Source organism: Ochotona princeps, chromosome 9 (assembly GCF_030435755.1).
Source record: "Ochotona princeps isolate mOchPri1 chromosome 9, mOchPri1.hap1, whole genome shotgun sequence".
Lineage (NCBI taxonomy): Eukaryota > Metazoa > Chordata > Mammalia > Lagomorpha > Ochotonidae > Ochotona > Ochotona princeps.
Window position 1 is genome coordinate 41,935,222 of NC_080840.1, and position 122,804 is coordinate 42,058,025.

The window sequence follows — 122,804 nt, forward strand, 5'->3', positions numbered from 1 at the left end:
AAGATAAACAAAAAGTGTGCATTATAAGCTTACACTAATGAGCCATCAATTTTTGCTCTGGTTTCTCCTCTGTGTCTCTCTTGACTATTGTCTACAGACTGGCAGGACTCCACCCTCATCTCTCAATGCCACCCCACCCTCAACCTCTGAGAATCTTTCCTGCTCTAGGATTGAGTCTGGCCAGGGCAGCCCTGGTTGTTGCTCTTCTAGTTTCTGTACTTCCATCTGATCATAGCTTCTAACTCTGTTAAGGCTCTATCTGTCCCATCGCCTGATTCTAGAATTTCTTAGAGATGTTCTCAGTAAACTAGGCTCAAAACCTATCTGAAAGCTTCATATCTCCCAGTGTTGTTGGCTCCTTCTAAGCAGTATAAACAGCAGTTTCAAAAGCATTCACTATGGTCTCCAGCACATGGTAGCATCCGAAATCCCATATCTTTGCCCTGCTCCAGTTACTTGTACAGTGAACCTAGAGTACCTACAGCACCTCCTCTTCCTGGGAGGAAGAGCGAGAGAGAGACTCTTCCATCCACTGATCTCCAAAGTGACTGGTCGGTAGCAGCCTCAAGACTCAAAGCCTTGGCCTCTGGAGCACACTGCAGTAAGAGTTTCTTCTGGGATGTCTATTACTGGGAGACTATTAGTGAAAGGAGACCATGACCCAGCCTTCTGTTCCCCAGAATGTGGCATCAGATTCTTGGTTTTAATTTGAAAGACAGAGAAGAGAGATGGACAAACTCACAGAGATTTCCCCTTTGTTCACTCACTCCCCTAATGCCAGCATCAGCTGGCACTGGACTGGGTCAAGCTAAAAAGCCAGGGATTCAGTCCAGGTCTCCTGCACAATGGCAGGCACACAGTACTTGAGCCAGGAGTGTGTGCACTAGTAGAAATCTGAAATCAGGAACACAGTGAGGACCCAAATCCAGGAGTTCCTATATGAATGTGAGCTTCCCAAGTAGCATTTTCACTACCTTGCCAAATATCTGCCCTATGCTTCAGGAGAGAATTCATTGCGCCAAAGGCTGGGAATGGGGGTATGCAGCCACTTTCAGGAGAAGTGTGACAATTATCAACATTGCTACAAAATAGCTGGCTTTCTGAGAACATAGCCTTGTTTTGGAAGGGTGGAGAACTTGCTAGCATGTGTTTTGTGTAGTGACCGTCCCTGGTACTGACAACTTAAGTCTAAAAGCAAAAATCTACCAAGGGTCCCATTTCCTTCCAGTCCTCCCATGGAAGTCCTCTCTAGGAGGTGGTCCCCTTAGACATACCACAATGGGAAATCCCGCTTTATCTGATCAAGATGTGGTGTTTTCAGGAGCTCATACAACTCCAGGCTGCTCCAGGCATCCACTCCAGGCTGCTGCTTTTTAGCCTGAGTAATTCCATTATATTCAGGTACTCCTCTTCTCTACCTTCTCTGGTCAGTAGTGCATGTTACAAAACCTTCAAATGATTCCAAACATTTATCTGAATGATATATTTTTCCGGTGAACTTTCCTGCCTTTGAGCCTGCGATATTGTATCAGACCATGTAGGTGAGACTTTGCAGTGAGTTTCCTTTCCCTGGGGAATGCTATCTTAAATCTTACCAGAACCCCTATATGTGAGATACTGACCTCATCTCCACTATGATGGTCAAGGCCACTTGAAACCCTATATGTGAGATACTGGCCTCATCTCCACTATGATGGTCAAGGCCACTTTTCTAAGAAAGCTCAGGTAGAAGAATCCAACTCAAATTTTAACTGGAATTCCCTTTTCACAGAACCTAGCTTCCCTCCTGATTGAACAAGCGGACTTGAAAAATTGTGGAACTTCTGTGGTTAATGCATTTGTCTACAGCTTTGTTCTTACTCTCTCCTTCTTTGAGCATCGTGACCATAGGAGAGGCTCTACTTGTACAGCAATCATGTGATTTATTAAATCCAACTTATTTAAAACGTTAATAATAGTGAGACATTAGTTGTCTGTCCTATGATAAAATTCCTGTGACAAACCATGAAAGGAAGAGCAGTTTGTTTGCAATCGAGCTCTGAAGATTGGAGTTCAATATCAGGCCACATGTTGGCAGATGGCAAGACCACATGCAGAGGAACGAGCATCTGAGAGCTCAGGAATCACGGAGTGTCTGGACCCAACTCAAGCTTTTATAATCACCTTTCCCATGAGAATTATCCTCTGAGGGCTCGCTCACAATGGTCTCAAGACCTCCCACTACTATCTCCACTGTCAAACACTACAGCTGGCTTAAATCCCTACCGTGAGTACCATGAGTTTATGATTTCTGTGGAGCCAACTCAAATACCACACTTGTGCAATGATTTCTTAATTTAAAAAATTCACAATGAGAATCACAGCCCACATGACTTGTTTATCATCACATAACATACATTTCCCTCACCTTTTATGTCAACATATGACCTAAAATATTTAGTATTTATTTTAATAAATAACAACAATAAAATATTTTTGGTTTTGAACGAATTATTAAAAAGAAAGTAAAAATTGTTTTGCTTTGTTCAGTGGTTTTTTGGGGTGTTTTGTTTTGTTTTACCTTTTATTTGAAAGGCAGAGCATGAGCAATACAGACTGGGAGCCATCTTCCCCCTAGTGTTTTACTTCCCAAATACCCACAGCAGCCATGGCTGGGCCAGGCCAAATCCAAGAGCCTGGGTCCCAACTGTCCGTGTGAGTGGCAGGAACCCACGAGCATAGCCACCATCTGTTGCCTCACAGGGTGTGCATGAGCAGGAAGGTGGAGCAGAGGCAGAATCGCTAGGACAGCACTCCCATTGGAGATCCTGAAAAACAACTCAACTACCACACCAAACACTCATCTACAAACAGACTACTACGGATAAGCATGTTCTGTGTTAATCTAGAGGTATAATTTTTCCCAAGCACTGAAAATGGCATGAAATTGATATGGTTTTCAAAAAATTCTTGTAAATTTATATTATGAAAACCCCGTACATGAATTTGAAATTATTCTGCACCAAATTCCTTTCCACAATTGAAGTACCCAGAAATTGGCTTAAAAAATGATAAATATTAGTTACTCCTCACTAGGGTACTGAAGATTTCTAACACTGTTCTGCACCTCAGCTGTTGACAAAGGCCTGGTTAGAGTTACAAGCCAGTGTAGACTGTCCTAAAATCTGCCAAGTTCAGCAAAATTATGCTTCAACACTATAAACTGCTAAATACTAAAATGAAAATAGACACGAAATGACTGAATAGTAGCCTATAACCATTTAAAGGTGTATAGAAGCTGGTTGTATATAAACTAAAATTGAAATGTCAATGAAGAAGTCACAGGATGTGGTTAAGAACTTGTATTTTTTTAATATGTTGATTACTCAATACCATGTCAATTAATTCCATAATGTTGTAAATTGTTGTGGATGTTGTGTGGGGGCTTCCAATTGATAGGGATAATATTCTGCCAGCTCTACCTTCAGACCAGAGATGGTCTCCCCAAGAAACCGTTGAATTCATCTGGACAATAAGATGTTGGACTCTATGCTTGGTATATGCTTGCAATGAAAGAATCTTGACTGAATTTGAACTGTAATACTGCAACAAGGTGGAGGAATCCACCATGGGGGGAGGGCACGGGGAGGGGTTGGGGAAATCCCAGAGCCTATGAAACGGTGTCAAATAATGCAATGTAATTAATGATAAAAAAAAGATAAAGATTTTAATTACAGCTGTTTGTAATAAAACAGCCTAGTATAACTTCAGTACAGGTAGGATATGCATGTGTCTGCCACGATACATGAAATAATCATCATATTAACTATATGCAATGGTTACAGTCTGTTTTCAATCCTTAACACATATTGATTTTAATTCTCACAACTGCAGATGCTAAAAATTGTTAGGTAGATAGCTCCTATCACGTTTTGATTATGAATCCAGACTCTGGCCTTCTGTAGTCAGAAATTTAATCAGAACACTTTCCAATAATACAGACTCCAGACATCAACACTGATTTAAAATATCATCCCTTCTTTACTGTGATACAGCAAGTAATGCAGCAGCCTGCAGTGCAGGCATCACATATGGTTAACCCCAGCTACTCCACTACCAACCTAGCTCCCTGCTACTGTGCCTAGGAAAACAGCTGAGGATAACACATGTACTTGGGCCCTGTATCCACACAGGAGAGCCAGAAAAAGCTCTGGAACCCTGGCTACAGACTGGTCCAACTATGCTTGCTACAGTAATTTGGGTAGTGAACCAATGGATGGAAGATGTCTCTCTTCTCTTCCTCCTACTCTTCCTCTTCCATTTCTTCCTCATTCTCCTCCTTCTCCTCCTCCTTCTTCTCCTCCTCTTTCTGTCTCTCTAACTCTTTCAAATAGGTAAAATAAATTAAATAATTAAAAAGTATCACCTCTGGAACTCACGATTTACACAAAACAAACTAACTACACACGTATATTTTTGCTTCTTCCACAAACTCATTTGAAAGACTTGAAGGAACAACAAGACTTTTTTTTTAATAAAGGAATACATGGGGTCTCAATGCCAAGATCCCTGATAGGAGCACTAAATTGAATCCCAGTTCTACCACTTTTGATTCCACTCCCTGCCAATGCACCTGGAAAAGCAATGGAAGATATTCCAACTGTTTGGGCTCCTCTCACCCACAAGCAAAATCCAGGAGTTTCTGAATCTTGGTTTCAGTCTGTCCCCACCCCAGCCATTATGGTCACTTGGGGAATGAACCTGTGGACGTCTTTCCTGCTTCTGTCACTATGCCTTTCAAATACATGAATCTCTTTTTTTAAACAGCGTATGTGGCCAGCTGCTGCAAAGTGGCTAGCACCATCTTGGCTTGGGCTGGGTGCCTGATTGAGACACCACACCCACACTTGCCAAATTTAAACCATTGGCTGCTGCAGAGTGGCCGGCACTATCTTGGCTCACATGGCCAGGATGCCAACGGCACTGCGCGAAGCCTGCTGTCTATCCAGCAACAAGCTCTGGGGACTTGGGGGTGATGAATTACTGCCTAGGGACATCCATGGATGAGGCATCCAAACATGTAGGTGAGAAATGATTCCTGAGGAACTCTGAATAACAGAGCACTGTACTTTCAGGTAAGCAAGGGGACTGAGACATGGTGGTGTGGAGGAGAGACTGGAAGACCCGTATGGGACAGACCGATGTACCAGTTCATGTGGGAGTCCTGAGTTTGGCTTATTAGCATGGAATATTGCTATCACACGCCAGTCCACATGAACGCTAGGCTGGAGGCCTGTCTGGCAGGACTAGATCCCAGGACCTGACTGAGTGTTGGAACAGTGGACAGGTCACTTTAGGCAAGATCATGACACTAACCTGCACATGACAGAAGCAGGTCCAGGGGTAGATTCTATGGGGGATTTGTGGGCACAACCATGTGGAAATACAAATCCCACTGGCTAGCTTCAGAATTAGGGTGGTCCTATGAAACTGAAATTTCCACTGCTATGCCCAAGAATTGTGGATAGAAACAGGCCTGAATGGGGAGCTAAGGGAATGCCTCAGCTGGGTTGGGATTCCCACCAGTGAGCAGGAGAGCTGGATTGAGGGCAGCAGGCTGGGCTGGACATGGCTACAGCCTCCCTCAGCACAGGTGTGGACTGGGCCTGGGGAGTGACAGACTGGGATACAATCCAGCACCCGCTGACATTTGTGAGTGCCAGGGCGGGTTAAGATTAGGCTGGGTTAGGTCTTGACTCCCACTGAACCACATGAAAACTGTGTCTGGGCACGAACTAAGTATTTCCGGGCTGCAACACCCAACAGTAAGAACCAGAATGGGTGTGGGCTTGTTGAGCAAGGCCACCATTCCTGCCAGAACAAGAGGTGGACAAAGCCAACCTGGGCCAAGGACCCACTGTTGTGTGCAAGATCCGCCACTGGGAGGAGCCCCAACAGAGGCGCTTAGGTAACTGCTATGTAGGAATGCAGTCCATGCAGGTGACCGCAAAAACCAAGTCAAGGAGCAACCGAGACCATGCCAGGTTATAATACCCACTGGCATACATGTGAGTCAGGTCTGGGGACAGACCTGGCTGGGCCAGTTCATAACATCCACTGGCAGATCTGAGAACCAGGACAGGGTACAGGAGGGACCAGATCAGCCTGCAACACCAACCAGTTCACACCAGGGCAATGTGATGACAGATGCTAAGGTGAGGTGAGCCATACCAGCCTGGGTTCAGTGGATACTGGGTCTGTGAGCCCCAGGGCAGAGGATCTGGTGGGGCTCAGGTCACCTGGCCCGGGTCCTAGGGCTCACCTATTAGGTGGGTGCTAGTTGGTGAGCCCTGGGAGCAGGGGATCCGGCTAGGTTCACATTACCTGGCCCTGGTCCTTGGTCCTGCCCATGAGTGGAAAAGGCATAGCAGTAGACACAGACCCTGGTGAACACGGAGCATATGGCAACCCATTTGATTCCATCACAGAAGAAGGCGAACAGAGCAAATTGGACAACTACCCCAGCAAACAACAACAGCAAAAATCTGGGTGAATGGAGACTTGGGGTCAACTATAGCAGCCAATAGACATTGGGAGAATTGCTTTACCTTGGATCAGTGAAATCAACAGCACTTCAGAACTATCCAAACCACTTGATCAGAACCCTCAGAACATGCACTGTAGTGGGAGCCTGGGTTGATATTGAGTGGCAGTTCCTCATCCCTGGGTACTGGGACATTTGGAGGGCTGGATATGGCTTCCCCCTTTATCTCTTCCCTTCCCTCCAGAGACAAGAAGAAATGGAGAATTAGAAAAGAATTATTTCACCCACTTTTTCCTGATCCTCAGCGATCCTTCCCACCCTGGTCAACCCTGTCATCACCATCAAATAAATAACATCGATTTAATTTAAAAACCAGAATATGCAAAAATACAAAAGTTGTGATGCATATGGGCACAGAGAACAACAACAAAAGATGAACAATACTAACAGAAACGTTTTGGAAGCTGGGGATTCAATGGACAAATAATTCCTGCTGTTTCTGAGAGTCTACCAACGTGGCACCCAGAAGGGTCTTCTCTTCAAATCCTGAGAACTGGAAGCAATAGAACAAACTTGAGATGGATGTAGGTGGGATTCCAGATCTCTGTTCCTCAAGTTTTCGGTGGTGGTAGTTATTTTCTTGCTATTTTCTGTTCCTTTTTCCCTGCCCTCTACCTCATTTTGTTTATTGTTCTAGTGGTTGCTCTACACAATTAGTAGACATCCTTAGTTCCTCACAGCCTATTTGATTGGTTACAACATTTCCTGTCTAAAACAATAAACTCACAAGAGAACAAGTCCACTCAACTCCCTTGCAACCTTTGTAGTTGTTTTAAATACCTCATTTTGACAAGTTACAAGCATTGTTATCTGATGCTCTTTGCGTATTGGTTCCTTCAACCAAGTTCCTTCATATTTTTCCTTATTATTAATTCTCTCTTCCAAAAACTTATTTATTTTTGAAAGGCAGTTAGAGAGAAAAAGATAGAGAAGAGCAGAGATCTTCCATCTGCTGGTTCACTCCCCAAATGGCCACAATGGCGGAGCTGACCTGGTGGAAGCCAGGAACTTGAAATTCTATCTGGGTCTTTTATGTGGTTGGCAAAGACCCAAGGAATCAGGTCATGTTCTGCTACTCTCCCTGGTGCATTAGCAAGGTTTGGGATTGCAAGCTGGGGCTGAAACTAGTACTCCAAATGGGATGCCAGCATCACAGGTGGTGGCTTAATCTGGTGCACCACATCAGCCCCAAGTTTTCTTTCTTTGAAAAGGAAAAATGACAAGGTATATAGTTACTGCAAGGTAAAACATCTTAGACAAGTAGTTCTCCAGTCATACATGTGTTTTTTCCACCTTCATTCTATTTCTGTGAGACATAATTATACTCTTTTTTAACAGCTAAAAAAAAATGTGAGCTTGGTGACAGATTTGTACACCATGCAGAAAGAGCTTGAACTTGTTTAGAGTCCTTCTTCTCCAACAGACTTTCCTGTTGGAAGCTAAAGGTGCCATGTCTCTTAACTAGAACAGAACATCTTGTATAAGGAAACAATTCTCAAGCTAAAAAGAGATTTCATCTCAAAGTTCAGATTTGGAAAGTAACTTTGCTACCTACTAACTCTGACTGATATCAAAATTTAGTCTAATATATCCTGTATTATCAAAGACAAAGAATAGAACAAAAACCCTTTTAAACAATGCTCAAATAAATCAGATCATCAAAACTTAGCTCGATACTTACTGAGATTTGACAGCTATGGGTTACAAAAGTATTTAGATTTTAGTTACATGCAAATTAATTCCAATATTCTGATGTGGCTAGATGAATTTTTTTTTTAAACTGGAGTCATGCAGCATTTGTGGCTGGCAGGTGGATTGTGTGAGCATGAAGATCTTCACCTGCCAAAGAAGATCACTTGATGCATCTTTCACAAGTATCAGGGTCAGTAAAACTCACAAAAGGAGTTTGCTAAGACAACAATGTAGGAGTTGATTCCACCTTTCCTCTGAATGAATGAATGCTTCTCAAAAAAGAAAAATGGAGTTATCTTCTTGTAAATTACTGTGCACATGCTCAGGATAATTTGATGAAAAACAATTTATGGGTGACATTTTAAGAACTTGTTTAACTAGTTGGGTCTCCTGTTACACTTGGTATGATCATTATACCCTCAACATATTAAACACCAACATTCTACACTAAATCTATTTGATTTTGATAAGGTGAGAACAAACTGATGGCCCATGAAATACAAGGATTTTTAAGAAGGAGAGAAAGTGTTTCTAATGGATGAGACAACACTGGATTCAGGTTAAATACATTGCCCTGGTTGGGTTCCCAAAAAAAAGTGGGGGTCAGGGAGAAATTTGGGTAATTGACTAGCCCAGCTGAACAACATGGACTTAAAAAGCTTTAGTGGAAAAAACAAAAAGGTTGGCCACAGCAAAATAAACATGCCCCATCAGCCCTTGGGCTAGGAATGGAGCCTGGCTGCTCCATTTCCCATTCAGCTCCCTGCTTGTTGCCCAGGAAAGCTGTTAAGGATGACTCAAAGCCTGTGTAGGAGAACAGGAAGAAGCTCCAGGCTCCTGGCTTTGGATCAGCTCAGCTCTGACCAGTGAGGCCACTTGGGAAATGAACCATTGGAAACAAACCATCTGTCTTTCCTTCTTTCTGTAAATTTGTCTATCCAATAAAACTAAATCTTAAAAAAAAACTTTTAAAAAATGTTCATGGGAGAAATGGTACATGGAGATGCTTCATGTTACAATACAGGATGATAATTACAGCATGATGACATGGAAGTATTGCTTCTCATGTACTGAAGTATTTCTTGGAAACTAAAGCACTAACAATTTCCATGAGAACTGTAACTATACCAAAAACATCTTTCCTATTCCTTATTAACAACACTAACTACTGAGTTTGTGATTAACTACTGTCTGTTAAATTCAACAAGTCATACTTGCTTATGAATTTCAGAAACCAACCTGAAGTTGCAAAGAAATCGGGCAGCATGACCACAGGATTGGATATTTTGCAACAGAGTGAAAAGAGGTACAAATATCTAAAGGCAAAATAAACATGGACCCAAGGCTGAGTGGACTTCATCTGGGTTAATGAAACATTGTTTTCTCAACACAATACTTTGGCTCTTTCATATATAGCCAAACATTCCTTTGCAGGCTAGGGCTTGGGGCCTGTCTAGCAGGGCTAAATCCCAGTACCTGACTGAATGTCGGAAAAGGGAACAGGTCACATTAGGCAAGGTCATGACACTTAACAAGCACATAAGAGAACCAGGTCCAGGGTGGATTCTGTGGGGGATATGTGGGCCAAATCCTGTGAAAATTCAAGTCCTACTGGTTAGCTCAAGAGTTGGGGTGGTGATGGGCTGAGCTAGGTGTGACCATGGAACCTGCTAACACTCACGGGTACAGAGATGGAGAACAGTTTGGGTAGGTCCAGGCTGTAGCACTCACAAGTGCATCCTTAAACAGGGTGTGAGGCAAGCCAGAACACAACATTCACCAACTCATTCTAGGCCAAGACAGAGGAGCAGACTATGCAAGGCAAGGGCCTAGTGCCCACTGGCATGTGTGAGATCTGAGTCTGGGAGTGTGCCAATTGGAGGAACTTAGGAAATTCCTCTAAAGGATCATAGCTCCCACTGGTGAGAATGTGGTCCAGGCCTGGGAGTCGGGCAGGCTGGGCAAGATAGCTCCAACTATTGGCTAATGTGTGGGTTAGTTTTGGAGGCGGGCATACCAGGCAGGGCCCAGCAAAACTTAGCTCACTGGGGCCCGGCATAATGGTTAAGGAACTTGCCTTGAACGCCCCGGGATCCAATATGGGCACCGGTTCTAATCCCGGCAGCCCCACTTCCCATCCAGTTCCCTGCTTATGGCCTGGGAAGGCAGTCGAGGACGGCCCAAAGCCTTGGAACCCTGTACCTGCGTGGGAGACCTGGAAAGAAGTTCCTGGCTCCTAGCTTCGGATCGGCGCAACAGTGGCCGTTGCAACCACTTGGGGAGTGAATCATCAGACAGAAGATCTTCCTGTCTCTCCTCCTCTCTGCACATCCGCCTTTCCAATAAAATAAATAAATCTTAAAAAAAAAAAAAAAAAAAAAAAAAAAAAAAAACCTTAGCTCACTGGCAAGTGCAGAAACCAGGATAAAGTGCAGGTAATGCTGGGCTAGGCTGTCACACCTACCAGTTTGCATGAGCTAGGGATCAAAGCAGACTGAGCAGGGCCAGGTTCCAGCACCCACCAGTGAGATTCGGGACTAGGGTCAGGACAGGTCAGACCAGGCTATAGCATCCCAAGGCAAAGGCCAAGACAAGTGAGGGGCTGTGCCAAACTGGGTCAGAGTAACCACTGGCACACAAGAACTGTGGCTGGAAACAGGACATGTTGAGGAGCAAAGGGGATACCTTGGTTGGTTTGTGGTTCCCACGGGTGAGTATGGGGACCGGAGTGGGACTTTGGTCTGGTCTGGACATGGCTGCAGTGTCCCTCAGCACAAGTGTGGACTGGGTCTGGGGTGCACCAGACTGGACTAGACTCCAGCACCCACTGGTGCTCATGAGAACCAGGGTAGATGTAGAATGGGCTAGGCTAGTCTGTGCCCCTCCTGAACCGTGTGTGAGCTGTGTCGGGGTGTAGACCAGGATTGGCTGGGCTGTAATACCCAATAGTAAAAACCATAATGGGTGGAAGGCTAGTTGGGAAAGGCCCTTGATCCTGCTAAGTCCACCTCCTGTCCTAGCAGGATCAGGGGCCTAAGTAGGTATTCGCGAGATCAGGCCTTGGGAGAGGTTCTGATGGAGGAGTTTGGGCAACTCCTCTGTCAGGACACAGTTCCTGCAGGTGAGTGTAAGAACATTGATAGAGAGCAGCCCAGATCAGGCCAGGTAATGGTACCCACCAGCATACATTTGATGCATGTGAGGGGTGAACCAGGCTGGACTAGTTCGTATCACCCTCTGGAGAATCCAAGCACCAGAATAGACTGTGGGCCAGGCCAGTTGGGTCACAACACAAGCCAGTTCACATGAGGACGAGGACTATGGCTGGCTGGGCTGACTAGGCTGTAGCCCCCACCAGCTTGAGTTAGAAATGGGGTTAGGCTGGGCACAGCAGGTTATAGCACCCAGTGGAAAATGTCGAGGAGAGGAAGGCCATGCCAGACTGGGCCACGGCACAAGTGAGACCTGGAGAAGGGGGTGAAGCTAGGAGGGGGAACTATGGATGGGCCCCTGCTTGACCACCACTCCCACTATAGTGTGTGAGTTGGGATTGGGGCAGACCAGATCAGGCAGGGATATAACACTTCTTGGCCTCATGTGGGCTGGATCAGGGGAAAGCTAGGCTGGGTTGACTATTCCTTCTGGTGCATGCATAAGTCAGAGTGCGTGTTGGATGGGCTTTGCTGCAGTATCAGGTGGCAGAAGCTGGCATAGGGAGCTAATTCTGTGAAGTTAAACTGCAGAATCACCTGGAGAGTGCAAATCCAGGAGTGGGAATAGGCCCAGTAGGAAAACAGTGGGCACCTCCCTCTTGGGTTGCCACTCCCACTGGTGAGTGTGAGAACCAGGAATGGGACAGGCATGATTAGACACAGAATGGCACCCTCCAGCACGTGTGGGCTGGATAGTGGAGCTGGTTGGGTTGAACTAGGCTACAATGCCCATTGACATGTATGAGAGATGAATGTGATATGGAACAGACTGGAGCAGTCTGCTGTACTGTAAGCATGGGAACCAGGGCAGGGGGTGGACCTGGTGGGAGTAATGGCAGGTCACTCCTACTGGTGTACATAAAGGCTTACTGTGTGGTGGGCAGGATCGAGCTGGGCTGAAATACCCATTGGTTTGTGTAGAGGACAGGGTTGGAGACACAACTGACACAGCAATCGCAACCACCAGCATGTGCATAAACTGACTGAGGCAACGAACTTTGGCAAGCACACACAAGAATCAGGTCGGGGATCACCTCAGATCAAGTTTCTATGGGGGTTCCCCTAACTGAACCACTGGACTAAGAATCCCAACCATGGAGAGAATTGCAGGTTCCATGGTCTGACCGTGGAGTACATGTGTCAGAGATGGGCCTCCTCAGTGGCTTAGACAGAGTAGTGAACAGTATATCCAGGTGCACATGGAGGATATGGCAGTACATTGCAGGCTGCAGAGGACACCTGGTTCCAGAACAGAGGACAGAGGACAGAACAAATGGATCAACTACCCCAGCCAAGTGTTGGCAGTGAGTAACTGAGCAAATGGAGACTCTAAGTTAGATTATGTCAGCCAGTGGATTCTAAAGAGATTTCATTGTGCTTGGAGCGGCAAGATCAGCTGTAATTCAGAACTGTTGAGCTATCGAAACCTCATGAACGGGACCCTCAGAGCATGCCCACATCGGGGAACATTGAGGTGGCATTGGCTGGCTGCCCTCCATTCCAGGGTGCAGAGGCGTTTGGTAGGCTGAGTGTGACTTCTCTTCTTGTCCCCCTCCTTCCCCCAGATATAGAAAGGAAAAAGAGTGGAAATGGTGATCTCACCCACCTTCCTGTAGCTCTTGACCCTAATCACCCTAATCAACTATGTAAAAATCATCAAAAATAAAAATAATAATTTTTAAAAGGCTCAGATTTGAGGGGTAGGATGATGTAAGTATATGCCATGGTTGCCCTGTGAAAAACTGTACTCTAAAAGAAATAAGAAGGGGAAAAATAAAATCAGTATATCAGCAATAGTTAAGCCAAAAAGTACTAAAAACAAAACAAACTTTAAGCATTAAAAAAACCAAACAAACAAAACCAGGTAAAAATTTATGAAACCAGGGCTGACCATATAGCCCAGAGGGTTAAGCAACTGTTCATGACACCAGCATCTCACATTGAAATGCTGGTCTGGATTCCAGATATTCTATTCCCACTTCTTGCTGAAGTGACTGGGAAAGCAGCAGATGTTGGGGCCCTTCCAACCACATGGGAGACCAGGCTGGAGTTCCAGGCTCCTTGCTTCAGGCTTGCTTCGGGTGCCAGACTTGGCTATTGTGGCCATTTGGGGAATAAACCAGGGGAGGGAAGCTCTCTTATTGTTAATCTGCCTTTCAAATAAATGAATTTTAAAAATCTCTTTTTAAGGATATACAGGATATCAACAAAATTAATCTAAAACTAAAACTTTTTATCCAATTCCAAAAGGAAATACCACAGTATATTAAAAATTAATTTAAGATTTTAAGAGCCTCTAAATACTGCTAACTCTAAGCCTGTATGTACAGATAAATGATACATTAGAAAGCTGAACACAGATCTTAGATGACAGATGAATGACTGACAGATGGACAGACATATACTACAGCTGACAGGCAGGTGGGTGATAGATAATTTTTAAACGTTTATTTGTGATTTACTATTTTGTAACAAAAATTCTTCCAATTTGCTTTGATAAAGCACAACAGAAGCATGAACGACATGTCTGGAGTGAGAATGTTTTAATAACTATTCATTTCCAAAGAACAATAAATATAGGCATTATAAGCAGTATATATAACATTAAGATTTTCTTTAGATACAGAAAGCAACTACTTTTACACAACTTAAAGACCAAACACTTTTTTTTTAATAGCACAGGGAAAAGCTACACAATGAAGGAAATTCCTAGTCAAAATGAAAATTATTCTCAACTCTGAACAGCGAGGGCCCCACTCCAGGTGCTCGGCCAAGGTCGGGAAGGCTCGGGGTGGCGCTCAGCTCCGCGCAGCCGCAGTCTGAGGCTGCTCCGATTGAAGCTGCTTGCCCAGATATTCCCTAAAAAAAAAAAAAATAAGTAAGAAGTATGAAACAAGTCCAGTTAGCATTTAGGTAACAAAGATTCACTGCCAAACTTGAAACACAAACCACTGTCACAGATTTAGTTCAGCACCTGAAAGCTAATAATAAAACAGCAGTAGCAAACTAAATTTTTCACGTTTCAAAAGTACTCTACCGCATGTATCCTAGTAATTCTGTACACACAAACGAGTGCTCACAAGGCATCGCAAGCAGACTTTCCTCTGCTCAGACAAAAGCCTTGTTTATTACCATGGCTATTTCTGCAATCTTAGAAGTTCAAAAATGTCAACTGCATTAACAATTCCAAGCGACCTCCCTACATGAAAAGTAAATTTCCAGATGCAATTTCCAGATGTAAATTTCCCTGGGAGGAACTTGCAAGCAAACATTATTCTGCTGCAGCACCGAGAATAACATCCAGGATCACAACCCTGGCTTGTGAGGCACACAACTGAGCACGGCAGGGTGGAGCGTCTGCACAGACAGGCATACAGAACTGCGGAACCACCACACGGGCAGAACGGTGACGTGCTCACTCCGCAAGGCGCATACCAGTCTTCTTCACAGAAAAAACTGAACATGCACCACGGCTTAGTTTAAGTAACATACAGGTGCCCCTGTTCATTCCAAGGCAGAGAACAATCTTTTCCCCATAACTGTGAGGCATTCTCCAAACTTTCGCTTTAGAACTAACAAAGACTAAGAGATTTTTCTAAAACAAATCCGAGAAATACCACCTCTTACTAAAAGCGGGAAAAAAAATGTATTCCAGAGACTTGAGTTTACATTTCCACTCCCACACCTCATGGGCAGCCATGCTGGCCCGGGGGCCGCAATGCTCCTGCAAGGGCTGAAGAAGACTGGGCACAGTGGATGAGCACCAGGTACCTTGAGTCAGCACTCTCCCTTCCTGCCTTATCAACTAACCATTCTTCTTCTTCTTCTTTTGAAAATTCATTTATTTATTCGAAAAGCACAGTAATGGAAAAAGAATGAGGGACACACCAAATACATTCCATGCACCTATTAGTTCATTTCCACAAATGGCTGCAATGGCCAGGGCTGGGCCAGACAGAAGCCAGGAGTTTCACCCAGTTCTCCTATGCGGGTGCCAGGGCCTGACCTCTCGGGCCATCTTCTGCTATTTCCCCCAGCAGTTTAGTGGGGAGCTGCATAAGAAGTGGGAACAGCTAGGACATGAATTGGCACCTACACAGGATGCTGGCATTGCAGGTAGCATCTTAATGCACTATGCCACAATGCCAGTGCCTACTGCTTCTTATTTTAACACCACTAGGAAACAAGCTTGGGGTGTTATCGGTGTCTAATAAAAATCGCTACTCGTCCTTTCTGCAGAGGCCTGAGTAAGGGGAGAGAAAAAAACCGCACGTTCTACCTGACATGTACTCTGCTCTGCCATCCCAGTCAAGCTCAGAGCACCTAGATGTGAAGCAAAAATCTCCCACAGCAAGAAAGGATGAAATGTCACACTGGTAAAGAAACAACAGGAAAGAATCTGGGAAGCCCTGTGAATCCAGGGTCCCTGAGAGGTGCCCCGGGCCCCCTCAGAGGCTGAAGAAAGTGAGCAGTGCCCACCAGTGCTGGGAAGCTGACACTGAAACTTCCCGGATCATGAAAACCAGTTTATGGTCTTTTTTTTTCAGCCTTCCTAGAGAGACCTGATGACTGGCTCATTAATTTGGGATGTCACATTAAAGTGTTAAATATTCTCGTGTTACTAGGAACTAGCCTGTCATAATTAGGCAATGGAATCTTCATTCTGTAAATAGCTATGTCTAATTTATGCAAAGACTAACAGGAAAGCCATCCCATACATTTCATCAGGCAAGAAAAACGCCCAAGTTTATGACAACTGTTAATGCCGCTCCTCTGGAGGGCCTTGTAGTTAAGGAGTACCTGTGGCTACCAGGGTTTGTTTTTTGGAGTGGGTGGCTAGGGGTTTGATTCTATCGCAAAACTTCCAGATCTTACATTAATTTTCTTCTACACATGCCTAAGTCATTATGGCTGAAATAAGACATATGCACTTCAAGAAGGATTTCAACTATTCCGATTCTGAATGCTCCTCTGTGTAGTGTAGTTTCTTGGAAAACACTATAAAAGGGAACTCAAAGATATCATGCTGCCTTCAATTACTATGCCTTGGTTCTTGCCATCAAAGACCAACATCAAGGACCCTGTCCTAGCATGAGTTTCCAAGACAACTGGCAAGATCACATGGCAAAGCCTTCAGGAGCTCACAATGTGAACTGCTAAGTGACACAAAGGGTCCTGTGAGATGGTCACACACACAGGCCTTGAGAGACTTGGGGGCACCTATTCATTTATCAATAGGAGACAAAAGTGAATTCTTAGAGGTGGGAAAAGCATTGATATCTTTACAAACAGGGTAAAATAGGGTCACAGCAGGGAGATATTTCAACACCCTGAAGGTGAATTGTTCTAACACAGGAATTTAGAGTTAAATCCAACCATGGCTGCCTCTCTGCTCATCTCCTGGTTTGTTCTCTTGGACAACAGCCTCTCCTATACTCTTTTATCCACATTTGCAGGCAGATAGTAGAAGCATCCAACTTCATAACCTGAGTGCCTGGCATGTGGATAAATCCCGGTCTCCCTTTCTCTGTCTAACAAAGCATCCTTATAAAATATGGCATTTGGGGGAAAGGCAAGGAACACAGACACACACAATTGGTCCAGCTGAGAACATCCAGGCTGAGGGCCCACTTTCAGAACTTTCCCAACCTGACTTGCCACACTGTAGGGTCACAAAATGCCAAAGGTCACTCAAGATAAAAGCCCACACGGTACGTATAGAGAGCAGAATGGAAATCTGCCCAGGATTTCTTGAAATGGTCATATCTGTTGTGGTGTGTGGGTTGTTAAAGTGCCACAGGCAAGCTGACACTCAAATGGGAAAAGTACTGTACTTTAGAAAAGTATCAGAGCTGACATGATAGCGCATCAAGTTAAGCCACCGTCTGTGCCATCCCCTATCAGAGAGGCAGTTCAATACCCAGCTGCTTTGTTTTTGATTGAACTCCCTAATAATGTGCCTTAAAAAGCAGCAGATGATGGCCCAAGTCACTGTGCCCCTGCCACTCATGTGGGAGACTCAGATGGAGTTCCAGGTTCCTTAGTCTGTTGGGGGACATTTGGGGAGTAAATCAGTGGATGGAAGATCTTTCCTCTGTCAGACCACTTTTCCAACAAATACAAGCACAGCAATCAAGTAAGCAGGAAAGAAAAGGACCTGTTTGGTCAAAGCATGGAAGGAAACTGACTCCTTTGATCTCGGTTCACAAAATGTAACAGTGTGCTCCCTTGGACCTGAATGGCTGCCTGCTGTCAGAGGAAACACCCCCAAGATGCAGGATACACCTGCCTCTGAATCCTCATGACCCACCCACAGCAATGTTTAACATGTATCAGAGACTGACCACCTCCATTCCCACTTTGTCACAAGCACTCATGGAGCATTTACCATAGGACGCCCACACGTGATCCCCCCTGCATATTCTAGTGCCCTGTGAGGTAGGCTGTTCCCTTCCCCAGGACAGCCTGGAAAGGTGCAGAAATCAGATGCTGTTATCTTTGTTTTGTTCGGTTTTGCTTAGATTAGAAACTGACGGGGTGAGGATCATTTCTTCAGGTTAAATTACATTACTATCGGCAAAAGGAAAAAAATAGTATGGGTTTTAGCTCTAAGGGTTTATAATTATAATAAAGGACTCAAGAAGAGAGGTTTAAGCGCTTTATCTTAAGTACCAAGTTCATCTTTTATGTGAAGATCACCAATAAAACTCCATTTATAGTGTACTCAAAAGGAGCCTGCCTCATATCAGCAATCTTCAGGAGCTAAATCTTTGTCCCTAACTACATAAGAAGCATAATCTGGGGAGCATTAATGCTTCTTTTTAATTTCACCCCTAACAGAAATGTTTTAGAATCCAACAGTTCTGAAACTGAAAAACTGAGTAGTGGGAACACAATTCCCCTTTTTAAGAACCCAAAACTGCTGACATAGAGATCACACTGTCCAGTGCAAAAAAAAAAAAAAAAAAAAAAAAAATCTACAGCTTCCTCAGAAAGACTGAGGAGTCCTTGGCAGTCCTAATGGGCCCAGGAGGCAGCTGAGAGGGGACCCAGAGGCAGGCTGGGACAATGGTCACTCTCTGGCTTCTACTCTGGTTTCCAGAAGCTCAGGCACACAGAAACACCTACCCAAGCTACAGGAACTCTCAGAACATCAGACAGGCCTTCGATCTGTTATAGCTTAATTAAGCCATACTGTCACAGTTATTAAGTTGTTTCAAAAGTCAAGCACTGTTGTTCTTTTCTTTAAATCTACTTGAAGATACTGATCGAGTATAATATGCTAACTTCTACCATGTAATCTGAATACACGGTAACTTCAGCTATATAGTTTAAAGCCAGAACTGACAAGTTTACTGACAAGTTTACTACTAAAATTTATTGGCAAGAAGAAAGTAAACGCTGACTGACTAATGTATCAGTCAATGAAAATCCAAAACCTCTTATTTGTTTTACCTTGCCTCCCACAAAAAGGTTAACAGAAAATCCAGTTACTATCATTTTTGTACTATTTCCTTATTCTTTCAGCATGTAAATTTTTCATAATTATAATCATAACATTCCCAGAATTTTATACCCCACTTCTTTCTGGAAGTTTAATATAATAATCACTAAAATTACAATTAAGTCATATTCTCATAACCTTTATATATTCTGCTTTGGAAATAAGTTGATATAATACAAGTCACTAATAAAAACTCTTCAATATATATGAAAAGAATTTATCTTAGAATATATGAACTTTGTAGCTGTTCATAATTCAAACTTATCTTTGGTAAAGGAACAATAATACAAACAATTTTATATATTACTGTTTTGATCCAAGTTCATTATACCTTTGTTCATAAATTTAGTGATTCCCCAGGTTTTACCATGATTTTAAATATTAAATTTAAAGTTAACTGTTTTTGCAAACTAAAAAATATTAGCTTCTCCTACATAACAAGTAAGAAAGTAAAAAATAATTTACTCCAATAGGTAGAAATATCTAAACTGTAAAAGTAAGAACTATTTAGTCAAACTGTTTCAACAATATTTTAAAAATTCAGTAGTATTTAAAGATTTTTTTTTTATTGCAAAGTCAGATATACAAAGAGGAGGAGAGACAGAGAGGAAAATCTTGCGTCCACTGATTTCACTCCCCAAATGACTGCAATGGCGACTGCTGCGCCAGTTCAAAACTAGGAGCCCAGAGCCTCTTCCAGGTCTCCCACGCAGATATAAGGTCCCAAGGCCATCCTCGACTGCTTTCCCAGGCCACAAGCAGGGAGCTGAATGGGAAGCAGGGCCGCTGGGATTACAACTGGTGCCCATATGGAATCCCGGTGCGTTTAAGGCGAGGACTTAAGCTGCTGGGCCACTTTACCAGGCCCTGAGTAGTATTTAAATGTGGTATTTAAAATACATATCACTCTTTGGTGCCTACTATTTACTTAAACACTGAACTACTTGTTTGATACACATTTCCTTAATTATTCTTCACACAATGATATTCATTAAACAGAAAGATGAGTCCCACTTTATAGGCTAGTTGCAGAGAGTGTATCTGTGCCCAGGGTTGCCTGATTTTAAGACTCACAGTCTTAATCACTGCACAGCGCTGCCTCCTAATATATTATTCTACTTCCCACTGGCTGAAGAGCTATTATTATACAGATGTAAGCAGAGTAAACTCAAGAGCATCATAATGTGAATCCTCAATTTATCTTCTCAACTACATTCCCATAATCACTGGTTATTTAAAGCATTAGTAGAATCCCCAAACAGTTGACCCATGGATTTTATTTTAAGTCAACAATCCTTGGGTGGGGGGGGAAAGTCTACACAAGTTATAGTTCTCAGAAACATAAGCATATATTTTAAAAGCAACCACATTTAAATTCACAATAACAAGTTATTACTCCTTGTGGGGAGCAGGGTGCCAGAGCCGCTCCAAGGAATAGGAAAGGCCGTCACAGGATGGTGGCTGGCCCACGGCCAGGTGGCGGGGTTGATCCCGCCAGCAGGTAAACAGGAAGTCACGGGGATAGGCTGATGCCCTCACTGCGATTATGTCATTGCTACTGGCCTATCAGGTAGCGCCAAGTGGACCCACGGGGAGAAGTGATTGGTGGAGAACAGTATAAAAGCAGCGGGTAAAAACTAAGGAGGGGACGATGAGGAGAAAGACAGGAAGAATGACGGACGGAATGAGAACGTTGCAGCAGAGAGGGATAGAAAAGCTAAGGGAAAAGCTAAGGCGTTCGGGACGAGGAGAAATACCAGGAGAAGAACGACGGACAGAATGAGAACGTTGCAGCAGAGAGGGGTAGAAAAGCTAAGGGAAAAGCTAAGGCTTATGGGACAAGGAGAAGAAAGAGGAGAAGAACGACGGACAGAACGAGAAGAACGGGGCAGCAGAGAGGGGTAGAAAAGCTAAGCGAAAAGCTAAGGTGTATGGGACAAGGAGAAAGATGGGGAGAAAAATGGGGAGAAGCGGCAGAGAGCGGCACAAAAGCAATATAGACCTTTGAGGAGAGGAACAGGAAGAAAAGTAGTGGAGAGAGGGCTAGAAAAGCAGGGAGGAAAGCTAAGACCAACGGAGAAAAAGGCAGCAGAGAGAAGGGTATAAACGCAGCTGCTTTTGGCAATAAGGGGTCCGGTTGCCGTTCCGGCTTTTCCCAGACCCTCAAGAGTGTGCTTCATAGGTAGTGTGGCTGCTGGTCGGCGACAACTCCTAAAGGAATTCTAGTAATCCAATCTTTTCAACTAGCTACAAAAATTTAAACAGCATTATCCAAATCCTGAGTGTCATTACTAGTTTATGTTGAACAGGCCCCCGTTACTCTCCTTCTACCAGTGCTATCCCTAGATAAGCAGTGACTTAACTTACATGTGTCATCCTTTGTCTGATCTATGATTGGAACACTCCCAGCCCTGAACCTCCCAAAGAACCACAGCTGGCAACAAACTCTGCATTTCCTCTGCAAGATGCTGGTTCCTGATGAGCAAGTAACTGCAACCAAAAGCAATCTGTACCATGCACAGCATGCCCCTCCCTGGCACATCTTACACAATGTGCAGCATGGATCTGTATCTGTGCTGTTATAATGACTTTTAAAGAGGAAACTTATTTTAAACTTGTTAAAAAGACAACAGGAACACTAAGTCCACTTAAACTAGAGACTCCTTTGTCCTAAAGGATATTTAGAATGTTAGACTAACAGCACCTGAAAGCAGAGGATGTCATCCGCCTTCCTCTAGCTGTCAGTTCAGGGCCTGAATAAATTAAGTGCTCAATGACTGTCAAGTGAAAGAAGCTGAAGAATCCTACAAGATCCCGGACCTTTAAACAGGGTGCATTTTCCTCCTGAAGGGCAATGTGCTCAGACACCAGTCAGACAACCACTCCCACTCGTACAAAGCTGCTCAAACAAAAATGTAACTTAAAAAAAAAGCCTGCTTATAACAAAAGAATGCTCAACTAAACCCACAGTGGAGAAACAATATTTTAGGAAGCAGGTTTGACGTTTTAATGATAGGTATAAGGATGAAATTCAATTAGCTTCATAATTAAGCTGAAAAGATTCCTAGCCTACAAAATTATTCTTTGAAAATCAGTTCCCCCTGATATATGTAAAAATCTAAAATAAACCACAACATGTCAGCCAGTTATTTCTTCAGTATGAATTACACCTGAAAAGGAGCTCCACGCTAGTTAAAGAATGAAGCAGGTTATGAAACACCGGCACACTACATGCAACTGACAGGAAGCTGTGCTTTGTCTGATTCTGTTTGGTAGCTAAGAACAGCAGTGGCAGACCTGGAGAATTGCTGGTCTCCCTCTCCTATTTTTCTCTACATCCAATTGGTTTCCAGGTTTTACAGATTCTACCTCCCCAATATACTGAATCCATCCTATCCTCTTTAACCCCTGATCCTGCCTTACTCTGGATACGCTCATGATGTACAGACTGGACTGAATCTGCAGCTTCCTACAGGTGTTTTTCTTTTAGTCTCAGCCCATCAATTATCTATCCAAAACCCTACAGTCAAAATAAAAGCAGTTAGCATTTTAATTCATAAGAAGACATAGCAGGCTTTACAACCAAGAAAGAGTCTTTCAGTTGTCCCCTCCTATTTTGTCTCTTTCTTCCCTGAGAGGCGAACCCCTGAATTTTGGTATAGTACATAGACGACCTGAACAGGACTGTATTTTCCAGCTGGTCCACAGGCACTCATAGTTCTTGACTGAGAACTGGTAAATAAAGTGTAAGAAGAAGGCCGGGGATGGGGGGCAACTCCTGGTTCTCCCCATTGTCTGGAACAGCAGTAGGGACGAGGGCCATGGCACAAGGATGCAAGCACACTGACCTGGAAGGAAGCCTGGATCCAAGCACTGCTCAGTCCCACATTTTAAAGGAAGGCAGAAACACATCCACCTTGTTTACACTGGGGCTATTTTGTGGGTCTGTTCAACCATTAGCTGAACCTATGCTTCCAATGATTTCTTCTCTTGAATAAAAATAGCAATATTTATGTGAGATATATGTACACCAGCTTTCATGCAAGTGCATATGATTAGATCAGCAAACTTGATGAGATTTGCTTAAGTAACAGCTTACCTACAAAATACTAAATCGGGACCGGTGCTGTGGTATAGCACATAAAGCTACTGCCTATGACCCTGACATCCCACAAGAGTACCAATTCAAGTCCCAGCTGCTCTACTTGCAGTTCTGTTCCCTGCTAATGTGCCTGGGAAGGCAGTGGGGATAGATGAGGTCCTTGAGTCCAGTACTCACATGGGAGACAGGTATGAGGAGACAAGGTCCTGGCTTCAATTAGGTCCAGGCCCAGCTATTTTGGCCATTTGGGAGATGAACAAACAGATTCAAATTTTCTCCCTCTTTCTTTCCTTTTTTTCTTCCCTTAACTCTTGTCTTTTAAATAAATAAATAAATCTTTTTAAAAAAAAAATTAAGTAACTCCACACACTCAAACTGTTTTCACACAATGAATATGAAAGTTTCCTCTGTAGTTAATCTAACATGCAGCAGTGCTGACACAGTGCCCACGTAACAGCTCCTCCATCACCTGCTGTCCCTCTTGTAATTCTCACCCTGCAAATGAAGAGAAAGACTGCTTGTTCTGTGTCAGAAATAACAATGTAAAGGTTAATAATAAATGACACAGAAATTCTTGAGCACTCCAGAAAATGCTCAGCAAGGTTAATGTGACCATATACGTCATCCACCCCAATTAGGATAATAGCATATGATTCAAGACTAATTTAAGCAAAGAGAAAAAGACACAGAGAAACAAAGAAAACAGCTAGAATTCCAGTGTGATGAATACTTCTCTATGCTACCCCTCAAAAACAATTTTAATTTTCAAATCAAACGTAAATGATATTTCTAGAAGTGTAACACAAGGGTACTTCAAAAAGTTGTGGAATAAATAAAACAAGAAATGTCTATTTTGATATAAAGATGTTCTGAAAGCTGCACACAGCTTTTCCAGAACGTGCATTTGCACCAACCTGCTGAAATTCCCTAATAATGAACTGAACCCATCACTGCCAAGAAACCATTAACTGAAGAAAAAAACTAAGTGAAACAAAATTAGTAAATGGTACAAGCCAAAATTCTCTCACACATTTCAGATTACAAGTTATATTCAATCTACCCAAAGATCATTCAGAAATTTTCATCTGAGACACCCTACTGAAATTTTTCTAGTTTCATGCCACAAAAAAAGAACACTTTCAACAAAGGTCAATTTTCTGTTGTATAGACAAACCTACTACACATTTTCTTTTGTGTTTAACAGTCAACTTTGATTATATGTCCATAATAATATTATATTTACTATCACACAAAAGCAAAATAGTTTCTACTAGCCATTTGTTTTCGATCAGGAACCTTTTTGCCACATAAAAATCAAACTAAAAATTTTATTTCACCGTGGTGTAGCTGGAAATGCAAGGATACAATATGATACCAATTCACGTCCCAATTGCTCCACTTCCAATCCAATTTACCGCTAATATACCTGGGAAGGCAACAAAAATATGACCCAAGTGCTTGGGCTCCTGCACTTTGTATCTTGGCTTCTTTAAGTCATATGAATTGTTACGGGGTGCAGCCAGTGATAGTGGGCAAATGAAATTTGGCTGTGTTCTTTACCCTCTGTTCTGAAGTTGAGTCCTAACAGCAATGGAATGATAATTCCATCCTCAACCACTTCCCCCATGTCCTAAATTAGCCAGGATATTGGATGCAGACAAGTCCAATTAGTCTAGGCATTTTCAGCTACAAGCCCAGTTCCTGTTCCTGCCCATCCCAATGAGCACCAATTAACTCCTTAACTCACAACACTTAGGTATTCGTTCCTGCCCACCTGTGACTCACCTATCAACTGAGAGGGGACGGTATTGCATTGTCGTGTAACCACTCCCCTCACAAGCCCCTTTAAAAGGCCCAGGAAGCAGGGGCTCTCTCTCTCTCTCTCTCTTTCTGGCCAGGTGCTTCCATTACGCTAGCACCTCAACTCTTGGCTGACCCAGGACAGGTGATCTTCTGAGCATGGTCCCTGTGTACTGCTTAGAAGAGGCAATGGTTATAATAATGTTGTTTCTGGTTTGTGTGCTGTCAGGAGTTACAGGAGGGGTGAGGCCAAGCAGTAGTGGAATGTGGGCAGAGAAGCCAGGGAAAGGTGAATGTCTGCAGCTTTGTAAGTGTGTCCAGGTTCATGTCTCTTAGGATAGCTTATATTGTTGGGGAAGCTGGGACATAGGTCTTCAGCTTAATGGATGGAATTAAGGATAATGACCATTTGTTCCTTTTGGGATTATGATTGGCTGGATTATGATTGATTGGATTGCTGTATGGACTTGTGATTTGCTATTGTGCTCTATTATCACCAAGCTTGGTTAATAAAGACTCCTTAATAAGCCTTAGACATGTCTGGTATGATCTCGCTCGCACCCTGCAACCTTGGCTTCTTTAAGTCATGTGAATGATTTGTTTCATTTAATTGTTTTCCTTGTGCCCACTTAAATATAGAATCAAGAAAATTATATAATTTATGTTAAATTCATAGTTAAAAATATTAAAGAAATGAGGTAAGAACTGGTAAAATCCATTGCTCTGACTCTGACCTACCCAGCCCTGGCTCTTGGGACCATTTAGTGAGTGAACCAGCAGATGAAAGATCTCTCACTACCTCTCTTCCTCTCTCTGTAACTCTTTCAAAAACTAAATATTTAAAAAAAAAAAAAAACACGAGTTTCAGAAGATTAAAGACTAACTGGTCCCTGCTTGTCACAGCAACAACAAAAAATCTGATCTTAAATAGTCAATTTTAAAAGGGTTTATATTTAATATTTTAAGTCTAAGGTACCTATTTTTTTTTATTTTCACAAAGAAAACTCAACAAGATTAAAATAAGTCACAGCCACCAGATTCACTTTAAACAGGCACTACTATACCATGCTACCCAGAGTAACTTCAGAATATTACTTAAAGATGCCAGGTTGAGCACTGTGATGTAGCAGGTAACACTGCAGCTTGCAATGCCTGGCTGCTCTGCTTCTGATCCCTGCTATCAGCCCAAGGAAAGTAGTGCAAAGTGGCCCAAGTGCTTGGGTCACTACCATCCATGCAGGAAATCTGACAAGCCTCCTGGCTTTGGCCTGGCTCAGCATGTGAGTCAATCACTAGATAAAGCGGTGCGTGTGTGTGTCTTCCTCTGGCTTTCAAATAAGTAAAAAATTTTCACAACAATTGTATGCTTTCTCTTCAAACATATAAAAAGGCACAAAGTATTTTGCCATCACCTACAAGTAACTTCTATATACTTGAAACTCTAAAATGTAAAAAAGCAAATCATAAGAGACACATGAGAAATATTACTTCAGAGATTACAAAATGATAAAAATATGGAGAGAGGGGAGGAAAAACAATGTCCTGAATATTGTTAGATTAAGAATCTTTTAAATGGATATTTAATACAGGTACAAATAATTTCTTTGAAAACAAAGAGGAAAAATTTCCTGTTTACCAATTCTCTTTGCTATGCCCATAACAGCTTGTGCTGGCCTGAGGTTGAGGCTGAAGAGAGTCAGGGAACTCAATTTGGGTCTCCCAAGATGTCAGAAGCCTTATTAATTGCACCATCATCTCAGCCACCTAGAATCTACATTAATAAGAAGCTGGAGACGGGTATCAAACACACATACTCTGACAAGGGTGTAATTATCTTAACTGTCAGACTAAATGCCTATCTCAGTTCTTCAATATTTTTAAATACTAATTTAACAAATTATATAATTTTCCTGATTCTATAGTCACATTAGCATATAAGCAAAGCAATTAAATGAAACAGAAATCACTCTCATGACTTCAAAAAGAAAAAAGATACACAAAGCAGAGAGGGCCTGGCGTAGTAGCCTAGTAGCTAAAGTCCTTGCCTTTTATCCAGCAGGATCCCATATGAATGCTGGTTTGTATCATGGCTGCTCCACTTCCCATCCCATTCCCTGCTTGTGGCCTGGGAAAGCAGTTGAGGACGGCCCAAAGCCTTGGGACCCTGCACCCATGTGGGAGAGCTGGAAGAAGCTCCCAGCTCCTGGCTTCAGACCAGATCAGTTCTAGCCATTGTAGCCATTTGGGGAGTGAACCAGCAGGTGCAAGACCTCTCTCTGTCTCTCCCTCTCTATGCAAAATATGCATTTCAAATAAAAATAAATGAATCTTAAAAAAAAAACAAAATAGACTTAAAAGACAATGACAACAAAATGCAATGTGGGTTCCTGGATCATGGCTTCACCACATGGGAAATTTAAGATTGAATTCCCTGATTCCAACTTTGGGCTGGGCATTTGAGGAGCAAATCAGGGGAATAGGAGTTCTGTCTCTGACTCTCTTATAAATAATAATCTAGGATATCAAAAAAGCTATAACTACATGATTCTTGCTAAATGTAAATTTAATAACATTTTAATTGAAAAATATCTACATCAAGACAACAAACTTATCAACTTGCTTTTGGTAAATTCCTCATATTTTAAATAGTGACAAAAAGCTATGAATTCATTCCCATTAACACCTGAGTTTATGGTTTTCCCATTAAAATGTAACATCTGCGTGACATACATAGAAGAAACTAGAAAGATATTTTAAGGTGTAATTAAACTTCTTGGAGACTAAGTACAAAGTTTGCCTCAGTTTTAATTTTAGCATAGTCTATGGTCTGTTCTATTGATGTTTGATTATTTCCCACACACACATGAAGCCCAGAGGAAATATTGCAGTGACTATATATATATCCACTGAAAGAAAACATTTAAAAGCAAAGCAAGTTACTTCCTTTTTCTCTATCTCTTCTTACTGGAAGCTTACGCTTGTTGCTACTTAGTGATCCTTCAAAACTCAGTTCAGGTGTTCACTTGCCTAAGCAGCAGGTCCTAATCAAACAAACACATGAACTCAATCCAGAGCCCACATGCATATGTATAAAATCTAACTTGGTTTTCTGCTTATACAGACTCCAGCATCTATCAGTCATTTCTATTTCTATTTTCCATATCTTCCAAATGGGAATTGAACTTGCTGCTTTGCAACAATGTAAAATTTATGTTATGCTGGCATTTCCAAAGTGACTGGAATTAAGTGGAGGGTACACAGTGTTCAAAGAAATAAAAAGGTAACCTAGCCATAATAAACCTTTCTAACCAGCACAGTCAGAGCATCTTTAGACTAGGAAATGTCATCATCAAATGATGGTGAGAAAATAGCTGCAAAGAATTTTCTTTACTAGGAATTGGTTTTGGTATTGTTTTAAACCTGGGTGCATTTATATATATATATATATATTTTAAAATACACAAAACCTAGATATTTTGGAAGAGTGACCCACTAAAAATGTTTTCATAGTAATGTGAAAAATCCCAGGTACCCATGAAGACACTAATTTTCTAAATTAACTCTGGGAAAATGTTAAATCTAGCTTTTAAAAGTCACACCAAATATTTTAGTATCATAATTACTGATGGTAAAAGGTTTTCTTCTTCATTTCAATCGAAGAGTTACTATCTTAATTGTTATGTATGGCTACACCACAAAGATAAATGACAATGCCCTAGGCAAATTAAACCATTACAGAACAAAGAAGCATTACTTATACCTGGGACTTACTGAATTTGTGTTATATTAATTTACTTATATATAAAAGATCTAGAGTGGTACCACTACTACAGCTTATTAGTCCATTTAAAAGGTTGAAAACGAATCTAGAAACAGAGACAGGAAGTTCTACACAAGAACCTCTACCTACAAAATTCAGGGTTTCTTTCCTCATGTCCTGAGCTGTCCATATGCACACACTGTTGCTTCTGAATTACAGGCTGATTACACTTAAAATCATTCTGTAGGAGAAAAATGATGGCATTTTACGATGTTAAAATATAACGTTTGACTAAGAGTATACACAAAAGCTCTTTATAAGTTTATAAATCCTGTCAAATTTATAAACACAAAAATCCCATACTAATGAAAAGAACAAGAGAAGCCACTGTGAATATGAAAAGATCTGTAAGCATCATTTGGAGGAACATCTGTGAGTTGTATCACCTTGCCAGACCTCCTATGCTTAGCAGGCCTAGTATGTGCCAACTGTCCCCTCCCTCCTATTAACTCTATTCCTCTACTGTATTTCCTAACCTCATCAGGGTTATTGTAACCCATTTTTTATGTTACTGCAGAAATTAAGCAGAGGGGGAGACACATTGGCTATTCTGAAACCTGTAATTAATTAAAAGTTTTGAATCAATCATATCATGAAAAAGAATTATTTTCTATTTTCACATTAATATAACTATATTCCATGCCATATATAAACTCAAATCTTTCTCTGTATTATAAACAAACCTAATATTCCAATTTCCAAAAACAGAATTAAAACTACCATCCATAGGCAGCCCAGTCCCATGATGTTCTAAGTATCCAACTTGCACTTACAAAGTAATTTTAATACTATACTTATTATTTTCAAATTCTACGCAGAAAGAAAAGTTAACTTTACTATATTCAAGTTTATGACTTAGTTTAACAGGCAGAAATTTCCAGAACAATCTAATATCAAAAGATATCAACTCATTTAGGGTAGAACAATAAAAAGTCCAAGGTTTTGTTGGGTAAAAGTGTGGCCTCTCAGCACACAGTGATCAGAGATGACCCTGGAGTCCAGAGAGGCTGAGTGGCTGCCACACAGACCTCCAACTCTGCTTTTCATCCACGACTGAATTTTAATTACTTTCAAACAAACTGTTTCACTATGGAGTATTAAAAAACAACCATTTAAGTCCAAATAAGGCTAAGAGAAAACAAAATCAATGTGTTTTCAAGTTTTTACATAGTGTAAAAGTAAACAAGTCCAAAAGAATTTCATAAAATCCCATCAACCAATGTCTTCAGAATATAGTAGCAATCTTTAGGGTCAAAAAGCTCATATTTTAGATAAGTAAAAAGGAGAATATTTACCAGCATAATTTAATTTTTTTTACAAATTATATTTTAGGTAACCTGTATAAAGGCACTGATTGAAATCCCTTTCTCATTTGGGGATGTACTTTGCAGATTTACTTTTCCCAAATAATAATTTAGCTTACCATACTATATTTATACTATTTACATTTATATTATTATACTATAATTAGCCTCATAGTGATCTGATATTGAATTGTCACTGCTGGAGCAGTTTCATGCCTTGGTAAAAAGAGCCATGGAATAAATCACAATGAAGCACAGGGTCATATATGAATTCTCATCTTCCTCAAGAAAAATTTTTATACAGAATACATAGGAAAAAACTGCTACTAAGCTTCTCCACTAAATGCAAAAGAGATGTGTCATATTAAAGCACCCAATATTCTGGAACATAATTAGAAATGGCGAAAAAAAGAAAACTTGTAGCCAATAATGAACAAATCCTCTGTCTATAAAGACACATATACAATAAGAGATTGAAAAACCAAGGTAAGTTCCTAAATTCAAGGGAAGACCTAATTTAAACATTTTCATCTCACTATGTGATCCTTGCACAACCAAACTTCTCAACCAAAAGTTTTTCTTCATTGACAAAGAGAAAACATCAACATCGTATTTCAAATAAGAGCATACAATACCAAATAAACACTATATACAAAATAAACAAACAAGAAAAACATTGAACTCAACAGCAAATCTTTAACAGACCTATCAGATTAAAAAACTTTTACTAATAAAAATAAAAAGTTTATTTTAGCAGCTCTAATTTCAACCAAAAAAAAAAAACTTTCATCTTTAGAAAAACAGCTGATATAAATATGCTTACTGATTGGAACCGCTACCAACACTATTAAATCTTCTTGCACTTGGGACATCCAGAAAGTAAAAACACTTTCAGATCATCAAGTACTGCCAGCAACACTGAAATTTCCCCCAAATGCATCTACTTTTCTTGTTAATTTTTCGTCATCTAACCTTGTCACCAATATCTGTCCTAGACCACTATGGAAAGCAACCAGAACATTCTTGTTGCTTTCACATTTAAACTATCCCTTCTATCTGCCATAGTGCTCTTCTGAAATATGAACAAATTTTGTCTTGCCCCTGCTTTAAAGTATTTCAATGGTTTTCACCTCACTGCACAATAGCAAGACTCCAACATCCTACAGGACTCTGCATGACTTAACTCTACCCACTTCTCCTCCACTTATGTTTCAAAGCTGGCCCTTGCAGCCTCCTTTGAATGACAACTTCCCATCTTGACCCCTTGACACAAAGGAAGCAGAGAACAGTCTCATGCAGGGGACAGACAGCCCAACATATGGTGTTCACCCGCATGCCTAGAGGCCCAACTCCTCCAGCTTGCAACAGCAACAATCCCCAACTACTGTAACTCAATGTGCCTCCATATGATGCTTTAACCAAGCCAAGGTCCTGCTTAACTTCATGGCATTTGCCTTCTCTTATCCGCTCTTCCTGAAAGGCTCACTGGGCCCAAAAAACAGCTATATTGCTGGTACTTTATCATTATTATCTCTGCTTAAGTGTTGTTCTCTATCCATCCTACACAAAAAGTTGCATTTATTTCCATCATATCTATAGCCCATCAATTAACCTAACATGGCACAAAGCAAATGTTCAAAAAGCAGCTGCCATAGGAAGGCATAAATATCAGTATTTATGAGAGAAGTGACAAAATCATAACCTTTAATACATGATATCACAGTAGCACTCCTGGGAACTTTCCTACCCTGCACTGGCTTGCATCTTCAAATGTACACTTTCCAATGCACTCTGAATTCTTTTCTAGGGAAGCACTTCAGAGCATCTTTCTATGAAGTGGAGAACTGAAAACCACCTGAACTTTTAGCCACAAGAGTGCTGAAAGTAATGCAGAGCCAACCCACAGCTACAGCCAGCCACGACAAAGGAAACCCTTGTCAGTTTTGCACATAAACAGCTGGCTCATGAAATATGTCTGAGCAGTTGCTTTTTATTTTACAGAAAAGATCAGTCATCTTGAAAAGCGTGACTTTGCTTCAAAAGCAAGAAAAAAAAAGTTATAAGCGAAACGTGAGATTCAATCAATCAACTTTTAGTGTTTTTATGTGAACTTGCAAAACCCATTCAGGTTTACTATATGCTCAACAGCCAAAACTTACAAAATTGTACAAGACTCAGCAGGATAACTGTATTACTTCAACTCTAGAGCAGACAGGTTCATTTATGCCACAAGGGTCTTTCCATCACCTCTGGAGTCATTTTTGACAGCACTTCTTTGAACATACATTTTGTGAGATCACTGGTACAGTTCATCTCTCTTATTTTTTTTACAGTTCATCTCCTTAAAAGTCCTCCATTGTTGCTCTGAATTACTAAAATACATTTCCTAATTGATAATCAAAATGATCAACTTTAAAAATGCTCACTCATGAGCCAATTTCACATATAAGCTCTTCAAATGGTCAAACAGGAGCCTGCAGACCAACGTAAGCGTGTGAACAAAAAGCTGAGCGTAGAGAAGTCACGTACCAGTTGTGCACCATGAGCTTCTGCACAGCCAGCAGCGCGTTGTAGCGGACCTGCTGGTCTTCATGATGCATGTGATTCATTACCAGCTGTTTCCCACCGAGCTGTTCAATCACCCTGCAAAATGCAAGATTGGTGAAGATGTGGCAATTATTTTCAAACTCATTCTACTCATGAACAGCAAGTTCCTGGATGAAGCTCCAACCGATTTTAAAAGAAAAGTTATGATTTATAAATAAATGAACTGATACATGTCATTTTTACACTATTTCTGTACCATAAATTCAAAGTACTCAAATGTTCTCTCTTGAACTCCTAAGGACAAACCCAACTGTTACTCTCATCTCTTTCATAAAAGATTTATTTAATTGTGACAGGGAGAGAAGCAGAGAGACAGAGAGAAATACTTTCCATCTGCCTTCCCCCTCCAAATACCTGCAACAGCTGGGGTACGTAGATACCTCACAGTCCACAGTATTCTAGATGATAAGTTTTTACATACGAGAATACTAATTCCAAGTATTTCTGGCTTGCTTGAAATCAATACTGAAAACCACTTAACATTCATAATAATACTGGATCAATACCAAGTCACCAGTTACTGAGCTGTACAGTAGGCATAGGTTATAAACACAGATAGCTGGGGTCAAAGGATTAGAAAACATCCATGTTAATGTCCCAGAAAAGGTCTGATCTTAAGACATTCCCTCCTTTCTCACAACATTGGGATATGACAGGTGACCTCTGGAAAGGAGACAGTGAATAAAATCCGTATCTTCAGTAGTGGAATCAGATGACTTCCAACCTACACTGCTTCTTACTCCTGCACCCCAACATCCTGAAACTCTACTTTCTACAGACGCAAAAAATAGAGAGAAATGGCTCTATGTTTCACGAAAAGAAAGAGGTGCTCTGCTCCTTTGCAATGGAGCTATGAAGTCTCTCTATTCTAGTACAACTTCTCCCTCCACCTCTACTGCACAGTGAATGACACTATAATACAATGGGGCATTTCATGATTTAAGACAATATCACAGATCATTAAGCTCCTAGAATAGGTAAGAAATTTATGGAAAGAGGTCAAGGGTAAAATGGAGATAGGTTTTTATCTGTACACATTTTCATGGTTTTTTTTTTTATTAGCACCTTTTTATTTCTTCAATTCAATACAGTCTTAAAGAGCACAGCATGAGTGTAACCAAATACTAATGGAGGTTGTATGTGCCAGGCACTATGTTTTAAATAAGTCATTTTACCTAACACACGAACTGGGCTATTTACACGATATAGGTTAGTCAACCTGGTGCTTTCCTCCCTGCAAATGCTGTAAAGACAAAGGACACTGAGCCCACATCCTGTCATGTAAGGGCCTGTGTCTGCTGCCACGACGGTGATGCTGGGAATACAAGGGCTTATCCTATTTAATCCACTCTCTTCACTGTAGTCAAAAAGGGCTTTTGCAAAACTCTCTATTATTTTCCCTGCTGCAGACAATTCCACAATTCCCACTGCTTTGATACATAAATATTATACAAATATGTATAAATATTATATATAACACAAATATATATATTTGAAAGGCAGAGTTGAGACAGAGAGAGAGAGAGAGACCCACTAGTGGTTTAACAAAAAGACCAAAAATCCTTAAAATGGTCAGCAAGGCCCTTCACCAGCTGCTCTGGATTTCCTGCCAAGCTCCAGAGAGCTATGTTCGTTCTCTGGCTTGCTCTGCACATCAGGCTAGCGGAGCAACAGCACCATAACTTCACATGAAGCATGCTGTTCTGACACACACATTTTCTCCTCAGGTGCATATGTCACAGTCTCCTGGACTTAGGAATATTTATGTTATTTTTGAGAGCCATTTTAAGCAGCAAAATCAGCAAAGCAAGCACAGAAGTTCAAAAGATATGGCAGTAAGTAGATCTAGAAAAGGACAAATGTTTATAATACAGAACAAACGCATCAACCTGTCCTACTTGAGCTTGGAATATGCCCATGGGATCTCAAATTTTCCACCACTATGACACTGAAGGTTGCACTGTTTCTGTGCTCACTAAACTTACAACCTCTAGAAGGTATTCTATTATGTGGATGCAAATACCTGCTTTCATGTAAAAGAAATGAAAATGGAAACATAAATATTTTATCAATGTGTGTGGAATCATAACATACTGTGCTATTACATTATGATCTAAACAACCATAAGGAGAATACTAAACAATAGAATTCCCATTAGCATATTTCCTAGAAATTTGCCCAATTTTTAAACTGTAGTAATAAGGGAAAAGACTAAGAATATATGAAAATAGGGCCCGGCGGCGTAGCCTCGCGGCTAAAGTCCTCGCCTTGAAAGCCCCGGGATCCCATATGGGCGCCGGTTCTAATCCCGGCAGCTCCACTTCCCATCCAGCTCCCTGCTTGTGGCCTGGGAAAGCAGTCGAGGACGGCCCAATGCATTGGGACCCTGCACCCGTGTGGGAGACCCGGAAGAGGTTCCAGGTTTCCCGGCATCGGATCGGTACAGCACTGGCCATTGCGGCTCACTTGGAGAGTGAATCATCGGACGGAAGATCTTCCTCTCTGTCTCTCCTCCTCTGTGTATACCTGACTTTGTAATAAAAATAAATAAATCTTTAAAAAAAAAGAATATATGAAAATAGTTCTGTGCTTTTTAGGATATTTAAAGTTTACTCTAAAATTTCTGTTTTTATCAGCTGGAGAATTGCTTCAATGTTCTCACCAGTGTAGAAATTGTTCATCATGCATAATGTATCTAGTCTTTAAAGGTTAATACACTATCAACTCCAGTTGCTTTGAAATATATAGTTAGCAAGCATCTGGTATTATGATATAGCATCTTAAGCCACTATCTGCAATACGAGCGCCAATTTGTGATCTATGTATTCTGCTTTCAGTATAGTTCCTTGCTAATGCATCTGCAAAAGCAGAAGATGGCCCAAGTTGGGCTCCTGCACCCATGTGGGAGACCCAGAAGGAGCTCCTGGCACCTAATTCCCACCTGGCCCCAGCCTTGGCAATGGGGGCCATTTGGAGAGCAAACCAGCAGATGGAGGATCTTTCCAAGTCACTTTCTCTCTTTCACTCTGCCTTTCAAATAACTATATAAATCTTTAAAAATCTTAAAGAAAAGAAAAAAGGAAATACGTTTAGCAAGGATATTTTTTATAGTAGCTAATAAATAAGTTCTAAATTAAATCATCAATTAGTATCTTTTTATAATCTACCACCTGGAAGATTCTTTTCTCACCTTTTATTTGTCCTTTATATAGAACATATTTATATGTGTGGAACATATCTATAGTATGATACAGAACATATTTATGATATAAAAGCACCTGGTTCTTGTGTCTGGACTAAGAAGATGAGAAACTTCTTTTTATTTCACAGCAATGAGTTCCAGTGGGGCAAGACCACCCCATCTCTGTCAGACTGCCAGACTCAAGGTAGAGAGCAGTACATGAAGTTTGAAAGTGAACGCGTAAAAAATAAGCATAATGATATAATTGTTTAAAAAAAGTTCCTAGTTGGAAATACTATGAAAAGATAATGTGGGGCTTGGCACAGTAGCATAATGGCTAAAGACCTCGCCTTGAATACACCGGGATCCCATATGGGCACCGGTTCTAATCCCGGGAGCCCTGCTTCCAACCCAGGTCTCTGCCTGTGGCCTGGGAAAGCAGTCAAGGATGGCCCAAGCCTTGGGACCCTGCACCCACGTGGGAGACATGAAAGATTCTTCTGGCTCCTGGCTGCGGACTGGCTCAACTCCAGTCATTGCAGCCACTTGGGGAGTGAATCAGTGGACAAAAGATCTTCCTCTCTGTCTCTTCCTCCTCTCTGTATGTCTGAGCTTCCAACAAAAATAAATAAAATCTTACACAAAAAAAGATAGTATAAAACTTGCTTCTTGGGCCCGTGGCGTGGCATGGCCTGGCAACTAAAGTCCTCGTCTTGAATGCCCCGGGATCCCATATGGGCGCCGGTTCTAATCCCGGCAGCTCCACTTCCCATCCAGCTCCCTGCTTGTGGCCTGGGAAAGCGGTCGAGGACGGCCCGATGCATTCGGACCCTGCATCCGCGTGGGAGACCCGGAAGAAGTTCCTGGCTCCTAGCTTTGGGTCGGCGCACCCCGGCCATTGCGGCTCACTTGGGGAGTGAATCATCGGACGGAAGATCTTCCTCTCTGTCTCTCCTCGTCTCTGTATATCTGACTTTGTAATAAACTGAATAAATCTTTAAAAAAAAAAAAGTTTTGAAAAATGTCAAAAAAAAAAACCACTTTTCTACTGAGTTCTAAAAAGTAAGCATATTTGTTTTGAAAATTACGTAATATAAAAATAGTGAAGCATTTAACACTATGCCCAGCATATATACAAAAATGCCAGTATCAGCATTATATCTATATTTCTAAGTGGTGTTTGATCTGTTTCTTAACGGTTTTATTTTTTTAAATTTTATTTTTGTTTCAAAGGCAGAAAGAGAGACAGACTTCTAACAATTGGTTGGTTCACTTCCCAAGTGCCTGCAGCAATCTGAGTTTCAGTAGGCCAACGTCACATTAGGAACTCAATTCAGGTCTCTGACATAGGTGGCAGAGACACAACTACCTAAGCCAATGCCTCAAGCCTCCCAAGTGTATACTAGGAGGGAGCTGGGGAACAGGGCTAGCACTTGAAACCAAGCACTCCAATATGGTGTCCTAAACACTATACTAATATCTGCCCAAAATTAGTTGCATTTTTAAAAATCCATGCAGAATGTATTTCTAAAATTATGGAAGCAATATCACATAAACAAAAAGTAGCAGGGAAATGGTTATAAATGTTCTTGAAGAAAAACAAATACATAAATGCATGAAGAAAATAGATTGTCATAATTTTCTATCTCAGGATTTGTGACATTAATAGTTTCATTGCTTTTTTGAATTTTTCAAATTTCCTATAAGGAGAAACAACTACTCATCATAACTATGAATTTATTTTAAAAATTAGGCTTGGTGGATATAAAGTCTCTTCTGCTATCAAACAATTCAATATTTTCTGAATACGCTAATACAGATTTGTATAAAGGAAAGAGAAATACAAATGTGATATCAAAGTCTGTATTTGCAAACAGGCATGAGTTCCTTGACAGCATTCAGGCCCCACTGCCTAGCCCCAGTCTGCTGCTGTGTTTGTCATTATTGTATCAAGACAAGAGGCAGGTAAAACAAGTCTGTCTTAAAGCGCAGCAGCATTGATGTGACAAAAGCAAAGGCTATGCTTATCTTTTTGCCCTTTGAAGAGGTATTTGAGGTCTTCGATTGGTTTACTACAGCCTGTGCATGATTAATGGAAGATGTCATCTCTAGTCTAATGGTAATGTGTTCACTTCACACTCAGACTAGGCAGTTTCACAAAATGAACAAGGGTTATTTATCAACACTAAGGGTTTTGGAAATAACAAAATTTAATCTTCCCTTCTTAAAGAGCACTCTACTTGGAACTTGTTTCTTTCCAATTTTACTCATGGTTATTGATTTAAAAAAAAAAAAAAAGAAACTTGTCTATTTCAGAGTCCAACTACTTCTCAAGCTAAGAAGGACCATATGGAGAGACATAGCCATTGGCATGGACCAGAAATTTTCTAGCCTGTCATATGGATCCTTTAGATGATAGAGGGAGAGATTTCTGAACCCAGAGACAAGCAAGGTCTATGCCTCTAATCAGCAGTAAATAATTATAAACCATGTGGGAAATCTGCATCCTTCACCAACTTTTAAGATTAAGGATTGAAAATCTCTTGAGTGGGGAATGGAATGGGATAGGTAGGTAATTAGTTTAGGGTCACCAGTTGGAAGATACACCTTCCACACCCTACATAATCCCATCCACCTAACTGTCAAGAAAATCCCTTCCCCAGAATGTGCTTCCTCTCACCTGGGACCTGGGGGATGGCATCGTGAAACCATTTCCACTTCTAGGCTCATAGAAAACCTACCAATGGGGAGGGGTGCTCTGCCTCTTCCCACAGATGCAGGATGGAAGGTTTCTACCATCTATAGAATAGTGCATCACACCAGAACATGCTGGAAAAAACAGGTCAGTCAAATCAGTTCTTCTGTAGATTCAGAACCCATATGACCAGTCTGGATCAAAAATCAGCCCAGCATTCTGCAGTGGCTCAGCTCTGCAAGACCTGTACTGGCTCCCTGCTAATGGCCTGGAAAAAAACAGAAGTTGGACCAAGTATCTGGGCCCCTGCCATGTTGCAAAAATGAATGAAGCTCCTGACTCCTGATTTCAGCCTGGCCCATTCCTGCATTTCAGCCATCTGTGGAGTGAACCAGTGGATGTAAGGTCTCTCTCTCTCTCTCTCTCTCTCTCTCTTTCAAAAACAAATATATATTTTTTAAAATTAAACTTAAAAAGAAATTTTCAAAAGCCTTACTTGATCACTTCTTGGCCTTTTGGCTAAGATCAAGTATAAAAGCCTTACTTGAAGGCTGAATAGTAATCAAAATCAGGGTACTGATTAAAGTTTCCCAGTAAGGGCGCTGTTCTGGCCAGGACGAGACCTTGAAGTTTACTCTGCCTGCACCCATTTACCAGAATGCTATTGCTTCTCAAGTCTGCTCTCACTGCTTCTCTTCTTCACTCATTTCTACTGGAAGGCTGGGAAAACTACATTAGATTTGCTGAGCTCAGGCCATGACAGAAAGAGAGCTGTATTGGCAGCTGTATAACCCAATGAGACCCCATGGTGTCAAAACACAGGTTCAAGGAGAATAGGAGAAGACTTGTATCCTAACCCTGGAGACTCCTGGTACCTCACCAAGGACTATCAGTATGGGCACCAAGGACTATAACCCAACCGCCAAGGAGATCACAGGGAATTGGAGTGCTCTCATAGGCCAAGAACTCTCAGGTCAACCATTCCCTATCAGATCTCCCACATGAGATGAAAGAAACCCAGATCCTTCCTCACAGGATCTAACGTCATCAGAACAATAGCCAGGAGCCTTGAGCAGTCCTCAGAAACTGAAGAACAGTAAACTTCCGTTGGTACTCAGGAAAGGAGCTTTCTCTGGTCCTTATCCAACTTTGGCTCTCCATCCTCTCTTGCAATGACCATTAGGGTTGCTTCAGAGCCCCCAAAATTAGATCAGATAGACAAACAGATAGCAATAAGGAAAGCCTAGAACAGACAGGAAAAAGTCAGCTTGTCACTCCTCATTAAGGTATTGAAGATTTCTCTGCACACCCCTCCTAAAACTAAAATTGAGATGTCAAGAAAGTAGTTACAGGATGTGGTTAAGAACTTGCATTCTCTAACATATTGGTCACTCAATACCATGTTAATTAACTTCATGTTGTTGTTAATTTCCATGTTTCTTCCTGTTGCTTAAGTTGTGTAGTAGCATCTTACTGGAGGGGATGATATTTTGCCAGCTCTACTTTCAGACAAGGATGGTCTCCCAATGAAACTGTTGAATTTATCTGGACAGTAAGATGCTGGACTCTCCGTATGGTCCACACCCGCAATGAAGAAATCATGACTGGTTACGAACTAACTGTACTACTGTAACAAAATGGAGGAATTCAATATGGGGGGAAGGTTTGGGGAGGGGGCTCGGGAATCCCAGAGCCTATGAAATGGTCATAAAATGAAGTAATAATAATAAAAGAAAAACACATAGGTTCAGCAGCTGGAACAATATTCACTACACCAGACCTGTGGTAATTACTGAGATATGCAGAGCAGGGTGCATTCCTTCCAGAGAACCACTGGGGACTGGTCATCAAAGAGTAGGACATGTGTCTGGAGCCTCAGGCACTGTGTGCTTGCTGAAGAAAAAGTAATGAGGGATTTGTTTACATTCACATAGAAAACTCAATTATGAATTTATTCATCTCTTGGAATCATGCTACCATCTCAAGGCTATAAATGCTTTATAAGAACTCAGTTAGCCAACATAATTGATAGGATAAATGTGTTTACGGTTTATTTCTATGCTATTTATGAACAATTACTAAATTTGCAGCTTGAGGGCAATTAACTGTGGTATTAATTTCTTTCCACATGAATTTACAAAAATATTAATTGATCAGATGTATTTCTTTGAACTAAGAAAGCAGGAATGAAAATAAAGACACACAACCTAGTGGTTAAGACACCAGCTAAGCAGTTCCAAACTGTATCCAAACCCAACTCCAGAGCATGGCACACAGTGGAGATGGCTCAAATAACTGAGCTCCTTACACCATGAAGGAGCCCTGGACTAGGGCCCAGATTCTGGATTCAGCCCAACCATGGCCCAGCTGGAGTGGTCATTTGGGAAATAAACCAGCAGATGGGAGATTTGTCTTCCTATCTGCTTCTCTCTCAAATAAATGAATTAAAAGTACAGAAATATTAAAACAAGAATGAACAGAACTTCAAGCTATCAAATGTAAATCTGCAGGCTGAGTCAAATCTGAGAGATTAAGGAAAACAATGGATAGGAATATAATATGTGGTATCTGAGGCACAGAGTATTTAAGATGACATGCCGAAGGTCACAATGTTACTAAGTGGCAGAGCTGGGATTTGAACACAGGAAGCTAGTGTAATCACACCACTGTGTGATGCTATACTGGTCCTGGTGGTAACAACTAGTTATCAGCACATATACTGTGCCTACATGAAGATGACATAATTTGTACTGGGAGCAGTTAGTTCAACTCCAGTGCTGACAGAAACAAATTACTCACAGCAGTTACTGCTATGTAGATACAGAGATTATGCCACCAACTGAAGTGGAAGTCCACAATGTGCCTACTAACCTGAAGTGTTGAAATAGAGCAGAAACATATCAAAATAGAAGTACTGAATGCTACTGGAGAAAAGGCATAGAGAATACAACACTCTTCCTTTTCAATCAAATGTGTGTCATGGTCTTGAATAGGAGCCCAAAATTAAAGTTCAATGACAGAATGCATTATTATCATGTAACAGCAGGGTCATTGATGGCTCTGTCAGCATGTGATGCATGAGACAGCTTCTTGATTACAAGGTTTAGAAAGATTAGTTGCATTGATTTAAAGGATGAAGTGGCATCATGACGATCATAAATTAAACCTATCACGTTACACATGTCAGTCTCCAATTCGACTGACTTGTGAAAATGAGCATATTGTGGAGAGTTTTCATTTTTGAAGTCTGAAGATTCTTTCATTTGTAAGGAAAATAATCAATGAGGGCTCTAGTGGAAAATAGTATCCAAAAGCCAAAACCAAATACAAAGAAATGCTTTCGTACTACTAGTTACAACCAAAGAACAACCTCGAACTCCTTCTGATGATACCTCACAACACGTAACAGCCCTGTGTTCTCGATCTTACTCAGAATGGTCTAGTCAACAAAGGTCTGATGGAGTGCTGAAGAAAACACTATTGAGAGGTCTCCTAGGTCCACACAGGACCTCAGCATTCCAAACCTTCTGGCAGAGACTCAAACTCCTGCAGCTATTCTTGCTGAGAGCAGTTACTGACATTGTCTCACCAAGCAGCAAGAAAGCAAAAAAATGAACCAACCAACTCAATAAATAAATACCAAAAAATAATACCAAAATAAAGCAACAAAAGAACCCAAGGGTAGATCTCAATTCAAGAATGTCTGTTTCAGATCCTTTTTTTCAAATAATCACAAATAGTTCCTATAACTGTCATGAGAGTTATAACTAATTTGAACCATAATTTAGTTAAACAATTAAAATTTAGTTAATTAATCTTTTCCAACAATTTCAAATTGTTGATCTGTAAATCCACAGAAGACCCATTTATTAAGTTTGGCCAAAGAAAACAAAAACAAAACAACAAAAACTTGTAACTCAGAGAGAAAACAACAGCTCTGTTCAACAAGATTTAAGGACAGTCTTCAAACTGCTACACAATTAGAAATGAAGGAGCAAGACATTACACAGGAAAGTTACCTAAGACAAGTGGTGAGGGTCGCCAAGGTTAAGATGAATATACCTGTCTACAACGGAAATACACGGTGGAGTAGCACAGCCAGAGGTTCAGGCCAAAATAAGTAAGATAGACTATTATATGGAAGGGTACTGAGGACTAACTGCCACAGATGTTGCAAGCAGTCTAGAAAAAGTAAAGGTTGGAATGAGAGGTAATCCTGTGTAGGGGGAAATAGTAAAGGAGAGGGAAGAAAGGCGATGGTACAAAGGCAGTCAGGTTCTTGTCAGGCAGAGCAGGTATATGGTGAGGATCCAAAAGAACTGTGTGAAACACCAGCTGGTACGAAACGTCAACTGTGAGTCAGTACCAAGAGGTTAAGTTCTTCAATAAGCTTTTTACTTTCAGGATTTTGGAACTTTGTGCTATTTTATCTGTGAGGAAATCTCAAAACATGCACAGAAAATGGAATAAATATAAAGCACAGAAACCTTGTTTCTCATAATTTCTGCCAACATCAAGACACTTTTTAAAGCTATGATGCCAGCTATTTAGTCCAATCCTAAGACACTAAGGATTCTGGGACTTTCACAATGCCATTGCTGTCCTTTTTACATTATTAACTACAATGCTCTTTCAAGATACTTTAAAATACAAGCGAGAAGGAACCAAATCAGAAAAACAATGTGGATGCTTTCTGGTTTCTCATCAAAACTCCCGTAAAATTGCCTCTGTTGAGGGGAATGAGCAGGAACTGCGACAGAGAGGTAGTTTTCCGGGTTATTTCTCTGCTAATACAAAACTCCTTTACAGTAAGCAGATGCCATTTTTCTTCCGCCTTCCATAAAGTCAACAAGCAAAACATGCCTCAGGAATCTCTTGTGATAATCACTGTTCTTGAGCAAAATGTTTTAGCTTTGACTAGACCCCTTTTACCTCTTGGTAGCCCTTGTTTTGTGCCTGCCTGCGGGTTCACACCGGAAAAGTCATGTTTCCTCTTCTGTTTTCATCTTTTTGTTTCTCTTTATTTGAGAGGCAGAGGGACAGACAGACAACTCTCATCTGCAAGTTTGTTCCCCAAATGCCTACAATGATTGATGGAAGGCCAAGGCCAGGCCAGTAACCAGGAATTCTATCTAAGTCGCCCAGGTGGGTGGCAGGAACCCAGCTAGTTGAGCCCTCACTGCTTCCTGCTGGAAGCCTCATTGCACCTTAGCACCAACCTGCAATTAGGAGCCAGAGGGGGGAACTCAGGCACATCCACACAGAATGTGGGTAACTTAATCACTAGGGCAAACCACTAATCAACACTTTTTTAAAATTTATTTTTATTTGAAAGGCAGAATTATAGAGAGGATCTTCCATTTGCAGGTTCCCTAGAGCTGAATTGGGCGCCATTTCGTTTAAGGAGGCAAGGGCTATGGGGCAGGACTGCACATGCATTGAGCTGGGAGTGAACTCATTCCTGGCTCAGCAAACTGCAACACCGTGGCATCCTACAGGTTCCACCAAAGACAGGTCCAGGTATCTCTCAGACCTGATGGCCAGCAGATCAAGAACTCTAGCTGTGGCACATTAGGTGCCATTTTGTACAGTGTGGCAAAGAATGTAAGACTACAGGGACAAAAGGGAGCTGTGCATAGGCTGAGTTTCACAAGAACTCACTGAGCTCAGTGCATTGCACTGGTCCCATAGGAAAATAATTCTATCTATGGCATCCTACGGGTCAAAATAGGTCCGTGTGGCCTTCAGACCTAACGTCCAACAGGTTTAGACAAGATCAGCACCAACAACAAACTAACTATATAGGACACCTTGGTGTCTCTTTAATCCTGGGACCTATTCCAACCAGAAGTGGGAGAAAGGTTGCAGAGACAACGGTGCAACCTCAGCACGGTATCACAGGAGGTGGAGAGTGGTGAGCCAGGAGTTGGGGCTACAGAGTTCCTTGTGGAAATCTAACATAAGAACCCAGACCTGGAACTCACTGGAGGGAGTGGCACAACTGATTGCAAACAAAGAGCCATGTACCAAATGCAATAAGAAACCTGCCCAAAGGAGAAGAATCTGATAACGAGAAATACAATGACCAAGAGCAACAGAGACAGAGGCACAATGAATATTATTGAGGACTCCCCTGCAAAGGAGCAAAACCCTTTGCCAATCTCAGAGTTCACTGAAGAAGACATCCAGACAAAGGAGAATACAGAATTCAAAACTCTTGTTATAAAACTTTTGAACAACAAGAAGCACATACAGCAGACATTCAAGGAATTCAAGGAATATGTCACACTGGAAATTAATCAAATGAAAACTGATATCAAAAATCAAGAATACAGTGGAGCAAATCAAAAGTACAGAGAAGAGTCCAAAATAGAATAAAGGAGGCAGAAGAATCTCAAAATTAGAAGGTATTTCCTGTCACCAGGGGGAAACAAACAAAAAGCTTGAAGCAGAGCAGGATCAGGCTAAAAAAAGTATTCAAGAATTGAAAGACACTATTAAAAGGCCACATATAAGAGTTATAGGAGTCCCAGGAGGTACGGAAAGAGAAGCTGGGTTTACAAATGTATTTGATGAAATAATAAGGGAAAATTTCCCTAATCTAGACAAACAATTGGGAAACAAAATGCAGGAGGGCCACAGAATTCCCACCAGGGTTGACCAAAAGCAGTCTTCACCACAACACATCATAATTAAGCTCTCTTCAATCGAACATAATAAAAAGATCCTTAAATGTACACATGAAAAAAAAATCAACTGACATTTAAAGGAATGCTAATTAAACTCACAGGAGACCTCTCACAGGAAACTCTACAGTCAAGAGAATGCAGGGACATATTCCAGATCCTAAAAAAAAAAATCTGTTGGCCCAGGATAAAGAACCCAGCAAAACTTTCCTTTGTCTTTGAAAATCAAATAAAATTCTTCCACAGTAAAGAAAAGTTAAAAGAATTTGCCTCTTCCAAACCTGCCCTACAAATGATACTTCAAGATGTTCACTTGACAGAGAAGAAAAGTGCCCACCAAAACCAAAGGCCATTTGTTGTGTTGAAGTATAATTTTGCTGATCTTGGTAGATTTTAGGATAATCTAGACTGGCTTGTAACTCTAACAAGACATTTGTCGACAATTAAGGTGCAGAACATTTTTTGGGGGGCGGGGGGGAGTGCAGGAAAATCCTCAACACCATGGTGAGGAGTGACTAATCTTTGTATCCCACCCAGCGAGGCATGAGCCAATCCATGCCAGCTCTTTCCTGTCAGATTCCAAGCTCTACTTTTTGTTATTTGTCTATTTATTTTAGGTTTTTTTAGTTTGTATGATTGTTTGTTTGCTATGAGGGGTTTTCGGAGTGATCCCGATGGTCATTGCAACGGAGGGTGGGGGTCCAGAGGTGGAGCCAGGCTCAGACCAGAGAAAGCTCTCCTCCCTGGTCCCGAAGGACGTTTATTGTTCTTCTGTTTCTGTGGACCGCTCAGGGCTTCTGGTTGTCTTTCCGATGACGTTGGTTTCTGCACGGTAGTGTTTGGACTTCTTTCATCCCCTGTGGAAGCTCCGGTTGGGGGTGGGTGACCTCAGAGTACTCGGCCTCCGAGGGCATCCAATTCCCTGTGGCCTCCTTGGCAGTTGGGATATAGTCCTTGTTGCTCGTATTCATAGTTTGTGGTGAATGTCTGGGAGTCTTCATGGTTGCGATCCAAGCTACCTCCTAACCACCTGCTCCACTCTGGAGTGCCCCCCTGCTCCACGCACATGACATAGACACGAGACAGCTGAATGGTACCTTATAGCCATTTTAAGGTATATAGCAGCCGGTCCTGTATATAAACTAAAATTGAAATGTCAATGAGCTAATCATAGGTTGTGGTTAAGAACTTGCTTTTTTTTTTTTTTTTAACATACTGGTTACTCAAAACCATGTCAATTCCATAATGTTGCAAATTGCTGTTGATGTTATATTGGGACTCTTAATTGACTGGGATGATATTCTACCAGCTCTAACTTTGGACCAGAAATGGTCTCCCCAAGAAACTGTTCAACCCATCTGGACAATAAGTAGCTGGACTCTATGCTTGGTATACGTTTGCAAGGAAAGAATCTTGATTGAATTTGAACTGTAATACTACATCAAGGTGGAGGAATCCACCAGGGGGGAGGGGCGTGGGGAGGGGTGGGGGGATTCCCAGAGCCTATGAAACTGTCACATAATGCAAAATAATTAATTAAAAAAAATACATGGAAAATACCAATATAGAGGAAACCGCTAAACACACATTTATTTGAATACATATAATGCTCCTGCCAACTAAGTATAAAGTATTCCAAAGTAAAAAAAAAAAAAAAAAAACCAAAGGCAAATGGGAAGAACAGCCCAGTAAAATGACAACAGAAGACTAAATCAATGAACAACCCATTCCTAAAATGACAGGGCCAAATTAACACCCAAACATATTAACCCTGAAAGTAAAAGGCTTAAACTCATCAATCAAACGTCATAGATTAGTAGACCGGATTAAAAAACAAAATCCATCTATTTGTTGCCTACAGGAGACACATTTCACCAACAAAGATCAGCCAAAACTATATCGCACGGATTTTGGTGCTTTGTTTTTGTTGTTGTTAGTTGCACCTCTTCAAAACACTTTCTTCTCATTAAATTCTTCACTGACTCATAAATCATACAGTAGCATCATTTTCTTCAAGAAGACTCTTTTCTTTTTCATTTCTTCAGCAACACATCAGTCATCCAGTAGCATATTATTCAACCTCGTGGTGTTGTTGATTTCTTTTTTTTTTCTGTTGTTGATTTTGTATTGTGGGTTTTCACTTAAGGGGATGTATAGTAACAGTGTAATGGAGACTGTCATATCCAGATGTGAGGATACAATGCAGTATGCATCTCTACCTCTAGATGGACTCCCAAAGATGGACTTCTGTTTACTATAACTTGACAATAGGATGCTGAACTCTCTACCATTGTCCATGCCCGCAATGATGGAAATATGACTGTGTATGAAGAACTATACTATAGTAATAATATAGGGGAACTCATTGATTGGGGAGAGATTTAGGGAGGGGATAAAGGAAATCCCAGGGACTATGGAACTATGTCATAAAATGATAATTAAAAACAGAAGTACTATTTATAAAAAAAAAAAAGATAAGCCTGTTTTGGGGCTAGCACCATGGCTAACAGGCAAATCCTCCACAGGTGGTGCCAGTATCCCACATTGGTGCCAGTTTGTGTTCTAGCTGCTCCACTTCTGACTCTGTTTCTAGCCTGGTAAAGCAGCTGAGTATGACCCTAGTCCTTGGGACCCTGTAACTACATGGAAGATCCAAAAGAGGTTTCCTGGTTCCCAGCTTCAGAGCAGTTCAAGTCTGGCCAATTTGGCCATTCAGAGAGTGAACCAGTGAATGGAAGACCTTCTCTCTCTACCTCTCCTCTCTGTAAATCTGCCTTTCAAATAAAAAAAAATACAATCTCAAAAAAAAGATAAGCCTGTTTTGATGCAAAAAAAGTCACTGAAATATATACATGCAAGTTGTCTTCCAAAAGTTCATGGAATATATATTATTTTTTAAAATGCAAGAACTTCAATTTTTTTTTGTACCAAGATAAATTTACTCTTCAACTCTAACTTCCATGAACTTTTTGGAGTATCTTCGTATAACTGCATGAAAATACACAATTACCATCAGTAATCATAAAATCAGCTAATACTTATTTACTGTGTACATATCAACACCATTCTAAGCACCGTGTTTGAACTCATTAAATCCTTACATCAACATCGTACAAAAGAAATATTATCATTAATCCAATTTGATGCTTATGGAACCAACTAGCAAAGTTAAGTAGTGGCAATGCAAAACACTATCTGTATTTTTGCAGTAGAATAAAAAGGGCTTTTACCCAACTTAATATTTTCACTCTTATAATATTGGCCCTTTGATTTCTTGGTTTTCCAAAACAAATCTGTCCATTTTTTAGTAATATATGAGTATTTAAGAAAATCTAAATTATGCAGCCAACCAATATCCCCTCCTCCGTGAAATCTTGCCTATATCCTCCCATGTTTCAATATTTGGAAATATAATTCCCTTTTTATGCATCTTCTGTAACTTTACAGAAATTTCCTTTTATACTTTGAACCTACTAAAGTCAAGAACAACGTCTAGTTCAGCTCTGTGGGTACCAAGAAGAGTAAAATAAACAAATACACAAACAACTGCTCACAAAAAAAAATAGCTACTCATTTAATGATACAAATCAAATAAAATAACTAATATAAAATTTTTCATAAGACCTCTACAATTACTATAGGATGCTTTTATGTAAGTGTAGTCATGTTTTTATACTGTTTTTAAGTGGGTGTATCATAATTCCTATTATTATGGCAATTTTTATTTCATTTACTCTCATTCCTCTGCTAAATTACTGTATTTTAGATAAGCTTTTAATTTAGGAATTTTAGGGGGGAGATTCCAACATGGCCAAATGAGGACAATAGCAGTCTCTTACCGTTTTCCCCTTGGATAATGTCGCACATATTCTCCAACATCATGAGCAGCCACAGCTAAGACCTGGGGATCATCTGATACCTCGAGAAGTTTGGTCAAGATTCTGAAACAAACATAATCCAAGGAAAAATCAAATTCTAATTTATCTATGGAACACAACATAGATATAACAGGTATATCCCTGAAAACTGACATCTGTATTTTTCCATAAATTTCACTATTCCATATAAATCAGCATTTTTCAGACCTTTCATACATATATAGCAGGTTATTACTTTGAGAATCATAATGCATATGAGAAACATTCACAAAATATCAGGGACTGCCATTCTCACTCCCTCAAGACAAACATCCAGAATGTCAGTTGAAGCTATTTCGGTAAAGCTACAAGTGGATCTTTGCTAATTACATATTCATGATGAATCACTTGTAAACCTCAGGCCCCACTGTTAACAGTCAAGCAAACCTTTTCAGAAGCCTATGATCAAGCGAGCAGGTTGAGTTCTGGGCACACATATCACCCTCTTCACCTCAAACCTAACTAAAGCCTGGAACACATATTTCACAAATAGAATTCAAGTCCCAATAGCAAGCAACTGTCTTTGTTGATAGGATCCCAGAAGCACTCTCCTGATTCCCATGCCCTCCTCACACACTCTCCAGCAACTGTGCAGAGTAAAATTTCCACTGGAACTTGATAGGCACTTCCAAGAACAGGAATCTGGCACCAACATCAGAGAAAGCTTCTTCTGCAATAGTTCTGGCCTCCCACCTCAGGGACCCCTTGTACCCAATGGATGCACAGATCCTAGCAAGTGAACTGGAGAGGGGATTGATGCTGCTTAGGACCCAAGACGCTGGAAAAGGACGGCTCTATCATGCATGCTAGTGGCTGATAATTCTCATGTTCCGAATTTATTCTACAAGCACAGCATAAATGCAATAACAAATTGCTAGGGGATAAAATCCCCTTAAACTCAAAATTGTATGTTCAATTTTTCTCTGAGTTTGTACTCACAGGAATTCTTTCTACCTTGTGATCTTAAAGCATTCTGAGAACAGGGGTTCATACCCCTAACCAACACACTTCCTGTCTGGTTAGTACAATACGGCAGCATAATCTGATGCCAGGTTCCAACCTATTGCTAGCTCCAACTTCTACAAGAATAAGGCCCAAGATTTCAAAGTATTTTCCAAACTCTGCTCTTGAAAACACAGCCCTTGCTCTGCGAAGCAAAACTTTGTCTTCAATGTTCTCTTCTCCCCTGCCTCTCCCAGCTGCTTTTTTTTTTTTTCCTTTTCTATTCTTTCTTGGCCTTGTGGCTGTTGCTCTTTTTTTTTTTTTTTTTTTTTTTAAGATTTTGTTTTTATTTGAAAGGTGGACTCATACATAAGGAGAAACAGAGAGAGAGAGAGAGAGAGAGAGAGAGAGAGAGATCCTCCATCTTTATCCAGGAGCCAGGAGTTTCCTTCAGGGTTCTTACATGCACACAGGGGCCCAAGGACTTGAAACATTATCTGCTGCCTTCCATGCCACAAGCAGAGAACTGGACCAGAAGTGCAGCCTGGACTCAAACCAGCTGCCCAGACAGGATGCTCGTGTAGTAGGCAGATGTTTAGTCTACCACTAATCTACCATGTCACAGTGCCAGCCCCTGCAGCTGTTGCTTCCTAAAGATACAGCACTTTCTTCACAAATTGAAACTTTGTCAATAAGTCACTGCTAAGCCAGTCTTGGTTGTCATGTGTACCTTTGCCTGCTTAACACCTTTCACCAATCAGACTGAATTTTGCAAATGGCGAGGTAGAAGACCAAGATGTAAAATAAAATCACTTCCTACTATGCCAGGAAATAACTACTCATTTAGAATTCAATAAATTAAAAACTATTAACAAATTAGCTAGTGTGAACCCAGCAGTTTGTCAGGAGAATATGAGTTACTCAGTTCTGCACCCCAATGTTCCCTCTTGCCTAAGAGACCCTGCCCATGCTAAGACTGGACCTCACTCCTGACACCTTCTTCCCACATTCACTTTTCCTCTCAGCACTAAGAATCACCTGCCATTATTTTCCACATTCACTTAATTACTTGTTCAATTTTGCTGTTCCACATAACACTGTGAACTTAGTAAAGATTAAGGAAGCACTGATATAGGAGGCAATTAAGAAATCATGTCACTATGAAGAAATTATACACATTCTGTTCTGTGAATTAACTAGGAAATCTGGATTTCAAAGTAACAGGAAAAATGTGACCAATTATTACATACATGCATATTTTAAGCTCCATATTCTTTAACATACATATATAACTCATAAACAAATAAGTCTCAGATAAGTTTGGCAATGTGTCTCAGGATACAAATGGTGAAACTGAATTACCTGCTGGTTCTCTAGCCTGCACAAAGCACAACCACATACTAATTGGTATTTTTTTCTACTCATGCACTTGAAAACCTATAAGATGAATCAAAGCACAATTTTCCATTTTATTTTTGAGATTTATCTACTTTTTTTTTCATTTATCTACAGACAGGAGGAGAGACAGAGAGAAAGATCTTCCACCCGCTGATTCACTCCCCAAGTGGTCACAATGGCTGAGCTGATCTGAAGCCAGGAGTCAGGAGCTTCTTCCGCGTCTCCCATGTGCATGCAGGGTCCCAAGGCTTTGAGTCATCCTCAACTGTTTTCCACAAGCAAATAGCTGGATGGAAAGTGGGGTCTCTGGGATGCAAACCGGTGCCCATACGGGATCCCAGTATGTGCAAGGCTAGGACTTTAGCTTCTAGGTTACTGCACCAGGCCTTCATTTATCCACTTTTATTTAAAATGCAAAGGAGGCAGGTTCCATGCCACAGTAGGCTAAGCTTCCATCTGCAGCACTGACACCTATATGGATGCGGTTTTTGGCCCAGCTGTTCCTCTTCCAATACAGCTCCCAGCCTATGGCCTGGGAAGGCAGTGGAGGATGGCTCCTTGGGCCCCTGCATCCAGAAGGGAAAGCTGGAAGAAGCTCCTGGCTCCCACATTTGCCAGCCCAGCTCTGGCCATTATGGCCATTTGGGGAGCAAATTCACAGACAAACGATTTCTCTTTCTGTGTCCTTCCTTCTCTCTATAACTCTACCTTCCAAATAAAAATAAAATTTTTTTGAAATGAGAAAGGCAGAGATGGACAGCTTCCATCTGCTAGTTCACACCCCAACTGTCTGCAATGATCAAAGCCATGGGCTCAGACCCAAACCCGGATACCTCACGTGGGTGGCAAGTATCCAAATATTTGGACCCTCACCTGCTACCTCCCAAGGAGTACATGAGCAGGAAGCTGGAAATGGAAGTAGAGAGGGGACTCGAACTCAGATTCTGAGATTTGGGCATCTCAACTGGCACCTTAGCAGCTGCACCAAAGGCCTACCTCCCCCACACATTTGTAATTTTAACATTTCAAACTATCCAAAGGCCAGCTTGGAAAGTATTTTAGAATTAAATTTAATTCTAATGAAACATTTTAATAATTTCAAAGATGTAAATGTATTTCATTTTTTAATTTGACATTTTAACAATAAGAAAATATTTCACGAAGCCACAAGTAAACTAAAATAAAATTTCTAAAATGAATAACGTAACATCTGTTCTGAATACCTCAACCCATGGGTCAGAAAAACACAGCTCTAATAAAAACCTGGCTGCCTTCTCTCCTTGTAAATAAGCATGTAGGGGGCTCGGCGGCGTGGCCCAGCGGCTAAAGTCCTCGCCTTAAACGCGCCGGGATCCCATATGGGCACTGGTTCTAATCCCGGCAGCTCCACTTCCCATCCAGGGAGCTGGGAAAGCAGTCGAGGCCTGGGAAAGCAGTCGAGGACAGCCCAATGCATTGGGACCCTGCACCCGCGTGGGAGACCCGGAAGAGGTTCCAGGTTCTTGGCTTCGGATCGGCGCGCACTGGCCCATTGCGGCTCACTTGGGGAGTGAATCATCGGACAGAAGATCTTCCTCTCTAAAAAATAAGCATGTAGGAACATAGCTCTACTCATAGTTTATGTCCTGTTCCCAGCTGCTTTTGCAGGACAATAGCAGAGATGAGTGTCTGTCACAGAGAAGAAATGGTTCACAAAGCCTAAAATATTTTCTCAGGGCATTAACTGAAAACATCTGCCAATCCATGCCTTAAAGCGGGGACTTAAGCTTCTCCACATAGCTGACACCCTTGCTATCCAAAACATGGCATGTACGTTGAACTTGACCGGACAATAAGATGCTGGACTCTATGTTTGGTATATGCTTGCAATGGGGGAATCTCAACTGAACTTGAACTGTGGTTATGCAACAAGGTGGAGGAATCCACCATGGTGGGAGGGTTTGGGGAGGGGTGGGGAGAATCCCAGTAACTATGAAACTGTGTCACATAATACAATGTAATTAATGAATTTAAAATAAAATTAAAAAAAAAAAAACAGAAAACAAAACATGGCATGTAAATCAGAAATATTCACTCACAGGCCCTACCCTCGACCTACTAATGAATCTATTTTTGCAGGATCCATGAACACTGGTGCACTGTCTTATTCAAGCAATGTTAGAAGAGGATGTGATCAGACATCTCTCCAAATGTATGAAACACAGATGTGATTTTTATAGTTATCCTGCACAGCCACTTGGGCCACTGAGTATTTTCAGCAATAATGAAAGTATTACAGTCTACAAATCTGCTGAGCAGGGTGTTAGTATTTACATCATCCATGAAATGAACACGGAAAAGAATTTTGTGATAAGAAAGAGTTCCCTCCAACTTGTCTCACTACTGTTGTTAAGTCAATAATATATTCATCAATCAAAATCTAAATTCTTGTTACCACATCAACCACACGCCATCATTTTGTCACATACTACCATGGGGTCCGGACAGCAACATACTGCAGCTTTGTAGTTCAATTAAGCATGAATTCCAACTCTGACATCTGCTGGAAATGTATTCTTTCAAAATGTCTACTCAAATTCAAAACAGAATTTACATTATTAGTCTACTAGATCATTCAATAAATTTGCATTTACCTTCTTTCACAATATTTTCCCCAGGTACATTCACCTCTTTGTTCTTTCCCTCCCTTTGCCTTCTCTCTGTCACCGCTATGGTTTCTTCTATTTCAGAATATTTTCCAACTCAAAATACAAATTTAATTTGAAATTATGATTTACAAACTATAAGGTGATTAAGAATCCTGAAATGTCCTAAACTACGTTACAGGCTGGAGGATGGACGAACTGGTAAGGAGATTACATTGACAACTTTGGGATAGACCAACAAAGACAGAAACTGTTTCTCATTCCTTTCTTCCAGGTGAAGACCGGCTGTTAAGATGACATTGCATCCTGCAACAAAACTAACCAACCAATAGGCAGCAATCACTTCTCTCACGGACTATCATCCTAGCCCAGGACTTTGCCTACTTGCTATCCCACTCCTTGTACCCACAGCCAGCATAGGTTCCATGTAAACAGCTGTTTCTTCTTCAATTTTACTTAAAAGGAAGGCTCTCAATGAATCAGTTAAATCTACCTGGACAGTATAATACTGAATCTTCTACTTTTGCCTATACCTACAATGCCATGATACACTTAAAAATCAGAATCTTTTTTAAAGATTTATTTATTTTTATTGGAAAGTCAGATATAGAGAGAGGGAAGACAAAGAGAAAGATCTTCCGTCTGCTGATTCACTCCCCAAGTGGTCGCAAGGGCCAGAGCTGAGCCCATTTGAAGCTAGGAGTCAGGAGCTTCTTCCAGGTCTCCCATGTAGGTGTAGGATCCCAACTTTGGGCCGTCCTCAACTGCTTTCCCAGGCCACAAGCAGGGAGCTGGATGGGAAGCAGAGCAGCTGGGATTAGAACCAGCACCTCAAATGGGATCCTCATGCATGCAAGGCAAGGACTTGAGCCACCATGCTACCGCTCCAGGCCCTAAATATCAGATTCTTGTAACTTGTAACTATTCCTAGGTCATAATTAAATGTTAACATGGTTTTCTATAGATGGAGAAAGAAAAAAAAATCCCAATGAACAATTTGTTTTTAAAATAGAAATACTAGGTACAGGCTTTAATGCCATTGATTTTGTCAATCAGCTTAAAGACAGTTGTACTATGCTTTTCCTGTCAATCATTCAACCAGCCCATCAATCATTTCATACTGAAATAAAAACTAAAGACAAACATCGTCACATAAACAACAATAAAATACCACATGCCAGTGTTTCTTTCTGGTTACAAAGAAAAGTCTCAAATGTAGAAGCAGCAGTCTGAAGGAGCAATAAAAATTAAAACCTAATATCAGAAAACAAAATATGGACTTGGACAGGTTTCTATTAGCATACCATAATGAAGATACACATAATGTTTTTTCTTCTTTTTTCTTTTTTTTTTTATTATTAATTACATTGCATTAAGTGACACAGTTTCATAGGCTCTAGGATTCCCCCAACCCCTCCCTAAGCCTTCCCCCCATGGTGGATTCCTCCACCTTGTTGCTGTATTACATTTCAAATTCAGTCAAGATTCTTTCTTTGCAAACATATACCAAGCATCTTATTGTCAAGATAAGTTCAATGGCTTGTTGGGGAGGCCATCTCTGGTCTGAAAGTAGAGCTAGCAGAGTATCATCCCAATCAATTAAAAGCCCCAACATTACATCAGTAACAATTTATAACGTTATGGAGTTAATTGACATAGTATTGAGTAACCAATATGTTAAAAAAAAAAAATGCAAGTTCTTAACCACCTCCTGTGACTTCTTCATTGACATTCCAATTTTAGCTTATATACAACCGGGTTCTATACACCTTGAAATGGCTATAGATTGGGCCCGGCGGCATGGCCTAGCAGCTAAAGTCCTCGCCTTGAAAGCCCCGGGATTCCATATGGGTGCCGGTTCTAATCCCAGCAGCTCCATTTCCCATCCAGCTCCCTGCTTGTGGCCTGGGAAAAGCAGTCGAGGACGGCCCAAAGCCTTGGAACCCTGCACCCGTGTGGAAGACCTGGAAGGGGTTCCTGGCTCCTGGCTCCGGATCAGCATGCACCGACCCATTGCGGCTCACTTGGGGAGTGAATCATCAGACGGAAGATCTTCCTCTCTGTCTTTCCTCCTCTCTGTATATCCGGCTTTCCAATAAAAATGAATAAATCTTAAAAAAAATGGCTATAGATCACTATTCAGCTGTCTCATGTCTATTTTCATTATAATATTTAGCATTTTATAGGATTGAAGCATAATTTTGCTGAATCTGGCTTTCTTTCGGGTAGTCTAGACTGGCTTATAACTCCAACAATACATATGTCAACAGTTTAGGTGCAGAACAGTTTTAGGAGGGGTGTGCAGAGAAATCTTCAATACCCTAATGAGGAGTAACTAATTTTTGTGTCCCACCTAGTAAGGTATAACTGAATCCACGCTGACCATTTTCTGTCTGATTCTAAGCTTTCCTTGTTGTTCTCTGTCTATTCTGGATTTTTTATTTGTTTGTTTGTTTATTTGTTTTGAGGGGTTTCCGGGGTGCTCCTGATGGTTATTACAAGAGAGGGTGGGGACCCAAAGTTGGAATCAAGTGAGGCCCAGAGAAAGCTCCCCTCCCTAGTCCCGAAGGAAGTTTACTGTTAATACACATAATGTTTTAATAAACATTTGTTAAAAGCTTCCCTCCGTTACACTAAATGTTTCCAAAGATAGCATTTTAAAAACAGCATCTAGGTTCTTTTACTGCTAAAATTCCAAGATGACAAGGTAATGTAGAAAAGATTATTTTCTTCTATTTCCCATTCTCCAAATGTTCTGACAAAATCTATTAACCATGAATTTCGGGTTGCCACACTATTTAAATAAATGCCGCGTATTACTGTAACTAATATAGAAAATAAAATCTACAGAATGTAAGTCTAACTAAGATCTCTAACAGATACGTGTACCTTGCTCCTGTTAGATACCTGCTTTCAATGACAATAATTTTTTTTTTAAAAATATACCCTGGAGGAAAGACCAAAAATAAAAGAAAACAACAATATTAAAGTGAAAAATAAAGGAATGAATGTTAAATGAAAAAATAAAAAGAACATGGCAGTGCCAGAAGCTGAGCAGTAACCCAATTTATAACACAGAATTACTATATCTGTATTTCTAAATATCAAATTCAAACTGTGATGTTCAATAACTCCGGTAGCCACAGGAGGCTTTTTCAAGTTAAATTGCTCAAAATTAAATTTTTAAAGTTCAGTTTCTCAGACACACCAGTAGCATTTCCAGTGCTCTTAAGCCAGAAGTTGCCATACTGAGCAACAGAAATATAAAATTGTATCATTACAAAAAGTCTGACTGAAACTAAAATGTAAAACTATGAATTTAAAGGATTTGATCTGTAGGAACGTGAAAAATCAAATGCAGATGACTAAATGCAAAGAAAGATGAACAAAATCATACCTAAATAAAACCCTGCATAAATGAAAACACATACCATGTTAATGATTTGACATAACTCATCTACTCCCAAATTTGAAAACATTGATTTCTTTTAGAATTAACTAGGTATTCAATCCTAATAAAAATTCCGATAAAATTATGTATTCAGCAAGCTGATTCTAAGATGCATTTGGCATACAGAAAGCTCAGGGCCAATGTTGTGGCAGAGTGGGTAAAGTCGCCACCTTCAATGCCAAGCATCCCATACGGGCACCAGTTAAAGTCCTGGCTGTTCCACTTTGAATCCAGTTCCCTGCTAGTGTACCTAGGAACACGCAGGACAGAGGCCAAGCACTCGGTCCTGCTACCTGTGTAGGAGATTCAGACGAAGTTCTTGGCTGCTACCTGCAGCCTGGTCCAAATCTGGTCCTCGAGGCCATTTGGCAAGAGAACCAGTGAATGGAAGATTTCTGATTGCGTCTCTACCTCTCTATGTTACTGTGCTTTTTGAATAGATAAAATAAATCCTGAAAAAAAATCTTGAAAAAGAAAAGTACAAAAATCTCCAAAGTACTAAGACAATAAACTACCCAGCTGGAGTGCTTACACTGTAAGACACCAGCACTTCTCATAAAATATGGCAAGTAGTGTAACATAGTGTCCAAGTAAGAGTATAAAAACAAATGACAAAATAAAGCACCCATGAAGGTGTTTGCACAGCAGAATCTCTAGTCTAGACAATTAAGAAATACAAATAAAATGCACCCAGATTAGAAGGTAAGAAACAAAACTCCACTTACAGATGACATAATTTTGTATTAGAAAATGTAAAAGAATCCAACAGGAAAAAAGCTCTTAAAATTAATAAAGACAATTCATGGAGACGTAGAACCCAAATTCAGTACACCAAAAATACTCTATTTCTATACACTTAAAATAAATAATAGAAAAAGAACGTAAGAAAATAATTTTAGCTACAATAGTGTCAAAGGAAAAACAATTAGAAATAACTTTAAAAGTATCAAGCTTATATTCTGAAAACACTGTTCAAAGAAATTAAAAATAACCTAAATACATGGGAAACATTACATTGCTCAGCAGTATAAATACTGAACAGTACTAATTTAGCAAAATTCCCCAAGTTGATCTAAAAAAATTTTTTAAGATCCCAACAGAATCCTAACTTTCTGGTAAAAATGAACAGGGTGATTTTAAAATTTACATGGATTGGCAATGGAACACACAGCCAATAAAACCATGGGGCTTTTTTTTTTTTTTTTGTAATTTTTACTTTTCATGATACAGTTCCTCATGCGCAAGGATTTCCCTTCCCACCACCACCCCCATCCACCCTGACTTCTCCTATATCATTCTATTATTTAAGTATATCCTGACACTGTAAGTAATGGTCTTTAGTTGGGACTATTTTCTAAAACCATCTTCAAAAAGAACAAACTTCTAGTTTCAAGTTCAACTTGCAAACAGCATGGAAGTCATCACTTCATCCCCACAAATGAAATACCGAACTAACTGTAAAATCAGCGTTTCTTGCACCCAGGAAGAGAGAGCTGACATCCTAGGTTAACCCCTAGCCACAGTAAGTCAGAGGAACCAGTGAATATAGAGCATCAAAGCTTACTGAAACAAAAACTGCTACTGGCTCCATCAGTTGTTAGGACTATTTAAGGGCAACTGATTACCTGCTAACAATTAAGCAAGCATTATTTTGAAAAATTAAAACTCAGTATCTACAATCTCAAAACTTACTGTGAAGCTAGCATAATCAAGACAGTGTCATAATCACAAAATAACAAATAGAGACCCGAGAAACAGACCCACACAAATACAGACCACTCATCTCTAACCAAGCAGAAAACGTGATCATGTAAAAATCAACAGAATTATAAAACACAGAGTAAAAAACACTGAAAGCAAACCTTACAACAAAAGAATGAATCCTAGTGCAAAGTATGTTACTGTAAAGTATCAGTTAATGTAAGGTATCAATATTGATTTATCAAGTTTTTTTAAAATGCATCAGTCAAATATGAAATATTAAAATCAGAAAGGGAATTAGAACCATATAGATGCAGGTTCTACTTCCAGATGCTCTACTCCCAGTCCAGCTATCTGATAATGGCCTGGAAAAATAGAAGAGGATGACCCAAGGCATTAGGCTTCTGCACTCACATGGGAGACCCGGAAGAGAAATTCTTGGTTCCCAGCTTTGGACCAGCCCAGCTCTGGCTGTTGCAGCCATTTGCAGAGTAAACCAGAGGATGGAAGATCTCTCTCCCTCCCCTCCACACTCCCTCACCCTACAACTTTGAATTTAAAGTAAGGAAAAGTTAGGTACAATAGGAGATTTTGAAACAGAGAAAAATGCGTTCATATAACTTATAGTATACTGAATAGTTATAATTGTACTGTTTTTAATGACTACCATTATTTCTTTACTGTGCCTAATTTATAAATTCTATCCTAGCTATGTACATATAGGAAAAAACAGTATGTGACTCTCTAGAATTCAGTACTATTATTCATGGTTTCAATTATCACTGCAGGTGGATAATTTCACCCATGTAGAAGAGGGCCCTCTCTATGTTATATAACAACAAACACACATTCAGAATACAAACACAACTTTTATAAAATGGGGAAAAAAAGTAATAAAGCCATAGTCAGGCACTTCTCCAGGAAATGTTGATGTCTAAAAGGCCAAAAATGCATGTAAAGGTGTTCAACCACACAGTCACCAAGAAAATACAAATTAAAACCACACAATACCAACTATTTAAAGATTGAGAAAAATGTGTCACTGAATATTTGAAAAGAAGAATAAAAGACTTACTTTAAGAGTTCATAATTCTTTTCATTTAGTCTCACTGCATTCTCTCTCCAAAACTTCTCAGATTTGTGCACAGGACTCCACTCCAATCTTCCAGATTTCAGTTCTGAACTGTATTCATCAAATGAGCTATCAAAATGTTCACAAAATTCAAAGTTTACACAAAGGCTGGATGGCAATACCCCCTGGCAAGCGCAAGATGCAGGGTTGGGAGCAGGCCTGGTAGGTGAACTGTGGGCTCTCCCCTTCTAGGCTGCAACTCCTGATGCTGAACATATGACCCAAGGCTGGGGCAGGTCAGGTTGGACAAGACGGCAGCACCAGTCAGCATACATGTGGTCCAGGTTGGGGGCTGGGTCAGGCTAAACTGAACCATAGCACCAATGGGTATACACAGATGAGATGGGGGACAGGCCAGGCTAACCTGTAGTATATGCTGGCATGCACAAAACTGGGATTGGAGACAGGCCTGGTGATTACTGAAGGTCACCCCGAGTAAGTCACAGCACCTGGTGGTATGCTTGAAAACTGGGTCTGGGCCATAGCACCCATCAGTTGGCATAAAAAATGGGGCTGGGGGTAGAACTCTCCAGGCAGTTGTACCCACCAGTATGTGCACTGGCTGGCACAGGTAACAGACCTAACCACCCCGGTGAAATTTCCTGGCGGACTCCCAGACTAGAGTGCTGGATTCAAACCCTGGCCACAGGGAAAATCACATGGTGTGTATGTTTCGGGATTGGGCCTTCTCAGTTTCTGATGCCTATACAGTGAACAGCATGGGGCAAATGACAGCCAGCTCATCTAGGCCAGCAGAGGATGGAAAACGGAACAGAATGAACAACTCTCCTCGCCACGCTTTGCATCGAGTGTCTAGGTCTGTGGACGCACTAAGATGGAGTTGGTCAAGCAACAGACCTTGGAAATGTTTTCTCAAAAAAACGTTTTCTCAAAGTAACACCCCTGAAACATTCTTCCCCACATAGGGGTCTCTAACACATCATCAACGACCATCCCTCATCCTCGGGTGCTGATCTGGTTTGACAGCAAGGAGTCAGCATCCTCGGGGTGTTTCCAGGCCCCACCCCCACAACAGCGGATATAGGAGAAAAAAAGCTGAAATATTTACCCCACTCTCCCTCCTCCACACCTTGATCTTTCCCACCCCAATCAGAGGCCCACATGGGCATGCATCCTTCTCAACTATGTAAATAATGCTAAAAATAAAATTAAAATATAGAAGCTATGCATGTCAAACAAAGTCCAACAGGTCCAGCACTTGTGAATTTAAAAGAACAACACACCTTAAGTCCTGGACACTCTCACCAAGTTTTTCCAAAAGAAATTTGATATCTTCACTGATATCTTCATCATCATACTTCTGCTGCTCCAAATTCTCCAACTGCTTCAGAACTTTGCACTGAATCATGGCCAGAGCATATTCCTGACGAGTTTCTCTTTCAGTTGATTTTTCTAAAAAGTTCTGGGTAAAACAAAGAAATAATGACAAGCTATAAAATTGAGTGATATTCTAAGACCTCTGCATTTTCTTTCATCCTTCTCTGTTCCTTGTTTCCAGGTTTACCCTCGGAACTAGACTGTCACATTAACTTCAAATAAAGTAGAAATCAAGACGAAGAGATAAAGTGGCAAAGGATATTTTAATAACACAAGTGACAGTTGGCCAGGAAAATACAACATTGGCAAATTATTAATAATAAAGTTTCAAATATTCAGGAAACAAAAGAAGTAGTAAATCTATATACATACTCAAAAATTTAAGACAAATTGAATTAAAGGACAAATTTGCTTTGATGCAAAATAAATTTTGATGCCAATGGACACAATAAATCTTCAGAAAATACATGGAGAACATGTGTACACAGACGTCAAAACCTTTTAGATTAGAACAAATGTATTTAATTCTATTTTCTACAAAGTTTCTGAAGTACCCTAAATTAAGTAATAGCTACAGATTTTAGTAGCTCTCACAGCAATTAAGAGAAACAAAATAAAATCTGCACATAAAATATCTCAGTAACACTCTTGACCACCTGGACTAACCAACGTCTGTAGAACACTATCCCTCCTAAAAATATGCATTCTGTGGTCTCTACATTCACCATGGCCAACTCTGCACTGAAAGTGGGTCTCAAATTTCAAAAAACTGAAATCTTACAGAATAAGAGTCTGCGATTCTACACAACCACAGGCCTAAGAAGAAATTATCACAGCGAACAGCGTAACACTTTCACATGCTTGTCTCTTCCTAAATTTTGAGACCTACCCAGCCCTCCCGCCACACACCCACACCCACACTCAACAGCATCAGACTAGGAATCACATTTTTAATTTCTCCCTTAACCTCTAGTTCCTCTGGGAGTATTACTACAAATTACTGTCTTTCAGGACATCTATGATTCTTTGCTAGAGTAATTCTTCAGGTTTTTTGGGTTTTTCTTTGTTTGCTTCTTTGTTTTGTTTTTATTTTTGTTTTTGTTCTTTATTTGAAAATCTGAGTTTCAGAGAGAGGGGGAGAGGGGAGGTCTTCCATATGTTGATTCACTCCCCCGATGACCATAACAGCCAGGCTAAGCCAGGCTTGACCAGGCTGGACCAGGCTGAAGCCAGAGGCAGGAGCATCTTTTGAGTTTCCAATGTGGGTGGTAAGGGTCCAAGCTGCTTTCCTCAGGTGCATGAGCAGGGAGCTAGATGAGAAGTAGAGCAGCCAGAACTCCAACTGGTACCCATAAGGAATGCTGATGTCAGAGGCAGTAGCTTACTCACTACGCCACAATGCCAGACCCTCGTTTGGATTCTTTCAACTGTGGGAAGCCCTGGCAACCTCTTCCCCTTTAAACAAACATTTTTCCTTCTTCCCTTCCTTTTGTGATGTTTTACTTTTACCCTTTTTAGTTACTTTCCCTCTCTCTAACCTTCTATTACATTCTTTTCTTAATTTTAGAAAACTATCAAAGCTCTTTTGTTCATATGATCTTTGTTAACGTTGCTATATACTTGTGGCTTGGAGGAGTAAACTATATACAAAAAAAATTTCCATGACCAATTGTTTCAAACATAATCTCAAAACATTCGTATAGGCAATAGAGTAATCTTCCAAAACTAACTCCCCTCTGAGCTCTCAAGACAAGGATACTTTAAAGATCCTTTGCTTAACCTTTCAAATAAATCATTAAGCCTTATCTACTTTTCCATAAAAACATGTTTTTATGATCTATCTTTTAAAGAATGAAAATGAGGAACAAATGAATTTTGGAAGGCATTTAGGGGGCAGGTGTTACAGCACAGCAGTCAAATCACCCTGAAAATGTTCCCATCCCATGCCAAGTCCCACCTACCCTGCACATATGATCCATCTCCACACTAACATGCCTGGGAAGGCAGTCAAAGACCTTCCAAATACTTGGATTTTGACACCCTGTGGAATTTCTGGACGTAGTTCCTGCTTCTAGCGTCATCCTCCAGGCCCACCTGATGAGCTATTTGAGGAGTGAACCAATTGATGGGAAATATCTGTGTCTTTCCCTTTATTTCAGAGCTCTGCCTTTCAGATAAAGAAATATCTTATAATCTAAAATATACTTGTCTCTTAATCTCATTTTCCTTGAAGTATCCTCATACATGTGCATGTCTATGTCTACCTGGATATATGTGTGTAGATAAGAATTATATATCCTGACCAATACAGGCAATGAAAAAATAATTCAATCTGGTGGTAATTCTTAAAACTTTATGAAGAAAACCACACAGATGTAATAACAGAATTAATCCTATATCTGACATATAAATTCTTACCTAAGTAGAACCAAAAAGGGAAATAAAATTCATAGCAGATGTAAAACTCTAGATCAAAGATGATCCTCAATGTCTTTCTCACTTGTAGTCCCAAAACATTTTAATTCATTTTAAGAATTAAAGATTGACAAATCATTGGTCAATTAGTGAAGTCTTTCCAAATACTCCTCAACCAGAAAACACTCTGGAAGAAGTAATTCACACAAGGAATGCTAAGTCTTTGCTACAATTTTTTAGCACCCATTTTTTTTCCAGAAACAACATATTATCTAAATATTCATAGCAACCAACATTTTATCTAAATAACACTTAAAAAGTCACTGTGTTTTCCAAATCTGATAGGAAAAGATACATTCTTCCCAATAACAAAACAACTAAAATAAGATCCTGATTTCTACTGCAGCTCTTTCCCGCACATTTTGCCTGAAAGACAAGTTCTCTAACAAATTATAAAGAGCCTGTAACAGGAAATAATTTTAAGACAAATTTCTATAATCTGACATTTTGAAAATAAATATTTTAATTTCAGACTAATACCACTAACAAAGACATTATGTAATCTAGCAAACAAAGCAACAATATATTCCCATTGACTTTTTTTAAAGATGTATTCATTTTTTAAAATTTTTTTATTTTTTAAAATTAATTACATTGCATTATGTGACACAGTTTTATAAGCACTGGGATTCCCCCCACCCCTCCCTAAACCCTCCCCCTATGGTGGATTTCTCCACTTTGTTGCTGTATTACATTTCAAATTCAGTCAAGATTCTTTCATTGCAAACATCTATACCAAGCATAAGAGTCCAGCATCTTATTGTCCAGAGAAGTTCAATGGCTTGTTGGGGAGACCTTCTCTGGTCTGAAGGTAGAGCCAGCAGAGTACCGTCCCAGCCAATTAAAAGCCCCAACATAACATCAGTAACAATTTATAATGTTATGGAATTAATTGACATGGTATTGAGTAACCAATATGTTAAAAAAAATGCAAGTTCTTAACCACATCCTGTGACTACTTCATTGACATTCCAATTTTAATCTATATACAATCGGGTTCTATACATCTTAAAATGGCTATAAATTACTATTCAGCTGTCTCATGTCTATTTTCATTATAATATTTAGCATTTTATAGGATTGAAGCATAATTTTGCTGAACCCGGCTGTTTTTCGGGTAGTCTAGACTGGCTTATAACTCCAACAAGACATATGTCAACAATTTAGGTACAGAACAGTTTTAGGAGGGGTGTGCAGAGAAATTCTAATCTTTGTGTCCCACCTAGTAAGGTATAATTGAATCCACGCTGACCGTTTCCTGTCTGATTCTAAGCTTTCCTTGTTCTCTGTCTATTCTAGATTTTTTCTTTGTTTGTTTTTATTGGAAAGGCGGATATACACAGAGGAAGATCTTCTGTCCAATGATTCACTTCCTCAAGCGGCCCGCAATGCCTGGCGCTGAGCCAATCTGAAGCCAGGAGCCAGGAACTCTTTCTTGTCTCCCACACGGGTACAGGGTCCCAAAGCTTTGGGTCATCCTCGACTGCTTTCCCAGGCCACCGGCAGGGAGCTGAATGGGAAGCGAGGCCACCGGGATTAGAACCAGCGCCCATATGGGATCCCGGCATGTACAAGGTGAGGACTTCAATCACCATGCTATTGCGCTGGGCCCCTCATTGACTATTTTTAAAGGTTACCAGTTATGGACAGATTTTCAATTTAATTGTGTGCTTACATACCAGGAACTTGACCCAGTAAGAACTATCTGTCAAACTCAGAAAGCTGAGATGATGACTAAGTAGCAAACTTCACTGTTCATTACCATTATTATTTAATATTCCCAGAACACCGGCAGAGATCTAATTTTCCAAGCTGTTCACTCTTTTTTTTTTTAACTAGGAATATACTACACACTCACTTTAAAAAAAATGAAGAAAAAAACTGGAAAGAAAAATATCACACATAGTGTACCCCTTACTCTCAGTTATTTTAGAATATTTCTTTTGTCTTTTTTTGTCATGGATAAGATTAAATTTAGGGATTGGGAATGAACAGGGAAACATACACACGTAATTTTTAACATGTGGCAACTTACTAACTGCATATAGGAACACTTTATGATACTATATACTATGAGTTTAGTGCTAAATTTATTTTTGCTATAATATAATGTTGGAATTTTATTAATAATGCATAATAGTGAATAAATAATAATAAAATAACATGTATGAAAGGACAAGTAGATAGTAATTTTTAAGTGATACTATTCATTTCCTTGTTAACTGCTTAGGAAACTTGATCTGTCAACCAAACAGAAGTAAAAGTCATACAAAGAAAACAAGAATAAAAGTTAAAAAGATATCTGATATCTTACTAGCATAACAATAAGTCAAGGGTATTTTCTCACCTAACAATTTAAAAAATATTTTAAAAATGTATCTTATGTTTTGAGAAGAACTTTCAATATTAAGTTTATGAACACAGTGAAATTTAGAAAAAAGTACATGCAATAAAAGAATATAAGCACTCCCTCCCCATCCTTTATCGTCTGTGATATGTTTTTCATATGGCTTATTAAAATAGATTAGCAATTTTAACACAATTGTGAAAAACAGATGTAAGAAGCTTTGATGCACATTGGTTCTCAACATTGCAGTAGCTTCAGGTAAACAGATCTTCAGCCTCAGAATTTTATTATCATAGTTTTAAATATGAGAACCAAATAAAGCAGTACAAATTTCACAAAGAATTTAAGTCAATAAAGAAATCAATAACAATATCAGAAAAGTCATAACCACAACACCACTCCTAAAGGTTTCTGTACTTTTCTCGCAGTGGTTTTGTTCATGCATTTACACAGCCACATGCCTGGGAAGCAGAAGGAACTGTAGGCATTCAGAGAAAAAAGACACAACACACAGGCAAGCACAGGCAGACTGGCTAGCATCACTGTTAAGAGACTGAGCATACCGCTCTAAGGTTGATTCCTTACTTTGCTACTTCCATATTCCTCTTTAATTTTTTTTTTTAATTCAAAAGAGGAGTTGGGGCACAAGGCTTTGGCTTAGTGATTTGGCACTAAGCCAAAGCCTTGTGATTAAGACACACTTGAATGCGTAACTGTGCATTCCAGCTCTGATTTATAATCACAGCTTCCTCCTGGGAAGCAGAAGCTCAAGAAACTGCATCTGCCACGCACCTAGGAGATCTGGATTACATTTCTGCCTCATGGTGTCGGCACTGGCATTGCTCCTGGACCAGGCCCAGCAGTTGTAGGCTTTGGGGAAGTGAACCAGTAGTTAGTTCTCTCTCCCTTTCCTTACAAGGCCCTTTCCTTCTCCCATTCCCCGTCCTATACTGCTCTTCCTCTACAAAAAAAGAGGTGGTGTATCTTACAAAATGAAAAGAGAAACAGACTTATATTCCATAGTCCCTCAGAGTAGACAAAGTATATGAGAAAGAAGCCAAAGTACATCTAATGAATGTCTTATTTGAAGGCACTGTGCTTTGGTGGGTGATATCCTAAGTCTGTGAATACAAGTTAGAGTCAGTTGACAACCAAAGTGAATGAAATACTGATATGGTTCCATTCATTCAATGCTCAGAATGGTAACAGCAAAAACTCCGTAAGTTTACGCTTCCAAAAAGTAAATAGCCAAGAACACCAGAATTCTTTTCCAAGAGCCAGACATCATGCTCCATTTACTTCACTACAAGTCAAACGCAGAAGGAGAATAGTCAATACTTCAAGAATAAATTACTCACAGCACCAGGTTTTTCCTTAACTTGTGACTGCTCTCTACCTTTGTACTTCTTAAAATATAGGCATCATTCAAAATGCCAAAAAGGTTTCCTCTCTGAAGCCTTTTCCTGAAACCTTGTATTCTCACCCTCCACTTCTTACAATACCTTCAACATTTATAGATTATCATTGCACTGCAGTGACACCTTTTCACTGTCTATCTTCATCAAACTGGAAGATCTTTGATCTTAAGCTATATTTTGGTCATCTGTGTTCCACTGTGACGAGCACAATGCCTAGCACATTCATTTTTATGAATTAAGAGACTGGTTGAGGTTGGCACAGTGACACATCAGGCTAATCCTCCACCTGTAGCATCAACATTCCATAAGCGTGATGGTTCCTGTCTGGGCTGCTCCACTCCTCATCCAGTTCCCTGCTCACAACCTGGGAAAGCATTGGAGGATGGCTCAAGCCCTTTGGCTGCTGCACTCACATTGGAGACCTAGCAGAAGCACCAAGTTCCTAGCTTTGGATTGACTCAGCTCTGGTCACTGCGGCCATTTGGAGAATGCATCAGTGAATGAAAGATATCTATCTATCTACCTACCTATCTAGCTATTTTTCTCTCTCCCTATAATTCTGCCTTCTAAATTAAATTAAATTAAATTAAATTAAATTAAATTAAATTAATAAGCAAACTGTAAAAGAGACTAGTAGGAGGCCAGCACTATGGTGTAGCGGGTATAGTGGTTGCTTGTGACACTGGAATCCCATATGGGGACCAGTCTGAGTCCCAACTGCTCTACTTTTAACCACCACCAACAGAATGACAGAAAATATTTACATATTATCCAACTAAACAATTAATATATTCAATATAAAGAATTAATATTCAGGATCTATAAAGAGCTTAAGAAAGAATAACAACAAAGCAGTCCAGTTAAGAAACGAGCAAAGGGCATGAACGGGTGCTTTTCAAATGATGAAATATCAATGGCCAATAGCTACATGAAAAAAATGCTCAGGGTCACTACCCATCAAGGAAATGCTGATAGAAATCATAAGGATGTTTTTCCTCACCTCAGTTAGAATGGCTAACATCCAAATCAAAAAAATAAATATATATTTATATGGTGTGTATATATATATATATAATATATATATAGTAAATGTTGGTAAGGACATGGGGAAAAGAGTATTTTAATATATTAGAAAGTAAACTAGTATAACTGTTATGGAAGACAATATGAAGATTCCTCAGAAATCTGAAAACAGATCTACCATATGATGTACACATTTCAATACTGGGAATTTACCCAAACAAAATGAAATCAACACATGAAAAAGTTTGCACTTCCCATGTTTCATCACAGCTCAGTTTACAATACTTAAGATATGGAATCAACCCAGATGCCCATCAAATGATGACTAGATGAAGAGAATGTGGTTTATGCACACTATGGAATACTTACTATTCAGTCACCAAAAAAAAAGTCAAGGTCCTATTTTTCTTTTTTGCAACAAAATGGATACAACTGGAAACCATTATGCTTGATGAATTAACTCAGTCCCAAAAACATAAATATCACGTTTTCTCTGATATGTAATTATTAATATAAAACATCAAAAGAAGTTTAGGAAAAAGGCGGAGGGGGACTTCCATAGGGTCACAGGAAAAATACGTACATTAAAGAGTGGCTTTTAGATATATAAGTAAGGACAATTAAAGGAAAACCTAATGCCAAGAACACTTATTCAACTGTTGGCCGGCACTGATGGCATTGAGGATTGCGAGTCTCAACTTTACACTCCTTCAATCCCCTCTCCAGTCCTTCACTTACCCACCCCAATCCCCTTTCTAGGCAGCTAGGGAAGACATGGAGCTTAAGATTGCCAAGGGGCATTTTAATTTAAGGAATATGGTTTCTCTTACACTATTTTTGGTTTTCCTTTTCACAGGGCCCACTCCACCCCTTTCAATGTCACAGGTAAAGTTACTGAAAATATGCCCTGAAACAAACAAACAAACAAAAAAAGGCAGGCATGGGTGGGGGAGAGAGGATAGAATTGTCAAGACTATGGCTCTGCAGCTGACAGACCACAACAAGATCATAATCTTAATTGTGAGGAATTAATGTCAAAACCTGTTTCCTCACCTATAATATAAAAATAACTAACAGAAGCTACTGAGTTAAGATTAAATAAGAAAATGTCAAAATATCATTTTTGGTATTTGAGGTATAATAATAAAATATGTTAAATAAAAAAAAGAAAAAAAATGTGTTAAAAATATCAATGAAACCTAATATTCTCAACACAGATTAATAGACTTAAGAATCTGAGTTATGGCTGTTGTTCTAACTCATACCAGTTGTTGACCTTGTTTCCTGGATTCTCAGGTAAATGTATACTGATGGAGTACTGGGGTCTACCATAACCAGATTTGGGGTTATAAAGTAACATACATCCCTGTTTCCAGACTAAAGATGGATTACCAATGAACTGTTGGACATGTGTAGACAATGGGATGCTGGACTGTCAGACATTATCTGTACCAGCAGTGTTGGGTACACTTAAATAACAGACTGATGGAATTATGATTCCTTATGAAGGACTGTACCATTGTAGTAAAATGGGGAAAATCTGTCGGGGGGTGGGATTTTGGGGGGTAATCCCAGTCTATATGGAAAAAGAAAAAAGAAACTAATTAATTTAAAACAAACAACCCCAAAAAAAAAAAAAAAAAAAAAAAAAAAAAGAATGTGAGTTACACTGAGTTTGAATCCTGTTCAGTCACTTCTAGTTTTTGGCAAATTTTTAAACTTCTGGTGGCTGATGACCACTGGGTGGAGTTCCTAGGACAACTAAATGTGTAACACATTCCTAGTACAATTAAATCTATAACACATCTAAAGGAATTAGGACAGTATCTGACAGAGAATAAGCTCTCAAAAAATATTACTTGATATTGCACACTTTAGTTATCTAGAAAAGAACCCCCCACATGAAATTGGAAGCAGGAGCCCAGAACTTTCTAGAATCCTACGTTAATGCAGGGATGCATGTACTTAAGTCACCACATGCTGCCTCCCAGGCTGCACATTAGTGCAGGAAACTGGAGGCAGAAGTAGAGTTGGAACTCAAATCCAGGTAGTCCAGTGGTGTCTTAACCACTGTGCCCAAGGCCTATACCCACATCAAACTTTAAAGGTAACAAATAAGAACACTAAGCAACTTATAGAAGCAATATACATGGAGGATAAAAATATTAGAAGATGTTCAGCTTCATCCTTTATTAACAGGATGCACATGAAATCAATTTTGTAAAACTTGAAAGATAATCCTAGTGAGTAGATAATTATGCATGCTATAAATATACAGCTGATAGAAATGTAAATTTACACATTTTTGGAAGGTGGTTTGACATTATTTATCAAAGGGGTTAAAAAAAGGCATATCTCTCTGACTTAGCAATTCCATTGCTGTAACTACATTCAAATGAAAATCACACGTAAGGGAAACTGGAAACACTCCACATGGCTCTACCAGCAGGACACACAGTACAATAAATGCAGCCATCAAAAAGAACACTAAAGATTAATTTACACAAAAACGAAAATATATTTATTCTGTTTTTAAAACGTTACAGAACAGCATTTAAAATAAAATGCTGTTTTATTTTTAAATACTAACAAACCCACGCATTTATTTGCATATTTCTATCGTCCTGCTTAGAAACATCTGAAATATCTGAAAGTTTTGGTCACTATTTGGAACCATGTGGTCTACCCTCTAAATTTCTATAATACATCTAAACTACTGTTTATTTTGGACTTTTTATTGTTTACTTAAAGAAAGTATAAGAATAGGGCCCCCATGATATCATAGTGGCTAAATCCTCGCCTTGCATCTGTTGGGATCCCATAAGGGTGTCAGTTTATACCCCAGTTGCTCCATTTCCCATCCAACTCCCTGCTTGTGGAGAAGATAGTCCAAAGACTTGGGAACCAGCACCCAGAAGACCCAGAAAAGGTTCCTGGTTTCCGGCTTTGGATTGGATTAGCTCTGGCTATTGTGACCACCTGGCGAGTGAATTAGTGGTCGGAACATCTTTCTTTCTGTATATCTGCCTTTTCAATAAAAAAAGTAAAATAAAATAAATATTAAAAAAAAAAAAAAGGCAGGCAGGCAGGCAAGCACAAGAACAGATAATGGGCAAGACAGATTCTGGGCCTGAAGTTAAAGAAGGTTAAAGCGACCCAGCATCCCATGTGACAACCAGTTAATGCCAGAAATAGAAATCAGTGCTATTTTGCTTTATGTTTACCATAATTTTATAGCTTTGTAACGACATGCAAAATAAGCAACTTTTTCCACAACACCAATAAAAAATAAGCAACATTTCCACCTGCTAAATATATAGCACAGTGGAAAATGTCACACAAATATTTGAACACACCAAAATATTATCAAAAAGACCACTTACACGGAATGCTGCAAGAATGATTCTTGTTACTTTCTCTTTGACAGATTCTTGCAGGATATCGGACAGAACAGGAATGATATTGTAGCGTCGCAGGTGTTCACACATTTGAGGACTGAACGCCAGGAGCCATATTGAAAAAATCATTTGATACTGGAGTTGAAAACCACACTTGTTACTCAAAACTCCCATTATGCTGAAAAAAGCACATACATACACACATATAGAAAATTATTAATATGATAGCACAGTAAGAAGGAAGAAACAACTACTACCTTTTTGCACTAGTGATACAACTTTTTGATTTATGTCCTCAGCTTCTTCCAGCAATAACACATAGCTAGATTGCTACTCACAGAAGGCCATTCCCAGCACAACCTTTCTCTCCAGAAATCCTAGGACTTCAGGAAGCACAGTGCTTGCTACAGAGAAATAACAAGAGGACAGAGACTTGCAACATGGCAGACAGAAAGGGGACATGGATGCAATTCACAGGAAGTCCAAATCAACAGGACACAAGCAACAAAAACGATGAGTATATAATAAGACTTTAGATTAAAATGTATAAGAAATTCTAAATTTCACTTCAAGAGCAGCTATTTGGTTGATAGTTAGCCATTAAGAATGCCTGCAATTCATTTCTGAGTACCTAGGTTTCAGTCTAGATTCTGGACTCAACCTTCCAGCCATGGACACCCTGGAAGGTAGCAGACAATAATTCAAACAGTTGGGTTCCTTCCACCCAAATGGAGGACCCAGATCGACTGTCCAGTTCCTGGCTTAAGTCTGGCCCAGCCCCAGCCAGCTACAGGTATTTGAAAGTAAACCAACAAAGTTCTGTTTGTCACTCCCTGTTTCCCAATAAAATATAAGCCAATAAGCAAACTTCAGCTTCATTCAGTCACTTCTTCAAACACGAAATTTCAGTGATCCTTGGCCCCAGCATTGTGGTGCACTGGGTGAAACTACCACCTGCAATGCCAGTATCCCATATGGGTGCCAACACCAGTTGTAGCTACTACACTCCCAATTCAATTTCATACATTCTGCTGGGAAAGCAGCAGAGATGACCTAAGTACTTGGATTCCTACTCAGGTGGCAAACCTGGGTAGAATTCCAGGCTCCTACATTCAGTCTGGTCCCATGCTGGTTATAGCAACCATTTAGGAAACAAATCTGCCTCTCTCCCCATTTCTCTGCTAGTTTGCCTTTCAAAAAAATAGATGTTTTTATAATTTTTAGTGGTCCAGCCTCTCCAGAAATATTGTCCGTACTTGCTACCTGACATGAATGAGGTTGTTTTTTTTTTTCTTTCAGGACAAAGTTAATCAGTTAGCAAACTAATAATTCTGTCAAATTATCTCTGTTAAAACTTGAAAAAGTGTAGATGACCACATAGGTTGAAGGAAACTCAAGCACAGTGTACTAGTGATGAAAACAAAACAGAAGTTCAAGCATGGAATGGCCCACAGTGATTAACACTGCAGAGAGGTGTTAAGGGAGCCTAAACCCTTCTCTCCAGAAATGTGCAGACATGCGGCAAGCATTATAGCACAGAGGGGTAGGCTTTCACTTGGCACACTCACATTTCACATCTGAATGTTGGTTTAAGCACCTGCTGCTCTGGTTTCCATTCAACTCCCTGCTAGTGAATACTGGAAGCAGGTAATGTTACAAAACGTATAGACAATGCATATGATTCTATTGAGGAAGTAAATCTACCACATTCAAACATTACTCATAAGAAATATTTTAATGAAGTAAAATAAAGATCCTGTTTGCCAGGAAAAGTGAATTCACTTAAAATGGAACATAAAAAAAAAAAACGATACTAATAGTAGCAAAAAGACGGAGATGCCAAGATAAATATAAACAGTGATTAAGCAAATATTAGAGGACACCTGGGTGGAAATACTAGCAAGACACTAGGGATTTTTTGTTTAAAAGTGCACAAAAATAATACTAAACATTTATATGATGTGTATTAATCTCCTTAGTGGTGGTGGTAAGCACATCAACATACATAAACTGAACATAGAATTCTATATTTTATTTATCCCTGCTCTAGTTGCTAAGAAGAATAGCTAGTGTTCTTGACAAGTCTCCCAAATATTGAGCTTTAGTAACTGGAAAAGCCACATCTGGTCAACCTTAGTATACTAAAGAAATCACTGAATCAAATTTTACTGTTTCTGCTTATTTTTTCAATTGTTTACAGAGATTTTTAATTTATGGCTTTTATTCTTTCTTACAGGTCTTGTAAATAACAAAAGAAATTCTAATTTTTGTCAGAAGAATAAAATGCATTTCATCTTAAATTACCATATGGTCTAATGGACCATTTGCATAAGCCTAAGAGATGAGATCTTTGTGATGTTATATTATTTCATCAACCTAAATATGTCATCAGTATTCATCAAACCAATTATACTAAAAAATTAGACTAAAATAAAAAAATTAAACACCTATGGAATCACCTAGGAATATGATTTAGGAATATGATTTAGCAGTGAAATGCATCATCATCTTTTCTTAGAAGAGTTTTTTTATAAGAAGTAGTAATTGTGCATCCTGTGCAGTAACCTAATGGCTAAAGTCCTCGCCTTGTATATACTGAGATTCTTTAGGGTGCCATTTTGTATCCTGATTGCTCCACTTCCCTTCCAGTTCCCTGCTTGTGGCCTGGGAAAGCAGTGGAGCATGGCCCAAAGCCTGGGGCCCCGCACCCACATGAGAGACCCAAAGGAAGCTCCTGGCTTTGGATCAGCTCGGCCCTGGCTGTTGCAGCCACTTGGGGGATGAACCAGCGGATGGAAGATCTTTCTGTCTCTCCCTCCCTTTGTAAATCTGCCTTTCAAATAAAAATTAATAATTTTTTTTTTAAGTATGAATTGTGTAGAAAAAGTACTAACACAATTTTGACCCTGCTGGACTTTAGAAAGCGGTTTGCAAGGTGGAATCTTGGCTAGCTCCCTGGAACTTGGCTGGTAAATGATTTCCTACACTGCTACAAAATGCTCCTAAATGATAAAGACAGGTCACTGCAGCTGAATGGTTGTACAACAACATGGTTTATGCTGAATGCCTTACTGCTATGGTTTGAATGTTTGTTTTCCTCCAAAATCCCTGCATTGAAATCCTAACCTCTAGCATGAGAACATGAGAGCGTGGGGCCTGTGGGAGGTGATCAGGTCATCAGAGCAGAGTCCTCATTACTCAAAGCAGTACCCTTAAGAAGAAACCACAGGGAGAATTATGTACTGCTATTGGGGTAATTTGAAAATACAGCCACCTCTGAACCAGAATGCACGCCTTCATCACACATCAAATCTGCCAATGTCGTGATGAGATAAATTCTCACTATAAATTCTACAGAAGGCTGTTACAGACCTTTTCAGGAATCTGGAATTTTGGTATGTGAAAGGCACAGTGTCTACGTGACTCACCTCCAGTAAAAAGCCTGGGAGCTAAGTACCTAATGGGTTTCTTGGACAGGAACCTCACACAAGTATTACTGGGAAAACATGCTCTTTGTATGAACCCCTTATGGGAAGGCCAGAGCATAAAGAAACTTCCACATTAATTCTTCCAGATTCAGTCTGTCTTTTTCCCTTATAATCCAGCTGGGTATCCTCAATACATTTTTGTAATAATGCTGAGGCAGGAATATTGCTCTTGACTGAGTCCCAATAGTCTTCTGAATGAAATCCCTGACACAGCTAAAAATTCAGAATTTTTCACTTTCCATTCATAATGCCAATTAACAGAGGAAGGCATTTCATGGTCATGAATTAAAAGATGAAAGTAATGAAAAACGGCCCAGCACTACAGCCTAGTGGCTAGTCTTTGCCTTGAATGCGTTGGGATTTCATATCGGTTCACACCCCAATTGCTCCACCTCCCATCCAGCTCCCTGCATGTGGCCTGAAAAAGCAGTCAAGGATGTCCCAAAGCCTTGGGACTCTGCACTCCCACAGAGACCTGGAAGAAGCTCCAGGCTCCTGCTTTTGGATTGGTTCAGCTCCAGCCGTTGTGGCCACTTGGGAAGTGAACCAACACATGAAGATCTTTCTTGGTGTCTCCTCTTCTCTCTGTAAAAATAAAAATCTGACTTCACGTCTCCTCTTCTCTCTGTAAAAATAAAAATCTGACTTTCCAATAAATAAATACATAAATCCAGGCCCAGCATGGTACCCTAGAAGTTAAAGTCCTTGCCTTACATATCCGGGATCCCATAAGGGCACTGGTACTAATCCCAGCAGCCCCACTTTCCATCCAGCTCCCTGCTTGTAGCCTGCAAAGGCAGTCAAGGACAGCCCAAAGCCTTGGGACACTACACCCGTGTGAGAGACCCAGAAGAGGCTCTTGGCTCCTGGCTTCAGCTCAGTGAAGCTCTGGCCATTGCAGCCACTTGAGGAGTGAAACAGCGGACAGAAGATCTTCCTCTCTATCTCTTCTCTTGTCTGTATATCTGACTTTCCAACAAAAATAATAAATCTTTTTACACAAAAAAGTAATGACAAAAACAGCAGTCCATTTTCAACAGTGATGGTGAAATTAGGCATTTTAAAGCAAAATTTTAAACTATGAATCTTTAGATGAGTATATCATGAGTTAGTTCTCTCAAACTCAAGAAGTGATGAACAACGATATATTTCTAAGAACAGAGAGGAAATAAGTATTCTCATCCAGTGGGCTTTTCCTCACGGCAGATTTCAAAACAGTAGCTTGTAATAAGAAGCTACATTATTTTGTACAAGGACACGATGATTTTAACTTTTTACGATACGTGTACACCAAAATTTACTTACTACAAAATAATTTCCTATGTTTAAATTCTTCTTAAAGTTTCTAAGAGTGTTTCTGTCTATATTTCTAATATTTTTGTTTTTCATAACTTTATAAATACATACACAGATGTGCATGTATATATACCTTGAATATATATGTGTGTATATATATATATAATATGTATTTGGATTTATTGGATTCAGATGGCAAATTGTGATACCTATTTTTGCTGGAATTTTGAAAAAGACTAAGCAGAAATAGATTGGAATTTTTCAGATTACTATAAGAACAATTGCCACCTCAGTGAGTTAATAGCTACTGAGTAGATTGTGACAGTTCCAACTCATATGGACAGTCATTTGCAAAAGTAACTCACCCTGGGCCCAGTGGCATGCCCTAGTGGCTAAAGTCCTCACCTTGAACATCCCGGGATCCCATATGGGCGCCAGTTCTAATCCTGGCAGCTCCACTTCCCATCCAGCTCCCTGCTTGTGGCCTGGGAAAGCAGCCGAGGACGGCCCAAAGCCTTGGGACCCTGCACCCGTGTGGGAGACCTGGAGAGGTTCCTGGCTCCTGGCTGCGGATCGGTACAGCACCGGCCATTGCGCTCACTTGGGAAGTGAATCATTGGACAAAGATCTTCCTCTCTATCTCTCCTCCTCTCTGTATATCTGACTTTGTAATAAAAATACAATAAATCTTCAAAAAAAAAAAAAAGTAACTCACCCTGGGATATTCCACACAAAGGTTCATGGATCCATTAAGAATGTGAATCTCTTTCACAGGAAATGTCCCTACACTGGAGAAGTACTCTAGGAATCTCTTGGAGTCTAACGACAGCAGCATCAGACCATTTAGTTAACTCTTGTCCTAAATTCTCATTATCAAGTAATCTGCTGTTCTTAATCTAGTTTCCTGAATGCTTTTGACAACAGATAAATAATGCCTTCACTAATTGGTATTTGGGTTAAAAGCAGTTAGAACCCTCATTGGGAAATAAATTGGATTTCTGATAGCAAAGATGGATTTTTCCAATTCCAGAATGTTTGACTGTTGATTTGGATCAGTTTGCTTAATCTGATTAGGCAACTCTTCAAATTTTTTATATCCACAGATGAAAACCCCATAAAGAAAGGGCTAATTCATAGGATATTAGAAAGCATGTTTTTATTCTCACCTCTTTTCTAGGAAAAACCTTTTCCCATGGCCTTTGCCTGTATTCACCACAAAACACTTGCATAATTTTTTTATCTGAATACCTGGAATTTGTTCTGTCCAGCAATAAGTTCTTAGGAAGCTATAACCTCTTCTAAAAGCACAGACCAAGCAAGGGAAGAAGAAACATTCAGACTAATAGTTACTGATTTCTAAGAAGGTTAGCACAGCCCATTATTAAATAGATAGGAAAAAATAAATAAAGCACTTTATTGAAATTATTAAATTTATTCATTTCTTTGCAAATGTCAAGGGGAAATGCTTTTCACTGCTATTCTACACTAGCAGTAAGGAATACTCACCAGTTCACGCCATCTGCTTCCACCCAGGCAAAGCGGTACTCGTTGACCCGCAGCATCAGCTGCAGACACCCAGCAACGCACTGCACGTATTGAGAACTCTGTGCAAGAAGAAGTGCACAATTTTGAACTTGAAAAGCATGTAAAGGCACACACACATTCAACTAGGTGAAAAGTCTGGTTAACATTAAAGGATCTTTTCAAAAGTTTGCTTTTTTCTCTGCCTCTTAAAAACAAAGATGATTTTGTCTCCCAATTTAAACGTATACTATTCAAGACTACTTAACGCACAGGGGAGATGCAGCACAGTGTGGCTACAGCTTTGATGAAGTTTGATAAATAAACATTCTGCCTTGCAACATTTCACACACCCCTGAATAGAGGCAGTCTGTAGAGAATACTGCTTCAAATAATTTCACAACGTTAAAAGGTAACAAAAAATTGATAGTGTCTGATTGGACACAGAACAACATTTGAATAACCTCACACAAGTTACTGACCTTTCTCTATACTGGGTTTCTTCTTCCTTCCTGAGGACAACCATGTCAAACATCATGTAGGGTACTGTTATGTTTAAGGGACATGAGTCATTTAGCATAGTTAGGTGTACTGGAAAAACTTAAAAGAAGTAAAAAAAAAACCTCAGAAGTAGGTACTTTGGTTGGGCTGCCCACAACATATCAGACAGCCTGGGTTCTAGGCCTGCTATGCTCAACCTCAGCTTCCTGCTAATGGACAACCTGAGGGGCAGTAGAGTGGTTCAAGCATTTGGGTCTCTGTCGTGCACTTGAGAGATGAGCTGAATTCATGGTTCTCACCTTCGGACTGCCCCAGCCTGGCTGCTGTAAGCATTTTAGAATGCGAACCAGCAGACAGGAGATCCCTGTTTCTCTCCACCCAACCCCCCTCTCTGCCTCTCAAATAAAAAGGGGAAAATAGATATGGCAAATTAAAAAGTCAAATTAAGTAGCTGCAAAAGAAATTTATGGTTTTTAAAACTGTCAGTTCAATGGCATCATCTCATAAAAAACTGTGCTTAAATCTGAGATCTAAAATAAACAGGTATCAAATCCAGTAAGTTGCAAATCCCTGCATTCTATCAGAGAAAACAGCAATAGCTAGCCTGAACTTGTTCCTAAATATTTACAGTGAGCCTTCTATCTTTAGGTAGAAATAAAAGGAAACCTCAGATCCTAGGTTTCATAAAAACATGTTAATAACACAAACACGGAAGTTTTTAAGAATAAAGAACCACAGATGTATTACAAAATCAGAAGGCTAATATGTATGATGCGACTAAATTGGGTTCTAATTTATGTTAAGGTTTATTTATTTTTTGTCAACTCCTTCAAGGACACAAAGAGAGAGATCTTGCTTTCACTGGTTCACTCCCCAAATGTCCTCAACAGCGGTGCCCATGCCCTTGAGCCATCATCTACTGCCTTCCAAGGTACATCAGCAGGAAGGCTGGACTGAAGGTGGCCTAACAAGAATTCAAACCAGCACTCTGTTGAGGATTGTGGGCATACAAAAGTAGTGACTTAATGTACTCCAACACCTGGCCTGCGTTCTAATTCAAGTAACACATAAAAATCTAAAACATCAAAAACATTCCAAGCACTAAAACACAAAAGTAGAATAATACTAACACATCTGTTGGGACAAACATTATCTTGTTCCACCTATGAAGCAGTGAAGACAGTTTACATAATTCTTGAGAAATACTATTTGCTTGGCAACTCAAAACATTTGTAGAAATTAACAACCAAAAAGCACATCTGCAGCACTAAAACATTCTTCTATAATGAGAATACATCACCAAGTAGAAACCACAAGTGAAGGATAATTTCAAATTTCTTATCTAGAGAGAATCTGAGCAAAATTTCCAGATTTGAATAAAGTTAAAGAAGCAACCTGGGTATTCATTTCTCTTAAACCAGCAATGTGTTCTCAACACAAAAATTTGGAGTTCATTCTTTCTTTCCTGTGACCATTCGCCTTGCTATATTGAAATATTACAAGTACTGACTTTTTTGCTATTTCTAGCTTGAGTATACATGTTATAAACACGCAAATAAATTGGTGCTGGTCCCACAGCACATGGTACTGTCTCCTACTGTACACTAAGAAGCAGCCCCCACACCACTCTAGATATTCTTTTCAAAATAGTGACAACACCACTTCAAAATAATTGAATTCTTGCCTTTCACTGAACAAAACAGAACGCATCACTTTTTTACTTAAATCATCTCACTAGTCTCTTGTAAAAATGATTCAATGATTTTTTTTTTTCAAAGAAAACATTAACCCTGGATCACAGCAGTCAGTCGCCACCTCTAATCCTACATGGGGACAATCTAATAGCTCTGGGGAAAAATCATACAAGGCCACAAACACCCAGGTCTGCTGCCGATGCTGGTTCCCAAAATCCTCACATTCACCGCTCTCGTCCTACTGCCTGCCCCTGCTCTCAGTAGAAAAGAACAATATGCTTGCTAGCAACTCACTCAACTGCCAATGTCTCACCCACAGCCTGACCTTGCAGTCACTCTTACCTGCCTGCTGACTAGGGGAGCCAGCTGACCTTCTTCCTGTCCAAAGCCCATACTTCTACAAGTGTCTGTGTCCCCTTCAGCCCAGGGAACACGCCATTAACTGGAGCCTCTCCCCAGGCTCACACTCCCATTCCTTACACTTCCCCAGAGCGCTCAAGCATTCTTGAATCCCTGGATGAGGTTCTTAACTGCTGCTTGTTTACGGAAAGAAGCACTAAGCAATTACTTGTTCACACAAACGCAAACACGTAACTGAAAATAAGTTCAAAAAACCAGTTTTACACAAAATGGTAGGAAACTGTCCCAGAAATATTTATGATGTTTCAAAGCTATGAAAAGACTCATTTGTAGAACAAGCAAGTGTGGGCACACATATATTCTGATTGGGCTCATATCACAGTTATTTACTAAAAACAAAAACAGAGGACAAAATCACAAGTCAGAAGGGAAAATAAATAGAATTTTCACACTTTGTTTAAAGGAACACATACTGATTTAGAAAGTGACTGTCAATTGTAAGGTCCTGCCAGAGTGGGTGGGGGACAACCCAGGAGGAGGCTGAGAAGAGGCAGCAGATAAGGCTGCACAGGGAGAAGGCAGCCCCCTCCTCAGCCAGCCGTAACGTATGGATCCACCAAGGTCAAAGAAGTCTATAACACTCTAGTACATTCCTTTGTTCCCCAATCCCCACCTTTGCAGATCCCTGATAAAAATAAGCCCTCACGTACCCAGGCCGCAACTTCCCTGGCCCGCTCTCAGTACCAGAACAGTGAACCTTTCCTGGGAGCGCTCCCAATAAAGCTTGTTTTCAGCTGTACTTTATTTTGTGTGGATTTCTGGTTCTGAACATGAACTCAAACCTTATATCAATATCTACTGAACTGAAATTCAGTATATCTTATGAAAATAATATATCCTATCACCCTACAAGTCTATTTTAGAATTAGGTATTCTAGACATAACTACATACCACTTTCAAAAGACTGTAAAAGATGTTCACAGCAATGTCATTCAAAACAGCCAAAAACTAGAACCCAGAGAGTGGATAATACCACATAACAGAATATTACACAGCAATGGAAAGAACTTACCACTGAATGTAAGACGGATGAACAACCTAAGCACAATACCAAGCAAACAAATCCAGGCACTACAGAGTTCCCACTCTGTACGATTCCGTTACTACAGACTTTACAGACATACATGGGAATCAGACAACACTAACAGAGTTCCTAATAATGAAACCTTCACAGAAGCTGAGGGTGGGCGGAGGGGGAGAGCAACTAAGATGAACACAAAGGATAAATTCACCTTGCCAAACATTTAACATCTGTGTATCTTACCTGATGAAGCTTATAACACAGTAAGAAAAAAGGAAAAGACAGAGAAAGAAGAGGAGTGGAGGGAGGCCTGAACACTGGAACAGCAAGCAGAGTTCTGCCGTATTATCCAGGACACATCACTTAATCACTTAACCTCTTCAAAGCTGGCTGCTGATCAGCAAAGGAAGATAATTTCAGCTCAATAAATCACTTTCATTCTTAGAAAATTCACTATGAAGCCAAAATCAGTTACTGTAAGCCATTAAATAATTTTAAGGTATACTACTATTCTTACCTGATATTCAGAAACTAAATATATACATATATAGGTAGCAAGAATGATCTCAAAGTTGACATACTAAAGAGATCTTCTAGTCAATATCCATAAAATACTTAAAAGTCTTATAAAAGTTGTTTCACTAAATTTACAAAAAAAATTTCAACTATTATCTCAATCTCATTTGCTCAGTCATATAATTTAATAATATGATTTAACTAAGAAACACTATTTACTACGTAATTATTGTTACATGTATAATTCCAAGAACCTATTTAAGACACAGTATTACTATTATGGTTTTGGATGCTATATTTGAAAATAAAATGTAAAAAAAAAATCTGACTTCAAATATTTAATCATTTTACATTCTTATGAGTTGTTGAAACACACGTCCAGGCAATCCTTCCTAAAATCTGATCAGAAAAAAAAGTCATAGATTCTTGTCCCTCGAAGTTTCTCTTAATGGTCTCCTATATGCACATGTTAAAAACTTAAAATGTTTGGAAAACATTAACTCTGGTAAGAACAATGAAAACCAACCAAAACTGCTCTAGGTAAATATCACAGTTCCTGAAATATGCACAAAGTGATATGTACAGGAAACTCCCCATTCTTATCTGCAAGAATACACTCCAAGTCCACCCGGGGATGCCAAAAACCATGGAACTCTAACCATCATTTTTCCTATGTGTCTATATCAGCACACCAAATCATTAACAATACACTAATAAAACATAAAATAAATAACTGCAACAGTATGTTATCATTAAAGTTATTTTAAAATTATGAGCCTATATGAATTATGAGTTACTTATTCCTGGAATTTATCATGCAATATTTTGGGACCTAAGTTGATTATGGGTAAATGAAACCATGAATTAAGGGGGGGGGGGGAGGCTGTGGACACAACTGTATTTGACTGACTTACACTGAATCCCTACACACTTCACAACTTACCATTAGAACACACTGCTATTAATGAGTTTCTCACAGCCCATTGACTTCTGTTGCTGAGCAGTCATTTTTGCTTTGCTTTTAAGATTTATTTATTTGAAAAGTACATTTACAAAGGAAGAAAGAGAGACAGAGATCCTCTATCTGCTGGTTCACTCCTCAGAAGTGGGGCAGGCAGAGGCTACAAGCTTTCAACCAGCTCTCCCAGCTGGGTGGCAGAGACCCAAGCACTTGGGCTGCTTTTTCAGGCACATTAGCAGCAAGCTGGATCAGACAGTGGAACGAACAGCTGGGACTTGAACTAACACCCACATGGAATGCCGACACTGCAGGAGGCAGCGTAACTCACTACCTACAACGCCAACCCCTGGGCAGCACTTATGATGGACTTAGCAACAAAGCACTGAAGGGCTAAACCCAAAAAGACCTCTCCTTTTCTGCAGAATGGCCAAATGTCAGATCAGTGCAATAATCAATTAAAAACAAAGTCGCAGCAGGCTGTCAGGACCCCTTGTTTGGAGGTTTTTCTAACTGGCACAGGTATGGACAGCTGAGCACACTGGCTCCCTGGGGGAGAGGGACGCTCAGCAAGGCTTCTGGGACCACCCCATCCTGGAAGTCATTATTTTTTTTAACCTGCATGGCTGCTTGTAACTGGGCTGTGTGGTTGCCTTGGTGGAGCAGCACTCGAAACAGACTTTCAGGACCCCCAGTTTGGAAGCTTTTCTAATTGGCACAGGATAGAAACTACAGCTGAGGGGCTTCCATAGACAAGCCTACGACATGTGTATGTACATAGGGGGCTGACACCAAATTGGTTTGGAAAGAACAAGAGTGAGAGAAGTGGCTCTGATAGCAGAATCTGTGGGGTAAATGGGGGCTCACCCCTGCGGAACTGCAATCTCTGTTGGCTCACCCAAGGACAGCAGATGGGGTCAGGCCTTGCTGGGGAGCTAAGGGGGGCCACCTCAGCTGGGTTGGGGTCCCAACTGGTGAGGACAAGATTGGGGGCAGCAGGCTGGGCTGGACATGGCTACAGCTTGCACTGGTGTGGGTGTGCACTGGGACTGTGGAGCATCAGACAGGGCTAGACTCCAGCCCCTACTGGTACTCATAAGAGCCAGAATGGGTGTAAAACAGGCCAGTCTAGGTCTCGACTCCTGCTGAATTACATGAAACCTGTGTCTAGGAAAAGACCAGGCATCACTGGGCTGCAACAACCAACAACAAGAACCAAAATGGGTGTGGCAGATTGAGCAAAGCCACAGTTCTTGCCAGGACAGAAGTGGACAAAGTCAACTTGGGCCAACAATCCACTAGTGTGCATTAGAACTGCTACTGGGAAGAGACTCGATAAAGAAGCTTGGAAAAGTCCTTCATTGGTACACAGTCCCTGCAAGTGAGTGCAAGAAGCAAGGCAACGAGCATCCCAGACCATGCCAGGTTACCGTACCCGCCAGCGTACATGTGGGTCAGGTCTGAAGACAGACCAGTCTGGGCCAGCACATAACACCCACTGGCAGATCTGAGAACCAGAGAAAGAGGCAGGCGGAGCCATATCATGCCATAACACCAGCCAATCAGTTTACACTAGGACCAGAGGCAATCAGACTGGGCTGGGATAGGCTGCAGCACCCACCAGCAGGACCTGGACAGGGGGCAGACTAGACTAGGCCAGGCTGCACAATAGGATTGCGGACACTGAGGTGAGGCGAGTCATGCCAGCATGGGCCCAGGGGGGCCCAGGTTCATGAGTTCCAGGGATTGGGGATTTGACAGGGCTCAGGTAGGGTAACCTGACTCAGGTCTTGGGGTCTACCTGCATGGTAGGGGCTGGGTTCCTGAGCCCCAGGGACAAGGGAACTGGTGGGGCTTAGGTTGCCTGGCCCAGATCCTGGGGCCTGCCTTTTAGATGGGTACTGGGTTTGTGATCGCCGGGGGCAGGGCATCTAGTGATGCTTGGGTCACCTGACCTGGGGCCCGCCTAGTAGGTAAGCGCCAGGTTCGTGAGCCCCAGGAGTGGGTATCCAGCAGGGCTTGGGTCACCTGGCCCTGATCCTGGGGCCCACCTACTAGGTGGATAATGGGTTCATGAGCCCAGGGGTAGGGGATCCGGCGATGCTTGGGACACCTGGCCTAGGTCCTTGGACTTGCCTGCAAAAATACGTCCTACTTAGTGAAGAGGGTGGAGCATTAGACACAGGCCCTGTTGTAAAAGGAGAATATAGCAATCATTTAATGCTGTAGCAGAACACAAGTAACTGGACAACTACCCAAAACAATGACAGCAAAAACTTTCAGTGAATGGGACCAATGGACATTGGGAGGGTGACATCATCCTTGGATTGGTGAAACCAGCAGCATTTCAGAACTATCCAAACCACCTGGACAGAACCCTCGGAATACGTGCACACTGAGACTCTGGGTTGATATGAGGTGGCAGCTCCTCATCCTTGGATACTGGGATACGTGGAAAGTCGTGAGTGACTTCCCCCTTTGTCTCTCCCCTTCCCCCAGAAACAACAAGAAGAAATAGCAAATTTGGAAGCAATGAGTACATCCAATTTTCCCTAAACCTCAATCTTGCCCATCCTGATCCACCATGTAATCATTATTAAAAATGAAATTTATAAATAAACAAATCAGTAAAAATTTAAAAATAAAAACAAAGTAAAAAAAAAAAAAACCTCTAATGACAAGGGCATCAGAATTGACACAGAAAAAGACTTAAGGAATCTGATCAAAAGTCAAAAGAAGTGGAGTGTATTTTCCTCATTAAAATACTGACGATCTCAAAACCATTTTGCTAAGTGAAAGAAATCAGGCACAGAGGGCCCTGTCAGTGAGTGTCGACATGAAGCGTCAGGAAGGCGAGTGCAGACAGTACACATGTGCTTGACGGAGTTCAGGAGGATACAGTAAACATGGGCAGGACCGTTCACGTACGCAGGCTCGGATTTTATTTTTTGAAGTGCTGAAAATGTCACAAAGTTAGATTATGGCAATGGCTGCACAACTCCAGAAATAAACCAAAATCCACTGAACCACAAAGGAATTAAGTTTTACAGCATATGAAATCTATTTCAGGACCCAATGCAGTAGCCTAGTGGCTTACATCCTTGCCTTGCACACACTGGGATCCAATATGGGCTCCAGTTCTAATCCTGGCAATCTCACTTTCCATCTAGCTCCCTGCTTGTAGCCTGAGAAAGCAGTCAAGGACAGACCAAAGCCTTGGGACCCTGCACCCACATGGGAGACTCAAAGGAAGCTCCTGGTTCCTGGCTTCAGATCAGCTCAGCTCTGGCCATTGCAGCCACTTTGAGAGTAATCAGCAGACAGAAGATCTTTCTTTCTGTCTCTCCTTCTTTCTGTAAATCTAACTTTCCAATAAAAATAAATAAATCTTTTTAAAAATCTATTTCAATCGTCATTTTTTAAAAATCGTTAACATTTAAAAATTTGCTTCCTTGCTTGATCTAGCTACATTTCCAAGTGCTCAGAGCCACACAGAGTTCCCAAGAGGACGAGGGAGACACACAGAACCTGTCCATCATCTCAGGTCCTCGGGACAAAGCTGCAAGGCAAGATCCAGCAAGCAAGAACACGCCACTTCACCAAGTCACTTACTACCTGTGAAACAATGCTCATCATGCACTTCTAGCTGCTAAACTGGACGTTTTACAACAGGAGCCAGAGAACAGCACACAGTAAGATGGAGTTATAGGTCACCTTTCTCTCCTACACACATCGACAAATGAAGGCGGGCACAGGAAAAAGGAAGAAAAAGAAAGCAGGAACTGAAAATGTCCAGATCCTTTCTAAATCTTCTGAAGGTCAGAGATCACACCATTCTTTTATCAGGGGATCAGCACAAACAATCCACATCCAAGACAAGGATGTCTCCTCAGAAGAGATCATTTGTAATTCGTATTCAAGAAACAGTAAAGAACTGTACAGGCTGTTTAAAGTAAGTACCTATACTTTGATGCTATTATTTTCACTAGATAAAACAATGCATTTTGACAAATTCTCATTTATGTAATGTCATTTAAGTAAAAATGTTTGTAATGATCCACTCATAATGATGATACTTCTGTGACCGTTTTTAAAACACTGCTGAATCCTATTTACTTGGCATTTTGTAATGTAAAACTTTGTTTTATACTGCCATCAAGTGGCTACATTATGAAATGCAGTTCATGTTTGCTTGTTAGGAAAACCAAAGGGGAATCTAAGATATGATCCGGATGTATTTCAAAATCTGAGTAGGTATTGTGATTTGAGAAATGCCTTAAAGAACCAATTCCAGGTCAGTTTCCTCAAAAGTAGTTCTCTTACCAAGGAGAACTACCACTCTTGCTATGCAACCTTGGGCATGCTGATACGCTTTTCTGCATGGCCTCATGGCTCAGCCATAAAATGTAACTGATAGTATGTCCGATGAAAAAGACAATGAGTAGATTCTCCGGGGTACAGAAACGCCAAATGATTAAAACAGTGCAATGTATACAGTAAGTGCTAGATAAATGCCACCTGCTAGACTAAGATTCACCTTTAAACACCAGATATCAAAGACAAGGGTGAAACCCTTCTCAGTCCACTCAGAGGCCTGCTTTTCAAATCGACAGTCATGTAAAACACAAGGGCTTTCAGGAAGAGTCAAAGAAAATGTTCAGGTTTGAAGGGTACTCAAGAGATAAATCAAAACACATTTTTTCCTTTCTGACAATTACCCCTTCTGTTAATTCCATTTGGGGCACGTGTGGCTTCAGCCACTTAGACTAAAGCCAACCCAACTAATCACTTCCATGTTTGAAATAGACTTGAGAAATGCAAAATCCAAACATCCACTCAGCAGAGCTTACCCCTCCTTGTGTAAGCTCTGACACCTTACGAACACTTTTGCAACCACCCAAGCAAATTTCTAAGAGAATCCTGAAAGTATCTTTCCTAAAAAAAATCTTTTTTTCAAAATTTACAAATGACAGTAAGTTAATGCCCATAAGATAAAAATTTCCAAGTGAAACATCTGCCTGTGCCAGAATTATCAGGCTCCCCACCCACTTCTTCCTCCACCCAGGCCCCAGGATGGCTTCTCTAGGATTGCTTCTCTAACTCACCACTTGCTTCTGGTTCCACTTCAGAAGATTTATATCCTTTTTCCGATCCAGCACAATATTCATCAAGCCCTTCAACCTTTGCCCCAAGACCATTCCAGCTGGAGACTTTGAACACAGATTTTTGGGGCAGGCATTCTGTCCAGAAGCTAAGATGCCCAGATCCCAGATTAGAGTATCTGGTTTAAGTTACAGCTCCTCTGCTTCCAGTTCCACTTCCTGCTAAGTTGCACCCTGGGAGCAGCAGATAATAGCTCAAGCAGTTGGATTCGTGCCGCCCCTGTGGGAGACCCAGATTGCATTCCAGGATCCCGGCTTCAGCCCTGCCCAGCCCTGCCCACTGTAGGTACTTCAAGAATTAAGCAGCAGATGGATGATCCCTGTCTTTCAAATAAAATGAAAATAAGTAAATTAAAAGTGAAGAAAGAAAATGAACTCTGCCGCCAGCTGGCTACATCTTGAGTAATTATCGGAGCATCAGTAATCAATATGGATATTAATTAACTGGTTTCTACAGAGCTTCATCCAGGTCAATTACAGGTGGGTTACAGACAATATCCTCTGAAGATTCAGTTTCCCAGAGGTATTTCCAGCACATGGAACCTCACACACACACCTCACCTACATTTCTCTTTTCTCCCTTTCCTTAGAGTGGCTCCCATCATGACAATATTCACTAGTCCAAACTTACTGCCATCTCCTAAGCTATTCCTAGGGTGTAGCAAGTGGAAAAGACAACTTGAGAAAGGATAGGGGAGCCAGGATCATTTTCAAACTTTATCTTTCCAGCTCTATAAAAATGTGGGGAGAGATCATGGGAAAAGGCAGGGGACGAACAAGCTTGGCCACGATGTCTCAGACCATCAAAGAGCAGTGCAGTAACAAGATTCACTGCCATCAGTTAACTCAGTTCTTAACAACCATTTGATGTACTGTTCAGCTCTCAACGGTGACACTGGGCTTTTTATCAAACAACTGAAATTTGAAGAGTAACTTCATGATCACCCCAGTTATATGCCATAGTTTAGATTCTTGATCTGATTCTCAGATATAAAATAAAGTGGTCTGCACAAAACAGAGCAACAGGAAAGAACAAGCCTCGTGTCTATTGCAGAAAAAGGGACCATTATGAACCATAAGTACTTACAAATAGCGCTGCAATACATTTAACCTAATAGGAGGTAACACATTAAATCCATGAACTTAAGTGTCTGGGTAGTAGCAGAGTCCTTAAGAACTCTAAATGTCTGTGACTTAAAATAATTCATTTTCAGGATGTTAAGAGGCCAGTGAATTAAGAAGGAATATACTTACATCACTTGAAGAGACTGTTCCTGTTTCAACGGCAACACCGCTACCACGAAGTTTCTATTACAAAATAAATAACTTATTACTTAGTTTTGTTTTTAATGTATCCTAATGTATCAGTTTATAAAACGGAGCTACATGAATTTTATAATGTTTTCCCCTAATTCTACTCAAAGAAAGCATCCGGATGATAAAACACTCTAAATCTCATTATTTTCCTCCAGATAGTTTAATAAATTATGCAAACTGGACCAATAACAAAATGAATAAAAAGCTCCAGACCATTCTGAGAGGAACGTGTAAACTTCAAGTTGCAGTATGTACACATTAGATTTTTCCAGTGTGATGACTGCTTTAAATGGAACTATTTACACCATGTTCTAGGGCAAAGAAGATTTGCAAAATAGGTGCCTAATAGCAGAAAGAGACCACATGGTTCTTCCAACGGAGTTATCCAGGGTGATGCTAACAAGTTACAACAATCAAAACCTCAGGTGTTCTACAGGAACAACCAAAGAAACAATGGAAAGTCAGGGGTTGAAAGAGAATAGGAATAATTAATTTATCAAAGAATTTTTTTTGTTATTATCTTACTCAATGACTACTAGTGTCTTCTTAGTAAGTGATCTAGATAAAAAAGAGCAACGGGGAAGAAATTACCCTGTTTGCGCTAAGCTACCAACAGAAAGCTTCCAAACGCCACATAGAGTATAAAACACTTGAAGCTGCAATTAATTTGGATTTTGAAAGTTTGCTTCTGACTGGACAATAAGATTCTGGACTCTATGTTTGGTATATGCTTGCAATGGGGGAATCTCAACTGAACTTGCAACAAGGTGGAGGAATCCACCATGGTGGGAGGGTTTGGGGAGGGGTGGGAGAATCCAAGTACCTATGAAACTGTGTCACATAATACAATGTAACTAATGAATTAAAAATAATAAATAAATTTTAAAAAAAAAGAAAAAGAAAAAAAAAGAAAGTTTGCTTCTATTACAATCATGAAGCCTTGGTCCTTTTTTGAGAAAGAATACACTTACAGCAGAGAAAAAGAGACCTTCCTGACACACCAGATGCGTGATGTTTGAGCAAAGTAGCTATATTACTTTCAACAAGGAATTTACAACTTAACCCTGACCAAAGGCTCCAGGCACGCATGCAAAGTGTCTGACCACAGCCAGGGAGACAGTGCCATCAGAGACAGGCAGAAGCATGACTAGACTTGAAAGCAAAGCCAGATGCACCTGGTGCCCTGCAGAGGGGGCCAACATTCCTATGGCTTTAGGAATCACACAGCAGAAAGGCCAGACCATGAGCCAAAGTCAAAGACCAGGAAAGAGTGCTCAAGGGACACGGAAGAGGCCTTGAGGGGCATTTATCTAATAAATGCAGTTCAGTCCTAACAAGAAGTCTTCTAGACATTGAGATACTTGTTTTTACTCAGAGGATGGAAATGTCCTCCCACCGCAACCCCCAAGCTGGTGGACATGGTTACAACCAGTCAACCATTCCAGAAGTAGTAAGTCACCTGTGACGTAAGATACAAACATGACTTCTACTAGCAGAAGTCGAAGGTGAAAGTGCCCCCAAAGCTAGTGACACTATATTGTAGCAGATATTCATCCCCACCAATTTTAGTTCATGACTCTAGTCACAACAGGCCCTTACTGTCACCATTTCAGAAAGTGTGTAACACTGAAGCAGGGTGAACCTTATATAAAAAGAGACAGGATTTCAAAGGAGGAAATGGGGGCAGGGAAACTTTCCCATTTAAGCACTTCAATTCAAAGTAGTAACAGAAATCTGAAACCTCATTTTCAAATACCCACTTTCCATGTTTTAAATATTTGGATTTTGAAATACCTCACAAACAGTAAAATCTAGAAACTGATGGTTCATACAAAAATACCTTTAAAAACTATGCACAGAAAGAGACCAAATTAACAGCACTGACATTAAAAAGATTTACTTTTGTTCAAGACATTAAAATAGTCATCCAGGGTCCACTGTTGTGGCATGGCAAGTAAAGCTGCAGGCAACTTTACGAACACTGTGTCCTGCCCTGGCTGTTTCACATCTGATCCCTGCTAATGGCCTGGAAAAGAAACAAAGGTTGGCCCAACTGGCTGGTCCCCTGCACCCTTGTGGGAGAACCAAATGAAGCTCCTGGCTCCTTCCTTTGGCCTGGTCCAGCCCTGGCCATTGCATTTTTCTGTGGAGTGAACCAGCCAACGGAACATTTCTATCTGTCTCTCCTTGCTCTCTCTGTAACTCTGACTTTCAAATAAATAAATAAATCTTTTTTTTTTTTCTGCAGAGTGGAAGTTTAATGGGATGTCCACCGAGACTCCCCATACAGCAGTCCTAGGCCAGGGCCCCCTGCCCACTGCCTCCTAGCAGAGAACTGGTATCCCTCCCCAGTCCCCAGGGAACAGCAGTGCCCATGCACCTCCTAGGCAACGAGGTGGATAGTGTCTAGTGCCCACCTCCCTGGGGGCCCAGACCTTGTATCCCCACAGAGCTAAGGCTTCCCCTGGGTCTGGGAGGGGAGGGCACCTGCTCCCAGCAGCCCTCACCCCCACACGTGGGGGATGCACACGTTGTGGTCCCTGTGCCAGGGGCCCTGGAAGCTGCCACACCCAGGCTAGGGGCAAGGGGGAGGGCTCTGCGGGACAGCAGGGGCCAGGCCTCCCAGCAGACATAAGGTACAGTGTGGTGGTGGCCGTGGGGCTGGGGGCAGCGCCCAGCAAGTGCTGGTGTCCGGGTCTGGCACGGCTGTCAGTGTTAAGACGGACGTGTGGCATGTGGCTAAAGTCCTTGCCTTGAGCGTGCCCCAGGTCCCATATGGATACTGGTTCTAATCCCGGCAGCTCCACTTCCCATAGAGCTCCCTGCTTGTGGCCTGGGAAGGCAGTCGAGGATGGCCCAGTGCTTTGGGACCCTGCACCCGTGTGGGAGACCTGGAGGAGGTTCCTGGCTCCTGGCTTCGGATCAGCACAGCACCGGCCATTGCGCTCACTTGGGGAGTGAATCATCGGACGGAAGATCTCCCTCTCTATTTCTTCTCCTCTGTATATCTGACTTTGTAATAAAATAAATCTTTAAAAATAAATTTAAAAATAAACAAATAAATAAATAAATAGCCATCCAAAAACAAAAGGAAATTAGGCTCCCCCACAAAAATAAACAATAAGGCCAACAGTGAATCTACTGTCACAGCATCTCTCTCTCATGCCACAAATTAAAATCTATAAAAATAATGCCAGCCAAGTTGCCTGCAATCTACAACTTGCTAAGTCTCTTTCAAATAGACAAGTCTTTATAATCTGTAGTTGGCAACACACAACTGGCAAAATTACTCCTCCTGGTCTCCTTTCTTCACGTCACCCAACCCACATTGGAATCTCACACTCTTCTTTGTTTTCTGACTTACATAATGCCCACCCCATCTTCATTTCATTCCTTTGGTGAGCATCTTTCACACGAGTTCTCATCTTAACACATAGCATTTACTTACTAGTAGCCCAAAAGAAAGCCTCTGCAGAATCACACTAAGTGTCCTGTCTTCTCCCCATTCTGAAGAGCCATGAGAGGAAACACAGAAAAAAATCTCCATTTTTCCCAGCTGTCACACCAGCAAACTTCCTTCTTTCAAGGAAAAGTAGAGCTACAAAGGCCTGGAAACAACTAAGATGACCAATAAGCAGACTTCATGCCTTAATTTCCAGCCTGACTATTCAATCCTACCATAAAGCTGTGTAATCATGAGAATGAGCTACTATGTCAGACAGACTCATCTTGCAACTGGGTGGGGCAGATCCAAGCTTACTGATGGATACCAGCAAGGCCAACCAAGGAGAATGACCACTGATCTTTAATGTGCTATCTGCAGTAATAAAACTCCCTGGGTAGCACCCAGGGTCATTGGTTTTTTTGTATTGTTGACAGACAGTTGGCCTGGGTATATTACCAAAAAGGCTTAACTCCACTAGAAACTTTCACATTACTCTACCAAAACAAAGATTTTTTTGCACAAATGTTGGTGGTTCCTAATCCTGAGAAACATGCCAAAGCTATAACTACAGTTTCTTGACACCTCAGCTCACTTGCACACTCTTTGGGCTATACCACTTCTCTTACTCTGTCACAAGTCTCACATGAGTGCTTGTGAAATTGTGCAGGTCAATTCAGCTATCCAATCTATGGGGCCAGCAATGCAGGATAGCTAGTTAAGCCATTGCTGCAATGCCAGTATCCCATATGAGCACTGATTTAAGTCCTGACTGTTTCATTTTTAATCCAGCTCCTTACCAATGCTTCTGGGAAGGCAGCTGAAGGTGACTGAAGAACTTGGGATCCTGTCACTCACTAGAAAACCTGGAGGAAGCTCCTGACTCCTGACTTTAGGCTGGCCCAGCCCTGGCATCCATATGGCCTAAGCCATAGCAGCCATTTGGGGAGTGAATAAACAGTCTTTCACACACACATTCCCTCTCTTGTCTTTCCCTCTCGGTAATGCTTTTAAGTAAATAAATAAATCTCTAAAAAACCAAAATCCTCCTATCCAAGTACTAACCAGGCCCGACCCTGCTTAGCTTCCGAGATCAGATGAGATCGGGCACGTTCAGGTATTGGTTACTCATTACTATGCCAACTAATTCCATAATGATGTAAATTTTTGCTGATGGTATATGGGAAGGGTCTCCCTAACAAGCCATTGAACTAGGCCGGACAGCAAGATGCTGGACTCTATGTTTGGTATATGCTTGCAATGAGCGAATCTCAACTGAGCTTGAACTGTGATTATGTAACAAGGTGGAGTCACCCAACATGGGGGGAGGTTGTGGGGAGGGGTGGGGGTATCCCATTACCTATTAAACTGTGTCACATAATACAATGTAATTAAATAAAAAAAAAATTAAATGCAAAAAAAAAAAAAATCCTCCAACCTAGAGTCCTGTAATCTAGGCAGCCATCTAAAAGGAAGATAAAAAGAAGATACTCCCTGATCTCTGAAAAACAGGAGTGGAAAACACGAAGGGGCAGGAAAGACAGAAAGTTTGAACTACAGCCAAAGAAAGAAATGGAACGCATTCTACTGTACTTAGGAGTAGGGTAGTGAACTTCCAAGTTCAAAGGCATTACTTAAAAAAAAAAAAAGTAACATATTTACCAAAAGACTGTAAGAGAACATAGATCTTAACATTCTGCTCAAAATACTAGAAGCAATTCCTTTTACCTGTGAGCTCAGCTGAGTTTTTATCCAGTTGAAATAATAATTTAAGTCACTGCCTTCCATCAGTTCTTTTCCCCAGGCTGCTAACTTGGCAATAATTCTTGCTGCCTGAAAACAAAAGAGAAATGCACTTAAATGCTCTACTGATTCTAAAAATCTCATTGTGTTTCTTTCAAGTGCAGGATTTGTAACCACCTTGCTATGCGATTTTTCTAACATTCACCTGTTCCCAAAATCATAATTTATATAATTCATTCTTAGAAACACAGTTTGAAATACAAGCATTGAAAATGTATTTTTAAGTATTTCCATTATAGTAAACCAAAATTAGCTACATTTTGGAATTTCATAACATTCTCTGCATTTTTCCCATTTTATTTTTTTCTAATTTAACAGATATACTTAAAAACTGTACATATTTGGGGGGTATGAGGTAATGTTTCATACACATGTACATTATATGCATACATATACACTTTGTCCAACCAACACAAATACATTATTGATTTGAACTTTAGCATTCCTTTAAAACCAAAGCACCCACAAATCTCATTCAGCTGGTTTCTTCATAGCAAAATATCCACTGCATTAACACTATCTACAGTCACCCTCCTGTGCAATTAAACATCTAAACTTCTTACTCCCACCTAGCAGTAACAGTACTCATAAATCAGCCCTTCCCCTGCCTCCCGCTCACCCTTCCCACCCGACTTATAACCACAACTGTATTCCTAAATTCAATGCAATCACCCTGGATTTTCAGACTCCATGTACAAATGAGATTTGCATTATTTAGAGTTCTAAAAGTAGGGCTGGGATTCATTAACATGAGCAAAATTTAAAGAACACAACAACTCTTCTTACAGGCAGACTTTGATGAAACCTGCCAGCATTTTCAGCAAACAACTTGCCAGCCAATCTCAATCATTCCAAGCCCCTTGTGTGTCCCAATACTTACAAATCCATATCCCATTTATCACCAATTAGATACTCATCTCTCTCTCAAATATAAGCAAATATCCTTCTCTCCATAAATATTTTTAAATTTTCTTCAAGCAATTAAAAGTACCATTTTTTTCATTAAGTAAGCATTGTAAAATATTATTTCCTTAAATAAAAAATTAATATTCCTTCGGGACATTCTTAAATCAGTGCTTCAAATTGCCAATTATTCAGCAACAAATAATATCACTGGAAAAGGCTGGCTGAGGCGAGCTAACCTCAAAGCACACTCCTGTTCTGGTAGCCTGATGTTTGGTATGCTTGCAAACAGCTGCTGACCCAAACTGACAGAGGTGCACTTCCAAAGCCATAACGCAAGACACTTGCTTGAGCATCCGGATGTATGTGGAATCCTGCTCTACAGGGCTGTCCTGGAGCCCTTTCACCCACTCAATACAGTTACCACAGAGACTTCAGAGATACAGTATTCAACAAACTGATCTTTCACAAGACAGACAACTGACTTCCTAAGGCTGCTGTATGGAACCCAGAGACTAAAAATATTACTAGCAGCAGTAAGTACATAACACAGAGGGGAGACAAAGGAACATGCAACCTGACACTCCTGCTCCTTAGCTCAGGCTTCTCAACAGTGCATAGTATACCAGCAACAATCTGACCCTCAAAATTTAAAAGGCTGATAAAACAGAAAATTTTTATGAAACATTAATGTGAATCTAGCTACACGATTAATACTAATAAATCATGCCCTTAGTGCATACTTGCTCTGTAATATAATCTGTCAATTATATTACAATACTAAGAGACATTTAAATCAGGAATCCAGGTAGCAAAAACAAGTTTCTGTAATTTGAAAGAATATGTTACTGAGTTTTTAAAAATTTTTCTTTCACATACACTCTATTGTTACGAGTCCTCCTTTTTCTCTTCTTATAAATGTTATATAGTCAACAACATATGAATATACTAGCATATAAATTAATATAGATAGATATGTAACAGGAGTGAAGTAAGAGGCAGGGAAAGAACACATGCTCAACAACGTTTTCCTGGCAGTGGTCCTTGATTTGAGAACCTTAAAAACATCCACAAGGACACTGCCCAGGTCTTGCGGCTGTCCGCATGCAGCCCACTCCATGTTGCAAATTAGGAAGACGCGGCTGCACAAAGGCTTATTTTCTTGACCTTCTTCTCCAGACGCCATAAAAGATTCTTCAACGTTGTGGCTGCCAAATATCAGCTCAGAAAGCAAAATTAATTTTTCTATAGTAATGTGATTAATTCTGTTCTAGACAAGCTAGAGCTGTTGACATGTGTAAAGTCACCACAGATTTTGCTAATGAAATCATCTTGACAATTTTAAAAACTTTAACTCCTTCTGATCCTCCAGTGACCCCTCTCTACTGAGCACCAACAAGAGAAGCCAATGCCACAGTTCATCAGTCTTAGTACAGTACGTCTGTTCCTTGCTTAATATCAGAATTTATTCTGTAAATTTTAAAAGGATATTTAAAAATAGATTCCCTTCTCAAAATGTATTTAAAAAAATTAAGAACATGACCAATTCAAAATTACCATATGAACAGTAAAAGGATCCTGGCGATTCAACATTGGCAGGAAGTAGGGCCAAGCAGTGTTCTTGCTACGCTTTGCATAGTCGAAGAAAATGCTAACACGCTGGTGATTTTCCTAAAAAAGAAATATCATTAATCAGAATGAATGTTGTCAAAGAACAGACAGACACTGCACTGTTTCTCAGTCTTCTGTTTCACGTCCCATCAATGTGTGCTCTTCTACACTGGTGTTTGGGCTTGCAGTTAGATCCTTGTTTCAGATGGGTTATCCTAATCTAGATTCCTGCCAGTGTGGACTGCCATCAGAGATGGCTCAAGTACATTGGTCCCTGCAACCCTCATTGGGTTTGGCCTGGCCAATATTTGGTCACTACAAGCATTTGGAGAATAAACAAGCAGATGGGCATACTCGCACACACTTTCCCACTTCCTGATCCTCTTCTTCCTCTCAAAGACAGATAGTGGGACAGAGACAGAGACAGAGATAGAAGAGATAGTGACAGAGATATGAATGAATATACAAACCTGGTGGCTGAAGACAGAATCATCTACCTAAATCTGTATCTCTGAATCCTCCACTGATCCTTCAAAACACATGTAAACAAACACCAGATAAACTACACAAAAACACTGTGTCTAAGTTAACCACAAGGAAATTAGCAGTGATGGTGCAGTGACATCGCACACCAACCCTCCTCCGGGGGTGCCAGCATCCCCTAAGGGTGCCAGTCCGTGTCCCAGCTGCTCCACTTCTGATCCAACTCCCCGCTGAAGGGCTGGGAAAGCAGCAGGGACATTGGGCGTTTGAACCCTGTACCCTTGTGAGAGACCTGGAAGAATCTCTTGGCTCCCAGCTTTGGACTGGCCCAGTTCTGGCTGTGGCAGTCATTTGAAAAATAAAACAGCAGATAAAATACCCCTCTGCCTCTCCTTCTGTCTCTCTCTAATTCTGACTTTCAAAAGCAAAATAAGTAAATCTTCATTTAAAAAAATAAAATAAAATTAGCACCAAATCCCAGCAAAATACTTTCATACGTCAAATCTTTGTAGACAGTACAGTAGATGTGGAAAATGTGTACAGCAGAAGGCTACTGGCAATGGAAGAGGTCTGCAATCAGCAAAAAACAACAAAAAAAGGTCCTGACTATAAAGGAATTGGGAAAAGAAAATCTCGTAGTAGACGAGGGCACTGACTACAAGAAGCAGACAGTAACCTTGGAAAGGTATCACTTCAGAGAACGAACGAAGTGAAAAAAAGGAGACTGGGTGATTAAGAGAGGAAGAAACAAAAGGAAAAAACAAAATCAGAACCATCCCCTAAATGTCAAAGCAAACATAAGTTCCTCCTACCAAAAGAAAAATCATCCTCTAAACCAACAGCACCTCACTGCAAGGAGCGAGGAGTACTTCTGAGCTTTGTAAGCCTTTGTAGATCACCCAAATTCCTGGCACGAGCAGAGGAAAGCCACAAAGATAGAAACCTTGAACGTCAAAAGAAACCTTTAAAAACAAACTATTATTAAAGTTAATTTGAAAAGGCATATTAAAGCAGAGAAGAAAGAATATGAGGTATATAAGACTGAAATAACAAAACAATTAACATGAGATTGAATTAAAATACTGTATTTTCCAGAAAAAAATCTCAATGAAATATTTTCCTGAAAAACTATAAATTATCAAAACTGTCACCATTAGAGATGAAAGGCTTAGATAACTAATATCTGTAGAAAAAAACACACAGAAAGCTATCAAAGGAAAAGAAAAATCTCCACAACAAAACAGCCTGGTTCAAACATGTTAAACCAGGACTTCATCAAGCCTTTAAAGTCATGATAGTCCCAATGGTAAATAAACTGTTGCACAACATAGCAAATGAAGGAAAATTTCGTAATGTTTTATTTTGTTTTGTTTTTATTTGAGGCAAAGTTACAGACAGAAAGAAGACACAGATCTTCCATCTGCTGGTTCACGCCCCAAAAGGCTGCAATAGCTAGAGCTACGCCAATGTGAAGCCAGGAGTTTCTTTCAGGTCCCCAACATGAGTGTAGGGACCCAAGCACCCAAGCCATCCCCTACTACTTTCCCAGTCTATAAACAGGTAGCTGGATCAGCAGAGGAGCAGCCAAGGCTAGAACTGTGCCCAGATGGGAAGCCAACACCACAGGGTGAGATTCAGTTCACTACACCATTTTACCATTCCCCTTTTAAGTTTTTTTTCTTTTTTAAAAAGATTCACTTATTATTATTGGAAATGCAGATTTAGAGAGAGAAGGTGAGAAAGAGACAATGATTTTCCATCCACTGTTTCACTCCCCAGGCTGCAGCAATGGCGTTTGCTGAGCTTCCTTCAGGTCTCCCACATGGGTACAGAGTCCCAAGGCTTTGAGCCATCCTCAACTGCTTTCCCAGGCCATAAGCAAGGAACTAGAAGGGAAGTGGAGCAGCCAGGGCACAAACCGGTGCCCATATGAGAGTCCAGTGTACTCAAGGCAAGGATTTAGCCACTCAACCATTGCACTGGACCCCTTCTTAAGATCTTTTTATGGAACAAGTATAACACTGGTAGCTATATCCATGAAGAAAAACAAAGAACAAAATAATAAAATTAGAAACATAAGATTGAGAAAAGCAAAATATCTAACTGCAGAAAGTGCCTTTATGTATATTAAAAGATCATTCAATTGGGGCTGATGCAGTGGCATAGCACCCTAACACTCCACCTGCAAGCACCAGCATCCCCCATGGGCAATAGTTCTAGTTTTGGCTGCTCCACTTCTGTTTGCATAGCCCGGGAAAGCAGTATTGGATGGTCCAAGGATTTGGGCCCCTGCACCCATGTGGGACAGTGGGAAGAGGCTCCTGGCTCTCAGCTTTAGACTGGCTCAGCTCTGGCCATTATAGCCATTTGGAGAGTGAACCAGCAAATGGAAGATAACTCTATCTCTCCCTCTCTCTGTAATTCTATCAAGGAGAAAATAAATCCTGGGGGGGGGGCGGATATAATCTAATCATAAAATAAATTCATCAGGTCACAAAATTCACATCCAGAAATGATCAGCTTTCACACAAATAGAAAAAATAACAAGTATAACAGAAGAGAAATACTGCTTACAGCAGTAACAAGACAGGATACTCAGGCAAAAACTTAAAAAATATTGAAAATCTTTATGTAAAAACATGACAACCCCCCTGGAGATTCAAATACTTTCAGCAAACAGAAAGATTCTCCTTGTTTGAAGAAAAATTCACTATAATAAGACATTATTTCTCCCAAAGAAAATTTATAAATTTAAAGCAACTGTAAAAATAGGAACTGCTCTGCACATGTCTCAGCCTAGACTTGGCTCCAGTATAAAACACAAAATCATGAACAAAGGAACCCCCCATGCATTCAGAGACAACAAAATAAACAGAAAACTTGTACAAATGGAAAAGTTGCAGATAATAAGCAAAACTGTTCTTAAAAGAAAAAAACACATCAACCCTTTAGAGTCAGGTACTGGCCTAGAACATAGGGGCACCAAAATCTGTTGACTAATTCAAAGAGAGGAAGCCGTATGTATAAATACACAGAGCATCCAGAAAGGCTTAAGTGATTCATCAATTCTGTTCATGTTCATTAAAAACTAAGGTGTCTCAAGAAAAGCTACATGTTGATTACTGATATCCTGAAATACGTGCAAGCATTTCCATCTTATCTGCCATTAGCAAATCGCAATTCACATAATTTTGAAAAGTACGTGATTATAACACCTGATTAAAGAACCAATGCTTACAAAAGTGAAAGTTTGCAATACAAACATGCTGGTTTTGTGCGATGCGGAAATAGATGACATGAGCAACAGCAGTTCGACTCGCCTACCTGCAGCATATCATCCACCATGGTCAGGATGTACTGCACTGTCTGTTCCTTCGAGATGTGAGTCATCAGGTTTATAAAGGTCTTAGCACACTAGAAAAAAAAAATTAATTAGTTTCCATTCCAAAATAAACATTTTAGTTTAACTTCAGTAAAACATTTTTCTTTCATAAATTGATACAAATAACATTAAGTTAGATACTAATTAGAGGAAATTACGAGGGAGTGTCAAAACAGGTCACTTAGAATGAAAAAGATTTGTTTCTTTGAAAGGCAGAGTTTCAGAGAGAAAAGGATGTAAAAATAGGCAGAACTTCCACCCCCAGGCTCATCCTAACGGCAAGATAGATGGAGTGGGGCAAAGCACACCCAGCATCCAGATCTCTACCCAGGGCACCTGTGTGGGTGGCAGGGGCCTGAGAACCTCATTTCTGCTGCCTTCTCCAGAGCATTTGCAGGGAGCTGGGGGCCCAGCATGGTGGTCTAACGGCTAAATTCTTGCCTTTTGCCTGTGCCAGGATCCCATAGGGGAGCCAGTTTGTGTCCTGGTTGCTCCACTTCCCATCCAGCTCCCTGCTTGTGGCCTGGGAAACTACTCAAGGGTGGCCCAAAGCCTTGGCACCCTGCAGCTGCATGGGAGACCCAGAGTAAGTTCCTGGCTCTTGGCTTCCTATCAGGTCAGCTCCTGATGTTACAGCCATGTGGGAAGTGAACCAGTGGACAGAAGATCTTTTTGTATCTCCCTCTCTCTGCATATCTGCCTTTTCAATGAAAAATAAATAAATCAATCCTTAAAAAAAAAAAAAAAAAAAAACAGAGGAAGGTAACTGGATCAGAGGTGGAGCAGCCAGGATCCTAACCAGCATCACATGTCGGCTTCACAGGGGAAGCTTATCCACACCACACTGTTCCTTGCATCGTCTCTTAATCCCATTTTTTCACATACTTTTTTTTTTAGTATTTTTTTATTTCTCTTTGAAAGGCAGATTTAAGAGAGAAGAGGCAGAAAGAGATCTTACACTCAATGGTTCACTCCCCAAATGGCTGCAATGGCTGGAACTGAGTCGATCCAAAGCCTAGAGCCAGCAGTTGCTTCCATGTCTCCACATGGGTGCCAAGGCCCAAGGACTTGAGTCATTCTCTACTGCTTTCCCCTACAGGAAGGGCAGCAGTCGGGACTAGAACCAGCACCCATATTAGCCTATTGAGCCCCCGCACTGAACCCCTACAAACTTTCTGAAATATGGTAAAGTACATGAAGATCCACTATGATTTGCATGAAGGTTTTCATCATATCTAGTAATCACTCTCCAAATCTTTACTATTTTTAAATAGATTAGCTACTATCAACTCAATTACTCATTAGAATGAGTGAGCTTACAGACAATCAAAAGTTGCAATTCATTTTGAATATTCTACTTTATATCTTATTTTGTACATGTATGTCTGCATACTGAAAACTGGAATCAAAACGACTTGTCTTGGGGCCAGCACAGGAGGGTGTTCCTCTGCCCTGTGGCACTGGCATCACATTGGATATCAGTTCATGTCCAGGCTGCTCCACTTCTGATCCAGCTCTGTGCTTACTGGCAGGAAATGCAGGGGAGGAAGGCTCAAATCCTTGGGATGCTCCACCACTTCAGAGACCTCAAAGAAGCTCCTGGCTCCTAGCTCCGGATCAGCTCAGCCTTTACAGATCTGGCTCAGCTCCAGCCTTTACGGTAATTGGGAGAGTAAACCAATGGATGGAAGAAATCTCTTTCTTTCTCTCTATCCTTCCTTCTCTTTCTAAAATCTACCTTTCAAATAAAATAAATCTTTAAAAATGGAAACCTTAAAAAAAAAAGATTTTGTCTTGCCTCCTTCCTACAACATATCAAACCGCAAAACAATAAAAATGGGAACTAAGAATTGATGCTGTGGTACAGTGAGTTAAGCTGCAGCCTGTAATACTGCTGTTCCATGTTGGAATGCCTGTTTGGGTAAGTTGCTCCAATTCCAATCTGTTCTCTGCTTATATGACTGGGAAAGTATCGGGAAGTGGCCTAAATGCTTGGGCCCCTGCAACTCACGTGAGACCAGGATGTAGTTGCAGGCCCTGGTTTTGGCTTGGCTCAGCCATAGCCATTGTTGACACTTGAGGAGTGAACCAGTAACTGGAAAATCCCTCTCTGTCACTTTGGCTTTTACACAACAAGGAGGAGGAAGAGGAGAAAAAGAGAAAGAGAAGGAGAGAAGGAAGAGAATAAAAGAAACTGGAACTGGCAACAGGTTACCTATCATTGTGAGACTAAGACTGAGTTATAGATGGCCTCCATCGGCCAATCAAGACCTCATGTAAGAATCTCTGAGGGCAGTGGAACTGCATCTTGTTCTAAACTAAACTTATCAAAACAGAAATAAAATCAAAACTATCCCACAAAACCCATTCAGTCCCCCTTCAAATATGGCTTTATGCATGCAACACCATACAAGCATAAGTTGGGAATCAAACGTTGACAAGCTTTTAAAGTTACCCTAAAACAATATAAAGTCAAAAACATGTCATTCAGTATTTATTCAACAAATCCTCAGTAACAAATGAATGTAATACAAGCCATGTCTTTAACAGACAGAAAGTCTGGTGACCATTATAAACAACAAAACCGAAAAGACTGGGCCAGTGCTGTTGTAAAATGGGTAAAGAGGCTGCCTTCAGGGCTAGTATCCCATATGGGTGCTAGTTCAAGTCCTGGCTGCTCCACTTAGATCCAGCTGCCTGCTAAAGCAACTGAGAAAGCAGCAGAGGATGACCCAACTGCTTGGGCCTTTGTCCCATGTAGGAGACCCAGATGAAGCTCCTGGCTTCCACCTGGTCCAGTTCCAGCCATTATGGCCATCAGGGGAGTGAACCAGTGGATGCATAACTCTCTCCCACTGCCTTTCAAATAAATAAATAAATCTTAAAAAAAATTACAAAATTAGTATCTATAGCAGTCACATCATTTAAAAAGTTAACAGTAATAAAATGGCATTTTATTTTTAGTCATAGTATTAAGATGGAAACTTTTCCATTTCTTCCAGCAAAAAAACATATATACATAAATTATCTGTGGTACTTCTTTACAAACTCTTCCTTTTGGATACACTGCCATTCTGTTTGGATAAAAGATAATTTCCTGGCATCAACACATAAAAGGCCCACCACCTGAGGGAAAAAAGGCAGGAAATACAAAGGGGAGGAAAAGGGGGAAATCCTTGCCCTAAAAAGGCAAGATACCTAAAAGTGTATCATGGAAAAAAAAAAAAAAAGACCCATTACACCTGCTACTGCAGTTAAGAAAGAACTGTTTAACTTCTTAAGAGAACTATCCTGACTTAACAACACTCTTCTCCCAGTGTTACCTGCAAATGTTAAGGATTCAATACTCATGGTTGCCTAGTCTACCAAATGAGATGGACCTTCTGGTGTGTATGTACATGGGGTGAGGAAACTTTTTCAAAAAAGGACATCAAACATTACAAAGGAAAAAAGGGAATAGATTTGATTGCACAATTTGCACTTCAATGTGGCAAAGAATTCCCTAAACCGAGTTCAAAATTCAAGCAACAGGCTAGGGAAATAAGACACACACAGAACCTTATGAATATACACAGAAAGGAATCTAACAAATCAGGAAGAACAGCATCAACACTTCCACAGAAATGTAAAGTCATTAAAAAAAATAAAGAAGTAGTCACTATGGGTGCATAAGAGGTAAAAAAAATTTTTTTTTTTTATGTTAGTCACTGTCGTTACATTCATGTTCATACATTGACACTGTTAAAAGGAGCATTTTCTCAAAATTTTGAGACGGAGTTCATCTGAATTACTTAACTAGATCAGACCTATCGGAAGTCTTCATAGTAAATACAAGATTTTGTGGGAAGACATCTCAAGATAAACATCAGAATTAACTAGAAACAGAGAAAAGAAAACTCCTCTGTCAGGATGCAGTCACTGCAAATGAGTGCAAGAATGGAACCTGCAAGCAGCCCAGACCAGGCCAGGTTATGGTACATGGGCCAGGTTTGGGGGCAGGCCAGGCTGGGCCAGTTCATAACACCCGCGGGCAGATCTGAGAGCCAGTACAAGAAAGGCTGGGTGGGGCCACAACACCAGCCAGTTCACATAAGAGCCAGAACTAAGGTCTGGCTGGGCTGGACTAGGCTGCAGCACCCACCAAATCGGGGACAGGTGAGGCCAAGCCAGGTTGCAACACCTGCCACCAAATGCTGACGTAAGGTAAACATGACTGGGTCACAGCACCCACCAGCACGTGTAACATCCTAGGTATGGGGGGGGCGGGCTGAGGGGGTGTCAAGTCTGGTAGAGGGGCTGTGTGGGAATCCCGTGCTGGGCCACTGCTCTTGCTGGCGAGTGTGAAAGCTGAGACATGGGGTAGCCCAAGCTGTGCAGGCCTAAAAACACGTCAGCCTGCAAGCGAGCTAGGTTAGCGGGAAAGCCAGGCTGGGCTAAGTGACTGTATCCACTGTTGCCAAATCTACATGTGCCAGAGTAGGTACAGGCTGGTCAGACTTTGCTGCAGCATTAGTTGGCAAGTGCCAGCACTAGGACCAGCCGTTCCACCTCCAATCCAGCTCCCTGCTTATGGAAAGGAAAAGCAGTGGAGGATTATTCAAGTCCTCGGGCCCCTACACCCATGTGGGAGACCCAGAAGAAACTCCTGGCTCCTGGTTTCAATCAGTTCAGGTTCTGCCACTCTGGCCATTTTGGTGATAAACCATGGATGGAAGACTGACTCTTTCTTTCTCTCCTTCTCTTCATAAACCTACCTTTCAAATACAAAATAAACAAATCTTTAAAATATATATATATGATGGGAAAACATTTTTTTAATAAACTAAATCTTTAAAAATCAAACATCTTCCAGACATACATCAAAATATCACAAACACTCAAGCTGATTGATAATTACATTTCTAGAATCTGTTGTGAAGAAACATGAATGTCCAACACATGTCTACTTATAGCAGAGGGACTAAAACATGAAGGGATTATGATTCATTCATTAAATGGAAAATGATTCAATTGTTTTTAAAAGCCACAAAAATAATCTTTACAGGGCCCAGCACTGTAACCTAGGGTCTTTGCCTTACATGCACCCACATCCTATATGGGTGCCGGTTCATATCCCGGCTGCTACACAGCCCCTCCAGTTCCCTGCTTGTGGCATGGGAAGCAGCTGAGGATGGCCCAAAGCCTTGGGACTCTGCACCCATGTTGGAGACCCAGAAGAAGCTCCTGGGTTCTGGCTTTGGATTGGCTCAGCTCTGGCCATCACAGCCACTTGGAAAGTTAATCAGCAGATGGAAGATTTTTCTGTCTCTCCTTCTCTCTGTAAATCTGGCTTTCCAATCAAAATAAAAAAATAAATTTTAAAGTGCTTTATTTCTTTTATTTAATAACATTTTCCCATCTTTCTGCTACATGTATCTCAGAAGGAGGTAGAATCTCAACATATGTAACTCCATAAACAACTCTATGTGAAAAAGTCCAAAACAACTCAAAGATAAACAGTAAAGAAGGTGGAACTGTCATGACAGCTCAACTAGCTAATCCTCTACCTTCATGCACTGGCATCTCATGTGACCAGTTCGTGTCCCAGCTGCTCCATATCCCATACAGCTCCCTGCTTATGGCCTGGAAAAGCACTTGAGGACAGTTCAAAGCCTTGGGACCCTGCACCCACGTGAGAGACCCAGAAGAAGCTCCTGGCTCCTGGCTTCAGATAGGCTCACCTCTGGTCATTGCAGCCATTTGGGGAGTGAAACAGAGGATGGAAGATCTTTCTCTCTGTCTCTTCTCTGTAAATCTGCCTTTCCAATAAAAATAAATAAATCTTACAAATAAAAAGTTAAGAAGGAAACAATATTTGCAACAAATATGGAAAACATTAATAATTTTTCAATGTAAAAAGATTGTTCTAAATCAGAAACTCATCTGTCAGAACACAGTCCCTATAGGTGAGCCACGATAGTGCGCAACCCAGACCAGGCCAGAGAAAGATACCCACCGGCATACATATGGCATAGGTGGGGGGCAGACCAGGTTGAACCCGTCCACATCACCCACTGGCGAATCTGAGCACCAGAATAGAGTGTGGGTCGGCCCGGGATTGGTCACTACACAAATCAGTGCACATTACAGAATGCCAAGGTAGGGTGAGCTGTACCAGATGTGGTTGCAGCGCCCAAACGGCACATGTGAGAACCAAGGGGTGAGGGGGGAAAGCCAGCAGGGGGAATGTGGGCTCCCCTGCTGGACAACCACTCCCACTGGAGAGCATGAGTTGGGATGGGGGCAGACCAGACCAGGCAGGGCTACAACACTTGTGGGCCTCATGTGAGCTAGATAAGGGAAAAACCAGGTTGGGCTGACTGATCCAACTGGTGCAAGCAAAAATCAAAGTGGGTGAGGGTTGGTTGGGCTTTCCAGCCGCATCAGTTGGCAGAGGCTGGCGCTGGAGGCTTAATCTGTCAAGTTAAACTGCAGAACCACCAGGAGAGTGCATAATCAGAGAGTAAGAGTGGCCTAGTAGGGAGATAGTGGGCACCTCCCTATTGGGTTACCACTCTCACTGCAGAACAGCAAAACTAGGACTGGGGCAGGGGTGGCTGCCAGTATGTGTATGGGGTGGATAGTAGGTTGCTTGGGTTGAAATAGGCTTCATTGCCCACTGACACACATGAGAGCTAAATGGGATGTGGGACAGACTGAACAAGTCTGCAGTACATACTGGCATGCAGGGGAACCAGGGTAAGGAGCAGGCCTGCTGAGGGTTATAGGGAGTCACCCAACTAGGCAGCTCCCACTGGTTTGCATGAGGGCTGAGTATGAAGTAGGCAGGATTGGGCCGGACTACAACAACCATCGGTTCGCGTGGAAGACAGGGCTGGAAACAGAACTGACCCAGCAATTGCAACGATCGGCATGTGCATAAGCTGACTGGGGCGACGGACTGTGCCAGACCCTGTACTGGCAAGCATACACAAGAATCAGGTCTGGGATCACCTCAGATGAAGTTTCTTTGGAGATTCCTCCAACTGAACTGCTGATCTCAGAACCCCAACCATGAAGAGACTATGTCAGCCAGTGGATTATGAATAAATGTCGTCGTGCTTGGAACAGCAAGATTGGCAGCAATCCAGAACTGTTGAACTATCGAAACTTGAGCAGGACCCTCGGAGCATGCCTCACATCAGGGACCTGGGATGGGTGGGAGGCTGGGTGGGGCTTCTCCCTTTGTTTCTCCCCTGACCCCAGATTCAGGGGAAAAGAAGTGATGATATTAGTGTGGAAACAATGGTATTACCCACTTTCCTATAGCCCTTGACCCTTTGTACCCTAATCAACTAAGATCATTAAAAAAAAAAAAAAAAGATTGTCTAAATCAATCAAGATTTATCAAAACTACGGATAAAAGTGAAAAGAGGACAGAAAAATGGGAAAGAAATTCAACTATATATAGTCAGAGTAGTATCTCTTTTAACTTAATGAATCAAACATTAGGCATTCCAAACATCATTCGTAAGAACTAAAGTGGAAAAAAATTTCTTTAAAAAAAAGTTAAGCAATTTTTTTAAAACCTTGTACATTTTGAAACAGTTACCTTCTGGAAAGTTCTGCTGAGAGAGTACTCAAATATATACAAGGTGATGTACACACTTTCAATATAACATTTTTATTCAAAGAAAAAATACAAAAGGAAATTGGGAATTGCTTAAATGTTTTCTAGTAAACGGATTTTTAGTTAGGTATTAGGGCATACCTACCATGCAATATCATACCGTCATTAAGATTTTTCTAGAATTCTTAATAACATGGGAAAGTGCTCATGGTATAGTATGCATATGGATCACCTGACTGCCTTCGGTCTGAAGCATCTCCTGCTTCTCTTCAGGACTTCTTTTCATCTCAAATCTTTGAATAAACTCACAATCTTCAGCAGAAATCATCTGCCCCCTGGAAAGCAAGAATGCAATGCTTTGTTCACTGAGAAATAAATAACCACTGGGAACAAATTAACAGAAAATTTCCAGATTTTTCTTCTCTTTCCTTGGTAGTATTAAATAAAAACTATAGGAGGCCACTGTGTTTTGGACAAAACTCCCATCCCAGGCTCCAGCAGACTGAAAAACCAAAACAGATTCACTCAGCACCAAACAGAAACAAAGTTGTAATGTGACCTTGAAAAACCAGTAGAGAAGGCAGCCAACTTCCCCCTGCTTAAATCCTTACTTAAAAAAAAAAAAAAGTAACCCAAAGTTTTCTACTGTCTATCCATTCCTGTGTTACAAGAAAACAAACTCAGAAATTATCAATGCACTATCTGTCCGTATTTCTGCTTTCTTCAGCTGTTTAGCACGTTATTACTGACTTCATTGATGGATGGTGATGGGATGAGCTATCTGTCAGTTCCAACCCCAACAATCTGTAAGCTCTTTCAGCAGAGGGCTGTTTCACACCCACCAGTGTCCCCACTCAATATGTTAAATAGCATATTTAACAGGTACACACGGTTTACATTTGGTGAACTCTTCTTAAACACCCGCAGAATGGAGGAGTTTTATATATAAAAGAAACTTGTGAGCTGGACAATAGAATAAATAGAAATAGGGAAAAGAGGAAATATGAGGTATAGAGGCCCACTGATAAAAGAAACCAGAGAAAGCAATTTAAACACTCCTGTAACTAAAAATGCTCCAAATAGGAAAGTTGCAAAGTTGTACCAGTCAGTGTTTTATGATCAACAATACCATTCTGTTTGGACTATAAACACATTTAGACTTAAAAACAATAAACTCCTTGTCCTCTAGTCTAAATGCACTACACTCTGAGATAAACAAACTAGGGCACACAGCTCAGACCTCTAATTTCACAAGGGATTTTAATAACTACACAGAAAGCAATGGACAAAGAACTAGCAATCCTTCTCTTGTCCTCAACCAATAATCAATCCATTTCCTTAACTGGAAATGAGTAATTCCAGATTTCTCTTTTACCCACACACATCAAAGACTTTCCCACTTCTATAAGTTCTTTTTACTGTGTCATAAAATGAAATTTAAATAAATAAATAAAAATAAACAAAAAAAAGATTTATTTTTATTGCAAAGTCAGATATACAGAGAGGAGGAGAGACAGAAAGAAGATCTTCATCGGATGATTCACTCCCCAAGTGACTGCAACGGCCGGTGCTGTGCCGATCCGAAGCCAGGAGCCAGGAACTTCCTCCAGGTCTCCCACATGGGTGCAGGGTCCCAAGGCTTTGGGCCGTCCTCTGACTGCTTTCCCAGGCCACAAGCAGGGAGCTGGACGGGCAATGGAGCTCCCAGGACTAGAACTGGCACCCATATGGGATCCTCATGCATTCAAGGCAAGGTCTTTAGTTGCTAGGCCATTGTGCCGGGCCCACTTCTATAAATTCTACCCAGTACAATTCTATGCATTTCAATCTACAGCTTCCTCCTGCCTTTACACTGAAGACATGACAATCCACACAAGAATCAAATCTCATCATCTGGTATCAACCACGAACGTTAATAGTTTCCAGCAATCAGGGACTTTAAAACTTCACTCTTTTGAGCCCTACTGGAGATGATGAAGACCTCAACTTAGCATTTTCATCTTCTTTGCACAAAGAGCGCCCTCAATAGTCTTTACATCAACTATAGCTTAAGAATCACTTCGAAAAGTATCAAATCCAGAAGCCTTCCAATGGTACACAGGAGCTCTACAACCGGACCCTGGCTGTCTCTCCCGCCTCCCTATTGCCTCCCTCTAAAACATGAAGCACTTCCCACTCAGCGTGATGCTTTTCCTTCCCTGCCTTTGCTCATGCTGCTGCTGTGGTCACATGGCTAAATACACACTCTCCTTTAAATATCAGGTTAAGGACTGTTCTCACCAGGCAATCTTCCTGCGGCTGCATTTGCTGTCTTTTCTCTATATACCTATCAGACCCTGGATATCTTTCTATTACCTGAACTGAATAAAGATGATCTGTTTAGGGCCCAGCGCAGTAGCCTAGTGGCTCAAGTCCTTGCCTTGCAGGCACTTGCACTGGGATCCCATATGGACACTGGTTCTAATCCCGGTGGCCCCACTTCCTGTCCAGCTCCCTACTAGTGGCCTGGGAAAGCAGCCAAGGACGGCCCAAAGCCTTGGGACCCTGCACCCATGTGGGAGACCCAGAAGAAGCTCCAGGCTCCAAGCTCTTGAGTTTGCATTGGCTCAGCTCCAGCCACTGAGGAGTGATCACTTGGGGAGTGGATCAGCGGACAGAAGATCTTCCTCTCTGTCCTCCTCTCTGTATATCTGACTTCCCAATAAAAAATAAATCTTTTTTAAAAATGACTTGTTTATACATCTGATTTCCCTGCAGCTATGTGAGTTCCTTTAGTACTCTGTATCTTTTTTTTAGCACCAAATCCTGCTGGGGGTTGAAGGGCAGGAGTTGCTTCAGAACTGTCAAGATAGTAGACACGTTTGAAAGCGCCTAAATTAATAGAAATGAAAAGGATTGTTTTTGTGTAATGTATGTCCCTTATACTGGAAAACAAACTACTGAATATAAAAACAAGATTCCCCAATTTATTTTTCAAAACACATGCAAAGCTGAGCTAAACTTCCTTAGTAAGTCATTATATTGTGAATAGAACAAAATAAATATGAAAGAATAAAATATGGTCAAAAATAAACAAATGCTCATTTTACAGATAAATACAGGATACAGAAACACCAGAACACTAAACTCTTTTTTTCTTCAATTTTGAATTAACATGTAATGCTTATACAGTTTCTGGAGCAGAATGTAACTTTTCAATGCATATGCATACTTAACCACCCACACCAGGTAATCAGCCTTTCCACTTCCTTAGCTCTAGGCTAAATCTTAATACATACCAGGAAGGAAAAGAATCAAAATATTTTAAATGGAGTCAAGGCAGTATTTATCCCCATTTCACATTTGCTTAATTGAATCTCAGGGAAATTAAGTGATTTGTTTTAAGACCGCTCTTTCAACAGAGAATCAAAATTCAAACCCAGATCCCAACAACTCCAACATGCACACTTCTTAGTCCCGTGAGTCATTCAGCAACACCATTGGTTCCCACATGAACCCGCAAGCCATGCTAAAAGACCCTGGCTGACTTTATCCATCACCCCCTCCTCCTTCCGCAGCCTGTAAACATTCCACCCATGATTCCTACTCAATCAAGAAGTACTTCTTAACAGAGAAGCTCAAATGTGCCAGGTGCAACTCCACTTTGCCATTAGAGGCCCAGCTGCCTCCACCACAATACCTTTTCCGAGACCAAAAAAAAAAAAAAAAAAATTATTCTAAGGAGGAAATGTTTCTTCCACATTTATGAGCGCCTTTCCAGCACTGCCCTCATAGAAGCATGACCATGAAGAGGCCTGATGCAAAAGCACATGATGAACCGTGATTCACAGAAAATTGGTACTCACTGAAGATACGACTGCCAGTTCACTTTGTTGGCGCGAACCTCTGCAGCCTTGGCAGCAACGATGTTGGTGGGCACAGCAGCATCCACAGCGCCTCGGATATCCATCTTGGTCATTTAAGTGTTACAACCTCGAATGTTCTTCAAAAAGACCTTCAACTTAGATTTAAGAAAAAGGGAAAAAGAATACCTGGGGTTATTACTTTTTACAGCTGTCGTAAGTTAAAAAACACTGCCATTCACTAGATTCCAAATCTTCCCCAACTGTGCAGATTTACAAGTGTGTTTCCTAGCGGCTTTTCTTTTCCCAGGAAAGGTTTTGTAAGCTGTCACCAATATTATAAGATTTTATGGGTAATCTCTTAAAATATCTACATCAGAAATCATATGATTAAAAGTAGACAACTCAAAAAAAATGTTTTAATTTATTTTAAACATACAATTTGGATCAACTTCCACCTTTTTGTCAGGTAATCCTGACAGATAAGGGCCATTACTTTATTTATGACTACTAATCATCATTTTCCGAAATTAAAAATGATAAGGTCTTTCTACAAGTCTACAATTGTTGGTTCAAGTTAAAACACACAGTGAGAAACCAATTTCTCACAATGCAAAGCTTTCCTTGTCAATCAAAATTCACAGCATTTTCAACGACAGTTTTGGAGGAAAATTTTGCAACAAATGTCTTTCACAATTTTAAGCGCAGCCAACAGAGACTCCTGTCTGAAGACAAGCGCCTACAATAACAAGCCACTCACACAGTGGTTTTTATTACGACACAAAACATAGGGTCCCATTTGCAAACTATCAATTCACGAACCGGCCGCAAGCAGCTAAAATCATAGGAGTTGTAAGGCGGGTTCCCAATGACCTTAGTCTGGAACATAATCTCTTCATCTGAGGATCTGCTGCCTAAGCAAGCAGGGACTGGATAGGCTGGCGGGGCCCAGGCGGAACAGGCCCTGTCCGGGTCAGTCTGGAACTCTACAACAAGCAAGCTCGGGCCCAGCAGCCTTTCCAGACCCCGGGTCGGTAACCCACGCGCGCTAGGTTCTCCAACAGACCAGGGCCGTGGCCAACCCTGGGGAGCGTACACGTTTTACCCATCCCCACCCGGCCAGCGCCCCCTCACATTCCTTTCCCCTGCAGGGAAGACTCCGCCTGCTTCGTAAGCCCGGTTCTGGCCTTGAATGAAAGAGGAAGCCAGGAGGAGACGCGCAGCGACAAGCAGCACGTAGACCGAAAGCCCGAGAAACCGCAAAGGTAGCCTCACCTGGGCGAGCGCCGCAGAAAAACAAGCCCAGGACCCCCACAACGCACCCCAAGGTGGAAGAGAGGGTGCGGCGGTGTGGGGCGCCGGGGCCACGGCAAGGCCGGGGAGACGAGTCGGGGGAGACTTCGGGGTCTCCTTCCAGGTCTGGAGGACTGAGTAGTGGCGGGAGACGCGGAGACCAAAACGCGAAGAAGAACCCGCCCCGGGAAGACGTTGAGGATCCTACGGGCAGGAGGAAGTCGGAGCCGCAGCGCTAGAATGACAGGCGTGCCTGTCACGTGATCAGAGGCATGTGACCGCTGCGGAAGCCGGTAGCCCAGAAGGGCCAAAGCGGCCGAGAGTGGGGCGGCGTTGAGAACGGGCTTGCTGGCCCACCTGGGACCCCGACGCCGGGAGGCCCCGCTGGGAAGGAGAGGTGCTCGGTCCAGGCGGGGGCTGAAGCCCCCAGACCCAGCGCCCCTCCTGGAAGCAGCTAGAACTCCCTCCCAGAGGAAGCGAACAGAGCCCAGACATCAACTTTGCCGAGGTCTTTTTGAATAGTTGGGTTTTAAATTAGACGGCTTTTCTTCTGGATTTAACAGCCGAGGAAGGTACTCTCATCTGGTTTTAAATATAAACCGGGGCTAAGAAGTGAGTCATGGTGTTATGAATTTAACAATACTGTGTGTTCCATACAGTTAGACTAAAGTTACTCACTGGTCATCTAAATTTTTAATTTAACTAGTAGGTCTGTGTTTTAGCTGATCTTCAGCCCAACTTAAACCTGGTAAAGATCTCAGCTTCTCTTTTTTTCTCTTAAAAACCAGAGTAAAACTGCTGCACTGTTGGGTAGGTTTATACATACAGTAACATTTTTGGTTTTGTTCTTGGTTTTTTGTTTTGTTTTGTTTTGTTTTTTAAGGAAAGAGTAAAAGTATACCCGATACATTTCTACTAAGAGCGTCGAATTGAGGTCAAGTTTTAAGACAAAATCAATGTATACATTGATTATAAAGAAACACAGTAACAATATCTATGATTGTTTGCTGCTGTTAAAAAATTACCACAAATTCAGTGGCTTAAACCAATTTAAACTTACCTTACATTTCTGTGAGTCAGAAATTCCATATGCTTGTGGGGAACAGCCTTGTGGTGCAGTAGACTAACCCTCTAACATTCCCTATCAGAGTACTGGTTCAGTTTTGCTTCTAATCCACCTTTCTGCTGGTGTCCCTGAGAAACCTGCAAATATCCCAAATTCTTGGGGCCCTGTTACCCATGTAGCCAGAGATCCAGATGGAATTCCTGGATCCTGGGCTCTGCCTGGTCCTGACCTGGCTGTTACAGCTATGTGGACGGGGAAGCAGCAAATGAAAGATCTGACACTTCCCCCAAGTCTCCATAACTCTGCCTGTCAAATAAATAAATAAATGCTGAAAAAAAAGAAAAGCTGAACATGGGGTTTTACTAGAGTAGTAATTTTGGGGTTCATAACACAATCTGAATTTAGTCCATCTCTGGAGGAGTGGAGAAAATAATATAAAAATCAGATTCAATTATTACACAACTATTTTTTTAAATTAAGTAGAAGTTGAATTAATTGGCTTTTGTTTGGGGGGTGGGTTTTTTCTTTGTTTGTTGTTGTTGTTGTTGTTTAAGAGACAGAATTCAGAAATGCACTGCCCCCCTCCCCCCATGCCAACAACAGCCAGAGCTGGACTAGGTCAAAGCCAAGCAAGGGTTAGGCATGCAGTCTGCCACTTGGGTTGTGGGAACCCAGCTACATGAGCCAACACTGTGATGCCCCCGCACTCCCAGCAGTCTGTATCAGCAGGAAGCTGGAGGCAGGAGCCAGGGCCTTGTGCCAAACTCAGGTCGGCTGGTGTGGGACACGTTTCTTAAACAGCATCTGAATAATTAGACCAAATACTGACTCCACAGCTGGAGTTCTGATAACAAATACAGATTAATGCTACTTTTGTTATGTAACTGGATGCTTATATATGTGCATCTGTGTTATTAACCGAAAAAAATCAGAATCTGGTTGAAAAACCAAAGCTGGGATTTTTCAACAGGTCAGACTGTGCATTGTAAAATGAAAATAATTAGTCTTAGTTGCCTAGGTTGACTATTCTGCAGACTGAATTTGGTTACAGGTTTTATACTTTCCTTACAGGGAGCATAGGCAATGAATCAAATTTAAATAGACAGATTACAAGTCATTTTCTGTCCCTGTGAAAATCAAAGAATACCCCCTTGAAAACTGAAGAACATATGGTCATATCTAACAGACTTGAATGTTGTTTAAGGAGGTTGATCATGTCCCACACTGATTCCCACACAGAACATTGTCAATGTACAAGGAGAGGTAAACAATTAGGTTATTTATCACTCTTCCTATAATAGCCTTAGGACAGAAAGCTCACTCCTTCTTAAGGCGTAACAGATGTTTCTTTGCACATGGCTTGTTTCCTTGCTCATGCTTGAGGTTCATTGGCAGGTCAGGTAACAAGACCTGCCAATGAACTTCTAGGATCCTAAAGAACCAGCTGCAGGGTATCCTCACAGCTTGAATAGCATCCTGACTGCCTGAGGCCTCTGCAGGATTTGAGTTCAGAGTGTATGAATATATACACACACACACACATATAAAAATAAAACTCTAATGATATGCAACAAATTGTTTTTTTCTGTAAGATTTATTTACTTATTTGAAAAGTGAAATTACAGGGAGAGAGAGGGAGAGGCTTCATCCATCGGCTGGATTACTCCAAATGTCCACAATAGCCAGGGTTGGACCAGGCTGAACTAGGAACCAGGAGCTTCTTCTTGGTTTCCTACATGGGTGCAGAGGCCCAAGCACTTGGGCCATATTCAGCTGCTTTCCCAGGTGCATTCACAGGGAGTTGGATCAGAAGGGGAGCCATGGCACAGCTAACTGTTTCCACCTGCAGTGCTGGCATCCCAAATGAGCACCACTTCAAATCTCAACTGCTCCACTTCTGGTACAGTTCCCTGCTTTTGGCCTGGGAAAGCAGCAGAGAATGGCTCAAGGCTTTTGGCCCCTGCACCCACACGGGAAACCTGTAAGAAACTTCTGACTCCTGGCTTCAGACCAGCCCAGCTCTGACCAGTGTGGACATTTGGGGAGTGAATCAGAGGAAAGAAGATTTCTCTCTCTCTCTCTGGCTCGCTCTCGCTCTCTCTCTCTGTCTCTCTCTCTCTGGCTCTGCCTATGAAATCAAAATAAATAAATCTTTTAAAAAGAAAAAAAGAATTATTCAGTTTAGAACATATGGACAGTTACATACCTCATCATTTCCAATCTTATTTCCAAACGTGAACAGAGCTTACTTTTTAACAAGTAGGGGAGTTCTAATAAGAGAGAATTCTATTCTAAAAGGTTTATTGAGAGAAACTTACTGCCCCCTAAAGAATATTATGCTGTTATCCAGTCTTGAGTTGAATAAGGATTTACAGAAATTTTTGCCGCTTATGGAATAAATTACTAATTTATAGGTGAGAACAGTTTTCAATTCTGTCCTTAGGAACAACAAGTATCTGCAAAAAGTTAGCCTAGTGTAACCCAACTGTAACAATGGTTACTGATGCCAAAATCTCACCACAAACAGTTCTAACAGTTTTTTCTAACAGCCTCAGTAAGCACTGCAGGGTATTGCCAAAGCAGATATGACATCTTTCATTTACATCAGTACCAGTTCCCTAAATTCTTATGGCAACCAAGCTTCAAGTTTTGTAGGTAAATGAATTTTATTGTGCTGTGTCAGTGATCCCATAAGAACAATTTCCCGCAATCTGAAATCTTTAAAAAATCGTCACTGTGGTAGGCAGCTTCTAAAATGGCTCATAAGGATCCCTGCTTTCTATGGGCCCGGCGCCGTGGCCTAGCGGCTAAAGTCCTCACCTTGAACATCCTGGGATCCCATATGGGCGCCGGTTCTAATCCCGGCAGCTCTACTTCCCATCCAGCTCCCTGCTTGTGGCCTGGGAAAGCGGTCGAGGACGGCCCAAAGCCTTGGAACCCTGCGTCTGAGTGGGAGACCTGGAAAAGGTTCCTGGTTCCCGGCTTTGGATTGGCGCAGCACTGGCTGTTGCACTCACTTGGAGAGTGACGCATCGGACTGAAGATCTTCCTCTCTGTCTCTCCTCCTCTCTGTATATCTGACTTTGTAATAAAAATAAAATAAATCTTAAAAAAATAAGGGGAAACTAACAGTTTATTCATTCATTCAAAAGGCAGACAATTTTGAATGTTTTCTGGCTTCTGCATGCAGTCCAAAGTCAATGATCAGCTTGCAGGCCTCTTGGTCTGGTTCATGTGTGAGTGAAGGATACATCAATTCTTGCAGCACACAATGTATGGAAAAAACAAGATAATATTCAGGATCCATGACATACAGCAAACACTGCCTAGCTCACCCTTAATCCACAGTCTGAGCTAAGGCTGATTAACATCTCAAGAACCTCTCTGGTCTATAACTCATCTGAGTTGGGCATCTGTAAGGATTCCATGAGCCAGAATTATGGCATAGCAGGTTTAGCTGCTACGTAAGACACTGGTATCCCTAATGGGCACCAGTTTGAGTTCCATTGCTGCACTTCCTATCCAGCTCTCTGCTAACGCTGGGAAAGCAGCAGAAGATGGCAGTGCTTGGGCCCGTGAACCCATGCAGGAGATCCAGATGGAACTTAAAGCTCCTAGCTTCTGCCTGGCCCACTACTGACTGCTGCTGGCATTTGGGAAATGAACCAGCGAATGAAAGATATGACACTTTCTCTCCCTCTAATTTTGCCTTTCAAATAAACAGATAAATAATGTTTTTTTAAAAATAACTTATTTCTCCCTCTGGACCTGCGACTCTCTAGCCTCCTCTTCCTGAGATAAGAGCATTGTTTGGGCTTTGCCAGGCTCACGGTTACTCAGGCAGTTGAGCTCATTTGGTATTTTCCTGGATCTCGTCAAGCCAATTGATTTCTGTCATTTTCAAGAGCTGGGACCGAAATACCTCATTGAAAGCATTGATATTTTTATCTTATTGGTAGGTAATAAAATACCTATTCACTCTTTCCATATATTATCTGAGAAAGCCAGGGAAAGTTCATCAATGCTAACACACACACAACACAAAGGTGAAAAAAAATTGTATATACTAGAACCTCTCAGGCATTGAGAGGATTCAGTTTTCTTGGCGCACTCAGATGAGTTTTCAACAAAATATAAAATGAAAGTTTATAGTTTTTAATTTTTAATTAACTTACAAGTCTGAGGAAAGTGCTAATGAAAGCGTATCAGTCAAATGACACCAGAATATAAAGTGTAAAAACAAAGGTGAGAGAAAGACTTAAAAGCTATTGCTGATTTGCAGAGTGGCACCAGGAGTGTGATCTGGCCCTAATGCAGAGAGACTTAAAGGCTGATTTCAGGTGTACTGCTCTACGTAGCCCTTGGATTTACTGTCTGATGCCTCATGCAGATTTCCCACCCAAAAATAGAAGGTGTGATGGGAGCACTTGACCTAATGGGTAAGATGCTGGTCTGGACAGCAGAGAGACAGAGATTCTCATCTCCTGGGTCACTCCCAATTTGCATGTAATAGCAAGGGCTGGATCAGGCTGAAGCCAGGAGCCTAGAATTCAATGCCAGGTTTTCCACATGGGTGGCAGGGCTCCATACTCCTCTGCTTGGCAGGGTGCACCTTAAAAGGAAGCTGGATTGCAGCGGACTAGCTAGGACTCAGATCAGGCACGGTCTGACAAGAGATGCAGGCATCTCAAGTGGGAATATCATTGTTGAGCTGAAAGTCCTCCTCTCTGATCCATTTTGCTTTCATTTTTATTTTTATTTTTAGTGTGGCATAATTTTTCTTTGTGTGAATGTCAATCCAATTGTTGCAGCACCATTTTTTGAAAAGGTAGTTCTTTCCCCCATTTGTATTGTCTTGATATCTTGTTGAAAATCATTTGCAGGGTCAGCATTGTTGTACAGTAGATACATCCACTGTCTGTGATATCAGCATTGCCTTTGGGCACCATTTCAAGTCCTACTGTTACACTTCCCATCTAGCTCCCTGCTAATGTGCCTGGGAGAGCAGCAGCAGATGGCCCAGGTGCTTGGGTTCTTATACCCACAGGAGAAACTCAGATTAAGCTCCTAGCTCCTGGCTTCAGTCTGACCCAGACTTGGTCGTTGCGGCCATGTGGGGGTGAGCCAGTGGGAAGAAGACATTTCTCTTTCTGTAGCCCTACATTTCAAAATAAATACTAATTTTTAAGAAGAAAATAATTTGACTATAACTATGTGGATTTGTTTGCAAATCCACATAGTTATTCTATTGATATATATGGTTGAGTTCATGCCAGTATCACACAGTCTAAATCATAATTTTATGGTGAGTTTTAAACATTCTCCAAATGTGTTCTTTTTTCAGGAATGTTTTGAATATTCTGGATCCTATAAATTGCATGTGAACTTTTCTTGACATGCATAGTGCTGATTTTTTTCCTTTTGCTTCTTTAACTTATATAAGAGAACAAATTTCTTGTATTTCATATAAACTGTTTTAAGAGAACATATGGGAACTGGCACCATGGTGTAGTGGTTTGGGACTTCTTTGGTGCTGGCATGCTATATGAACCCCAGTTCAAGTTCTGGCTTTTCTATTTCCAATCTAATACCCTGATAATGCACCTGGGAAAGAAATGAAAGTGGCTCAAGTCCTTGGGGTTCAATGAATCCCAGCGAGACTCCAAGGTGAGTGAAATGATTTTAATGTCTAGTCCAAGGGGAAACCTCTTGTCATAAGCAAGAAGTACCCTTAACGAAATAATTGTGGGGTTTTTATAGTAAGAGAATCAAAAGCTACGTGACAGTGAGCAAGTACATGATTAGGGGCTAACAGTGACACAAAACAGAAAACATGCGATAGGAATTTACAATGTATAGGTTGGGGGTCCTGATCATATCACTTCAATGCAGACAGTAATAAAACAACATGCCTAGAAGGTAGCTGTCTTTCCCGTAATCTACAAACTCCAAGATTCTTTCTAGCTCCTGCCTGCCTTTCCTCCTGGTCTTTCAGGAAACAAGAGCTGGTGTCTCTGGAGATTCCAGACTTCCAGGAGTACAGTCACCTTTACACTTAACCCTTTCACTGCACTCACCCAAGAGACCTAGAAGAATTCCAAGCTCCTGGCGTCAGACTAGCCTCACACCAGCCCTTGCAGCCATTTAGGGAGTGAGGCCAGCAGATGGAAGATCTCTCTGTCTGTGTCTTTCCTTCTTTCTTTATAGAATATGCCTTTCAAATGGATAAATGAATTTTTAAAAAAACAAAAAGTAACACACTTTTTCAAAAAAGAGAACAATTGAATTTTAGAATCAACTTGTTAACTTCTTGGGACTGAGAGCTTTACGGGGCTTCTTTGTATCTTGTGTGTTTCTTGTATTTTAAAAGGAAGTAATTTTAAATAATGATTTTTAAAGTTACCAAATAAAACTTACTACATTCTCCAAAGAACTGATATATTTTTATTTGGACTATATTGAATTATAGATTAATTTGGGGCACGCAGATCATTTTATGGAAGCAAACCTCCCTAGTTGATAATTCTGATAATACATACCTGGGTACCTGTACCTTTTACACCCCCTTACCTTTTTACACCCCCTGAACCCAACAGAAACTGCTCAGGCATTAGTAACTTCATAAGACTAAGCTAATCTATTCTACCTTTAAATATCTACTTGGTAATCTTATGAAGTATTGTATAGTTCTGAAGTATGATATTACAAGCCAATTCTTGCCTTGGCCACTGGATGCTTAGTTACTTCTAAAAAGTCAATTTAGGGCCCGGCGGCATGGCCTAGCGGCTAAAAGTCCTCGCCTTGAAAGCCCCGGGATCCCATATGGGCGCCGGTTCTAATCCCGGCAGCTCCACTTCCCATCCAGCTCCCTGTTTGTGGCCTGGGAAAGCAGTTGAGGACGGCCCAATGCATTGGGACCCTGCACCCACGTGGGAGACCTGGAAGAGGTTCCTGGTTCCCAGCTTCGGATCGGCGCGCACCGGCCCGTTGCGGCTCACTTGGGGAGTGAATCATCGAACAGAAGATCTTCCTCTCTGTCTCTCCTCCTCTTTGTATATCTGGCTATAATAAAATGAATAAATCTTTAAAAAAAAGTCAATTTAA

At 40.8% G+C, this 122,804-nt stretch overlaps 1 protein-coding gene across 2 annotated transcripts; it reads right to left on the reverse strand.

Moving 5' to 3' along the window:
* Nucleotides 1-13,934: 13,934 nt before the first annotated feature.
* On the reverse strand, nucleotides 13,935-114,890 carry ATP6V1H (ATPase H+ transporting V1 subunit H). 2 transcript variants are annotated; one of them, XM_058668628.1, is made up of 14 exons: nucleotides 114,617-114,889; nucleotides 113,345-113,499; nucleotides 109,732-109,834; nucleotides 101,833-101,922; nucleotides 97,972-98,085; nucleotides 95,437-95,541; nucleotides 90,204-90,257; nucleotides 78,662-78,759; nucleotides 72,357-72,549; nucleotides 61,617-61,795; nucleotides 60,316-60,441; nucleotides 49,026-49,127; nucleotides 32,547-32,660; nucleotides 13,936-14,346 (listed from the first exon to the last, which is right to left on the reverse strand). In XM_058668628.1, the coding sequence occupies exons 2-14, from the start codon at nucleotides 113,455-113,457 to the stop codon at nucleotides 14,286-14,288; spliced, it is 1,452 nt and encodes a 483-aa protein (XP_058524611.1). In that variant the 5' UTR covers nucleotides 113,458-113,499; nucleotides 114,617-114,889; the 3' UTR covers nucleotides 13,936-14,285. The 2 variants fall into 2 exon arrangements, with proteins under 2 accessions (XP_058524612.1, XP_058524611.1); XM_058668629.1 differs by lacking the exon at nucleotides 90,204-90,257 and having other exon boundaries at nucleotides 13,935-14,346; nucleotides 114,617-114,890.
* Nucleotides 114,891-122,804: the final 7,914 nt, after the last annotated feature.

Bases quoted from the DNA above. Each gene is read 5' to 3' on its own strand.
- ATP6V1H (XM_058668628.1), bottom strand. From the start codon at position 113,457: ATGACCAAGATGGATATCCGAGGCGCTGTGGATGCTGCTGTGCCCACC. The intron at 60,442-61,616 runs GTGTGTTGTTCT...ACATTTTGATAG, and splicing joins GAGAGTGTCCAGGACTTAAG to CTCATTTGATGAATACAGTT. The intron at 14,347-32,546 runs GTACGTGACTTC...TTTTTTTTTTAG, and splicing joins AAGCTCATGGTGCACAACTG to GGAATATCTGGGCAAGCAGC.